The 144,179-nt window shown below is 45.5% G+C and overlaps 1 protein-coding gene and 1 pseudogene across 6 annotated transcripts; one reads left to right on the plus strand and one right to left on the minus strand.

Annotated features, from left to right (window-relative positions):
* Positions 1-1,260: 1,260 nt before the first annotated feature.
* Positions 1,261-118,355, minus strand: PXYLP1 (2-phosphoxylose phosphatase 1). 6 transcript variants are annotated; one of them, XM_070375461.1, is made up of 7 exons: positions 118,300-118,355; positions 108,346-108,448; positions 43,678-43,809; positions 18,213-18,371; positions 17,227-17,353; positions 8,763-8,902; positions 1,262-3,678 (listed from the first exon to the last, which is right to left on the minus strand). In XM_070375461.1, the coding sequence occupies exons 3-7, from the start codon at positions 43,754-43,756 to the stop codon at positions 2,741-2,743; spliced, it is 1,443 nt and encodes a 480-aa protein (XP_070231562.1). In that variant the 5' UTR covers positions 43,757-43,809; positions 108,346-108,448; positions 118,300-118,355; the 3' UTR covers positions 1,262-2,740. The 6 variants fall into 6 exon arrangements, with proteins under 6 accessions (XP_070231573.1, XP_070231569.1, XP_070231562.1 ...); XM_070375449.1 differs by lacking the exons at positions 108,346-108,448; positions 118,300-118,355 and adding exons at positions 90,708-90,857; positions 91,336-91,443; XM_070375442.1 differs by lacking the exons at positions 108,346-108,448; positions 118,300-118,355 and adding exons at positions 90,708-90,857; positions 91,264-91,423.
* Positions 29,803-30,467, plus strand: LOC102273087 (large ribosomal subunit protein eL15-like; annotated as a pseudogene).
* Positions 118,356-144,179: the final 25,824 nt, after the last annotated feature.

A 144,179-nucleotide genomic window follows, 5' to 3' on the forward strand; every position in this document is an offset into this window, starting at 1 on the left:
CACCCACACTTGCCATAATCTAAGTCATTGAGACCATTGCCCTGAAACCAAGGACAAACTCCAGCACCCTCAGCTGGGTGCTCAGTGTTTGTTTATAGAAATGAAATGTGTCAGAACTAGATACTGAGGAGGATAGTTTAATGCCATGCATACCCAATGTCTCGGAGAAGGCAATGGCACCCCACTCCAGTACTCTTGCCTGGAAAATCCCATGGACAGAGGAGCCTGGTAGGCTGCAGTCCATGGGGTCGCTGAGGGTCGGACACGACTGAGCGACTTCACTTTCAGTTTTCACTGTCATGCATTGGAGAAGGAAATAGCAATTCACTCCAGTGTTCTTGCTTGGAGAATCCCAGGGACGGGGGAGCCTGGTGGGCTGCCGTCTATGGGGTCACACAGAGTCGGACACGACTGAAGCGACTTAGCAGCAGCAGCAGCAGCATACCCAGTGTCTTAGGAGGCAAAACCTCTGCACTTTTAATATTGGCTCTTATGCAAAATATCCACCTTTACCAAAACAGATGTTGCAAAATTGATTTTTAAAATATCTCCTGATTCACCTTTACTTTAAAATCTTCAAGCTGTGTTTACCAGTTCTGATTTAGATAGATTGCGAGTGGGAGCAAAAAAAAAAAAACTTGCATAGGCTTTAAATATTCAAAAGACAACACACAGCAAGGAGATCAAACCAGTCAATTCTAAAGGAAATCAACCCTGAGTATTTATTGAAGGACTGATACTGAAGCTGAAGCTCCAGTACTTTGGCTATCTGATAAGAGCCGACTTATTGGAAAAGACCCTGATGCTGAGAAAGATTGAGTGGAGGAGGAGAAGGAGACGACAGAGGATGAGATGGTTGCATGGCATCACCAACTCCAGGGACATGAGTTTGAGCAAACTCTGGGAGATAGTGAAGGACAGGGAAGCCTGGCATGCTGCAGTCCATGGGGTCACAAGGAGTTGAACACGACTTACTGACTGGACGACAATACACGATTTTCAGCAATAAAAGAAGACTTTAAGATAAACTGTCACCCAGTCCAGGGCCACCAGCTGTGACACACCCTTGACCACCAAGTCCTGATGCTCCTGTCAGGGAAGGAAGCTGTAGCCCCTCTGTGGCCCAGGGCAGGACTCTGTCCCTTCCGGTCACCCTAGCAGGCCCGGCTTGGCCCGTTGCTAGTCACACTGGCCTCCCTTCCCCATGTGTACTGTAGAGTTTTCTAATTTAAAATGCTTTTATTTAAGATAAAACAATTAAAACTCACTTGAAAAGAAACAGTGACTTATAGGTACAAACCATGAGTTACATGTATGAATATTCTTCAAAAATTTATTAATAGAAACAGATGTATTCAAATGAAACACTGGACAAAAACAGACAAAAAAGGCTGGAATGGCAACGACATTGGAGAATCTCACTTTACATTTCTTTGCACAGAACTAGCACCATTTTAGGCAGAAATCACAGATTTAATTATAATTGCTTCTAATATATAAAATACCTTATAAAGATTATTTAACTATCTAGTAACAAAGTTCTTCCAAAAACTTATTTAAAAATCAATTTGAATTTACCATTTGAAACTGACGAAAATGGTTTAAAAATTGATCCAATTCTACTGCTTGTCAAAGGGAATGAGCCATCATTAGTTTTATTGGGAGAAAGTGCCTGAATTCAGCTTCTAGTTCCCTTCTAACCACCAAGCAGACACAGTAAATTGAATATTTCATAGGAATAAGAGCACATCTAAAACTGGTCTTAGAAAATATTTTCCTAGACTATAAAAATACTAAATGGAATACAAAGATTTCAGCATGTACAGCAAACAGACTACAGCAGACAAATATCGAAGACATACTCAAAACTATCTTATACCACAATCATCATGAACATCAAGTATTATTCTAGTAATTTTTTTATGATTCATTCTGATTCAATGTTTGTTTCCCCCTCAAGTTTTGTTATAATGTCAGATACAGACCAGATTCTGTGTTTCTAGCAGGTTACTGGAGGCACCACTGAATAATTCTGGGTATTCAACTGGTTCTCTCAAAAAGTGCTGAACGTGCAATTGTAGTGCAGCCTGGTTCTTAGAATGGGGGTCAGCAAACCACAGCCCTCAGGCCACAGCTGGCCCACTGCCTCTTTTGTGTGGCCTGTGACAGCCATGCTTAACTCATCCATGGGTCATCTGTGGTTGCTTTCATGTTACAAGAGCAGCGTCGAGCTGCTGTGACAGGCGCTATAGGTGGCCTTTTGGTCCAGAGTCTATAATATTTACTATCTGGCCCTTTATGGAAAAAGTTTGCCCACCCCTGTTTTAAATGAATCACTTCAGGAAACCATTCACTGAACAAGGACAAGGTGAGGTTGTCCCAGATGAAGAGGAGCTTTGGCTGAAGTTTGCTGATTCCATCACACAGTACCAAGGCAGATCTAAAGAATACACATTTGAAATGGCAGCTTTGGGCACTGAAATATTATTCTGGCATCAAGTAAAGTCTCGCTGGAATAAAGTACCTTCCTTTCTCTGTGAACTGACCACTGTGTCTCAAGTTACTCACGTACCTAATTACAGTAACATATGCCCTGTTCAACCCCAAATCCACGTGGGCCCCAAGCATGATTTCTGGCCTTTAAAAACCACCTTGTAACTTTAGCAGCCAACAGAACTAGAAGTGGACCTTCCCATCCTTTTGAATTGGCATAGATTCTCAGCGCTGCATCGTGTACCTTTTAGAACCCTTCCCTGTGACATGCTTCATAATAATTGGTACTACCACCACCCAGGGCCACAAACATGTCCTTTTTGATGAAGCGGACTAAATTTTCGAGGGGACACATGGGCTTGGGAGACCGCCTGTGGTGGTCCTGGCAGAATGAAGTGTAGAACGTGATGTCAACACCGTCATAGAGGATCCGGACGGAGTGCTCCCGGGGTTTCTCCCTGTCCTGCCAGAGCTCAAAGACCAACCTGGCCGCAAACCGTGGGAATCTGGCTCCCGTAAGGCCCAAGGCACTGAGAATCGGGGCCAGAGTAACGTCATGAGCAGAGTAGAGGGTGAAGAGCGCCTCCTTCTTGCCCTCTGCTGTGTGCTGCATGCGGCTGACAGTTTGGTTCAGGATGGGGTGGGCACCCAGGAGCGCGTACCCCAGGTACAGCTTCTTCTCCTGCCTCTCTCTCTCATCCTCTATCTGATGCGTCTTGATCACCTTGAAGTGGTCCATGGTGATACAGCCATTCTTGGTGCAGGGGAAGCTGACATTGTGGCAGAAGAGGCAGAGCAGGGAGTCTATGGGGTTGGCAGCCCGGAGCTGCTTGGTGGGGATGTCCACGATCCGGGCCATCTCCTCGTAGGTCCTTTCCAGCTGCCTGTTATTCAAACGTAATAGGTACTGCCGACGCTGCTCCTTCTCCAGGTACTGGTTCCTCAGTGGGCAATAGCAGTTCCCAGAGCAGAACAGAGCACTGGGCTGGTGCCTGAAATAAACCTTCTTCCAGTCAAAATCTGGCAGAAAGCCATAGAGCAGAGCCAGCCCACTCTGCAGCGTCCGGCTCTTGCCAGTGGTCTCTAAGTGAAGCTGCTCTGCAGCCCAGTCACTCGGCAGGAGCTTGTGTTTCTTCAAGTAGATGTCCCTCAGCAGCTGGCCGTTCTGCAGGTGCTGCACGACCCCTGAAACACAAGAGCACCACACGCTTGCCTCACTACCAGCTCAGTGAAAGGGACAGCCAGGGGAGTTGAGGCGCGCCCAATGCTGGAAGGCTTCAGACACTGTATGGTTACATCCTCGAGCCTGGCCTCCACTGCAAGGGACCCTCCAGAAGGGGCTCCCACCAGCATGTTGAAGGGGATTTCGCACAAAGGGATGAGCAGAGTGGGGCCCTGTCCTCTGGACCCACACCTTTCCAGGGAGTACAGGGACCATCTGTCTGCCTCAGTCCCTCCTCTGGAGGAGGGTTGTGACTGGTGGGGCTCAGATGTAAGACCAGCCTGCTGGGGGAGGTGCGGGAGGTAACAGAGCCTAAGGAGAGCTTTCTCTCTCCTGCCCAGGGACAAATCTCCTCAGAGTGCCTGGAGCTCACAGAAATCAGCCAGGCAAGGAGAACAAGTCAAATCCTGGCTGCCCAGTTCCCTTCTTCACGCCATACTCCCTATTCTCCCAGCCCAAGGCTCTCTGCTCACCTTCTGGGTCCATTCTGCCCAGTCCTGCCCTTTACCTGCCCATGAGCAAGGATACTCTCCCTGCACAGATATGGAATGATCTCCCAGGTACCTAGATGGAATATTTGGGGGAAAAAAAGAGAGAAAATTGCTGAACAGCGTGTTTACTATGCTCCTTTTAAATTAAAATGAGGGGGAAAATAAGAACGTTATGTAAGCAGGTGCCTGTGTTTTGTATAAAGAAACTTTGGAAAGGCACACGATGGTTATCTGGGGGTGACAGGGGCACAGAAATGGGGGGTGGTGATAGAACGTGGGTAGCAGCATGAATTTTAAGTTTCCCTTTAGTAGTTACAGTTTTGAACTACACACAGGAACTATGCCACAGTACAGTTAAAAAAAAAAACAAAAACAAACACTGAAAAAGCCTTATCTCAAGTAGGAGAAGGCAATCCAAGATAAGAGCAAGCTCACTCTCCAGCCAACAGGATGTTGGGATGGCCTTTCAGTGTGAGATCGGAGTTCCCTGAGTGTAAACCACGGGCAGGCCCTGTGACCAGTGATGCCACTTATTCAGATGCCCGACTGGTCTGAAAAGCCCAACCAAAAAGATAAGACAACTTCAGGCTGAAATGTGTGGGACAGAGTGAACAGTGTTGGCCCAGGAAGGGGAACAGCTCAGGGGGAAAAAAATAACATGAAGGCTATCTAGATCCTACTCCGAATGAAGAGTATTGAGAGCAGAGTCCCCTCAGAGATCTGGGCTGGGACAGGTCTTAGCATTTCCAAATGACTTGCACAGAGGGGCCAACACCCAGAATCTGTGTCTGGCCCCCAGTTTCTTCTGGGCCTACCCTGCATTCTGAGGCCACCTATGAAAGGCCACCAGACCTTTCTCCTTTATTCCTCACAAAAAAAACCAACAAAGAAAGCAGAAGGAAACTGAGGCCCAAGCCATTCACAGTTAAGATGTGGCCGAGCCAGAGCTTCAGCTCCCATGTGGGCCCAACCTGTGCTCTTAGTCCCGGCTCACATCACCTTCTCCCTACATGTTCATGCCGAAATATTACCCATTCAGGGTGTCTCCTTCTCTCCAAACACAACTTGCATCTTCACAACCTGGCTCCTGTCCTTCCCTTTCTCTTCCCAGTGAAATCCTCATCCTGACTCCAATACTATAATTCCTTTTCTGTCCTTCTCTTTCTCCCCCAGGTGAAATTAACCATTCCCTCCTGTTCACACAGGCTGCTGGACTTCTGAGGCATTCGCTGCATTTGCTGAGCCTAGCATGTGCTAGAACTGTGCTCAGCGCTTTACACACACTGTCAAATGCAACTGGCTACCAGCTCTGTCGGGAATATGTTACATGCCCCACTTCATAGGTCTGTCTACTCCAAAGCCTGTGTTTATTCTGTAAGAACCTGCAGCTGGCAGCAGCACCCTCAGGGGCCTCCATGCCGTGCCATCCAGTCGCCCTCCTGCCCTACACATGGCAGCTGCTAAAGCACCTGGGACAGAGTAGACACTATTGACCAACTGCATCTTACACGGTTCCTGTGAGGTCCCCAAAGTGTGTCACTTATAAATGATTATTCCAACAGCGATGCAAAATTTCAAATAGATAAAAATGACCATTAAAAGAGACCAAGGGAATAGGAGCAAACTACCACAAATAAGATTTCTCCGGCAAGGCTAATTTGAAAAACACTGATGATAATAGGTCAATTGGAAAGAAAGATGGGAATGAGTAAACTACTTGATGCGATTACCCTGACCTCCCAGCCAGCTGATGGACACTGACCCTCAAGGACGCCATCAGATTCTCTCAAGAACGTGACCGTGTAAGTTCATCTCTACATGTGGCCAGGACTGTCTCCATTGACAGACACACAGCAAAACCATAGCAGCAGAGACAGACGGCTTTTTTATCGCTGGGACCAGTCTCTGGAGGCCTAGTCATATTCTTGCCCTTAGAGTCTGTGAGTCATCCTCAGTCTTTATAATAAATGTCCTTTTTTTTCTTTTTGGCTTGAGTTGGTTTCTGTTACTCACCACCAGTGGTTCTCAGCAAGCACAGTTCTGTCCTCAGGGAGGGTTAGGGTTGTCATGGTAACATGGGGAGGAACATTGCTGACCCCTTGTGGGTGGGGGCCAAGGGCTGGACAGTCTTCACGAGGAACTGTTCTCTGTTCTGAATAACTTTTGAATGTACAAGATACTCCCATATGTGAAAATCCTTCAAGTTTTAATACTTTAATCCTTGAAGTTTTAATACTTCAATTTCAAAACTGTTTTTTTGTGTCTACAGACATAAAACCATTTTTGCATAACATCAACATCTACTGAATTTTCCAGAAATAAATTAAGGGACATCTGTCTTTTGTCTTGATCACATTTGTCAAATAAATCATGTCCTGATATACGGGGTATTAAGAGTCATCAATGTACGGGGTATTAAGTGTCATCAATGTACATCCTTTGATCAGTCTGCATTTGCAGCTGTCACCACACCCATCTACACTTACGAGCAAGCAATTGATTACTTCATTCTCTTTTCTAACAAAGGTGTGATCAAACATTTATAGTGAGATATGTACAATTACATAATAAAATCATTTCCTTTTGTTTTTACTTCATATTACAGGTAGGATACCTGATATAACTGTTTTGTAAAATTATGTATATAGAACGGTTATATTTGAATTTCACTTTGGGATAGTTCAGAGAGCACCACAAAATACTTGTTAATAAAAGGGGGCTCTGGTTCTGGTAGGAGAAGGACTCCTCTATTTTTATTTATTTGTTTTTAAAATATTTATTCATTTGGCTGCTCCAGGTCTTAGATGCAGCATACAAGATCTTCAGTTGTGGCATGTGGGATAGAGTTCCCGGTTCAGGGACTGAACCCGGGCCCCCTGCGTTGGGAGCACAGAGTCTTAGCCATGGACCACAAGGGAAATCCCAGGACTCCTGCTTTAAACTAATGCAGAGCTTGCGCATGTGGAACTAATTAGCAAAAGCTTTTGACAAAACTCCTTGTTCAAGGCTAGTCCTCCAGAGCCTTCATCTTGCCCCACTTGGTCATTTACTATCATTCTCCCCAATAATAATAGTTTTCAAAACATGGGGAAACCAATGGGGTTTGATGGACCTTCTTTCCATCAAAGCTGAGGTCCTAAGATGCTGGTGGATCAAGAAACAAAATATGGTCATCCTGATTCCTCCAGAAAGACCAGTGACCACACAAAGGTCCTCTGAGGTCTCAGACTGAAGACAGGAAGCTGGAACCTCTCGGGGGCACCAGTTCTTTCTCGTGCCAACCCACAGTTAACTCACCAACCTATGCTGACAGTGTACTGGCTGCACAGTAGTATGAGCAGGGCCGCAGAGGGAGAGATGGCTTTTGTGAGGAACACACTTGCAGGCTCCATGTGTGGTGGGGCTCTACCATATGCATGTCCCTCAGATCTGGGCACTGAAACCTTTTCGCTGTTTCGTCTTAAGTATCTAAGAATATGGGACTGGTTACATACATCGTGGCCTATCCATAGTGGAAGAATATGCAGCTATCAGAAATTATGTTGTTGATGAACACATATTGGTAGGGAAAGATTATCACAATACATTATTAAGTGAAAAAGTGGGCTACAAAATAGTGCTGAGGAAGATACAACCTGTGAGAATGAGTGTGTGTGTGTGTGTGCATACCCATGACTGCATACAGATATTAACACTGCTGCTGCTAAGTCACTTCAGTCGTGTCCGACTCTGTGCGACCCCATAGACGGCAGCCCACCAGGCTCCCCTGTCCCTGGGATTCTCCAGGTAAGAACACTGGAGTGGGTTGCCATTTCCTTCTCCAATGCATGAAAGTGAAAAGTGAAAGTGAAGTTGCTCAGTCGTATCCAACTCTTAGTGACCCCATGGACTACAAGCTACCAGGTGCCTCCATCCATGGGATTTTCCAGGCAAAAGTACTGGAGTGGGGTGCCATTGCCTTCTCCGGATATTAACACTAATGGTTATTAATTTCTTTGGTGAGATTATGAGTGCTTTAGATTCGTCTTCCTTTTGCCTAATTGTCATTCCTACTTTCTCTTCCATGAATATATATATTTTTAATAATAAGAGAAAAGGCTATTTTTAATATGTAGAAATCAGATGGGACTTCCCTGGTTGGAGCAGTGGATAGGAATCCACCTACCAAAGCAGGGGACATAGGTTTGATCCTTGTTTGATCTGGGAAGATCCCACATGCCTTAGATAACTAAGCCTGTGCTCCACAACTACTGAGCCCACATGTGAGAAAAGTCACTGAAATGAGAAGCCAGTGCAGTGCAATGAAGAGTAGCCCCCACGTGTTGCAACTAGAGAAAGCCTGCACACAGCAGTGAAGACCCAGTGCGACCAAAAATAATAAATGTATTTTTAAAAAGCAATGTTTAACGAGATACCTTGGTGAGCTCTCAGCCGCTTCAGGTCCTAGTGCTGACTCACCCTCGCGCCCACAGCGTCTCACCCGAGGCCCGCTGCTCGCGTCTACCACACACGGGAGTGGGTGGTAGAGTAAGTGGAGGAATGGTCGATGTACTGACCTGTCTGCGTGAGCTCTCCCATCTCACACAGCTGGTGACTGGAGTAAAGAGGCAGCGAGTGCAAGGGGCTTTCGAAAGAGGCTCCAGGTCCTTTTGACATGTGATTCACAAAAGCCTCCAGTTTAGAGTGATACGGCTTCCTAAAGAAACAACAGAGAGTTGGCGGTCAACGTGCTCTGAAAAAGTCCACAACGATTTCACCTGCAACAAGCAGTATCCCAAGTGAGCCATGCCCTTTCTCACCCGCAATAATAGTACATTCCCAGCTCACGATTACTCGCCTGCTGACACCTACATATAAACCCCCGACTCAGTAAGGCCAGCCTGAGCCCCTGCCATCTCCGAGTGCCCATCTTCTCAAGCCCTGTGGGGGTTAGCGCTGACCTCACGCACTCTGTTCCCCAGCCCGCACCGCTCCTGTCTCCCTCTCCAGGAGGCCACTGACCTTACCAGGCAGCCAAGCCTAGGTTGGGGGTCGTCCTCGATTTCTCCTTCCCCTGCCCTTGCCCATGTGCCGTCCTGGGCTGCTCTGCTCCTCTCTCCTATCCCTGCATCCCTGAGTAGGTTTTGGCTCCGTTCCAAGGAGCCTCATGCGCCCATTAGCCTACTCTGGCCCTGCCTGACTCTGAGGCCCAGGGCTCCCCAGTGCTGTTCTCTGGCCACACATAGCATCTGCCTTCAGTACCCCACACTTGTTCTTGCACCCTTCCAAGACTTTCCACATGCTGCCTCTTCCTCCTAGAAAAGGCCACCCAACTTTCACTGGGGTAACCTTTAATCCTTCACTTACATGACCTCTGGAAAATCTCTTGTGAAAAAAATTAACTGATCAGGATAACCCATATCTCTACAGCTCACTATGCATTTTGCACATATGGTATCTCACTGCATGTGGGGTGATAATGAAGAGTGGGAAAAAAACAGGTTATGTATGAGATCTTATGAAATTTATATTATTTATATTTCTGCCATGAAGTCACATGTGGTAAATCAAGATTTATCAGTCTAATCACAAATACACAATTTCCCTGAATAATGAAATTACCTATGAATATATATATACATTTTCTCTGAATAATGAGATGATCTATGAATATACACACCTTTCCCTTGAATAATGAAATGGCCTATGACTGTTTATACATTGTCCAGCTAAACAGAGGTGGACAGATAGAGTAGTTCCCAACTAAACTAAAGCAGCATGAAAAGAAGCAAAGATAAATTGTTTAATGGCAGACCCCTGCTGTCTGAAAACCTAATTAACTTTGGCAATGCTTTTACAATGGCTGCAAAAATGGGTTTATTATCTTTCGAAAACATAAAGCTAAAAAAAAAAAACCATTACAAAAATATGTTTTAGAGAATGCTAATTCTGACATACAGTGTATAGTCTAATAAATCACCCTGTATTGCTACAAGACATTATGGCTTTCCATAAAAACAGAGGATGTTATTTTCCCTGAGGCTGAAACACATATATATTTGCAAACTGGGAAATAAAATGTCCAGACTGATAATGAGGCTGCTGAAATGAATCCACATAAACAAAGGCTATCTATCAACAGGAGTCAGATATTCTGCTCCAGGCCATTATTTCAGGTTGGTGATGTCTGAGGATCCAAGAAAGCTTTGCTACCAATTTTAGAAATGAAATTTCCCCACTCAAAGTGTTTGCTGGGAGGTCCCAGGTTTTCAGGGAATCTGATTGCTTAATGATGCTTTAATATCTAACTGTATTCATGGAAACCTGTTTCTGATATGGAAAAATGACAATTCATGGAAGAAAAACTTTACTTATGGATAATATAACAAAAGACTGAGTCTTTTAATCAGGAAGAGGACCAGGTAACCTGAGTCCTTGGGCCTGTCCTGGATCTGAATGATCAGGTCCTGAGGCAGGAGATATATGGGCCCCAGAGTGAGCGGCTGTAATCTGTCTCCTGAAGACAGATATTTCAAGATAAAGATAAAGCAGGAGCAAGAGGAAGCTGAGTCCTGCTTGGATAAAAGATAAAGAGACCACATATTTCTCTTTCTTGAGGTCAGAGACCCCCAAACTATGCATGCAAAGAACGGATCCTTAGGAGAGGGGGTGCTAGACCATAATATGTTCTGTCAACTTCCCTGAGACCTCTGCACTGGAATCTATCCTGGCTAAAAGATGCACGTGCACACACGGGAGGGCCTTTAGCCAGACCAATTATGGACTTAAAGCCAGACAAAGCAAGATGACCGGCCAGGGGAAACCCGGAAGAACTGCCTCCAAAAGCACAGGACTCTCTCTCTGAGCCAGCCCATGCTTCCTCTGCACATATATGCTCTCTTAATAAACATTTTAGTTATCTCACTACTTTTCATCTCTTTGCTGAATTCTTTCTTCAAAGCAGACAAGAACTAGGGAGCACAGCAGCCTAGGTTCAAACCCTGGTAGGGGAACTGAGATTCCTGCTTCAAGCCATCACAGCTGAGGCCGCCCCACAGCCTCCCAAGATCAGTTCTTCCCACCTCATATACCGCTCCACACCTGGAGTGAGAGGGTCCCTAGCACACAGTAGATACCTCAAAAACACATGTAAATGAATTCAACTGGGAAGTGCCCCACACTTAGATGCTTCAAGAAAAGTCCAAGCTTTCTATAATCTGTAGCAATGAATATAGAAAGTTCCCATGGTTTATTAAAATATCCAGATTTCAATGGAAATATTAAAAATAAAGGCAGTCGTAAGTGAGCCTTACTTATATGACAGACTCTCTTTGGTCAAATTTTAGTCTCCTCTGAACTCTCTTCCCAACCAGGCCTTGATCTTTGGATTTATACCTGTCTTTGCATTGCCCATTTGTAGCAAAAATCTTGCTAAAGTCAGTTTAGCCAGAATCTCGTACTCTTTTTTTTTTGCTGTGCTGGGTGTTCGTTGCTATGCAGGCTTTTCTCTAGTTACAGTGTGGGGCTTCTCTTTAAGGTGACTTCTCTTGCTGCAGAGCACAGGCTCCAGGTACACAGGCTCGGTAGTTGTGGTGCATGGGCTTAGTTGCCCCGAGGCATGTGGGATCTTAGTTCCCTGATCAGGGATCAAACCCATGTCTCCTGTATCAGCAGGCGGATTCTTTACCAGTGGACCACTAGGGAAGCCCAGAATCTCCCACTCTTGGTAGCTGATCACCCTTGATACCTGATCAAATTCCTCAACCCCAGTTGTATCTGATCACCTGGGTCTGCTTTCATCAGGAATGCCGTGGAGTCAGTTAACTGGAACCCCTTCACCCTGATGTGTCCTCCTAGTAACTCTCCCTCCCCTGACCCCCACCCTGCTCCTTGGCTAAAAAGCCCCCCTTGTCTATGCTCTATCTGGAACTGAGCTCAGTTCTATCCCTATTGTATAAACTCCTCAATAAGATCTGTTTTTAATGCTTTATCTGCTCTTCAGCTCTGGTTTTTCTTTAACAGTTAGATACTAAAAACCATTCTCTGCTTCTTGGGAACTTGGTTAGATCCCATTTTTGAGATCCTAGCGGTTAAGTAGAGTCACATGACTAAGTATTTACCAGTGGAATGGAAGGATGTATGCCAATCTGTGTTTAGGCTTTCAGATCACGGGTGTGCCCCCTTCACACTCTCTTCCTTCCCTCTGGCCACGATTCAGGCACTCCTGCAACCCAGGTTCAGTCAAGTACACGTGCCCAGGGCAGCAATGCAGGTTCAGTCAAGTTCACCTCCCTAGGGCATGGCGGGAGCAACAACCTGGAAGGAACCTGGGGCCCTGAATGATCAAGGAAAATTACACAACCTAGAATACTCATCTCAGACCTTCATGCAAGAGATAAACTTCTGTTATTTAAGGCAAGGCATTCCTGGCTCCCCGTTTTATTTTTTACAGTAAGTCCCCTACATACGAATGAGTTCTAGTTTGATAGCACATTCATAAGCCCAACAGTTAGCCTAAGAAGTCAACTAACACAATCAGCTATAGAGTCGTGTACTGTAATAGGTTCATAATACTTTTCACACAAATAATACATAAAAACAAATGCAAAAAATAAAGACTTTTACTCTTACCATACAGTACCTTGAAAAGTAAGATAAGTACCAGCTACATCACCACAGCTTTTACTCTTGATTCCAGACATCCTGGGCTTGAAATAAAGCTACTGAACTACTGTGCTCTATATAGCAAAGTACACAAAAGCACAACTTGTATAGGTTGCACACACATGACAATGTACGGCAGACACGTGAACGAACTTACATGACTGGACATGCGAACACATGTTCACGTCTTTGAAAATTCGAAACTTAAAGGTTCATATGTAGAGGGCTGCCTGTATTTTTATTTTTTGGCCATGCTACACAGCTTGCAGGACCTTAGTTATCTGACCAGGGACCGAACCTGGGCCCATGGCAGTGAAAGCACTGAGTCCTAACCACTGGCCCATCGGAGAATTCTCCTTGGTTCTCCTTATTATAACAGCATGCACAGAAATGACTGTATCTGTGATGAGGAATTTTTCTTCAGGAAATACCCATGTTATTGTATTCTCATTGGAAATCTACTTTCACATTGAAAACAGAAAGAGCCAGCAGTGCTACCATCTTAAGCCTTCAAACTATTTGCTTCAGAGTTCTTACTTACATTTTATATACATTTTCACGCCTATTTATTACACAAAGCTCTAGACAGAAGCCCTGAGGCTAATCCACACACATATAAGAAAATGTATTGTGCTTTAGCCATCATTTGAGCAATTATTGAGTTCTGCACAGACTAGTAAGACAAGCAGAGAGAGGTATAAGACCAGTGATGCTGTTTATTCAAAAAAGCAATTCAAAAAAGCTTGCATGGCTGGAAACCAGAACAAGTTCATGCCACAGATTTTTACAGTTTATGCCAATTAAAGAATTTATTTTTTATAGTATTAATAAAGTAAAATGCTAAAAAGATAAACAATATACTTTTCTCAGTCTTTGGTTTTCTGGGCCTTTTTGCTCTACTTGATGTGATTACCCTCCCCACTCCCCCTTCCTGAAACTCTCCTTCCTCAGCTCTTATAACATCACTCTCTTACCTTCTTCCTGTTTGCAACTTCTATATCTCCTTCAGGGACCCTTCTTTCTCTCTGTGCTATAATTGGCTGGTGCTCTCAGGGCTCTGTTTTTGGCCCATTCCTCACCCCACAGGCTCTGTGTGTGATACCATTCAAGCCCACAGCTTCAGCTACCGTTTACATGCTACCCTCTCAAATCGACCTCCACCTCCCTGCAGGACAATGTTCCTGAGCCCCACAACTACTCATGAAGAGGCAGCTTCCACTATAAAGACTCTGAGAGTCATGGGAGGTGTCCTTGTAAAGGGAAACATTGGGGTGTCTGGCCCCTGCTGTTTCAGCTCAGTGCACCCCCACCTGCCAGCCCAGAAGTCTCCTGCACCAGATGGGAGTAAAGGGTGCACTTCAGAATGCTCTGCCTCAGAGGAGGCTATAAAATTAGTAATTCGTGAAGATGAACTGGCACCTGGGAACGCAGCAGGCCCAGCTGGTGACCCAGATCCACAGTCCCAGGGGACAAAGAGTCCCAGAGTGGGTCCCCTTTGCTGGAACACCTCCTCACTCTTACGCTAAATGTGTGTTTATAATGACAAGTCAACATTTATTGTTATAAAAGATGGAATTCATTAAATCCCATTAATTAATTAAACGTGTATATTCTACCCACTTTCTAGAAAAGATTAAAGTAGCTCCTAAAAATACAGAATGTGGACTAAAATAGACCTTCCCTGATGGCTCAGTGGGTAAAGAGCCTGCCTGCAATGTTCGAGACACAAGAGAGAGATGCAGATCTTCCTGGGTCAGGAAGATCCCCTGGAGAAGGAAACAGCAACCCACTCCAGTATTCTTGCCTGGAAAACCCCACGGACAGAGGAGCCTGGTGGGCTACAGTCCACAAGGTCACCCAGAGTCAGACATGACTGAGTGACTAAGCATACACACAGCACACATTCTATCCACTCTCTAGAAAAGACTGAAAGTAGCTCCTAAAAATACAGAATGTGGACTAAAATAGTAGAACTAGGCCAAAAAGTCAAGACCAAAGGAAATGACGCAGAGGTGGCTGGGGCAGCTGGCTCCTGGGAACTGTGCCGCTCAGGTGGCAGCTGCAGAAGTGGCCTCGTCACGGGTCCTGCCATTGCAGAACGAGGGGCCCTTGGGCCTGACCTGGCCTTGTGACCACAACCACTCGGACAGGAGAAAAGGCCAGGCCTGGGAGACTCCAGGCTGCTGCAGTGAATGAAACACCATTGCTCAAATTCTCAGCGGGGACCAGGTTCTGCGCAGTTAGACCTCACCAGGATTTCACAGCCGAGGCTCAAATCTACTATGATAGACGCATGAGAGACAATGATGACCGGTGATTCTTATTGGGCTCCTGAATTCATTCTGCAACCAACCCAGTCTAACAACCAGGCTCGGGCTGGGCACCAGTGATATAGAATGAGTAAGGCCCAATGCCCTGCAGAGCCAGTGGTGTGGGAGGGCAGAAACAAGGATGCTGGGAGGAGAGCCTGATGGTAGGGAGGAGGCTAGTCTGCTGCCCAGCGGCCCTGCCAAGTGGGCTCCTTTCCTGGGAATAGCCAGATGGCCCCCAGGGCCCTCAGGGTGCCCAGGGGCCTTCCAGCATCAGCTGATTGGCTTGGGTGCAGATCCATTGTCCCACCCGAGAATCTGAAGCCCAGCCCGAGAAAGGTGAGCAGAAGCTAAGAGCTGCCCATTAGCGCAGGGTACCTCCCACAAAGCCTGTGAGGCTGATCTGGGTCCAGCCAGCTCAGAGGCCCAGTAGTCCATCTGTCCCTGGGTTGTTCAAAGTCCTGTACAATGACAAGACTGAGTCAGCTGTTAACACACTGAACCTCTGCTGTGCCGAAGGAGAGAAGCCACTTCCTCTAGCCGCCTTCCCATCACCCTGGATGCTCCAGCCCAGTAACTAAAGGGTCAACATCCAGCACAGCAAGTGGCCTCTAGCCCTGCCCTAAACATAAGGCTAGTTAAGGTCTGGTCATTAAATATTTTGTTCTGAGGCTCTTCCTGTACATCCCTCTTTTCAGGTTGAGTGAGACAGTGGTGGTGCCTGATGCAAGCAGAGAAGACCCCCTAATGCAGTGGGAGAGGTTTCCTGGAAGGGGTGCCATCTCAGAGGGTCTTGGAGGAGCTATAGGAGGGGACCAGCAAGCCAAACCACAGGTGCAAAGGCCTGAAGGGTGAAGAGCCGGCAGGCAGTGGTGGGCAGGGGCAGAGGGTCCCAGCAGAAAGGCTCCGCAGAGGGCTAGAGATGAGGAAGAAAGCCAATGACTGCACACGGGCTGGACTCCACCCAGGAGGTTTTCCAGGCTGTGGGACCTGAGGACATGCATCCATGCTTGTTGAACACAGAAAAGAAGACACAAATTCCTAGGCTTCAAGCTTTGTGACATCCAGCAGGAAATGAAAGCCTAGGGTCATGTGGTATTTCATGATGTTTTTACATAAAATGGTTCACTTCATCTTTCCTGTGATATCAGACAATAAGAAGGCTGAGATGCAAAGGGTTAGCCTGGAACTCCTGGGTTCACACTGCAGTCCACTGTGAATGGACAGCCCTGGCTGCTGGGAGGCAATGGTTCCACCAGGCTGGTACCCACAGCATTCCATCACCATAACATCTTCCCCACGGAGTACTTCCCCGTCTCCTCCCTTCATTCAGTAAACTCTGCCTGGGAGATAGTGAGATCCCAACACACCTGCTGAGGCCTGGCCCATTGCTTTACTGCTAACCGTGCCTCTCACTTTAGAACCATGCCATTTCCACAGGCACACTTCTCCTCTCTTTTCAAGTATTTTTCATCCTAAAGGCTGTCATCCAAGAGCAGGTTGTCTCTCCTCCTGTGAAGAATGAAAAGCCTGACGTAATGCTTTCCCTGTAAATGACTTTGCAGCTGGTGATATGCAGCCTTCTCATCCCATTTACTCCTCACCCCAACTCTGCATGGTCAGCAGCAGCATCCCCATTTCAGAAACAGAATGCTGAGACCCAGAGAGAGTAAGGGACATACCTGCAGCCCTGAGTGGAACAGCCACTCCCAGGGTCTGAGGACTCCTGGCCCAGTGCTCACTGCACCATGTCTCAACTGTTTCTCAAACTAAACAACAGCAGGAAGGGAGACTGTAGATAGCAGACTGGCCAGGGCTCAAATCTCAGTTTATCTGCTGTGTGGCCTCAAACAGGTGTCCTCACCTCTCTGGGCCTCTGTCCTCTCAACTGTGAAATGGGATTACCCTGCAGGATCGTTCTGAAGATCCAAATCCTGGCAAACAGTACCCACGGGATGTGCGCAGGCCACTCCCCCACCCTGTCATCCTGTTTTGAATAGTTTTCCAGCCACTCTTTTGATCTGAAAAGAGGTTCTTTTCAATGACTTTTAAGAAAAGTACGATTTACCTGTTAGCCACCAGAGTGCAGTCAATTTCCGGGCGCTTCGTTTTGGGAATGGCGTACAGTGGGTACCTGTCCCCGTGTCGAATGAACACGTGCGCAGAGACCAGCTTAAAATGATGTGGGGCGTGGCCTGCGTGAGAAAAGCACGTTGTGGGGCGTGGCCTGCGTGAGAAAAGCACGTTGCCTGGTTGTCACTCAGCAACAGTCTATCCCTGCAGCTCGCAGAGGCCGGGAGGGGTGACCATGGTGGAAGGGTGCCATGCTGGCTTGGAGCGAGGGCGGCCCTCTGACTCCCTCACAAGGAAGGGCAGAGCAACGGAAGAAGGCTGCTTATGCCCCAGAGTCCCAGCACTCACAGGGAGGCTTTGGGGTGTGGCTGGGGGCTGGAGATCAGTGAAGTGGGGGCAAGACTGCTCAGGTAGCCTCACTCACATCCACAGACTAGGGGGAGGCCCATGGAAGTACTGGAAACCACGATTTCTGCTTTAAATCTTTCTCTCGTGAAACAAGACTGGGCAGAAAGAGATAAATACTCAACATCTTCTTTGATATACTTTCAGAAAACCAGAAGTCAACAGAGAAATCATATTTTCCTACACCTTTAATGTCAGACACCATCAGGGTATGATTTGGGAGTTCTAAGCCCTGAGAGAGCCCACCTGGGAAAGGGTTGAGCCTAGGGTGACCCCCTAGAACCCTTCAAGGCCACATTTCTGCTCATTCTCACTGAAAATCAGGATGATGGCAAACAACTGTGGAGGCCTTCTTATGTGCCTCATGCTGCTCAAAGCAGTTACTTACTCGTCCCAGCAGCCCTGTCTGTGAGTAGGGATGACTTGTTATACCCATTTTACAGATGAGGAAACTAAGACCTGGGAACTCATTCAAGGGCACAGCCCAGTGGTGACTGTAGGATTGCAGTCCCGGCTGTCTAGCTCCTTAGATGCTGTGTGAAGATGCTACCATGTCGGGCTGCACAGCCGACCTACCTTCCATGCTGCGCTCAGCCACACCTGGAATGTTGCAGTACAAAAGGGCTTCATATACCGGGTCCATCACGGGGGGCTCCGTTGCCGGGTCAGGCATGATTCTCTTTCGACTCTTGCTGGTCACTCCATTCTTGGTTGCCAACACTGGGATCAGGTGGACTGCAGGGAAAGCAAAGTAGGTCAGGAAACATGTGATCATGGAGGACACATGCCAGTTAGAGGACCCCAGAGGGCAGCTAGATTTTCACCGGAATTCACCTCTCTCTCAGAATTAGGCTGGACTTCAATGCATCAATAGCAAAATGTCAGCTTCCCATTCAAGCACTCTTTAAAAAAAATTTTTTTAATTTATTTTTTAATTGAAGGAAAACTGCTTGACAATGTTGTGCCATTTTCTGCTGTACAACAACACAAATCAGGCATAATTATATATGTGTGCTGTGCTCAGTCATTTCAGTCATGTCCAACTCTTTGCAACCTAGGGACTGTAGCCTGCCAGGCTTCTCTGTCCATGGGATTCTCCAGGCAAGAATACTGGAGGGGGTTGCTGTGCCCTCCTCCAGGGGATCTTCCCGACCTAGGAACTGAACCCATATGTCTGGTGTCTCCTGCACTGCAGGCAGATTCTTTACCCACTGAGCCACCTGGTAAGCCCATAATTATATATAACTATCTTTTAAAAATATTTATTTGACTGTATTGGGTCTTAGTTGTAGCACATGGGATCCGCATAGCAGTGTGCAGACTCTCTAATTTTGGCACACAGGCTTAGTTGCTCTGTGGCATATGGGATCTTAGTTCCCTGGTCAGGGAACCCATGTCTCGAACCCATGGATCAAACCCATGTCTCCTGCACTGGAAGATGGATTCTTAACCACTGGACTACCAGGGAAGCCTTGAGTCCCCTCCAAGCCCTGCCTCTTTCTCAACACCCTCCCCCTCCCCTTGTCAATAATTACCTATGTGACACCAGGTGGGCCACCCAGAGAGAGGGGGCCTCACCCACAGTGGTGAAGGAAGCAATCTGATTACTTCGTTCTGAACCCCCTTTGAATTCTGGTAAATACTTAGGCAGAAAGCCATTATCTACCGAGTGCCTATGAAGTGCTAGACATGTGTCTGCCATATCTCATTTAATACCATCTGCCTTGCACTCTGGGGCCCCCTGAGCCCAAGCATGGGTATCTGCTCATTAATTCTCAAGAGACTATTTTACAGTGAAGAGAGCCACAGACCCAAGGCAAGGCTGAGGCAACTGCCCAAGGTGTACTTGCTGGAGGGAAGACATCTCACTGTCACCCATCTGTCCCCAGGCCAGGTTCTCCCCCACCCCCATCTGCTGGATGTCATGGATGGACACTGCAGTCTGTTATGCTTGTCCAGACAGCACCCCTCTTTCTGTTGGGGAACCCCTCCTTCCCTGCCATGTGGTTCAGCTGAACTGCCAATCACAATGTCAAGTACAATACAGATAAGAGGAGGGGACTCCTTTTCTCCTGGACACTGATATCTAAGAACGGAAACCCAGGGCTGCCCCAGTCATTTGTCCCTCCATGGACAGCCTCTGCCTGCAGTGGCCAGAGCAATAAATGAGGAGAATTATCAGAGAGAAAGAGGAAGGAAGATCTGAGGACATCCAGCCTCTGGGCCCTGAGTCCAGATGTGGCTGAAGTGCCCGTTCGATGTCCCAGTTCTGTAAGCCAAGAAAGTCTGCTTATTACTTAAGCTAGTCTCACGTGGGCTTCTGTTCCTTTCAACCAAATGAGTCCTGGTTCACACATTTTATCAATTATTTACAAGCAGCTGTAAGTGCATCTCCTAGTTTAGTAGTACTCAATCTTTCAAAGAGTTCCCAATTCAGAACTACCTACAATAACAATCGTTGTATTTTTACCATCACCAACTGAGGGAATATGTGAAAATAGGTGTGCCCATGAGTCATTAAGAGGAGATGAAGAAGAGGTAGCAAGAATACACAGAAGAACTGTACAAAAAATGTTCTTAATGACCCAGATAACCTCTCTGGCACTCACCTACAGCCAGACATCCTGGAGTGTGAAGTCAAGTGAGCCTTAGGAACCATGACTACAAACAAAGCTAGTAGAGGTGATGGAATTCCAGTTGAACTATTTCAAATCCTAAAAGATGATGCTGTTAAAGTGCTTGACTCAATATGTCAGCAAATCAGTAGTGGCCACAGGACTGGAAAAGGCCAGTTTTCATTCCAATCCCAAAGAAAAGCAATGCCCAAAAATGTTCAAATTACCACACAATTGCCAGCACTCATTGCACATGCTGGCAAGATTATGCTCAAAATCCTTCAAGCTAGGCTTTAAACAGTATGTGAACGGAGAACTTCCAGATGTAAAAGTTGGAATTAGAAAAGTCAGAAGAACCAGAGATCAAATTGCCAACATCCATTGGATCATAGAAAAAGCAAAGGAATTCCAAAAAAATCTACTTCTGCTTCACTGACTACACTAAAGCCTTTGACTGTGTGTATCACCACAAACCGTGGAAAATTCTTAAAAAGATGGAAATATCTGACCACCTTACCTGCCTCCTGAGAAACGTGTACACAGGTCAATAAGCAACAGTTAGTACTGGACATGGAGCAATAGACTGGTTCCAAATTGGGAAAGGAGTACGTCAAGCCTGCGTATTGTCACCCTGATTATTTAACTTACATGCAGACTACATCATGCAAATGCCAGGCTGGATGAATCACAAGCTGGAATCAAGATTGCCAGGAGAAATATCACCAACCTTAGACACGCAAATGATACCTCTTAAATGGCAGAAAGTGAACAGGAACTAAAGAGCCTCTTGGTGAAGGTGAAAGAGGAGCATGAAAAAGATGGCTTAAAACTCAACATTCAAAAAGCTAAGATCATGGCATCTGGTCCCATCACTTCATGGCAAATAGATGGGGAAACAATGGAAACAATGAGAGACTTTATCTTCTTGGGCTCCAAAATCGCTGTGGACGGTGACTGCAGCCGTGAAATTAAAAGATGCTTGCTCCTTAGAAGAAAAGCTGACCAACCTAGACAGCGTATTAAAAAGCAGAGACATCACTTTACCGACAAAAGTCTGTATAGTCAAAACTATGGTTTTTCCTGTGGTCATGTATGGATGTGAGAGTTGGACCATAAAGAACGCTGAGCACTGAAGAATTGATGTTTTTGAACTGTGGTGTTGGAGAAGACTCTTCAGAGTGCCTTGTACAGCAATGAGATTGAATCAGTCAATCCTAAAGGAAATCAACCCTTAATATTCACTGAAAGGACTGACACTGAAGCTGAAGCTCCAATACTTTGGCCACTTGATGTGAAGAGCCGATACACTGGAAAAGATTCTGATACTGGATAAGAGGACAACAGATAATAAGATGGTTGGATGGCCATTGACTCAATGGATGTAAATTTTGGCAAGCTCAGGGAGATAGTGAAGGACAGGGAAACCTGGCGTGCTGCAGTTTATAGGGTTGCAGAGAGTTGAACATGACTTGGCAACTGAACAACAACAACAATGAATCATTTAACTTCTTATTAATCATTATATAAATGCCTACATTTGAAAAATAGCTAAAACAGGGTTCAATCACCAGTCTAAATCAACCTAAATTCCCTAACTACTTCTACAATTTTCCTAATAGTTAAAGTTTCCCTTTGGCAAACATGTTATAAACAAAGGTATAAGATAAGCAATCCACCGAGAAGAAAATATTTACAACATATATAACAAACTATTTAATATTTGAAGTGCACAAATCTCCTAAAATGGAAAAATTAAAAGGGATATGAGCAGGCTAATTATAGAAAAATAAATCCCAGGGCAATAAACATACAAAAAATGTTCAATATTATACATACTTTAAAAATACAAATGAAACAATAGGATAAGATTCCCTCCATCCCAACAGATTAGAAATCCACATTTTAACAACAATATCAGTATTGGCCAGGGTTTGAAACCTACATTTCCCTATACTTCAGGTGAGAGAGGACGTTGAAAGGACTTTTGGGAAGGAGTATTTGCGTCACCACCAAAATGTTACATGTACTTTATCCATGACCCTATTATTCTATCTCTTGGAATCTGTTCAACAAAAATATCAATTCCCATCACCAAGACATATGGCCAAAGAGATTCACTGCAGCACTATATACAAGAACACAAAAAAGGGAAATGAACTAAATATCTTTTATCAGCAGAACAGAATGTAACACCCACAGTGGAATATTAATGAAAATATTAATGAAAAATTAATAAAAGATTCTTTGATTTTTGTGAATAAACCAAGTCACTAGATATTTACATAATCCTTTTCATGGAAAGAAAAAATTAACCATAAGTATATGAATATATAGGCATTTTTATTATGAAAATGAACAGAAAAATGTCTACAAGGAGATTCCCCAAAAATGCTTTGGGGAATGGGGTTTAAAGAAGTATTTTCACTTGTTTTTCTGTGACTGTCTACACTGTTTTATAAATCCACACACATACATACGTAGATACTGATATGTATTTACAATAAGCATGTTACATATTATCTACATTCTATATGTATACAAGTACATGTATATTTCTATCATGTCTAGATATATTGATATTTTTTTTCAATAAGCATATTTTCATTCATTACTTATGATGAAACAACAACCACAGCTAGAGTTGGCCCTTCACCAACTAAATAAGCCCTTCAGTTTGTCCTAAACCCACTTTCTTCCTAACAGTTAGGAAGGTCTGGAGCTGCTAACACACAGCTCAAGTGTCCAAAGGTCATTTACCATGGTGGGGAGAATTTGTGCCAGAGCAAGAGGACAATAAAAGTACATGTCATAATTAGCTTCCAATTAAATAAATAAATTAATTTAAAAATAAAATAAAGAAGTGGGGGGGGGAAGTACATGTCCTAAGGCAGCATGTTAATGACCCAGCCCTTCCAGCCATCTGGCACCCCTCAGTCCTTGATTCTGCTCTTTTATTAAGCAGTACCAGGTGCTGGCCCCTTGGCCATGCCTGTGGGCACACTCCCTTTGAATCTGGGCCACTTAGCTGAAGCTAAGGAGACATAATACGAGTGACCCTGGGACAGAGGGGCATGGGTCCCTAAGCATCCCAGAGTCCTCACAGTTTGCTGGTTTATTTCAAAGCACGTGGGGTAAGGCTTGTTGGAACTGCTATAAGCTGAGTGTTTGCTGTCCTGTGCTCAGACATGCTCAGTAATGTCCAATTCTTTGCAACCCTATGGACTGTAGCCTGCCAGGCTTCTCTGCCCATGGCATTTTCCCGGCAAGAATATTGGAGCGGGTTGCCATTACCCACTCCAGGGATCTTCTGGGCCCAGGGACCGAGCTGCATCTCCTGCATCTCCTGTGCTGGCAGGTGGATTCTTTACCATTCATTGCACCATTTGGGAAGCCCAAGCTGTGTTCATGCTCCCCCAAATTCACATGTTAAAATCCTAACTGCCAGTGTGGAGGTGGGGCCTTGGGGAGTAATTCAGTTAAGAGGGTAGAATCCTCACGAATGAGATTAGTGCCATTATAAGAGAGATCCCAGAGAGCTGCCACCCCCATTTCTGCGATGTGAGGTTACAGCAAAAAGGGGGCTAAGGGCAGACTTAGGTGTAAGGGAGCATCCTGGGCCTGGAGGATGCGGCTTCTTCTGGCAGGCCTCCCCAGCTCCTCCACTGCCCTGAGGACACGCAGGAACTCTGCTGATCCCACGCAGCTCATATGTCACTGGGCAAGAAAAAGGAACTGTAGGCGCATCAGAAAGAACAGTGGGCAGTCAAACAGATGGAAGAATAACGAGGTGTCATGTAGGTGTAAAAAGTTCCAGGAACAGACATGAGTGCCCTGGGGCCACTGTATCGCTGTGGCCAACCAATGACGCAATAGGAGACACCTTTTATTAATAATTAACTCGGTATCAATGGGCACATGTTTTCTCTGTGGTGTGATTTCCCAATAGAAGACTTCATACGCCACCTGGGATATGAGTCTCTCCCATTTATGTCTGCTGTACCTGTTCATCGCATCTATAATCACTTTCATCCCATCATCGCATCCATAAACCTTGTACAAAAAGATGCCAGTGACATCTCAAGGTCAAAGAATGGCAGAGAACATGACCTCTAAAGCAGTCCCTTGGGCTCCCTCACACGCAAAAGCAACTAGCAAACTTCTTAGAATGAGAGTAAGACAATCAGATGCTGTTTCATGTAGGCCTCTCCCCTGTCTCACCCCCACCCCCCCATCGCTCAATGCACAGAGGAAGGATCCATGGGCCTCATTACCAAACATCCCTGTAGCTGTGACTAGAATTCAAGCCAAACTGGCTGGTGCTGCTTTTTCCAGCCTTATACCTCACCTCATCCTAGGAAGAGCAACCATCCGTCAGGCATGAATCTCAGGCAGAGGCAGGTCAAGGGACTTGCCTGGGGTCACTTGCCCTGTAAGCCTGTTGACCTGCCAGTCCTGGTATTTAGGCATCTCCCATCCAGCTATCCAACATTTATTGAGCATCTACTGGGAATTCTTCAGAGAATAAAAGACTCTGGTTGCTGTCAATCCTGTTGAGGAGGGTGGTAAGGTATTAAATAAGAAAACGGGAGCAGAAAGCATACGGGGAAATGTCCTTCTCCGTCACAGTGCCTCTGCACACCCTGGGGGTTGGTTTGGGGGTCTGGGTGTAGGAATAATGCAGAAACAAACCGGATATAGAGGAGATACTGGGAAGTCACCACAAGAGTGATCAAGAAGAGGCTCAGAAGAAATACCATCTATCAATAAGTCTCAGCTCAGCAGCCAACTTGATGAACACGTCTGAAGAGAGATGTTTCATCCAACAATGAACTGCTTCTTTTAATTTTTATTTATTCTATTGAAGACCCCCATGGGAGAGAGGACAGGAGAGAAAGAACGAGTCCAGGGTCAGGGTCAGATCACGACCCTAGCCCCTAGGCTGCGAGCTCCTTCTTGTCTGGCCTTGGTTTCAGGCCCCTTAGTTATTCCACATGCTCAGCGGGCTGTGTGTGTGCAGCTGGTCATCACCTGGGAATCACCGTGACTTCACGAAGACAGGTCAGTGCCTCTCTTCCAGGGCACCAAGCCCATGCCCACCATCTCCAGTTCCTCACTCCCTATGGGGGCTCTGGCCCCGGGCAGGGGACAAGAATTTACCTGCTTCCAGGCCTCTTCCCACCTGCTCTAGCATTCAGAACCCACTGTATGCTGCCCTTTACAGGAGATCCTGATGGAGCACTGTGGGCCCGTTCCTGGCTCAGAGCACTACCTCTCCTTCCCTTCTGTAGACGGCTCCTCTCCCAGGTCAACCCCATGCTGTGGTGGGGGTGGTCATGACCCTTCTCCAGGACCCTGTCCTTGCCATGCTGGTCCCAGGGATGGGACCTGGCACTAGCCAACTGGGTCAATAAAGGCCCTTTCCAGGAAAGACAGCTTCCCCACATGGAAGGATCAGGTGAGCCCAGAAGCCCTGCCTCCTGCCATCCCTGCCCTAGTTATCCGGCTGTTGTTTAGTGATCAACTCCTCCTCTGATTATACAGACACCCCGGCAGGTTGAAGTCAGGTATCTAGGATCCGCAGGTGTCCCAGGGCAGGTGGGCAAGTGTTGGCTGACCCGTCTCCACCACTCTGGGCTCAGCTGCCCCACAGGTCTCACCACTGACTGGACCAGCAAAGAACTCGGTGGGGCCAAGGTGTGGCCCCACCACCTGCTTTTCACCTTCCTAGCTCCAGAGTCTGCTTCACCCTTGTTGGGACCTCAGCCTGGGCTGGTCACCTTCCTAAGCGACTGCAGTCACTTCACCCTTGCATCACTCAAGTCTGTCCTGACTCAGCTCTGCAGCCATCATTCCCTTAAACAGTTCAGCTCACCCAACTATTTAAGGCACCTTCTTATAAGTTAAACACCCCTAGTCCTGTCACCTGATTTCTGCGATTTCTTCCTCCCCAAAGCTCAAAAGGTTCTTGAATTCTCTTTATCTGTCTTTCATTTGTGTCAGTTTGATTACTATGTGTCTCAATGTGTTCCTTCTTGGGTTTATCATGGCTGGGACACTGTGTGCTTCCTGGACTTGGTTAACTATTTCCTTTCACATTTTAGTTAAGTTTTCAGCTATTAACTCTTTAAATATTTTCTCGGGTCCTCTCTCTCTTTTCCTTCCGCTGCTGCTGCTGCTGCTGCTAAGTCGCTTTCCGTCATGTCCGACTCTGTGCGACCCCATAGACGGCAGCCCACCAGGCTCCCCCATTGCTGGGATTCTCCAGGCAACAACACTGGAGTGGGTTGCCATTTCCTTCTCCAATGCATGAAAATAAAAAGTGAAAGTGAAGTCACTCAGTCGTGTCTGACTCTTCGAGACCTCATGGACTGCATCCCACCAGTCTCCTCCGTCCATGGGATTTTCCAGGCAAGAGTACTGGAGTGGGTTGCCACTGCCTTCTCCGTTTCCTTCTGGGACCTCTATAATACAAATGTTGGTGTGTTTTTATGTTGTCCCAGAGGCTGTCTTTGTTTCTTTTCTTATTTTTTCTATATTATATTTTGTGGCACTGATTTCCACCATTCTGTCTTTCAGAAATTCTGTCTCAGCTCCTCTGCTATTGATTCTTCTAGTGTATTATTCAGGAGAAGGCAATGGCAACCCACTCCAGTACTCTTGCCTGGCAAGACCCTGCTGTGGAGTCTATGGGCTCTATGGTAGGGCTAATGGTGAGCTCCAAGAGGGCTCACACCAAGGGGCACCTTCCAGGACTGCTGCTGCCAGTGCCCCTGTCCCCACAGCGAGCCACTGCCAACCCACACCTCCACAGGAGACCCTCCAACACTAGCAGGTAGGTCTGGTTCAGTCTCCTGTGGGGGTCACTGCTCCTTTCCCCTGGGTCTTGCTGTGCACAAGATTTTGTTTGTGCCCCCCAAGAGTGGAATCTGTTTCCCCTAGTCCTGTGGAAGTCCTGCAATCAAATCCTGCTGGCCTTCAAAGTCTGATTCCCTGGGGATTCCCAATCCCTTTGCCAGACCCCCAGGCTGGGAAGCCTGATGTGGGGGGTCAGAACTTTCACAACAGTGGGATAACTTCTTTGGTGTTATCATTCTCCAGTTTGTGAGCTGCCAGCCCAGTGGGTTTGGGATTTGATTTTATCATGATTGCGCCCCTCCTTCTGTCTTGTTGAGGCTTCTCCTTTGTCTTTGGATGTGGGGTATCGTTTTTTGGTGGATTCAGCATCCTCCTGTTGTAGGTTATTCAACAACTAGTTGCCCTGAATTCTCTTTACTGGAGTTGCTCTGACAGACAACTCCCATAATTCCCTTAGGCTTCCTCCATCCACTAAAGTGTCTTTAATATTCTTTCTTTCTCTAGCCTGCACTGAGTATAAAAATGTGTGTGATTCTCAAATAAAAGCCAGAGCCAGACCACCAGAGCCCCACAGTGGGAGTGGGGTGCTCACAGGGTTGAGGACTCAGCTCCTGCCCTAGGCTGTTTGTTCCAAGTTCTTATCTCCTCCCTGCCTGACCCCCTCTGACATCTGAGACCTAACCCCAAGGGTGGCCAGAGTGCAAGGGGCGGGGGTCCCACTGTGACCTGAGCCCAAGCCCAGCTGCAGCCTCCTGGAGGGGCCAGGAAACATTCCTCACATTCCTCTGGGGCCACTGCAAACTGGCCTTGACCAAATGGGGTCCCTCGGGTTAGATGCTGCAAGTGCCAAAGACTCTGAATCATGACAGAAACTAGGAATCAGACAGACATCCAAGACAGATCCCCAAAAAGAACTATGAAAAGAGCCCCAGCCATCCTCAACCACCTCAGGGCCTGGATCCTCTCTACCTTACCTTTGAGAATCTGGTAAGAGCTATTGATCCTCAGCCCTGAAAAAGGACTGTGTACACTGTTTTACATTTGGTTTCTGGGGATTCATAGCACCCCTGAAACCCTGTGAGACAATGCAGATGTCCATAGACTCAGGTTAAGAACGCAATGCACCTGGAAACAGGTTTCCAATTTCAACACCCTCGAGTAGAGATTTTTTCATTTTACAAAATGAAAACAATTCATATAAGCATGTGTTCATCCTAAAATAGGCACCGATACTAAGGTATAAAAAGAAGTCAGTCACGCATATTCCTACCACCCAGAGAACCCACAGTGAACGCTGCAGTGTGTGTGGCTGGAAGTCCTGCCGGAGATGAATGGTGCTCCAGTCCCTGCTGCTGCTGCTGCTAAGTCGCTTCGGTCACGTCTGACTCTGTGCGACCCCATAGACGGCAGCCACCAGGCTCCTCCGTCCCTGGGATTCTCCAGGCAAGAACACTGGAGTGGGTTGCCATTTCCTTCTCCAATGCATGAAAGTGAAAAGTGAAAGTGAAGTCGCTCAGTTGTGTCCGACTCTTAGCGACCCCATGGACTGTTGCCTGCCAGGCTCCTCCATCCATGGGATTTTCCAGGCAAGAGTACTCGAGTGGGGTGCCATCCCTACTGCAGTACAAATGGTGACCAGGTCACTATGGCTCAAGAACATTGTTGCCCCTTCCCCAGGAGCAAAAAGTTTTTTGTGTCTCAAAGGTCTGTATCCCATTGAGGCCACCAAACCAACAGCCCAGGAAAGTGGGTCCAGGTTGGTCATTCACTTCTATGAAAACAGTCAAAAAAGAAGAGCGGTCAAGTGGATGTGAGAGTCCTGGGGAGGCCACCTGAGTGAGAGACCATGTGCTGCGTGCCTGCAGGTATCTGGATACTGTGAAGACTGGTCATCTCACCCTCTGGTAGATACCTGGGGCTGGGGAGAGGCAGAGCTGGGTTCCGAGTTCCCCATAAAGCAGACTCCAGGGCAGTGTGGTCCAGCCCCTCAGTTGACACAGGAAAAAGAAGGAAGGAGGCAGGGAGGGCAAGAGACGATGCTGGAGCCAGAACCAGATAAATCAGAGAGGGCCCTGCACTGTGGCCGAGTTTCTGCTTCTCTCACCCTGGGCGCCGGCTCTGCAGGGCCCCAGTGAGGCATCCAGGGCTGGGGCCACAGCGGCAGGAAGCACAGTGAGATGGTTCCGATGTCTCTGTGGGCATTCCTGACTGCACCTTCTTATTCAGGATTCAGATTCTGTCACCCTCAAGACCTCACTTCTGATCAGTCTCAAAAACCTCCCCCTCCAACCCCTTCCCCCAAGGCAGAGTGCTACCAATATCACAGGGCTGTGCATCTGATTACCACTTATCTCACTTCAAGTTGTTTTTTATTTTTATTAATGTCGTCAGCTTGGAGCCCTGTTGCCAAGACAACGAGAAATGAGGCCCAAGCGGATCAGTGCAAACTCCGCCCACGCAGGCTCCCACTGGGTCCCTGACTCACCTCTATTCAGTTGTTCCTCCAGTGTCAACGTCCCGCAGCTTCCTCTCCTATTTGTCTCTTTTCCTACAATCTTGGCAATCGGCACATACTCTCCTGAATTCACTGACTCATTTTACTAACACTTTCTAGTTTTACTAACTGATAACTTGCTCTCTTCTAAAATGGGAGATTCATCCTTTCTGTCAGGCGGCAGCCATCAGGGTGAGCCGACATGGGCGCCTACAAGTACATCCAGGAGCTGTGGAGGAAGCAGTCGGACGTGCTGCGGGTGCACTGCTGGCAGTACCGTCAGCTCTCAGCGCTGCACCGCGCCCCGCGCCCCGCGCCCCACACCCAACCGACAAGGCGTGCAGGCTAGGCTACAAGGCCAAGCAAGGCTATGTCATATACTGGATCCGTGTACACCGCGGTGGCTGCAAACGCCCAGTTCCTAAGGGTGCCACCTACGGCAAGCCTGTCCACCATGGTGTCAACCAGCTCAAGTTTGCCCGAAGCTTGCCGTCAGTTGCGGAGGGGCGCGCTGGCCGCCACTGTGGGGCCCTGAGTGTCCTGAATTCCTACTGGGTTGGTGAAGAGTCTACATACAAATTCTTAGAGTTTATCCTCATTGATCCATTCCATAAAGCTATCAGAAGAAACCCTGACACTCAGTGGATCACCAAACCAGTCCACAAGCACAGGGAGATGCGGGGGCTGACGTCTGCAGGCAGAAAGAGCCACGGCCTGAGCAAGGGCCACAAGTCCACCACACTATTGGTGGCTCTCGCCCTGCAGCTTGGAGAAGGCGCGATACTCTCCAGCTCCACCGCTACCACTAATGTAAGTAATGTTGGTAAAGTTCTTACCTAATAAACAATTTAGGACGTTCTTGTCTGCTTAAAAGTGTGTGTGTGTTTTTTTTTTTTAATTTGTCTGTTAAAACTAGTTGCCTTCAGATTGCTTCATTGAATGCATTGTCAAATTATGAAAGTTAAAGTGCAATAATGTTTGAACTTATTGAAGTTACTTATACTTACACATATAAGTGTATATGAAGTGATGGTATATCTTGTTTTTAATAAGGGAAATGCCTTTGTTTTTGCTTTATTAGGGAATTGATATGTCTGTGTTTAAAATGCTGTTTAGTACAAGAGGTGTAAAATTCTGTAAAAAAGGAGTACATAAACTTACCCCTGTAGATTTGTTGATGCATGTGGTGAGACCTGCAGCTTTACTGGGGTGATGCAACGCTTTGCAGTTTTATGGAGTTTGGCAGGGACAATGTTTTCAGTTGGATTTTCCTTGGAAATGTGAATGGTGTCCTGATCCTTTCTCATGATCATATGCAGAAAAATAATGAAGTTTTTGACTAGGGCCCACATTTAGGCTTAATCTAATATTACATTTGTGTAACTGCTGCTTCTGAAAGGCAAAAAGTATTAAAGTAATGCCACCATTTTAAAGAGAATTGAGTAGCCCTGTTGCAAGAGGGTTCTGACGAATCAAATCCTGGTTTACCTAAATTAAATTGCCTTGGCCTCCGTGGTAGCACTGAAGTTCATACAAAGCTCCTGGTTCAGGCTTTGGGATCTGTAGAATACTGAACTTTGTGCAAAATGGTTGCATTTACACTTGTGTCAATTAAAGTTGAATGTTAGATAAGTGAGGGGGGAGTTATTAGCCCTAAGGTTTGTAAGGTAGTGATGTTAGGATTGGGAGTTTGGTGTTCATCAGATCCCTTTCAAGTGTAGGATGATAGGAAAAACTTGGATCAAAAAGTTAAATGTTTTATATGTAGTATTAGTTTGCGACCATCATGAACTCTCTAAGCCGCATTAGGGGATGGGGGAAACAGGGGTGGTTATATTTAAAAGTATCATTGCTAAATGTAATCTGTTCTCTAGGGTCAAGGCACTCCATTTTTAAAAGGCTACTGAGAAAACTCATGTCGTTGGTGTCAATGCAAGTTCAGCTGGCCTCCAACTTCGTGTTGTCTATAGTTCCCATCCCTACTCCAACCAGCCTTACCGTTCCAGGCTTGATGGGCCACCAGCTGTGGTTGCCCTTACCACCTCATTCTGCTTGTTCCATCACGTCTTCCCGTAGACTAGGCTTCTGTTTCTCAGGGTGGATGTGAGTGTAGGAAATACAGAAGAGGAATTACCCCAATTCTTGGCTTGCTATCTTCATAAATAGTTTGATTTTGAAATTTAATTGCTGGTTTTCTTGAACCAATTTTTCTTTTTCTTCAAGGGTCCTTAAAAAGGCCCACTTAAGTGATTTCCAGAAAACAGGCTTGCAAAACCTTTTAAGACCCAAATTCCTTCCAACTAAAAAAAAATCTTAAATCATATTATTTTGTGTGTAGAGGTTGTTCAACTATATAATAACAGAATAAATGTCTATTAAACCAAAAAAAATAAAATAAAATGGGAGATTCACCTTCTTAACCAATACTGCTGACTACACCCACACACACACACACACACTCACTCACATAAAGGTACCACATGTCTTTTTAGCAAATATATTATGGACAACCTTTCAAGTCAATACTGAGATGTCTACATAAATATGGTGTAATGGATGCAGGAGTATTTCCTGTTGGACGTTTTGGCTCTTGACCCCCTTTTCCTACTACAAGCAGGGCTGCAACTAACATCTTTGAGCATACATCTCTATCCTCCAGTTTATTCTTAGGAGAAACTCTCTAAGATCAGAAACAAAGGAAGAGGGAAAGAAAGAAGGAAGAAAGAGGGAGAGAGAGAGAAACAATGTCTCCATCCTGGAAGAAAACTAGAAATAATCCACAGACATAAATGTGTCCCATTTTTAGTTCATGGAAGGGCCCACCTGGTACCTCCTCCAAAATAAGGATGACATGAACTTAAGACACTGATTTGTCTAGCTTAACTTTGTCACTTATCTACAGAACTTTTTTTCTACCCAAAGATATTTAACTGTATGCGGCAGTTACACACAAAACATTCAAAGAAAAACTAAATTGAAAATTCTCAGAAATCAAATAAGCGGCTTCCCTGGTGGCTCAGTGGTAAAGAATCTGCCTGGCAATATAGGAGACACGGGTTTGATCCCTGATTCTGGAAGATCCCACATGCCGCGGAGCAACTAAGCCAGTGTACCACAGCTGCTGAGCCTGTGCTCTAGAGCCCAGGAGGTGCAACTACAGAGCCCATGCACCCTAGAGCCTGTGCTCTGCAACGAGAGAAGCCACCTCAATGAGAAGCCCGCACGCTGCAACAAGTAATAGCTCCTACTCGCTGCAACTGGAGAAAAGTCTATACAACAGACACAACACAGCCAAAAATAAATAAATAAATAAAAATTTAAAAATCAAACAAAATAAATCTCCAAGAAAAGGATCATACACACACCGCTTACACACACCCCACAGCACTTATGTACACCCCACACATACACACCCCACACATACACACACCACACACATACATGCACCACTTATACACACCACACACATACACACCCCACATCACTTATACATACTTGTGTTCATCTGCTTCAGTCATGGCTGACTCTTTGTGACCCCATGGACTGTAGCCCGCCAGGCTCCTCTGTCCATAGGATTCTCCAGGCAAGAATATTGAAGTGGTTTGCCATTTTCTTTCTCCAGGGGATCTTCCTGACCCAGGAATTAAACCTGCGTCTCCTGTGTCTCCTCCATCTCCTGCATTGCAGGCAGATTCTTTACCCACTGAGCCACCCAGGAAGCCCACTTATACATACACACACCACTTAAACACACCACACACATCACATACACACACCAGTTGCATGCATATCAAACACACATCACTTACACATTCACAAACAGCATACACATCACCATATACATACCACTGACACATACACTTCTTACACACATCATATAAACACACCAGTGACACACACACACACCACTTGCACACACATCACACATGCACAAAATCTGGCTAGGCTGGGGTCCCTCGGCTGCCCACCTGAGAACCTGGGGTGGGTCGCCTGCCCCTTGGCTTCGGAGCCACCCTCCCTGCTGCTGCCCTGTCTCCTTCACGGCCTCTCCTCCTCCATCTACCCACATTTCACCTTTGCCTTGTCCTTCCCCTCTGCAGGTACATGGAGTACAAACTCCAGAGCTGACAGGGCTCAGCACAGTGCTCTCGCCACCCCTACTCAGATTGCAGCCGGCTGCAGCTGAGGTCCCTGCAAAGGACTGTGGGCCGCAGCTTGTGGACAGTCTGGTTCTTAAAAGAGGGGCTAGAGGGGAAGGCGCCAAGATGGCGGAGGAGTAGGACGGGGAAAACACTTTCTCCCCCACAAATTCATCAAAAGAGCATTTAAACGTCGAGTAAATTCCACAAAACAACTTCTGAATGCCGGCAGAGGACATCAGGCACCCAGAAAAGCAACCCAACTCCTCGAAAGGAGGTAGGAAAAAATATTAAAGACAATAAAGAGACAAAAGGGAGGGACGGAGTTCCGTCCCGGGAAGGAGTCTAAAAAGAGAGAAGTTTCCAAACACCAGGAAACCTTCTCACTGCGAATCCGTGCCGAGCTTTGGAAGCACAGAGGACAACATAACAGGGAGAAAAAATAAATAAACAATTAAAACTCGAGATTGCGAGCCCTACGGTAACTCCTCCAGCGGAGAAGCAGCGCAGACGCCTGCATCCGCCATTAGCAAGCGGGGCTGGGCAGGGAGGCGTGGCGTGGGCTGCATCGCTGAGAGTAAGAATCTGGCCTGAATACCTGAGCGCTATCTGAGCGAAATAATTTGGGCTAGCAAACCAGACTGTGGGATATCTACCATGCAAAAAGCCAGCCCTAACCTAAGACACCGCCAGCCCGCGCAAGACGGAACAAAGGACTAAACAGAGGTAGCGGCTGCAAACCTTCCTCCGGTGACAGGCAGCCAGAGCCGGAAGGGGGCAATCGCAGCCCCAGAGAGACATTATCTATAAAACTGGCTTCTTTGCTAACTAAAACTTATTGGGGGTCTGGACGGTCAACATCTGCCTGAGAAGGTGCGCTGGTTTTACACCCAGATAACCAAGTGGCGGGGAGGCGATAAGTCGCAGCATTGGTGCTCGCCAAACACCTCATCACCTGAGCTGCTCGGACCTGGGAAGAGCACAAAACGCAGCCCCAGCTGAGTCTGCGCCTCTGAGGACTACCTGAGTGCCTGAACCTGAGCGGCTTGGACCTGGGAGGTGCATGCAACCCAGGGCCAGCCTCGGATTGTTCCCGGCGGAACAACCTAGAGCCTGAGCAGTGTGGGCAGGGAGGCTACACGCGCCGTGAGCGGGGGCAGACCCAGTGTGGCTGAGGCACTGCGAGCGCACGCCAGTGTCATTTGTTTGCAGCATCCCTCCCTCCCTCCCCATATAGCGATTGAACAAAGAGAAGAAATACAGCTCCACCCACCAGAACACTGACACAAGCTTCCCTAACCAGGAAACCTTGACAAGCCACCTCTACATACCCACACACAGCGAGGAAACGCCACAATAAAGAGAACTCCACAAACTGCCAGAATACAGAAAGGACTCCCAAACTCAGCAATTTAAACAAGATGAAGAGACAGAGGAATACCCAGCAGATAAAGGAACAGGATAAATGCCCACCAAACCAAACAAAAAGAGGAAGAGATAGGAATCTACCTGATAAAGAATTCCAAATAATGATAGTGAAATTGATCCAAAATCTTGAAATTAAAATGGAATCACAGATAAATAGCCTGGAGACAAGGATTGAGAAGATGCAAGAAAGGTTTAACAAGGACCTAGAAGAAATAAAAAGAGTCAATATATAATGAATAACATAATAAATGAAATTAAAAACACTCTGGAGGCAACAAATAGTAGAATAACAGAGGCAGAAGATAGGATTAGTGAATTAGAAGATAGAATGGTAGAAATAAATGAATCAGAGAGGATAAAAGAAAAACGAATTAAAAGAAATGAGGACAATCTCAGAGACCTCCAGGACAATATTAAACGCTACAACATTGAATCATAGGGTTCCAGAAGAAGAAGACAAAAAGAAAGACCATGAGAAAATACTTGAGGAGATAATAGTTGAAAACTTCCTAAAATGGGGAAGGAAATAATCACCCAAGTCCAAGAAACCCAGAGAGTCCCAAACAGGATAAACCCAAGGAGAAACACCCCAAGATACATATTAATCAAATTAACAAAGATCAAACACAAAGAACAAATATTAAAAGCAGCAAGGGAAAAACAACAAATAACACACAAGGGAATTCCCATAAGGATAACAGCTGATCTTTCAATAGAAACTCTTCAAGCCAGGAGGGAATGGCAAGACATACTTAAAATGATGAAAGAAAATAACCTACAGCCCAGATTATTGTACCCAGCAAGGATCTCATTCAAGTATGAAGGAGAAATCAAAAGCTTTTCAGACAAGCAAAAGCTGAGAGAATTCTGCACCACCAAACCAGCTCTCCAACAAATACTAAAGGATATTCTCTAGACAGGAAACACAAAAATGGTGTATAAACTCAACCCAAAACAATAAAGTAAATGGCAACGGGATCATACTTATTAGTAATTACCTTAAACGTAAATGGGTTGAATGCCCCAACCAAAAGACAAAGACTGGCTGAATGGATACAAAAACAAGACCCCTACATATGTTGTCTACAAGAGACCCACCTCAAAACAGGGGACACATACAGACTGAAAGTGAAGGGCTGGAAAAAGATTTTCCATGCAAATTGGGACCAAAAGAAAGCAGGAGTCACAATACTGTATCAGATAAATTAGACTTTAAAACAAAGGCTGTGAAAAGAGACAAAGAAGGTCACTACATAATGATCAAAGGATCAATCCAAGAAGAAGATATAACAATTATAAATATATATCCACCCAACATGGGAGCACCACAGTATGTAAGACAAATCCTAACAAGTATGAAAGGAGAAATTAACAATAACACAATAATAGTGGGAGACTTTAATACCCCACTCACACTTATGGATAGATCAACTAAACAGAAAATTAACAAGGAAAAAAAAAAAAACAACATGTATCTATAAAGTTCACTAAAGCAAAGCACAGTAAAATGAGGTATGGCAATAAAAGGCGTTAAATTTATCAAATAAAAAAAAATAAAGTGCTGAAAAATTAAAAAAAAAAAATAAAGGGATTCAACATTAAAAATTTCAGTTTGCTTAAATTGAAAAAGCATTTCATGACAGTGAAAGGAGCTCTAAGTACCAAATATTAAAATATGTGATACTGGTATTGACTCCATATTTGAATAAATGAAGACTTTGTGCAGTACTTCTGAAAGATCGTCATAAAAGGTGTAAAGTAATGAGACAAAGGCAGGTGAATCAGATGCAATGTGGGCAGTTGCAAGTTTTACAAATTAAAAAATTAAGTATATTAATTTACTAAAGATGAAATAGGTTCTGTAAATTCTCTAAGAATGAGAAAGCAGGCCAGGGCAGAGCTTGGACTAGAATTTATCTCCATTGATTTTTTTTACAGTTTTTCTTCAAAACAGATAATTTATATATTCAGTTGGTCATTGAAAAATAGAACATCATGCTGCATATAGGAAACAGTGTTCTTCTTTAAGTTCACATAAAAATGTACTTTAGGATTATATTAGAGAAATTTTCTGAAAATTGAAATAAAATAGGTTTTGAGATGTCATCCTAAAAAAAAAAAAAAAAAAGAGGGGCTAGAAGTTTATGTGAAATTGCCTAGTTTAAAAACACTGGTAAATAAATTTTCCAAAGTGAGAACGTTGCTTGGGCCAAAAAATACAAGCCCGCAGGCTGTGGGACTGGAGTAGCCTCCATGGGCTCCAGGGAGATCAGGGAATGCTGGACACAGGTCTGCAAACAGGGGCTCTGACAGGCTTCCTCTTGGGCTCAGGCCCTGGAATCGCCTCCGGTAGGACCTGCACGCACTGTGCCCACTGGTACCCCCAACAGCCCTGATACACCTCACCAACTCCCCAGCTCTTCCCCTGTTCCCCACCAGCCCATCCAGCTGCCTGCTTGCTCAGAGCACTCTCCCCCAGTCTCTTCGTCCAGACTCGGGGGCCATTGGCCCCACACAGCTGACCTCCCAGACCGTGTTCTGGGTACCTCCTTCAGCCTTTGGCACACTCACCCCAGGTGGAAAAGGGACTGTGTGAGTGACAGCGTGGACGCACGAATGGGGGCAGCCTACGAGACCTCTGAGTCACACTCCCCTCTCTCTCCACCCTGGTTGCACTGCACCCCAGATCAGCTCTAAGTCCGCAGCATCATCTGACGCTCTCAGCTCTGTTCCTTCCTTTTGGGCCCGACACCTTCATCAGAGCCATTCCTCAGCCTTCCACTGGAGCAGGGACGTAGCCCCCGAGTTGCCTCTGAGTGGGCAGCACCCAACTGTTGTGTACATTAGCACCCCCAGGGGGAACCACAGTTCTGACTCTCTGGGGAGGGGCACAGATCTGCTCTTCTTTGCTTTTGGAACATGCACTTTAACAAACTCCCAGGGCTACTCTAATCAAGGGGCTCAGGAGACCACTCTTTGGCAACCGTTGTACAAGACTGTAGCCCTTCCCAGACACGAATCTGATGATTCTGTCCTCCTGCTTCAGGGGCTCTAGCATCTTCGAGGTATAACATGGTGATGTAGGTGGCCTGGCATAGTCCACCCTCACAGCCACACACGGGTGACTAACCTGGCCCTGCTGTCTCTTGCTCGGCCTTGGCACACCTGCCTCCATCTGCCAGGAACGCCCTTACCAGATTCCTTATGGACAACTCTAACTCATCCCTTCAGGCTGGAGCTAGGATGTCACCTTCCCTGGGAGGGAGTCTTCCCTGACCTCCAAATGGCTGGCTTCTTGTCCTCCATCCTCCCATGTCACCCTGTCATAATGCATCTCAATCATTTTATTTAACAAGCATGCATACAGTGATCACTATATGCCAGGAACTGTTCTAGGTGTATTATGAAATATCCTTCACCAACCCAATGAAACAGAAACTCTCATTGTCCCCCTCTCCATTTTACAGATGAGCATGCAGAGGGTAGCAAACATGCCTGAGCTCACACAGTTGGTAAGTGGCAGGGCAGGGACTCGATCAGGCAGTCTGGCTCCAGAGTCCACGTTCTTTCCCAGCTCCTTGGGGGGCCACTGCTTTCCTGCCTGAGCACACTGTACCTTGTGTGCCAAGCATCTGCTCAGGATTCTCCTTCACTAGACAGACAGTTCCTTTGGCCCTTGAGAGATGAAACCCCAAGGGCCAAGCACACAGTGGAATGTTTGCTGAAGGACAGCGCTATGCCAACTCAAGGTACTAGGTCAACAAGGAACGATAAAATTCTCCAAACCTCAGAGTGTGAGAAGGCTTTAAATGGGATCAGGTCCAGTGACCTGCCTACTATTCCATTCTTCACAGAGTGATGCTCCAGGCTGTGCATCCTGCCAGTCCACCTCCACATGATGTTGACAGTCAGGAAGCTTCACCTGCTGCTGAACTGAAATATGTCTCCATGGTCACCAGGCCACACAGGGCTGGTCTGACTCCTCTTACAGATACTGGATAGCGATAAGAGCGCTTCAGATACTGAAGACAACTTCACTTTGGCGGGTTAACCGCCCGCTTCTACCTGGGAAGCTGAGTTTCCAGTCCACCATGGACATTTCCCTTAGAAACCTGCTCTGGTCCACCAGGGCCCTGCCCAAGATACCGATGACCAGTGCAGACTGACCCCCTATCATGGCCGATGGACTCTGATTTAAAAGAAAGAATTGCACGATATACTATTTCAAAGGGGCTTCCCTGGTGGCTCAGATGGTAAAGAATCTGCTGCAGTGCAGGAGACCCCAGTTTGATCCCTGGGTTGGGAAGATCTCCTGGAAAAGGGAATGGTTACCCACTCCAGTATTCTTGCCTGGAGAATTCCATGGAGACAGAAGCCTGGTGGGCTATAGTCCATGGAGTCACAAAGAGTTAGACACAACTGAGCGACTAACACACACACACACACACACACACACACACACACACACACACTCTGTTTCCAAAGCTCTCTCCACAAATGGCTGAAGCAGCCTTTGGGATACCAAGAGCTCTGGCTTCTGAGGAAGCATCGTGACAGGACTCCGTACTGTTTACACTGACTGAGCTTCCCGAGCCAAAGGTTTTCCCACAAAATCTCCCTTCTCATACCAATGTTTCAAAGCAGCAACAATGAACTTCATTTTATGAAATAAGAAACAGAGGCTCCTGGAGGCCACGCCTGCCGAAGGCACACCACAGCTAAGTGGCTGAGCAGCATTCAAACCCAAGGCTGTGGCTTCAGGGTCTGGGAGCTGGGCCCCCGCCACTCTGCCATTTTGGGACTGCTTGGAAGGCGGTAAAATGAGCGCAAAATGAGCATGAAGGAAAGGGTTGAAGCAGGAAAATGGACGATTACAAACGAGCAGAAAAAGCAGCAAAATAAGGAACCATCCACAAGTCTTCATAACTCAGTATCTTTTCCTGTCACACTGAAGGAGTCCCGCAATCTGAGAAGTTATTTTCCCACTTATACTTATTTTAACTAGAATAACTAATGATATTTATGCCTGACTTGTTCCCTTCTTCGAGTATCAGGAATTTCAGAATCACTCTATTTCCAAACTCAAAAACATCAAGGACTTGAAAATACAAAATGAATCATTCTTATTAATGTCTATTAGCATAAAGTGAATCATTATTACCATTTAAAATCAACATATTTTGAGAAACTACAAACTGTACTTTAATCTTTTTTGTATCCTCTCCCAATCATCTCCACCCCAATAGTGTAGAAAAATCTCCAGCATACATAAGCACTTAATAAATATAAGTTAGTACACATACACACTTTCTGTACCGAGAGGATGAAACACTTATTTAAGCAACTTGATTTTTTCATTGTAACCTGGGTCATAACTTTCTCATATTCAAAACATCAGAAAAATAAAACTACCAAAGTGTCAAAATAAAATACACAATCATAGAAAACAAAATTATACTATTTACTTAAAAGAAAGCCAAGTTCCATTTGACTGTCTCAAATATATTACCTGAAACAATTATATGTGCTAATCTGATATTCAAAAACTAGTCAAAAGAAATAGAGAAGAAAAAAAATTCCATATATTTCAGGATAAGAATGAAAATATAAGTGTTACTTAAGCAGACATCTTTGTATTATGAATTAGTCCAGTTTCTTACAGCATAATAATTAGCAACCAGTAAAGTGATTAAATAAATAAAACAATTTAACTCAATTTTCACCAAAATTGTTAAATTCCAAAGTTACAGTTTACCTAGAAGCAGAAGAGCAGTAAGAAGGTCCATATCTTAATATCTTTCCAAACTCCCAACACACTGAAGAATAAAGACCTCAGACCCAGGCTGGCCAATTTATCCTGAAAAATTTTCCCTAAAATAAGTACGGCTGAAAATTGGCTCTGCTAAAACAGAAGGGACTTTCAGAGGAGTTATATAAGCAAAACACACAGGCCAATTCAGTGACATGGAAACCACCTCATGCAAGAGAGACGCAGCAAACACAAGTAACCCACACTCATGTCTCAGAACCTGTCAGTGTCTCAAACTAAGAACCAAGGTTGATTGAAACATCCTACAAGCAAAGGATGGAAAATTTTTAATGAAAAGCCACAAACAAACGACTGATTCCAAACACTTTCTGGAAAAGACTTTTTTTTTTTTTTTTTACAGTTCATTAACCACCGAGAGTATCTTTAAACTTCTTATGCCCACCTTCTCTTAATCTATTTTCCTATTCCTAAGGATAAAGTGAGTACTTTTACTATTAGAAGTGCCTGTCAATATGCACTAGATGTGTGCATGGAATATGTCACAAATCAGAGGTGAGGCAGGGAAATTTGCTCAAAGCCTCTCCCTTCAAACCACTCATTCTGAATGCCAAGTCTTTCCCATGTCCCTCAGCACACTCAGAACATCCCTCATCTCTGGCCACCTGCCCTTCCTCCCATCATGCAGACTGTGACAGCAATGCCACCTCCTCCCAGAGATATCCTAAGCTGTGATGAGGGCCAAGCAATTGCTTCCCACCCGCCGGGGTGAGGTGGAAAGTGGAGGGCAGGTAGGCAGCAGCAAAAATACAATTACCAGCATCGCACAGACATTTTCTTGGCTTACAAGTACACAGCACCAGGATAGAGAAATAGGGTTCACCTGCTTTCCAGAGCAGGTGGAGATTCATTCATTCACTGAAACACTCCTGAGGCACCTCCTATGTGGCTGGCAGTGCTGGTTCCTGTGATAAAGAGGGAAGCAGAAATGGGCCCTGTTCTCAAAGAGCAGCCAGTCTTGTAGAAGGAAAAGACACAGAACCAAAAAATTATGATATCGCAAGGCTTCCCTGGTAGCCCAGATGGTAAAGAATCCACCTGCAATGCATGAGACTTGGGTTCAATCCTTGGGTTGGGAAGATCCCCTGGAGAAGGGAATGGCAACCCACTTCAGTGTTCTTGCCTGGAGAATACCATGGACAGAGGAGACTGGCCGGCTACAGGGAGCTCTCAAAGACTTGGACACAACTGAGCAACTTTCACTTCACTTCATGGCTAGTGCAAGGAGTGGGACAGGTTCAGAGCACCCCAGATGTACAACCAAGAAGCCCATACCCAGGTGGGGAGTGATGGAAGCTTTCTGAAGGAGAAAGGTGTGAATGAACCATGTGGAGGAGAGGATGGGATGGGAGGCAGATAGAAGGGAGGTGAGTAGAACAGTCCAGGCAGACGGACCGCCTTCAGGCACAGAGAACAGCCTGGATGTGCAGAGAATGCCAAGCCACTCAGCAAGGCTGTGGTGTAGGGTTCAAGGTGAGACAGGGGTCCCAGAAAGGCTAAGGTGCCTCTCAGAGACCCACTGCTGAAGGGTTACAGCCAAGGAAGTGCCTGGTTGGATCTGTGTTTGATCTGTGCTCCTTAGGGAGCAGCAGAGGACATAGATTTGGGGCTCAGCCTGAGCACAGACCCCAAGGTATGGGCCGAGGGCAGGTGGTGAGGCCTGTGGACTGGCCTCCTCAGCCATGCTGCTGCCTCGCCACTCCGGGCTTTCCATACACAGTCCCTACTGCCCAGTTTGGTACTGGGACCTAATCCCTCCACCCTCTCTGATAATGACACTCAACCCCCAAGCCAAGCACCTCTGCTGTGTGGCCCAGCATGAGGGCACAAGCTGACCACTCACTGTCTTCACCTTGGGAACCTGAACTAAGGATCCAGGAATAACCAGTTGAGGAATCCAGGGAGAAGCCAAAAGTATGTCATGAAGCCAAGTGATTGCTCTTGTTCCTCACAAGCAAAGATGCACACCCACCCACCACTAGCACTGACACTAAAAAGACTGAGTTGTTTGAAACCTCACTGTTTATTTAAAGAACACAGGTAATGACCTAGAGCGTGGGATGGGGGTAGGTAGGAGGGAGGCTCAAGAGAGAGGGGATATATGTACACTTACAGCTGATTCATGATGTTGTACAGCAGAAACTAACTGTAAAGCAATTATCCACCAATTAAAAATCCTATGATAAACAATAATGGAAAAGACTATTTTTTAAAAAAGATGTATACACATACACACACACACACACACACACACACACTTTCTTTTTTCTGGTGGCTCAGACAGTAAAGAGTCTGCCTGCAATGCGGGAGACCTGGGTTCGATCTCTAGGTTGGGAAGATCCCCTGGAGGAGGGCATGGCAACCCACTCCAGTATTCTTGCCTGGAGGATCCCCATGGATAGAGGAGCCTGGCAGGCTACAGTTCATGGGAGCACAAAGAGTCAGACACGACTGAGCAACTAAGCACACAGCACACACACACACACATATACACGTATAACTGAATCACTTTGCTGTATAACAGGAATTAACGACATTGTAAATCAACTATATTTCAATTAAAAAAGAGGTGAAAGAAAAGTAAAAGAACAAAGGCTTTGGGACCTATGTGTTTCCTTCCCATGGGGGCTTCTGCTCCAGAGAAAAGCCCCCTTACCATCCCAGCACCCATACCCACACTCACAGAACTGCAGGCTGAGGCTCACGAAGGCCAGCAGTGCAGCCAGGGCCAGCAGCAGCACGAAGCGATTGCGGAAAAGCATTATTGTTTATTTTATCTTCTCTTCATGGTTTCACCTCAGATCAGGAACACGTCCTGCAAAGAGAGGAGAGGCAAGAAACATGTTTCTGAGGCGGAAAACCAAGTCTGTCAACTGAAAAGAATCTGATCAGCCCCGTTCTCCAGCAGGGCAGTGTGAATCCCGGTCGGAGAACAATTGTGTGCTGTTGCTGATGTCTTTGCCCCCAAATCAGCCTAGCTGAGAAGGCACCCTTCAAATTAATGAGCAGAAACAGTTCGGGAAGGCTTCGTTTATCTGATCTCAACAGGCAGGGAGATTTTATGGCATGGCCTTTGCAAAGAAAAATGGACAGGGTGTTTAGACCTAAGAAGTCTTAACAAGGACCAGGAAATGAACACCCCATTCTGACCCCCAACTTCTTCAACCATTTCTGATGAACACTTTGCTATGATGACCCTGCATCTTTGATCTCAGTAATTAACCTGAACATCAATCACTGCCTCATGCTCCACTTTAACACCTTTAGGGATGGCTGGGCTGTGTCTAAGATATGTTCCTACATCAAGCAGCCCCATAAGCTAATTAGAGACCTGCCCCCCCCGGCAAGCCTGGACCACTGGGCCCATTTCAGCTGCATCCATGGGTCATCTCGCAGTCCCACCCACCATTCTAATTTCCTCTGACCATGTTAGGACTGTGCAAAAGGACTTCACAAAAATGCCAAATGTGGCTCTGAATGTCCATTCTGTGAAAAAAAGGGAACGGTTGCTATGGGTATTTACCTCACCTCTTAGATACCAAATTTATTTTCTGGTTCTCATTGGGGTTTAAAATAGAACTTGAAAAATCACAGCCTCTTCAGAAAAGGTTCTTAACCACAGCAAGCTTATAACCATTATTTCAAACCTGATTTTAGCAGCAGAATCTTTTTCTCTTTCAAATACAATAGAAAATCAATCAGATAAAAAGCTCACCTGCTAATATGGTGAGGGTCACACAACTCCATGAATATATTAAAAGCTACTGAATTATACACTTCGGGTGAGTTGTATGTGAATTATATCTCAATAAGACTGTATTTTTAAGAACCTATGCATGGAATGAGGCAGAAGCCAGAGCCCTGGGGTCTCTTGCTGCCCCCCGCACCCACTCACCTTACTGCCACACCCAAGGCCCTGGAGGGGAGTTTGAGAACCATTCCTTTAAGGGACCTGTCAGACCTTCTACCACAGGACAACACTGGCTAAAAGACTGATGAAAATACACTGTACCTCACAAATGAGCCTGTATGTCCAGCATCCGGCAACCCTGCTAACAAACAAATCCCAATTTACACCCTCAAGTGAGCGCTGCTTCTGTCCCTTTAGTCACCACTCCTTTCCAGGGACCAGTGCTTCATGTCCCAAGATGATCTGTCCTCCTGGGGACACCCACCTCCTTGTCCTGGCAGGGACTCAACAGCCTCAGAAGCTCTCTGACATCTCCAGCTAAAACAACACATTACCCTGGCTGATCCCATCAGCATTTAACATACTTCAGTTCAGTTCAGTTCAGTCGCTCAGTCGTGTCCGACTCTTTGCGACCCCATGAATCACAGCACGCCAGGCCTCCCTGTCTATCACCAACTCCTGGAGTTTACTCAAACTCATGTCCATCGAGTTGGTGATGCCATCCTGCCGTGAGGACTCCAAATAAATGTTTGCTCTTTCCAACACTGAAACTCCCTGTGGCCTCCACCTGGGGGTGTTTGCAAGGAAACCCACAGACCCTGAAGACAGCTCACCAGAATCTGCATTTGGTGAGGCCCAAAGCCAGGGCTTCGGCATTGAACCCTCGAGGTGGCTGAGATCACAATGAGACATGATGTGGGCCCACAGATGTGCAGCCCACAGTTTTGCCCTCCTGAGGCGACAAAGAGGGTGAAGCCCTCCTGTAAACAAACCCCATTCCCAGAGGTAAAGCATCAAGCCTGAGTGGCTCTGGGCTCCTGATCCAGGCTGCAGAGTTCCTTGCCTAGGGTGTCTGGGAGGCATCACAGTCCATTCTCTTGTATCCTTGACCTTGAGGGAGACCTTGGCAACACTCATCTGCTGGTTCAACAGTAACTGTCCCCCACTCACCCTGCTGCAAAAGAAAACAAGCTAACTAAAATCCAAGTCACAGCCTCTCCACCCCTCACCCGGGACAGGTTCGGCTGCCCGGCCAAGCCCCCCAGGGATGAGCGTAGAAGGTGCCGCCATTCAGCTGCAAACACTGGGCAGTATTTCCAAATCATACCTGACCTGGGAGGAATGTCAGCATTCCCTCACAGCAGCCTCCCCGGGGCAGTCTCCAACCTTTGCTCCAGGAACCAGGAGCTTCTACCTGCTCAAAACCATCCTTCCCTTGGGTTTCCCATGACATGCCCCGGGGACAGGGTTGGCAATTTCGAACCTGACAGCAGAAAACTGAACCTTAAGGGCACGAGGTTCTTAAGTGGTGATGACTGATATGAAATCAGAGGTGTGCCTCTAAAGCTTTCTGCTGCCTTTCAGCGTCACCCCACACATCCGCATACTGACTCTAACTGCCACCCATGTATGTACACAGAAGAGGTTGGCTCTTGGCACGTGCCAGCTTCTTAGCTACCCAAGGACAGCTCACTGCTTCTGGCTCACTAGCCTGTAGATTTCAGAACATCTCGCTCTCTCAGTCATTCCCAATTAGATGTGTTTACTTTACAATGGTCGTCTTAGAAGGGGATCCTTTTAATTTGGGAAAGGTGAGTGGGGTGTGTGCATAGAGATTAGATCACAGAACAGGGAGAAGGTTCAGAGCAAATACCTTCTTTGGGTGGTGGTGTCCCTGTACCCCCAACAATAAATACGTTAGAGCTCTCCTTCATATCTTCCTCTCCCTTCTGTTATGTTATTGCCTTCTTTTGAGCCTAATACCACATTTGGAATAGCTCCTTTTCCTTTACATAAACATCTTTAAGTGTTCCTGCTTGGCAAATGGCCTCTAGGGTCTGTCAGAATTCTGTTAGGAGGGTCCTGCAGCTCTGCTTTTCGTGGGGGGACCACCTCTGCAGCATGTGCAGATCAAGTCCACAGCTCTCTGGAGGTGGGCAGACCTGGGTCAGAACCCCGAGCTTGGTGACCATGGGACAAGTTACTTAACCTCTCTGAGACTCAGTATCCTCATCTGTAAGTTGGGACTAATTATGTTGTGAGGACCAAATCAAAGGCTAAATAAGTGTAATCTCAGTGTACAGTAGGTATTCAAAAGAAAATGATGTCACTAGCTTTGTTACCTACTCATTTTCTTCTTCGGTTTTAATTTGGCTGCATCAGGTCTTAGTTGCGGCACGCTAGATCTTTCATTGTGGTACACAGGCTCTCTGGTAGGGGCATGCGGTCCGAGGAGCACGGGCTTGGTTGCTTCTCGGTACGTGGGAATCTTAGTTCCCCCACCAGGGATTGAACCCGCGTCCCCCCGTGTCTCCTGCATTGCAAGGCAGATTCTTAACCACAGGACCAGCAGGGAAGTCCCCCCTACTCATCTCTGTCAGTTCACTCTACTGCTTCCTCCATCCTCTTGAGAAATAGGAATAGTTTCTTAACCAGTTTGTTGGTTCCTCCAGCTACATGAGTATTGAAATGGTCACATATTCTTGCCCCCATCCATTGCTCTGTCACTCCAGCTCACATGCTATCTTCAGCATCTCACTGTGCAATGCAAACCTTGCTGCCTGGGGAAACCACCCACCCTCAATTTCTGAGGCTGGTGGTTTCTTGCTTCTGCAGCTGGAAGACCAGACTTGCCTCTTGGTTGCTCTGCACTTGGGTGTGCGAGGTAAGAACTTTCTTCTGGTACTAGACCAGGTCTGGCTCTTCAACCACTTCCTGCCTCCAGCGTCTTGGGAGACTTATCACCACCCTCATTGGCAGATGAGGCTGCTAGAGCTGCTAAGGAGGCCGTCTATGGTTTTCCCAACACTGCCATTTTACACGAGGACAAATCACAATATGGTTCAGGATCATCTTCAGATTGTCAGGTAGAAACAACTGCTTTTGCTAAGTTAAATTTCAGACTTATAGACAGGTTTGATTTGGTGTGGTGATGGCCCCCAGTTTGTTTGTTCATGCTTTTCTGTATTCATGGCTTTGGGAAACCTCCTCCCAGACGGACTCTAAGCTCGGACAAGGTCTATGCTTTGGCTACAAGCCAAAAGCTCTCTAAGCTTCGCAGACAAGCTGCAAACAGAGGTGTGAATAGCACTTACGCATTAGGGCTTGTCTTCCCTGGCTGCTTTTAGAACATTGCCCTCCCTGGCTGCTTTTAGAACATTGCCCTCCCTGGCTGCTTTTAGAACACCGAGACCATGGTGTGAAGACACCCAGGCGAGCTGCTGGAGGATGAGGCCACACGGGGCCAAGGCAAGCACTCCCGGCTGAGGCTCTCTTAAACAACAAGGCTGCCTGCCAGTCACCATACATGTGAGCAAAGCCATCCCAGACCTTCTAGTCCAGCCACACCACCTGTAGATGGAGAGTCAACCCAGACTAAAAGAACTGTGTGGCCAACCCCCAGGTCACGGCAAATATGAAGGCTGCTGTCTTCAACCACTAAGTTTTGGAAGCTTGATGTATGTAAAGCAAAACTAGCTATTCCCATAGAGAGAAAACACATTGGGTCTTTACCAGGAAATTCTAAGCTAGGGTGTAGATTTCCATATCCTCATCTTTTTTTTTTTTTGTAGGCCCCACATGTCAAAGCTCCATCTCCATCCACATTCTTCAATATGCTGAGGGCTTTTTGGGAAAGGGGCTATATTTAGTTCTAGATTGAAAATACTGAGGATATGCTGGGTTAACCAGATGGCTGGGATCATGTGACTGCCTTACTGCTTTTAGTTCTCCAGCTACTGACATGTCCACGTACCTGAGGCTTTTCACTTGATGACACGAGCCTCCACGTGGGAACACCAAACATTTCCCCTTGATAAGCTCTGGGTTTCTGTGCCCCTACTTCCTGACTCTGCCTCGGCAGTCCAAATGGCAAATAATGGTCAGAATCTCATTCCTTCCGCTTGTGCTAGCACCAGGCTGGTGTGTCCACAGCCCAGGGGCAGGGGGAGGGAGCAGCTCACTGACACTGAGCCCCGAGATAAGCACCTCCGTGCTGCTCTCCTGGAACTTATCTTCCTAGAAAACTTGGAGAGGAAGGTCATGCTCTGTTCTTTTCTTTTTAAACAGCTAAACAATAATGACAATGCAAAACGCACATAGCTTTGAAGTTTGTGTTTGCAGCTGGAGCTAGGATCCCAATGTGTGTAAGCGCTGTGTGTAAGCAGTGTGTGTACACAGGTGTGTGCCCATGTGAGAAGCGTGTGCCTGGCTCCAGTGCGTGCTTCTTCACTTCTCCAGTGGAAAAGACCCAAGGGAGCCCCAACACAGCAGAAAGCATGAGGCCTCAGAGGCTGGCAGAACTGTGTCGGTTCTCTGCTCGACCACTGCCTTCTGTGTGACCTCTTGACAACTGTATTTCACCCAAGTTTCAGGTCACTGTTCTTTAAATAAGACTGGGGATAAGAATATAAATGAGCAGAAGGGCAGTGAGGAGTAAATACCACAATACACAGAGCACTTGGCACAAAGGAGGGATGTGCTGTGTCTGGCTCCCCAGCTCTGGAGGAATCATACAGACCCCCTGCTAGCAATTTAGTCATCCAACTCTTCGAGACACCATGGACTGTAGCTCACCAGACTCCTCTGTCCATGGGATTCTCCAAGCAAGAACACTGGAGCAGGTTGCCATTCCCTTCTCCAGGTGATCTTCCCAACCCAGGGATCAAACCCAGGTCTCTTGCATTGCAGGCAGATTCTTTACTATCTGAACCACCAGGGAAACTCTACCATCTAAACACAAAGATTTGCTTCCTTTCCCTGAGCTGCTGCTTTTGCCACATACTGTGCTTCCCCTTCCAAATCCTGGCCACCGCCACTTCCCTATTCACTGGCCCAGCCCCATTCATCAGCGGGGAGCCACGTTTGCAGCTTGTTCCTGCCCCCACCTCCACCATGCCAGCCTTCCTCAGGGCTGACTCAGCTGTGGTGTTCTGCCTTGCCACAGGTTTTCCAGCCTGGAACATGTGTCTCGGCTTCTGTCAGAAGACAGGATTACCAGCCAATGGACTCTGTCTCTGTGGCTCAAGCTCCAGCCCCATTCTCCAGAGTCCCTTTCTCCTTTCCATCCCCGGCGAGCAGGCTCTCCAGCACTCAAGAAATCAGGCGTTCCTTGGGTTCCCTTCTGGTCATAATCCTACATATTCACTCCACGGGAGCTTGGAGCACACACCCCTGGGGTCTCCTGCAACTCCTCTAGTTACCCCACTGGACTTGTCCATGTCATCACAAGTGATAACCAGGACTCGGCCCTCAGTAGAGACTCAGGCCTCAGCAGAGACTCCACAGTCTGCTCACTCACAGCCCAGAAAGCAAAGTCCACAGGAAGAGTCACTGCCACATCAGTAGGGGGAGTAGGACTGTGACCTACTTCAGAATAGCTCCCACATCTCCTAATCCTCAGACATCACTGTCCATGGAAGATGCTCTTGACTCAATATGGCATCATGACCAAATCCAACCCCTATAAATACTTCAGTGGAAACAACTGCTTCATGTTGTGGGCTGAACATCTAACAGTCACCAGTCATCAAATGTCTACTGGGCACAGTTTTAGTCCCCACTGCTAAACCCACAAAGTAAAAAATACCTTAAATCCAGAAATAGAATTATTACTCTGCATCCCTGATGAAGCAGCAAAAAAGAAAACAGATAAACAGAAAACTCAGTCACCTTAATTTAACTTTACAATAGATTTGAAGAGTGAAAGAAAATACTTTAGAATGTAATTTTGAAAAAAAGCACTAGGAAATAGGCAGCTCTCATTATAGTATTATGGTAAATACCATTTCTGAATTAAGAGGAAAAAAGGAATATATCAAAGGCATTTTTACAAGCTACCATTCTACCATCAGAGATTTCCAAAGTCCAAGCCCTGGCCTGACTTTCACCTTGTAAAAGCTGGAAATGCCACGTTTAGTGACTCCAGCCTCAGAGTCCCCTTCAAAGTGTACAGAATTTAGGGTTTTAAACATGACCAAGACCGTTTGAAAGAAAAATGTGCATTCAATTATCTCATTTGTGTAGTTAAAATACCATTACCAGGAATAGAAAGATGGTATTAAAGAAAATGTTTTAGATGTATTCTATACTTTGATTTTTTTTTGGTCCTAATCATTTTGACCCAAGTAAATATAGCATTATAATTAAGAAAACCCTAAAGTCTATAATTGTGAACTAAATATGATCCAAACAAAGGTAAAAGCTACATCTTCATTGTCCTCCATCTCCAAGGTGACCTCAAAGTGGGGTTTAATTGCAAAATCAAAGATGCCTGGCTAAGAATAAACCAACCTTAAAGTCTGATGAGTGAGAGCCTGATAGATTCCAGAACCTCCTGGAAACTGCCACGGGGGCTGTGGGCTCCCAGCTGTCACTCACATTCCAGCTACTCAAGTGACAGCTAATGTGCAGGCTGGGCTCTAAAGGTTGAAACCAATTCATTCATCCAGTCAATTAGTTGATTCAAAACAACGTTTATTTCCCCGAAGCCAATATGTGTCAGGCATCATCCAAAGTGTGCTTCCCTAGTGGCTCAGTGGTGAAGAATCTGCCTGCCGATGCAGGAGACATGGTTTTGATCCTTGAGCCAGGAATAATCCCTGGAGAAGGACATGGCAACCCACTCCAGAATTCTTGCCTGGGAAATCCCATAGACAGAGGAGCCTGGTGGCTACAGCCCACGGGGTTGCAAACAGTCAGACACAATTTAGCAACTAAATAACAACTTCCAAAGTGCTGAGGATGCAGGATACAGGACACAGTTTCTTCCATTTTTAAGCTTGTATCTGAAATGTACTTATGGGAGAAATGATATGAGATCTAGGAATTGCTTTAAAATATTCTGGATATGGGGGTAGGGTCGGTGGGGAGAGGTCAAAGATGAATTAATGAAATAAGACTTGCAAACTGTGACAACTTCTGAAGCTGGGTGATGAATCGTAGAGGGTCCATCATATAATCCTCTGTGCTTCTGTGGATGTTTGAGGTTTTAAGCATAAAAAAAAAAAGAAAGCTCACAGTCTGGTCAGTGGAGCAATGAGTAAATGGACCATTAGGCTTGTGACACTAGAACCATCAACGAGAGGCAGAGTTGGGGAGGGAGGGGTTGACCCACCCAGGCCCAGAGAGGGTGGCAGGTTTCCTGTGCAGGAGGCTCTGCCCAAGTTCAGTCTTCAAGAGCAGCCTGGAGATGAGGCATTTGTAATTGCATTTTAGGAAAATAATTGTATTTTAGGAATGAACCAAAGAAACAACCCTAAATGAGACCATCCTGACTCGAGGAGAGCAGGAGAAGGGCTTGCATCTTTGTGGGTGAGGAGACCCTGAACAGGGAGGTGGGTTAGCCCGAGCACCACCCCACAGCATCACATTCAGTGAGTCTGCTGTGCCTGAAGACTGCTGGCTGCCCAGAAACCCCACTGAGGCTGGGTCAGGGAGCCCTGATCTCATCTGGGTCTGCTCCTCCATGTGGAGTTTGCCTGTGGTCTGGTGCCAACAGGTGGGTGGCTGCAAGAGCCTCATTCCCCCCACTAGGCCAGCCTGCCCACAAAACCAAGGAATCCCACCACTAAGGGGACTATACTGCACACCCGCTGGTGCCCCCGCTCTTCCTGGAGTCCCCTCTGAGCACACAGCCACTGACCTCCAAGATGGAGCAAGAGGCAGCGTCTGATGTCAGGAGCCAGGCCACCAAGCAGTGTCGGCTTGAGGGACGGGCCTGCTTCATACACTGACCCTCATTTTCTAGGGCTGGGGTCCTACCTCTTCCCAGCACAGCCTTCTCTGGGAACACAGGACAGGGGCAGGCCGAGGTCTCCCTGCCCCTCTCAGCAGGAGCGACACTTGAAAGGATGCTTGAGAGCCATGTGATGAGCCCCCATGGAACATTCTGCACTGTGCCCCACACTGACCCCCCCAGACGCCTCTCTCACCCGCAATACTCTCCTCCCGAAGAATAGCCTGTGCTGGTGAGGGGTGATGTAACCCACAGTGTCATGCCCAGATGTGATACAGAGTGGCAACAGCCCCTCCTGGCTATGGGGTCACCATGGAGGGGGAGAAACAATGCTTCAGATCACCCCCAAAGTTGGCCCTGATTTCTGGGCTCACCATGACCTTGCTATACCTCACAAATCCCACTGCAGTCCCAGTCCTACCCATGACATGGAGTTAAGTCTGTGGGCTCTGGAGTCAGATGGCCAGGACTCCTGCTCTAACCCTTCTTGAGCCACAGCTGCCCCGTCCATGAAATGGAACAATCCGTCTCACAGGGCATGTAAGGGCTCACGGGGCAATCCACGTGAGGGACACAGCCCAGTTCCGGGCTCCTGGTAAGCTCCCAGTAAAGGTCAGCAGTGACTTCTCCTATGGCTTTAACACCCACCACCCACATGCAGCTGCTCAGCCTGCTGCCGCCTTGTCTCTGCACCCACTCCAGAGGCAGAATGCCTGTGCATGGGGGCCATGCCAGAACAAGTCAGAGTTTGAAGAGGTTTTAAACACTACCTGGTACAAGTCCCCCGTCTGACTGGGAAGACAGGCCAAGGGCAGGTCAGAACTGGCACAAGGCTCCAGGCTGCTCAGGGAGCCTGGCCCTCCTGGCTCACACGCCTGCTCCACAACCTGAGAGTGGCAGCCAGCACTCTGCTGTGGTCACGTTCACACGCCTGCCTCTTCACTGTGGCTGACACTCCTCCAGTGTCTATTCTCACTTTCTTACCAACAGAATCCTCTAGGTTTCAGCTGGACACATGGCCACCCAGCTAGAGACAGCTAACTTCCCAGACTCCCTTGCAACTCATCATCATGTGACCATGTCATCGTGTGACCAGGTTCCACCCAATGAATTGTGATTGTAAGTAATTTGTGCAATTCTGGGTAAAAGGAGGCTGCCTACACTGCCCCACTCTGCCCTTCCTTCCTCCCCACCCCACACTCTGAAACACTGGAGTAGTGGTGAGCCAGCTTTCTTGATGCCCATGGAGACAACATCCGTGTGAATAACAGAGAAGAACCGTAGATGACCCTGTGGGATAGTCCACCCAACTCCTTGACCATCTATCAGTTCACTTTTTGTTGTTTAGTTGCTAAGTTGTGTCCAATTCTTTGCAACCCCATAGGCTGCAGCATGCCTGGCTTCCCCATCGTTCACTATCTCCTAGAGTTTGCTCAAACTCATGTTTATTGAGTTGGTGATGCCATCCAACTCTCTCATCCTCTGTCACCCTCTTCTGACTTCAATCTTTCCCAGCATCAGGCTTTTCTAATGACTCAGCTCTTCACGTCAGGTGGCCAAAGTATTGGAGCTTCAGCTTCAGCATCAGTCCTTCCAATGAATATTCAGGGTTGATTTCCTTTAGGATTGACTGGTTTGATCTCCTTGCAGTCCAAGGGACTCTTAAGAGTCTTCTCCAACACCACAGTTCAAATCATCAATTCTTAAGTGCTCAGCCTTTTCTATGATCCAACTCTCAGATCTGTACATGACTACTGGAAAAATCATAGCTTTGACTATACAGACCTCTGTCAACAAAGTGATGTCTCTGCTTTTTAATATGCTGGCTAGCTTTTCTTCCAAGGAGAAAGCATCTTTTAATTTTGTGGCTGCAGTTACCATCCTCAGTGATTCTGGAGCCCAAGAAAATAAAATCTGTCACTAAAATGTATCTCACAACCTTTGTAAGTCATTGTTATCTCAATTCTTTTAAAGCAGCCAGAGAAGTACCCTAACTAGAATTCACCATTAGCTCTAAAGAACACTGGTCCTCTCTATGGGGCCTCCCTCTGAGGGATGTTATGAATAAGCACACACATATTCATGGTGAACTGCATGAGGCTCATCATTGACCAGGCTGAGCATCACTCTTAGATGCGATATAAATGAGACATGGCTGGGGTAACCTTTGTTCTTTTTGAGTTGTATGTTTTGTTTTATCTCAAACTATCCATGTAGCTATCCAGATGGCTTGGCTGCAAGTTAACAGAAAACCCTGCTAATGCAAAGGGACCCATCAACATTCTCACATAATGACACACAATGTTAGGAACTGCTGCTCCAGAGTGGCTGAATTCAGCAACTTGAAGGCATCATCAGGAAGCCAGGATCTCTTCATCTCTGGGCTTTCTGCCATCCCCTGTGCTCAGGACGGCTCCCCTCAAGAGTCACAGATGGTGACCACTTTCCAGGCATCACACTTGGCACCATGCAGAGGCAGAAGGGGATGATCCTGCACACTTCTACTGGAAGCCAGGATGCCCTCCCAGAAACTTTCCAGTGGACTTCCCCAAATGTCTAACGGCCAGAACTGTGTCACATGCCCATGCTCCAGACCAATCGCTGGCACCAGGAATGGAGCCCAGAGACTGGGTAAAATCAATCAGAATTTATCTCCTGGCAAGATGAGACCCACAGAGGGAGGGAGACGGTGGAGATCTGAACAGAATTGGAGTTCTGTCAGGGCAGAGGGAGGGAGGGGATGCCTGTACCAACCCACAGCTGGAGAAGATCTGACAACACACACAGTTATTCTAGAAAATTATTCTCAAACCCAGTCATCTGATGACAGCAGCAGCCCTTTTCAGATCTAGCAATCAAAGCACATGTCGTCATAATTATATGTTTAAGGAGCATCAGTGCTGGTTTGCTCGGGTATAACCAGCAAAGAAGTATCCCTCAGCCTACCGACTACAGGCTCTACTAAACAGACCTTTTATTCCATATTCACATGTGCTTAAATATGCAGCATGAATTATTTGTCATTTCTTCCCAAACAGGATTTTGAGGCACATAATCTGCAGAATTAGTATTTTTAAACCCCTGAATGAGTAAAGTGGTTTTTTTTTTACCCCTGCATTTTTGAGCTACAGGTACCCAACAATTTCCCTTTTGAGATTTTTTCCAGCTCAACAAAGGATAAATTTGTGAGGGCTACTGATCATTTCTCAGAACCAGAACAGACTGAAATAAATAATCCAGCAAGCCAGGATTTTCACTTTTATTTTATCTTCAGTGATTTTTTTTTCCTGACATTTGAGAAGATGTCTGGGTTCCAGCCAACTTGGCTGCTTTGCTCTTTCTTAAGTTTTAGAGGCATTGCATCTGAAACTGGCATTCTTATTTTAGAACGTCAAGAGCAATGATAAGTACCTCAACACAAAAAGGAGAACACGCAGTTGGCAAGCCTTACTCACCACAAAACCACTTTAAAATATAGCTGATTCTTTTTATTTTGCAAGCAAACTGTGTCAATTAAAAGTTTCTTAAAATGTCAAGGAAAGCACAAAAGGACTGAATAGGCAGGGCTGTAAAACTGGAAATGTAAGTGGTGTACAATTGAAGATTTCAGTGATAAAGTCATAATTTTAAAGGCAAAAAAAAAAAAAAAAAAGGCTTACAATGTCCTGAGACTCTCAACTGTGCAAGGTGAATCAGGCATGCCTGAAAGTACAGGCTGCCAAGGTCACTGATGCTTTTTGAAAGCTGTATTTTCTATGTTAACAATACTACAGGGAAATAGAATTTTGCTATGGACAGATCCATGAACAGAGCACTCATCCACACAATAGAATGAGGCATTTCTCCCAAGGAGGCCTTATTCAGGCTGGGAGCACACTCACCGAGAAAGCCTTGACAAACCCGTGCTCACCGCTGGCCCACCTCATGACTCAGCTGTGATGGGGCATGGGGCCCCAGGTCCTCACAGCGGTCACTGTGGGTCACTATCACTGCTAGTGCTGGTGGGCAGGAGCTCTATGCCTCTAAAATACCTTTCAGAAAACTGCTGGGTGGGGAGTAACTAAGACTGTGTGCCACAACCACTGAGCTCACACTCTAGGGCCCTCAGGCTGCAGCTACTGAAGCCCTCGTGCCCTAGAGCCTGTGCTCTTAACAAGAGAAAACCACAATGAGAAGCCCATGCACTACAAGGAAGAGTAGCCCCACTCACCACAACTAGAGAAAGCCCCAGTGCATGAACAAAGACCCAGCATAGGCACAAAGAAATAAGTAAAAAATTTAAAGAAAGAAAGAAAACTGATGGGTGACTCAGTGTGAGGCTGGCAGCATCAATATTGATATAGAATTAGCCCTCCTACCTAAGGAGGTGGTCAAGTGGGCAGCTACCTGCTGGAGGTGCTGTGGAGGGGTGACGGGGATGACTTGTAACAGCATCCATATGCTGAGATCCAAAAATTCTCTGATTCAGATGTTCTGAGAAACTCTCAAAACTGGTGTGGTTTTTTTGGTCTCCTTTGCATGTGTATGAAGAGACAGGTAGAACAAAAACAGAGCTAAGAACATGGTCACATAGAATCACAGACATTTATCTTGGAAGGAATCTGAATTGCTATTTAGTCTCAGCTCCCTTCCACCTGGTCCCATCACTTCACGGCAAATGAGGAAACAATGGAAATGGTAAGAGACTTTATTTTGGGGGGCTCCAAAATCACTGCAGATGGTGACTGCAGCCATGAAATTAAAAGACATTTTTTCCTTGGAAGAAAAGCTATGACCAACCTAGACAGCATATTAAAAAGCAGAGACATTACTTTACCAACAAAGGTCCATGTAGTCAAAAATATGGTTTTTCCAGTGGTCATGTATGAATGTGAGAGTTGGACTACAGAGAAAGCTGAGCACCAAAGAACTGATGCTTTTGAGCTGTGGTGTTGCAGAAGACTCTTGAGTCCCTTGGACTGCAAGGAGATCCAATCAGTCAATCCTAAAGGAAATCAATCTTGAATATTCATTGGAAGGACTGATGCTGAAGCTGAAACTCCAATACTTTGGCCACCTGATGCCAAGAACTGACTCATTGGAAAAGACCCTGAAGCTGCAAAAGATTGAAGGTGGGAGGAGAAGGGGGTGACAGAGGATGAGATGGTTGGATGGCAGCACCGACGCAATGGACATGAGTTTGAGTAGGCTCTGGGAGTTGGTGATGGACAGGAAAGCCTGGCGTGCTGCAGTCCATGGGTTCGCAAAGAGTCAGACATGACTGAGCAACTGGACTGACCCTTCCAATAAAGTAGGGAATAACACTATAATAAGTTCCATTTAGATTGAATCCTCTTAAAGTTGTAATGAAATACAAGCCTCAAAGTCAATGGTACTCATATATATAATGGTGAAAAGCTAAAAATTTTTTCTCTAAGATCAGGAACAAGACAAGGATGCCCACTCTCGCCACTTTTATTCAGTACAGTACTAGAAGTCCTGCTGCTGCTGCTAAGTTGCTTCAGTCGTGTCCGACTCTGTGCGACCCCATGAACTGCAGCCTACCAGGCTTCTCCATCCATGGGATTCTCCAGGCAAGAACACTGGAGTGGGTTGCCATTTCCTTCTCCAATGCATGAAAGTGGAAAGTGAAAATGAAGTCGCTCAGTTGTGTCCAACTCTTAGCGACCCCATGGACTGCAGCCTACCAGGCTCCTCCATCCATGGGATTTTCCAGGCAACAGTACTGGAGTGGGGTGCCATTGCCTTCTCCCACTAGAAGTCCTAGCCAGACCAATTAGGCAAGATAAAGAATTAAAAGGCATTCAAATCAGAATGGAAGAAGTAAAACTGTCTCTATCTGCAGATGACATATTATATGCAGAAAACCCTAAAGATTCCACCAAAAAAACTGTTAGAACTAATAAACAATCTCAGTAAAGTCATAGGATACAAAATCAATATACAAAAATCAGTTACTTTCTACATTAAAAACAAGCTATCAGAAAAAGAAATTAAGAAAACAATCCCATCTACAACTGAATCAAAAAGAATAATACTAGGAATAAATTTAACTAAGGAGGTAAAAGGTCTGTACATTGAAAGCAATAAGATATTGATGAAAGGAAGTGTAGACAAAATAAATGGAAATATTCCATGCTCATAGTTTAGAAGAATTAATATTGTTAAAATGTTCATACTACCCAAGGAAATCTACATATTTTATCAAAATTCCAATGTCATTTTCCACAGAAATAGAAAAACAATTAAAATGTGTAAGGGATACCAAAGAACACAATTAGCCAAAGCAATCTTGAGAAAGAACAAAGCTAGAGGCATCACACTTCCTGATTTCGAGCTACATTATAAAACTATAGTAATTAAAACAGTATGCTATTGGCATAAAAACAGACACATAGATCAATGGAACAGAATAGAGAACCAGAAATAAACCCACACATATATGGCTAATTGATTTACAACAAAGAAGCAAAGAATAGGGAAAGGATAGCCTCTTCAATAAATGGTACTGGAAAACTGGATAGCCACATGGAAAAGAACAAAACTGGATCCCTATCTCACACCATACACAAAAACTGACTCAAAATGGATTAAAGATTTGAACATAAGGCCTGTAATTATAAAATTCCTAGAAGAAAATATAGAGGGGTAAGCTCCAAGATCACTTGGCAGTGTTTTTTTTTTTTTTGGATTTGGATACCACAAGCAAAGGCAACAAAAGCAAAAATAAATAAGCGGGACTATATCGATCTCAGAAGCTTCTGCACAGCAAAGTAAATCACCAACAAAATGAAAACGAATGAGATAAAACATCTGCAAATCATATATGAAATGAGTTCATACCCAAATTATATATAAAGAACTTACACAACTCAACAGTAAAAAACAAGCAATCTGATTTAAATAGAGAAGAGAAACTGAACAGACATTTGAAAACATACAAATGGCCAACAAGTACATGAAAATATGTTCAATATCACTAACCATCAGAAAAACAAAAATCAAAACCACAAGGAGATACCACCTCACACCTATTAGACTGGCTACTTTCAAAAAAGACACAAGATAATAGGTGTTAGGATATTGAGAAAAAAGAACCCTCATGCACACTGGTTGGAATGTAACTCGGTGCAGTCCCTAGAGAAAACAGGATAGAGGATCCTTAAAAAAGTAAGCATAGAACTGCCATATGATCCAGTAATTCCACTTCTGGGTGTATGTCTCAAGGAAACAAAATCACACTCTTAAAGACACATCTGCACCCCACATTCACAGCAGCATTATTTACAATAACCAAGATATACCTCTGTATCTATCACATCTTTATGCACATTACATTTTCTTTATCCATTCACCTGTTGATGGATACTTAGGTTTTTATACGCACAAATGCATGCACATACACACATACACACACACACACACACAAACACACATGCACGCACACACAATGGGATATTATTCAGCCATGAAAAATAAGGAAATCCTACCATTTGTGACAACATGATGGAGGCTGAAATCATTATGGTTTGTGAAATAACTGCTGCTACTGCTAAGTCACTACAGTCGTGTCCGACTCTGTGCGACTCCATAGACAGCAGCCCACCAGGCTCCCTGGGATTCTCCAGGCAAGAACACTGGAGTGGGTTGCCATTTCCTTCTCCAGTGGATGAAAGTGAAAAGTGAAAAGTGAAGTCGCTCAGTCCTGTCCGACTCTTAGTGACCCCATGGACTGCAGCCTACCAGGCTCCTCTGTCCATGGGATTTTCCAGGCAAGAGTACTGGAGTAGGGTGCCATTGCCTTCTCCGTAGTGAAATAAGTCAGACAAAATAAGAAAAATATTGTATGATCTCACTTATATGTGGAATAATCTTAAAAGCAAAACTGAACTCATAGAAATAGAGAGCAGATTGGTGGTTGCCAAAGGTAAGGTATGGGCAGTAGGAGAAATGAGCGAAGGCAGTCAAAAGGTACAAACTTCCAACTATAAGATAAATAAATTATTGGGATGTTATATATAGCGTAATGAGTATGGTTAACAATACTCTCTCATATATTTGAAAGTTGTTAAGAGAATAGATCTTCAAAGTTTTCATTGCAAGAAAAAAGTATTTTGTAACATTGTGAGGTAAATAATATTAACTAGACTTATTGTGGTGATTATTTTGCAATACACACATATACCAAATCCTTATGTTATACACCTTAAGCTAATACAATGTTGTATGTCACCTGCATCAATCAAACAGAAAGAAAAAAGAAGATAGGATATAAATTGGTGTTGAGTATATATGAATGTATAGTGTTAAAAAATAATAAAATGACCAAAAGAAAAGAAAGGCAAACTTGAAAGTCACATGCTACAGAAAGAGAGCTTCCACAAGCTCGACACCCCAAATCTGCGTGGAACACAGGTCTACCCCCTCTTTAACACACCCTCATCCTTGATATCATTGTCCTGGAACCAAATCAGACTGTTTTTGGAAATGAAAAATAATCTATTGTGTTAAGCCACTGAAATTTGGAAGTTTATTTGTTATAGTAGCTTAATACAATTCCTAACAATTACGTATCCATATACATAGGCTCTGTGTGTGTGTGTGTGTGTCTGTGTGTGTCTGTGTGTATAAAGGGATGTATGCTTCAGGTGGAGGATGGCCAAGACGTATTGGCCCAGGTTGCTCACATATTGCCCACAAGAGCCTCCACAGGGGCATCATTTGAATATTTGACAGCTGGAAAAAAATTACCTGCTCTAAAATAAGAACACTGCAAAATTGAAATCAATAAATCCTTAATCAAATGTCCAACTGTAACATTATATCAACCTCATTAATTGTTAAATTTAGTATTCATGAAACTTTCATTACATTTGAAGGAATGTGTGGGTTGGGTTTTTCTCATTTTACAAGAATTCCCCAATTGTAATTTTTTTTTTCTGATACTTTTATTTTTATTTATTAAAAAAATTTTTTAATATAAATTTATTTTAATTGGAGGCTAATTACTTTACAATATTGTACTGGTTTTGCCATACATCAACATGAATCCACCACGGGTGTACACGTGTTCCCCATCCTGAACCCCCGTCCCACCTCCCTCCCCATACCATCCCTCTGGGTCATCCCAGTGCCCCAGTCCCAAGCATCCAGTATCATGCATCGAACCTGGACTGGCGATTTGTTTCATATATGATATTATACATGTTTCAATGCCATTCTCCCAAATCATCCCACCCTCTCCCTCTCCCACCGAGTCCAAAAGACTGTTCTATACATCTGTGTCTCTTTTGCTGTCTTACATACAGGGTTTTCGTTACCATCTTTCTAAATTCCATATATATGCGTTAGTATACTGTATTGGTGTTTTTCTTTCTGGCTTACTTCACTCTGTATAATAGGCTCCAGTTTAATCCACCTCATTAGAACTGATTCAAATGTATTCTTTTTAATGGCTGAGTAATACTCCACTGTGTATATGTACCATAGCTTTCTTATCCATTCATCTGCTGATGGACATCTAGGTTGCTTCTATGTCCTGGCTATTATAAACAGTGCTGCAATGAACATTGGGGTACACGTGTCTCTTTCAATTCTGGTTTCCTCAGTGTGTATGCCCAGTAGTGGGATTGCTGGGTCATAAGGCAGTTCTATTTTCATTTTTTAAAGGAATCTCCACACTACACTGTTCTCCATAGTGGCTGTACTAGTTTGCATTCCCACCAACAGTGTAAGAAGATTCCCTTTTCTCCACACCCTTTCCAGCATTGATCACTTGTAGACTTTTGGATAGCAGTAACTCTGACTGGTGTGAAATGGTACCTCATTGTGGTTTTGATTTGCATTTCTCTGATAATGAGTGAATGGAATGTGAATCCTGGAATGTGAAGTCAAGTGGGCCCTAGAAAGCATCACTACGAACAAAGCTAGTGGAGGTGATGGAATTCCAGTGGAGCTATTTCAAATCCTGAAAGATGATGCTGTGAAAGTGCTGCACTCAATATGCCAGCACATTTGGAAAACTCAGCAGTGGCCACAGGACTGGAAAAGGTCAGTTTTCATTCCAATCCCAAAGAAAGGCAATGCCAAAGAATGCTCAAACTACCGCACAATTGCACTCATCTCAAATGCTAGTAAAGTAATGCTCAAAATTTTCAAAGCCAGGCTTCAGCAATACGTGAACCGTGAACTTCCAGATGGTCAAGCTGGTTTTAGAAAAGGCAGAGGAACCAGATATCAAATTGCCAACATCCACTGGATCATGGAATAAAGCAAGAGAGTTCCAGAAAAACATCTATTTCTGCTTTATTGACTATGCCAAAGCCTTTGGCTATGTGGATCACAATAAACTGTGGAAAATTCTTCAGGAGATGGGAATACCAGGCCACCTGACCTGCCTCTTGAGAAACCTGTATGCAGCTCAGGAAGCAACAGTTAGAACTGGACATGGAACAACAGACTGGTTCCAAATTGGAAAAGGAGTACATCAAGGCTGTATATTGTCACCCTGTTTATTTAACTTACATGCAGAGTACATCATGAGAAACGCTGGGCTGGAAGAAGCACAAGCTGGAATCAAGACTGCTGGGAGAAATATCAATAACCTCACATATGCAGATGACACCACCCTTATGGCAGAAAGTGAAGAGGAACTAAAAAGCCTCTTGAGGGAAGTGAAAGAGGAGAGTGAAAAAGTTGGCCTAAAGCTCAACATTCAGAAAACGAAGATCATGGCATCTGGTCCCATCACTTCATGGGAAATAGATGAGGAAACAGTGGAAACAGTGTCAGACTTTATTTTGGGGGGCTCCAAAATCACTGCAGATGGTGATTGCAGTCATGAAATTAAAAGACACTTAGTCCTTGGAAGGAAAGTTATGACCAACCTAGACAGCATATTGAAAAGCAGAGACATTCCTTTGCCAACAAAGGTCCATCTAGTCAAGGCTATGGTTTTTCCAATGGTCATGTATGGATGTGAGAGTTGGACTTTGAAGAAAGCTGAGCGCTGAAGAACTGATGCTTTTGAACTGTGGTGCTGGAGAAGACTCTTGAGAGTCCCTTGGACTGCAAGGAGATCCAACCAGTCCATTCTAAAGGAGATTGGTCCTGGGTGTTCTTTGGAAGGAATGATGCTAAAGCTGAAACTCCAGTACTCTGGCCACCTCATGCAAAGAGTTGACTCATTGGAAAAGAGTCTGATGCTGGGAGGGATTGGGGGCAGGAGGAGAAGGGGATGACAGAGGATGAGATGGCTGGATGGCATCACCGACTCGATGGACGTGAGTCTGAGTGAAATCCAGGAGTTGGTGATGGACAGGGAGGCCTGGGGTGCTGCAATTCATGGGGTCGCAAACAGTCAGACACAACCAAGTGACTGAACTGAACTGTCATATATAGCTTTTATTATATTGAGGTATGTTCCTTCTATTCCTGCTTTCTCGAGAGTTTTTATCATAAATGGATGTTGAATTTTGTCAAAGGCTTTCTCTGCATCTATTGAGATGATCATATGGCTTTTATTTTTCAATTTGTTAATGTGGTGTATTACATTGATTTGCAGATATTGAAGAATCCTTGCATCCCTGGGATAAAGCTGACTTGGTCATGGTGTATGATCTTTTTAATGTGTTGTTGGATTCTGATTGCTAGAATTTTGTTAAGGATTTTTGCATCTATGTTCATCAGTGATATTGGCCTGTAGTTTTCTTTTTTTGTGGCATCTTTGTCAGGTTTTGGTATTAGGGTGATGGTAGCCTCATAGAATGAGTTTGGAAGTTTACCTTCCTCTGCAATTTTCTGGAAGAGTTTGAGTAGGATAGGTGTTAGCTCTTCTCTAAATTTTTGGTAGAATTCAGCTGTGAAGCCTCTGGACCTGGGCTTTTGTTTGCTGGAAGACTTCTGATTAGAGTTTCAATTTCTGTGCTTGTGATGGGTCTGTTAAGATTTTCTATTTCTTCCTGGTCCAGTTTTGGAAAGTTGTACTTTTCTAAGAATTTGTCCATTTCTTCCACGTTGTCCATTTTATTGGCATATAATTGTTGATAGTAGTCTCTTATGATCCTTTGTATTTCTGTGTTGTCTGTTGTGATCTCTCCATTTTCATTTCTAATTTTATTGATTTGATTTTTCTCCCTTTGTTTCTTGATGAGTCTGGCTAATGGTTTGTCAATTTTATTTATCCTTTCAAAGAACCAGCTTTTGGCTTTGTTGATTTTTGCTATGGTCTCTTTTGTTTCTTTTGCATTTATTTCTGCCCTAATTTTAAAGATTCCTTTCCTTCTACTAACCCTGGGGTTCTTCATTTCTTTCTTTTCTACTTGCTTTAGGTGTAGAGTTAGGTTATTTATTTGACTTTTTTCTTATTTCTTGAGGTATGCCTGTATTGCTATGAATCTTCCCCTTAGCACTGCTTTTACAGTGTCCCACAGGTTTTGGGTTGTTGTGTTTTCATTTTCATTCATTTCTATGCATATTTTGATTTCTTTTTTGATTTCTTCTGTGATTTGTTGGTTATTCAGCAGCATGTTGTTCAGCCTCCATATGTTGGCATTTTTATTAGTTTTTCTCCTGTAATTGAGATCTAATCTTACTGCATTGTGGTCAGAAAAGATGCTTGGAATGATTTCAGTTTTTTTTAATTTACCAAGGCTAGATTTATGGCCCAGGATGTGATCTATCCTGGAGAAGGTTCTGTGTGCGCTTGAGAAAAAGGTGAAATTCATTGTTTTGGGGTGAAATGTCCTATAGATATCAATTAGGTCTAACTGGTCTATTGTATCATTTAAAGTTTGTGTTTCCTTGTTAATTTTCCGTTTAGTTGATCTATCCATAGGTGTGAGTGGGGTATTAAAGTCTCCCACTATTATTGTGCTATTGTTAATTTCCCCTTTCATACTTATTAGCATTTGTCTTACATATTGTGGTGCTCCTATGTTGGGTGCATATATATTTATAATTGTTCTATCTTCTTCTTGGATTGATCCTTTGATCATTATGTAGTGTTCTTCTTTGTCTCTTTTCACAGCCTTTGTTTTAAAGTCTATTTTATCTGGTATGAGTATTGCTACTCCTGCTTTCTTTTGGTCTCTATTTGTGTGGAATATCTTTTTCCAGCCCTTCACTTTCAGTCTGTATGTGTCCCCTGTTTTGAAGTGGGTCTCTTGTAGACAACATATACAGGGATCTTTTTTTTGTATCCATTCAGCCAGTCTTTGTCTTTTGGTTGGGGCATTCAACCCATTTACGTTTAAGGTGACTACTGATAAGTCAATGGCAACCCACTCCAGTACTCTTGCCTGGAAAATCCCATGGATGGAGGAGCCTCATAGGCTGCAGTCCATGGGGTTGCGAAGAGTCAGACATGACTGAGCGACTTCACTTTCACTTTTCACTTTCATGCATTGGAGAAGGAAATGGCAACCCACTTCAGTGTTCTTGCCTGAAGAATCCCAGGGATGGCAGAGCCTGGTGGGCTGCCATCTATGGGGTCTCACAGAGTCGGACACGACTGAAGTGACATAGCAGCTTAGCATGCTCCTGTTGCCATTTACTTTATTGTTTTGGGTTCGAGTTTATTCACCCTTTTTGTGTTTCCTGTCTAGAGAAGATCCTTTAGCATTTGTTGGAGAGCTGGTGTGGTGGTGCTGAATTCTCTCAGCTTTTGCTTGTCTGTAAAGCTTTTGATTTCTCCTTCATATTTGAATGAGATCCTTGCTGGGTACAGTAATCTGGGCTGTAGGTTATTTTCTGTCATCACTTTAAGTATGTCCTGCCATTCCCTCCTGGCCTGAAGAGTTTCTATTGAAAGATCAGCTGTTATCCTTATGGGAATCCCCTTGTGTGTTATTTGTTGTTTTTCCCTTGCTGCTTTTAATATTTGTTCTTTGTGTTTGATCTTTGTTAATTTGATTAATATGTATCTTGGGGTGTTTCCCCTTGGGTTTATCCTGTTTGGGACTCTCTGGGTTTCTTGGACTTGGGTGATTATATCCTTCCCCATTTTAGGGAAGTTTTCAACTATTATCTCCTCAAGTATTTTCTCAAGGTCTTTCTTTTTCTCTTCTTCTTCTGGGACTCCTATGATTCGAATGTTGGGGTGTTTAATATTGTCCTGGAGGTCTCTGAGATTGTCCTCATTTCTTTTAATTCATTTTTCTTTTTTCCTCTCTGATTCATTTATTTCTACCATTCTATCTTCTACTTCACTAATCCTATCTTTTGCCTCCATTATTCTACTATTTATTCCCTCCAGAGTGTTTTTGATCTCATTTATTGCATTATTCATTATATATTGACTCTTTTTTATTTCTTCTAGGTCCTTGTTAAACCTTTCTTGCATCTTCTCAATCCTTGTCTCCAGGCTATTTATCTGTGATTCCATTTTGTTTCCAAGATTTTGGATCATTTTCACTATCATTATTCGGAATTCTTTATCAGGTAGATTCCGTATGTCTTCCTCTTTTTTTGGTTTGGTGGGCATTTATCCTGTTCCTTTACCTGCTGGGTATTTCTCTGCCTCTTCATCTTGTTTATATTGCTATGTTTGGGGAGTCCTTTCTGTATTCTGGCAGTTTGTGTAGTTCTCTTTATTGTGGAGTTTCCTTGTGTGGGTGGGGTTGTATGGGTGGCTTGTCAAGGTTTCCTGGTTAGGGAAGCTTGTTTCGGTGTTCTGGTGGGTGGAGCTGTATTTCTTCTCTCTGGAGTGCAATGAAGTGTTCAGTAATGAGTTATGAGATGTCAGTGGGTTTGGAGTGACTTTGGGCAGCCCGTATATTGAAGCTCAGAGCTGTGTTCCCATTTTGCTGGAAAATTTGCATGGTATGTCTTGCTCTGGAACTTGTTGGTCCTTGGGTGGTGCTTGGTTTCAGTGTTGGTATGGAGGTGTTTGATGAGCTCCTGTTGATTAATGTCCCCTGGAGTCAGGAGTTCTCTGGTGTTCTCAGGATTTGGACTTAAACCTCCTGCTTCTGGTTTTCAGTCTTATTTTTACAGTATCCTTAAGACTTCTCCATCTATACAGCACTGTTGATAAAACATCTAAGTTAAAGATGAAAAGATTCTCCACAGTGAGTGACACCTAGAGAGGTTCACAGAGTTACATGGAGAAGAGAAGAGGGAGGAGGGAGTTAGAGGTGACCCGAATGAGATGAGGTAGAATCAAAAGAGGAGACAGCAAGCTAGCCAGTAATCACTTCCTTATGTGCGCTCTGGACCGCTCAGAGATGTTCACGGAGTTATACAGAGAAAAGAAGAGGGAGGAAGGAGACAGAGGTGGCCAGGAGGATAAAGGGGGGAATCAAAAGGAGAGAGACAGATCCAGCCAGTAATCAGTTTCCTAAATGTTCTCCACCGTCTGGAACACACAAAGAGATTCACAGAGTTGGGTAGAGAAGAGAAGGGGGAGGGAGGAGACAGAGGCGACCTGGTGGAGAAAAAGGAGAGTCCAAAGTGGGAGAGAGCAGTCAAGCCAGTAATCTTGCTCCCAAGTAAAAATGGGTACTGAAGATTGGGTTCTTAAAGGTACAAAATTGATAACAAATACCAAAAAGCAAAGGTTAAAAATCTAGAGTAGAGGTTGGATTTTCAAAAATACAATATTGAAGAAAGGAAAAAAAAAACCACAAAAATTACAAAAAATATATATATATGAAGTTTGCTTTAAAAAATAGGGTCTCTTTTTTTTTTTTTTTCAAAGTTATAGTAGGTAATGAAAATGAAAATTAAAGGAGTAATAGAGGACTTAAAATTTTTTTAAAAAATGATAGTAAAAATAGTAAAAATATATCTAGGACTTTCTCTGGTGTTGCTGTGGGCAGTGTGGGGTCAGTTCATTTTCGGATAGTTCCTTGCTCCGGCTTACATTTCTCAAGATCTATAGGCCCCTTCCTATGTAGTCGGTACTAACTACAGGGTTTTAATCTATTGCACCTGTCACTTCCAAGGCGGTTCCCTCTGTTTTAGCATCTTCTGTTTGCTGGTCTCTTCAGTGTCTGATTTCCGCCCTGGCACAAGGGGGCGGTGGTGGACACTTTTAGGCTCACTTGTTTAGTCTCGCTGTGGGGAGGGAGGGACACTGCAAACAAATAACACTAGCGTGTGCTCGCAGTGTCTCAGCCACACTGGGCCTGCCCCTGCTCATGGCGTGTGTGCCCTCCCTGCCCACACTGCTCAGGTTCTAGGTTGCTCCGCCGGGAACCGTCTGAGGCCGGCCCTGGGCTGCATGCACCTCCCGGGTCTAAGCCGCTCAGGATCAGGCACTCGGGTAGTCCTCAGAGGTGCAGATTCGGTTGGGCCTGTGTTTTGTGCCCTTCCCAGGCCTGAGCAGCTCAGGTGATCAGGTGTTGGCGAGTGCAGTTGCTGCGACTTATCGCCTCCCCGCTGCTTGGTTTTCTGGGTGTACAACCAGCGCACCTTCTCAGGCGGATGTTGACCGTCCAGAACCCCAAGAAGTCTTAGTTACCAAAGACGCCTGCTTGCAGTTTGGTGGATAATGCCTCTTTGGGGCTGCAATTGCCCCCTTCCGGCTCTGGCTGCCTGTTACCTGGGGGATGGTCTGCAGCTGGTTAGCTCTGTTCAGTCCTTTGTTCTGGGAGCGGGTCTGATGGTGTCTTAGGTTAGGGCTTTTTGCATAGCTCTAGTCCTTTGTTCTGTGAGTGGGCCTGGTGGTGTCTTAGGTTAGGGCTTTTCGCGTGGTAGCTATCCCACAGTCTGATTTGCTAGCCCAAGTTAGTTCCCTCAGATTGCCCTCAGGGCATTCAGGCCCCGTCCTTACTCTGAGCAATGCAGCCCTTGTCCCCCTGCCCAGCCCCCGCTTGCTAGTGGTGGATGCAGGCGTCTGTGCTGCTTCTCCACTGGTGGAGTTACCGTTGGGCACATAATCTGTGGGTTTTAATTATTTATTTATTTTTCCTCCTGGTTATGTTGCCCTCTGTGGTTCCAAGGCTTGCCACAGACTCGGCAGTGACAGTGCTTCCTGGTGTTTGGAAACTTCTCTCTTTTTAAGACTTCCTTCTCAGACGGAGCTCCGTCCCTACCTCTTTTGTCTCTCTTTTTGTCTTTTACATTTTTTCGAAGACAATGGGCTGCTTTTCTGGGTTCCTAATGTCCTCTGCCGGCATTCAGAAGTTGTTTTGTGGAATTTACTCAGCGTTTAAATGTTCTTTTGATGAATTTGTGGGGGAGAAAGTGGTCTCCCTATCCTATTCCTCTGCCATCTTAGTCCCCAATTCTATATAGGCTTTTGATAAAGATTAAGCAAAATATCATGAAACACCTGAGTCACAGTAGCTCAGTGATGGTTAATTCCTTTATATTCATGGGTCTGCCACCTACGTGAAAAATACACCAATAAAATCATGCTTTTTTTTTTTTTTTGCTTTGGAGCAAGCATTTTATAGGAATATTTAAACGTATAGATTGGGGCTAACCCCTAAACTTATTATCAGGTGACATTTTCTGGAGAGTTCTATTTACATCTTTAAATCACTCTGTGATCTGGTATATGCTGCTTGCATTGAACGCTAACTTAAAACTGAGAGAAGGTGAGATCTCACTAGATGCTGAGCCCTTTCCAGTTTTCCAAAGTGAGTCATACTTGTACTTTACTAGCGGTTCTTAAAAAAGGGTGCTTAACGAGAAACATCAGAGAAGGCAATGGCACCCCACTCCCGTACTCTTGCCTGGAAAATCCCATGGACGGAGGAGCCTGGTAGGCTGCAGTCCATGGGGTCACCAAGAGTCGGACACGACTGAACGACTTCACTTTCACTTTTCACTTTCATGCATTGGAGAAGGAAATGGCAACCCACTCCAGTGTTCTTGCCTGGAGAATCCCAGGGACGGGGGATCCTGGTGGGCTTCCATCTATGGAGTCGCACAGAGTCGGACATGACTAAAGCGTCTTAGCAGCAGCAGCAATGAGAAACATGAAGGAAAAAGCTATTGATGCAAGTGCTTTTGAGAATGCCAAACAATAGGATAGCCACAGACTAAATAAGCAAATACTTCTTCTGTATTCTCACCTTACAATTGAGATTCCACGTATGTCTACTAAACAGGGCAAAGAGCTATCCTGTAATATTTAGAGCTTTCACAGTCATCTTCCAAAGTCTGCTGCATGATTAGTTGGGCACTACTGTGTGTATTTACAGGACATCACGGTGGTGGGAATGTTTGCTGTGGATCGTGTTCTGTAACACTGCCGTGAACTGTTGGTTATGGAAGACTGGCTTTGCCCACCAACCCAGGAATAACTAACTGCAACTGCCATATCACTAGTCTTGTTATGACTGATCGAATCAGGATGGAGAAATTTCCTCCTCTCGAATTTGGGACATCTCTGGTATCTTTTGTAAGAAAAATAAACCATTCTAACAGACTCATTTAAAACTTTAATGCAAAATCTTGTCGTCCCCAGAAGAACGGTCTTCTAGCATCTTCCCAGCAAGTGGTCATCTGAACGTTCACCTTTTAGTGGTTTCCCATAATGCTCTTGGGATGATGACCAAACCCTGCCCATGGCCTATAGACCCAGCCTCACCTCAAGTCCATGCACGAGAGCCCCCCAACCATCCTGGTCATCTCTTAGCCCCACAAAAGAGCTGTGCTTCTTGGGGACTTGGGACTTGTGTCCAAGCCTATCCTCTGACAACCCAATTAGGAGATGGGGCAGCCAGGCAGATGGGGTACCAGTTCACAAGGGGCACAGCCCCTCACAGGAAAGGGTCTGAAGTGGAGAAAAATGTACACTTCTGGAGCTGCTTGGGCAGAGAAGGGAGGTGGAACTGCAATCGGCCATTAGGTTTATCTTGCCGGGAGGTGAGGGGGGCAGGGCAGGCAGGTAAGTTTGAAGCCAAGGCTAAAATGCTCAGGAGGGCAAAGCATGAGAGCAATGGAAATTTTAATGCACATCCACAAATTCTCTGTCACATTTCCCACCAGAAGGTGGTCCTAGGTCCTGGGAACAGGCATTGGGACTGCCTTGAGGAGTAGAAAGGCATAGACATGATGCTGTGTGAGCTCCAACACTAGCTCAGAAAGTCTATGCAGATTCCACCTGGCTTGTCTCGTTTGCTCTCTCCTGGGCCACATGCTTCAGAGCTCCAAGGCCATAACACAGGAGAAAGCCCATGAGAGGCCATCTGGGGACGGGGATGCCCAACAGTAGACCTGTGAGTGAGGGGCCCTTTGAACAATTCCAGATCAGCCATCCCCTGAATGACTATGTGAGAGATCTGAGCCAGAAGCATAAGCTGCGTCTGGTCCACCTCCAGACCATGAGGATGAGAGTAAAAGGATGATTATCTTAAGCACCCAGCTTGAGGATTTGTTTTGCACCAATACTGAATGACACGAAGGCTAGGAACTTGAGTCTTGCTCCCTGATCTTGTATCCCCAGTGCCAAGAACAGTGTCTAGCCAAGAGCAGGTGCTCGATCATATTTGTTGGATGAATGAATGAATGAACAAAAGAGAAGCTTACTCTAACCACCAGCGACCCACCCTCAGTACCTTCTTCTGGCCAGCATGCTGCCTTTCCCACCTTGCTGACTCCCAATCAGCCCTTGGATCCCAGCTCCAGGATCACTTTCTCCTTTCTCAGGGTAACTGCCCATCTCCTGTCTAGATGAGCATCCTGTCTGATACCCCCGAATTACCCTGTGTTTCTCCTTAATGACACTTTCCAGGACTATCATTACATAACCAAGCTGCTGAAATTCCTGGCTGGCCCGCTGCCTCCTGTGCTTGACTGTAAGCCACCTGACAGCAGGGATGGGTTCTGTCTGTTCACAAGTGTGTCTCCAGCGCTGAACAAAACCTGGCACAGAGTCCGCTGAGAGCACGTTAGAACAGTTCTGGAGACAGACGATATTCAACTTAGCTGTTTTTACTCACAACACTTGTGATACCAAATGTATGGGGCTTTTTTCTCACACCCACCAGTTTTCCGGACACCAGCTGGGTGTCCCACAATTCAGTTTGCTTCTGACGCTGACCATCCAGAGTCAGCTTCAGACCCCACAGGATTAAGGGCTTGGTCCTCAAGATTACTCCCATGTCAGATGCCAGTCACAGGTCTCCGCCCTCAGGCTGCCCACTTCTGCCCTGCTTTGGCTCCAAAGATAGGAGGCTTCCTGCAACCCCTCTACTTCAGATTTGATCATTTGTTACGAGAGCTCATGAATCTGGAGGCAGAATAAGCACTATTATTTATTGTAGATTATCATAAAAGATACTCAGTAACAGCCATATGGAAAAAACACACTGGACAGGATATGGGGCAAGAGCACACAGTTTACACGATCTCTCTGGGCTCACCACCCTTCCAGCACTTCTCTGTGTCTGTCAACCTGGAACTTCTCTAAACCTCACTGTTCAAAGTTTTCTGCTGAGGTTTTATGTAGGCAAGAGTGCTTAAATCAATGGCACTGATGACTGAACTCTACCTCTGGCTCTCTTCTCTCCCCTGCTGCTGCTGCTGCTAAGTCACTTCAGTCCGACTCTGTGCGACCCCATAGACGGCAGCCCACGAGGCTCCCCCGTCTTTGGGATTCTCCAGGCAAGAACACTGGAGTGGGTTGCCATTTCCTTCTCTCCCCTACTGATCATGAAAACCCCTTAATCCTGCCTTGGTCTTTTGGGCACAGGCTCCCATCCTAAAGCTATCCAGACTCCATCCAGTTATATGTCATCTCATCAGCATATAAAAGACACTCCTTAATGGCTCAGATGGTAAAGAATCTGCCTGCAATTCAGGAGACCCGGGTTCAATCCCTGGATCAGGAAGATCCCTGGAGAAGGAAATGGCAACCCACTCCAGTATTCATGCCTGGAGAATTCCATTGGACAGAGGAGCCTAGCGGGCTACATGGGGTCACAAAGAGTCAGACATGACTGAGTGGCTAATACTTTGGAGACTTAGCACTCTGGAGATTCCAGGGGCTTTAAGAGTTGTGTGCCAGAACCTGGGACAAAGACTGAATATTAATTTTTTTATGACACCACAACAGCCAACCTCATTATTAGAAGCTTCGAATTCTTAGAAGTCTCATTGAGTTAGAACTAGCCTGTTAGCTACTAGCCTATCTTCCACCAGGCTTTCCAAGTCCACTCACACCTGGGTCATCCTCAAACCACACAGACCTTGGGGAACCCAAGAGGTTGAGTGTCTTCTTCAGGTCTACATAACAGCCGGGGGAAAAGCTGAAACCTGGAGCCAGCTCTCTGCCTCACCAGTCAGTGCATTCCCATTACACCACACTGCCTCCTGGATGTTTTCACGGATGTTAAATGCTGTGGCAGCATCGTAACCCTCCAACCAAAGAACAACAAACAAATCTGAGTGCTTTTCATAATGGAACATATGAAATGGGTAAAACTTCTTAACACTGAACACATGGTGTCCAAGACCTATACAGAACAAGAGCTCATGTGATCCTTTAGGCACCTCCCTGCCAAATACCTATGGGGTGAGACCCTGAGCAAACATTTAATTCAGATTTTAATTTGGCCCCTATTTCCTAGACAGACCCTGGGTCAATTTTCTGCAGAGGGATTTTTTTCTCTTCCTTGTCATTCCCAGCATCTTTGGAGATTAGGGACAGAAATAAACTCCAAGTGATCTGCAATAGTTCAGTAAGACACCACTCCTAAACAACTGAGCTTTTGACAATACAATGACTGGGAAAACAAAATGTGAAAATTTTAATGGGATGTGATGTGAAAAAGAAAAAAACATACAGAATCATGTACTGCATGGCTAAATTTTTTTAAAGGTATATATGTATATGCTTAGAAAACTAGGATGGAAAGAAATATAAATTTTAAAATGACATGGTATTTGTCATCCTTCGGATGGGCAAAAAAATAAAAGACTATTCATTTCTGGTGCACACTAGTCTCAAAAGGGATGAGTTCATTCACACATTGTTAGTGAGAGGGTTAACTGGAATGGAATTTGTAGAGAACCAGTGGTCTTATTAAAACAATAAACACACATACCCTTTGCCCTAAGAATTCATATTCTGGGTATCCAGTTCCCAAGACTGCTCACTCATGTGTACAAAGCAGCAATAGGAATAACTATAAAAATGTGAAAACTGAAATGGTCTCATGTATAGAAATGGCTGGAAAATCACAGTTTGTCCATACAATGGAATATGATTCAGCCTGAAAAGGAAGAGGTGGATTTAGGTGTGGGCAGGGACAAACCTCTGGAAACACTGCCCAGTGAAAGACAGACGAGAGAGTGCTGGCATAGCAGATATAGGAAAATTTCACGTAGGTAAAACGTACATCCGTGTATCTCAACGGACCGATGGAAATTTTAAGATAACATGCAAACTTACTGAAAAAGGTCTGGAAGGAGACAGCCCTCTAAATTAACAGGGGTGGACTTTTAACCTCGATCGTATACTTTTCAATATCTACTCACATATTTAGTGCTCTCTTTGTACAACGTGTTGTGTACAGACTTTAAAAGCTTTAGTAATGGTAGAAGAAAATGTTAATACTGCTAAATCAAAAAAAAAATTAAAAAGGCAAGCCCTAATACAGCCCCAATAGTGTGAACTCAATTATGTTATAGATACGTTACCAAACTGGACTGAGTGGTTTTAAACAGGAGTGGGAGTGAGGCTTTTTATTGTTTACTCTTCAGAACTTTGAACCTATTTTTATTTTTTTAAAAAATACAAGGAACAATTTTTTTAAAAAACCAGAAAGAGGAAAAATGTCCTTAATGTTACGGGTGCTTATAGCTGGGATTACAGGTAATCTTAATTTTCTTTCAAACAAATCACAAGACAGAAGGCTAACAGGAAACTCTTTAAGCAGGTGGTGGCATCTTAGAAGATTTCTTTCTCATTGGTAATTTTCTGCATTTTCCAAATTTTCTTAAGTAGACATGTCTTACTGTTACAATCAGAAAAAAAAGAAAGCTGTTAAGTTTATTTATCAATGTGGTTAAGCAAGAAGTCACAAGGTGGGTACAGGATAAATTATAAAGAGATTAGTGGTTTTGAACAGTACCCCTTTCAAAACTCAGTGCAACATGGAACTTGATGCGTAAGAGAGATAAAGGCAGAATTTGCTAGGAGGGGCTTCATGCACCACTCGGCAGAAGGCCCATCACTGCAGAAATCAGGGTCCTAGGAACGCCATCGGGAAATGCACTGTGCAGACTGGGGCTTCAGGGGGTGCGGTGCGGGCGGGAATGGCGGTGGCTTTTGTGCTGGAATGGTCAGAGAGGGCTTCAGGGACTCAGCAGAATCTGTGTTAAAACTGAAAGGGCAGGAAGGACATCTGTGGGCACAGCTGATGTGAGCAGGCATTTGGAAGTAGGTAAGTGATGTGGGCAGTGGTGCAGAAGCGGGGGCACAGCCAAATCCTCTGAACCGTTGACTGCTGGCAGGCTTTACACATTGACTCATCAGTGAACAGGTGGAGGATGACTGGGACCAGACTAGGTTCCTGTGGGAGCAGGGAGCCACAGCAGGTTCCGGAAGGCATGCATGACAGGATGAAGGCGGTATTAAAGAAACATCACTGTCTACGGATGGATACACCCCTGCATATTCATTCTACCCTTGAGTTGTAGCAAGACACTGGCAGCAAGAAGACAGACAACCTTCTGGGCCTTGAGTTCACTGTTACTCAACTCAAGGTTTTGTTACAGTTGTGCTGCATTTGGTCAGTGCTATCTCATAAGTAACCCATATTCCAAGGGCAATGGGGCTGGGAACCCCAAGCCACAGCTTGAGATACCTCCCTGGGATTGAGATCCAGGCTGTGGCACTTCAGGCAAGTTGCTTTACCTCTCTGAGCTGAGTTTCCTCACCTGTAAATGGTGATTCAAATATCCACTTAACAAATATTTACTGAGCATCTGCTATATGCCAAGTACAGTCATAGAAATGGGATCAGTAGTGACCAAATAAGCCTAAAATTCCTACCCACATGGAGCTTAGATTCCAGTGGAATGTGAAATTACCCATTCCTGAGTTTGTGGAAAGGATTGGATGAGATGTTTCTGGGATGCACTTAGGGTAGTAGTGATTCTACACCTAATTCCCATGTGTAGGGGGTTTTCTTCCCACACATTTTCTGTCTGACACCAGCTGAGTGTTCACCCCACCCCACAAGGTGCACCCTGAGGAGACTCAGGACGAGAAGGCACAGGATACTGGGTGAGGTGCATATCAAAGGAATGATTTCAATGAGCCCTGGCTTTTACAGATTCCCATACCCAGAAGAGGGTTAAATTCTTTAAATTGAGATATCTGGTTTTCTTTAATTAACAGTGATCTTCTGAGGTTCCAACTACCTGATCTTTGTAGCAAAAACTCCTATGTACCCTGACCCCTCCCTGACCTCTTGGGAGCAGTCTCTCACAACCATCCGAAATGCTGGGTCCCTGGCTTAAGTCCCCAGTTTTGTCCACCACATAAAACACAATTCTCAACTTTTAAGTTGTGCTCTTTCTTCCACTGATAAACTCAACTCTGACAGCACCTACCTGGAAATAGCCTCAGCTCTCACAAGTTCAGGGCTTCACCCCACAAGGCTGTCCCCTCACTACTTCAGATGCCAACTGCAGATCCAGGTTGCCACCTGTGCTTCTAACTGGCTATGGATTGAAGTTCCAACGAGCTCCCTCTTTGGGTTCAATTGATTTGCAGAGTGGCTCACAGAATTCAGAGAGAACAATTTACTTACTAGACTACCAGTGTATTACAAAGGATGTGACTCAGGAACAGCCAGATGGAAGAGACGCACGTGGCAAGGTATGTGGAAAAGGTCTTGTAGCGTTCACAGTCTCTCCCAGACTACCACTCTTCCTACATCTCCATGTGTTCACCAACCTGGAAGTTCTACAAACTGCATCTCTTGGGTTTTTATAGAGGCATCACTGAGGCAGGAGATAGATGGGCCCCAGGCTGAGCAGCTGGACTCTGTCTCCTGAGGACAGAGTATCTGTCTCCTAAGGACAGATACTTCAAGATAAAGAGCAGAGAGGAGCTGAGTCCTGCTTGGGTAAAAAAGATACGGAGGCCACATATTTCTCATTCCTGGGATCAAGGAGACCTCCCAAACTACACGTGCAGAGAAAGGTTCCTTGGGCATCAGAGAAGGGAGAGGGTATCAGTCAATAATATGTCCTGCCAGCCTCCCAGAAACTCTCATGCTGAAATCCATCTTGGTTAAAAGATGAATGTGCACATCGGGGAGGGTCCTGAGTCACATACCTATATACAATGAGCAAGATGATTGGCCAGAGAAAACCTGGAAAAATATCCCTGTAATAGCAATTTAAGTCAAAAGTGCAGCTCTCCCTCTGAGAGTGCCTGTGTCCTTTCCACATGACTCTGCTTCTAAGAAACACCTTACCCACTTTACTATCTCCATCTCTTTACTGAATTGTTTTCAAATTAAGACAAGAACCAAGGGATTTCCCTTGTGGTCCAGTGGCTAAGACCCCATGCTTCAAATGCAGGGGGCCCAGGTTCGATCCTGGTCAGAGAACTAGATCCCACAAGCCACAACTAAGCGTTTACGTGCTCTAACTAAAGATCCTGAAAGCCACAACAAAGACTAAAGATGCCAGTGCAGCCAAATCAAAAAAATAAAAAAAGAAGACAAAGTTTAAAAAGTTTTAAAAAGAGAAAAACTGAGATCATCATTACCTAGGCATAACTGACTAAATCACTGACTAATGGTAACTGAGTTAACTTCCATCCCCCGCCCCCTCCCCCCCACCCCGCCACTCTTCCCCAGAAATCAGAGGTGGTACTACTGAAAGTTCTAATCTTCTAATCACAAGGTTGGTTCTCCAGGCAACCAGTCCCCAACCTTAGGTCACGTGGAGGCTTAACTCACCTCATTCACATAATGAAAGACACCTTTTCAGTTTCCTCTAGGAAATGTCAAGGGTTTGAGGAACTCTGTGTCAGAAACAGTGACAAAGAACAAATAGACATTTATTACAAATCAGAACATCCCAAGTTGTAATGATGCTCCTTCTCTTCATTTTATCATTATGCATGTTCCCTATAGCATTTGGCACCAAAAAGGTACCCCAGAAACACCAAAGGACTGATCTACAAGTCCTTGAGATCCTTCTACCTGGAAACAAAGTGCCCTACATTTAGCCCTGGGCTTAGACTAGCATGGAAGTTCCTCTCTCTGCACCCTGCCCCCCAGCATGGCCAATTCCACCTTAACAAACAGGGCTGGGAAGGGAGAATGAAAGAAACTACCCTTAGGGCCATTCAACACAGAGAAGGCTCTTCTAAACTCTAGCATTTCCATGGGGAGATGAACAAAACTTTATAGGCTGGTGACAGCTGGTCCGTTCTCAGGCAGCGCTAACCATGGTCCTCACCTAGACATGAACCCTGAATGGACCACCCCATGGAGATGACTCAGTCCCTCCAATCCGGCCAGCCCAGGGCAAGGCCAATCCTCACTGAATGGATTTCAGCATCAAATGTTCATTTCAATGTGCTCACAGGGTGGGGAACAGGCACAACCAGGACATATTTATCCTGAGCCAAGTGACCAGAAGTTTGGGTATGAGTTGAAAGGAGAAAAAAAAAAAAAATGTAAGCAAACTTTAGAACCTTATCTTTGGGGCTCCAAGAATGTGTTCCACCAAAAGCTTAGCTGGCACATATCTTGATACAGAATGACAGTTTCCAGCTTTTCTCACCAACTACATGCTGGTGTTCTGGTGCCAGCCTCTATTTTTATAGCCTGAATAATGCTAGGGTTATTCAGGCAAAGGACCAGACAAGAGCTGGAGACAGAGGGACAGGGCACAAGAGGCATGAGCACTGGGGCCAACATCCCACTCAGTCTCCAACAGCAAACCCTTGAGAGTTGAGTCTGGGACAGCAGTCGAGCCCACCCTCCTCTTAGAACCCAGACCTCAAGCCCCCTTGGGGCTGAGACTCCATCTGCCTCGTTCCATGCTCTAGCCCCAGGACCTGGAGCACAGCAGTGCTTAATGAATGAATGACCACACTGCCCCACCCCAACTTCAGCACACTGGACTCCTTGCTGTTGCCCCAAAACCTACGTTCCCCTTCTGCCAACTCAGTGTCTGTGCCATTCCACTCTCCTGGCCCAGATGCCTTCTTGATCTTGTTTAATTTTCACTCATCCATGAACTCAGCCCAAATCCTACCTCCCCTGGAAGCCTTCCCTAACCCCAAGGCTGGGTGAGGTCCCCCCCCAACACTGGGCAACCTCAGTCCTCCCACAACACTTCTCAATGTCACAGGCTTGAGTCAGCTTCCTTGCCTACCTCCCCGAAGGCTGGGCAGATGCAAAGCTGAGGAAGCAGCAGGTATTTAACAGGTGTCTGTGGAAAGAAGGAAGGGAGGGAGGGAAGAAAGATACCAAGGATGCTGTGGATGGAAAAGCACCTGTCACTGAAACCTACAACAGACTAAGAACAAAACACCAAAACCCAACAGATCAATGAACCATTCACCAACAAGTTTACTGAAAAAAAAAAAAAATTGCAGGAAGTGGTGGGAAAATACTTTTCAGTGGGTTCAAAGGGGAAGCAGAGGCCACTCTGCTGTGGCCTCTTCTCCTCTCTGGGGGTGGGGGCTGGAGGGGAAGAGACAATGTTGGGAGATTGGGTGAGTGGGGCCACTTGAAAGGGCACAAGCAGCTCTCATGGGCTCAAAGTTCTTGAAGGTTCCTCTGGTATCAAGGAAGCTAAAGGCCCTTCTTTCTGGAGTAACCTCCCACTGCTGAAGGGAACTAGGACTCACTCCCTCAAAGCTGTTAAGAACATGGCCTGAGTCAAGAAAGAGTGATAATGAGAAACTTCCACTATTCTGTTGGCCCAGTTCCCGAAGGTAGGAACAGAGGCTGGGATTTAAGGCAGATGATCTGGGAAGAAAAACTATTTCTGGCTGGAGCTTTCTCAGCACAGCATTTCTTTTCAAGACAGACACCTCCAGTTGCCCCTCAATATTCAATTTATTCTTTACTAACAGAATCCTGATTAAGTGGGGGGCGGGGTTGTGGGCTTCCCTGGTAGCTCAGTTGGTAAAGAATCCACCTGCAATGCAGGAGACCCCGGTTCGATTCCTGGGTCGGGAAGATCTGCTGGAGAAGGGATAGGCTACCCACTCCAGTATCCTTGAGTTTCCCTTGTGGCTCAGCTGGTAAAGAATCTGCCTGCAATGCAGGAGACCTAGGTTTGATCCCTGGGTTGGGAAAATCCCCTGGAGAAGGGAAAGGCTACCCACTCCAGTATTCTGGCCTGGAGAATTCCATGGACTATATACAGTCCATGGGGTCAAAAAGAGTAGGACACGACTGAGCGACTTTCACTTTCACTTTGGGGGTGGTGGTGAGGAAGTGTCACTGGCATTGTCAGCTCACCATAAAACGCATCTCCTCTTCCTCTTAGGCACTAGGCTGGACCACATTTCCCAGCCTCCCTCACAGGAGGTATGGTCATGTGACTGACTCCTGGCAAATGTCAGTGGGAGCAATTCTCTATCAAGTCTGGCCCATAAAATCTTTCCATCCTCCATCTTTCATGTTCCTTCCTCTTTCGCTGACTGATGCAAACAAGCATGACAGCCTTAAGAGCTTGGATCCCTGAATCACCTTTTGGAAAAGAGCCCCTACCCTCCCTTTTCAGGAACAGCCATTTTGGACTCTGTGTGAACAAACAGTTAATGTCCATCATACTTGAGTCATTAAATGTACAGCAGACCCTTGAACATGGCTCCACTTACAGACAAATCTTTTTCAATAGTAAATACACTACTACACAATCTGAGGTTGGTTGAACCCACAGATGTGGGACTGCGGATATGGAGGGCCAACTACAGTTACACGCAGAATTTTTACTTGGGGGGGGGGGAAGGTCAGTGCCCCAAACCTCTGTGTTGCTGAAGGGTCAACTGCATTTGGTTTGTTTGTTTCAGCCTATCTAACTCCTCTAAGCAGCAGTGTGCCCTGCTAAATACTCATATGACCCTTTTAACTGGGAATGGCCATGTGACACAGTTCTGGCCCTGACACATTAGAGGAGGTCTGCTGGATGTTGTGGGGGAAAAGTCTGTTTTCCTGATAAAAGGTATCAGGGTGGCTGGCACTTCCTTCCTGCAGCAACCATTCTGCCATCATGAAGAAAAGGCCAGGAAAAAGAACAGTGTGTCAGTTCAGACAGATATCTGCTGTTGAAACCAAAGCCAGCAACCCCCTACCTTCAAACATCTTGTTACACAAGAGAAACAGACCATTATTTGTTTAAGCCAGGAAGGTAGGTTACTCTGCTGCCAAACACAAGCCTGCTTTACAACCACTCATTCATTCATCCATTCATCCATTCATTTATTCACCCAACCTTTATTGAGGCCTATATCATGCCAGTTCTTGAGCTAATGGAAGATACAGAGATGAGCTGGGTGTAGCCCCTGCTCTCCTGAAGCACCCAGTCAAGCTGTGGAGACAGGCCCATGGGCAGATAATCTGAATTCAGTGGGAACGGATGCTGAGGTGGCACAAGATGATCTGGAGGGTGTGAGCAATGGTGGTGGGTGAGCACAGAGCCAAGGAGTTCCCAACTCCCTTTCTGGCACTGGACACACAGAGCAAACACCCCTCAAGCTAAAAAGCAAATAACAAGAACGTGCTGTGCTCGGCTGAGCCAACTGCAATTACTTACTGCATTTGAGTCCCTAAACACCATCAATTAATGCAGCTGTTTCAAGATAATCAGCAGTCATTAGAGCAAGATGCTCAAGAGGAGAATATAAAAACTCACACGCCGCTGATTTAGACATGCCGGAAAGTCTGTGAACCGAGGATGAGACAGGCTGGCTTAGACCCTCAGACCCTCCTGCCTGCTGACATTAGGATCTCTCTTTTTCAAAGACACAGTCATCTTTCACCTTGAAGACAGAGCCCCCAAAAATCAAATGTCTATGCCATGACCTTCAACCATAAATGCCCAAACTTTGATTCTCAGGTGTGCGTTTGTTTCCATTAAGAACTGCAATGGAGACAGACTGGCAACAAAAATCAACCCCATCTGGGAAATCAAAACCAGAGAAGTCAGAGCAGTCGGGGAACCAACTGGAAAGTAAAGGTTCTCCTCCTTTTAACTCAATGCTGCCTACACACAAATAATTTTTCTTTTTTAGTGAATGGTATTATTGGTCATTTCTTTACTTTCCAAGTATACTAACGCATATATATGGAATTTAGAAAGATGGTAACAATAACCTGGTGTACGAGACAGCAAAAGAGACACTGATGTATAGAACAGTCTTATGGACTCTGTGGGAGAGGGAGAGGGTGGGAAGATTTGGGAGAATGACATTGAAACATGTAAAATATCATGTAAGAAACGAGTTGCCAGTCCAGGTTCGATACACGATACTGGATGCTTGGGGCTAGTGCACTGGGATGACCCAGAGGGATGGTATGGGGAGGGAGGAGGGAGGAGGGTTCAGGATGGGGAACACATGTATACCTGTGGTGGATTCATTTTGATATTTGGCAAAACTAATACAATTATGTAAAGTTTAAAAATAAAATAAAGTTTAAAAAAATAATAATAAAAGTAAATTAAATTAAAAAAAGAAAGAAAAAAAGACAAAGCCTCATTGACCTCAGATTCCAGAAGTTTAAAAATAAATAAACTAGGACTTCCTTGCTGGTACAGTGGGTAAGAATCCACCTACCAGTGCAGGGGACACGAGTTTGATCCCTGGTGTGAGAAGATCCCACATGCCATGGAGCAACTTCAGCTACTGAAGCCCACGAGCCACGAGCCCATGCTCTGCAACAAGTGAAGTCACTACAATGAGAAGCCTGAGTTCCGTAATGAAGAGTAGCCCCCTGCTTGTCGCAACTACAGGAAAGCCTGTGTGCTGCAATGAAGACTCAACACAACCAAAAAAAAAAAAACAAACAATTTTTTTTAATGAATAAAATAAGCAGGTTCCTCATTAAGAGGATTGATTATCCGCTTTCCAGTCTGACTGCCGACTTATCAGTACAAAGAACTCCAGTGGAGACCAGAGGCTGTGCTAATCACACAAAGCGGAGAGGCACTCGGGTTCTGAGGCTGTAATCACAGGCTCCTCTAGTCCTCCCCCCAGCGCTGGAGGCCATCACTAGTGGGGCAGGCTGCCATACTGGAGTTCCTCTGTAGAACACACGGAGTAGCGGAGGGTGAGAGCTGAGGAGGAGGGACCTCCCTTTCCTGGACCAAGTATTAATCTCAGGCCTGTTAACACTTTCCCAGAGACTTTCAGATCCAGAAGGTTCCAGCTATGGCAGACACAGGACACATGACAATGTCAAAAGCACAGGCCCAGAATGGTACCACTTGTGCTAAAGCCCATGATACCAAACCTAGATTTAATATTTGACCTAACTGCGATTTCAGCCTCCCCCAGATACGTCATCTCAATGGGCCAGTTCGGAGTTTTCTGGCCAGCACGAATGAGGTGATCTGTCACATGAGTCCTCTCTATCCAGAGAAAGTAGAGATAGACTACAAGATAGACCCTTGCCCCTCGCCCAGAAGAACGCGACTTGGCCTGAAACAACCCTGGATTTTCTTTTGTTAATAGCCTCCTTGCCACTCTCTCGTCCTACTTATAAAAACCGTCTCTTTGCACAGCCCCTCAGAGCGCCCTTCTGTTTACTAGATGGGGTGCTGCCCATTCAGGACTCTTGAGTAAAGCCAATTAGATTTTCACATCTATTTGGTTGAATTTTGTTTTTCCCTAGTAGTCTGGCCCTCTGCCTCAGGCTAGTCTCTGACCTGCTCTCAGGAGCAGCTGTGCCATTCGTCAGAGAACTGGGTTTCCGGTGGGATCATGGGTTTCTGGGGTGATGGACAGTCAGCCCAGAACAGTGGTCAGGGCATCTGGTGCCATCAACCAGGACCAGGAATATGCTGGCAAACCAGGTGAGTAAACACTGAGTTCACAGCCTCTTATCATGCTTCCTGCTAACGACCTGAGGCCAAGAGTGATAGTTAAAACACGAACAGCCAGCATGTGTCAGACATGGACCAGTCAAATGAGTGCCTATGTTTAGCAGCGGGCAAGGCCACGTCACCAGAGTATACCAGCTGAAGTATACCACTGTGCCCCACCCCTCCTGCCTCGGTCAACCCTTCACAGGCTAAACTCTGGCCTCTAGAGGCCATAAAAAGTGGCCTGGAGTCAGGTGAGTGCCCAGGAAATGCCTCTGCTATTATTCCTGTCCTTCACCGTGAACTTGAGCATGATGTCCTCCATTCTATGGGCAGGAGGCTATGTGTATCTTATCATCCTATATCCATCATCTCAGTGCAGTCGGCTGGTATGAAAAATGTTTTGCAACCCACTCCAATATTCTTGCCTAGGAAATCCCATGGACAGAGGAGCCTGGTGGGCTACAGTCCGTGGGGTCACAAAGAATCAGACATGACTAAGTGACTAAACAGCAAGAGCATTAAGGAATGAATGGTTAAAAAAATAAAGAAAAAAAAAAAAAAAAACCACAGCTAACATTTAAGCATGTACTATGCATTCTAAGTCCTTGTCATGTACTGTCTCATCTCAGCTTCACAGTAATACCATGAAGTGGGTATTATTATCATAACCTTGGTTTTACAAAAGAGAAAATAGAGGCATAGAGAAGCTGGGTAACTTGTCCAAGGGTACGAGCCTAATAATAACAGATCCAGGATTTAAAGCCAGTCTGGCTTCAGGGTCTACACTCTGACCCACTGCACTGTGCTGAGTACACACCCACAGGAATGTTAGTATCAGGAAGTCATCAGAGAACCTCTGACACCCACACACCCTGAAAAATCCTTCCAGATGGTTTCTGATGATGCTGAGCATATACTGTTGTTGTTTTTCTCCACTCAAGAGATCTGAATTCTAGGCGAAGCCTTTTAAACACCCTGTGGTCCATGTCCCCATCCCTAAGAAGATCCCAGACCTGCCAGAAGGATTGAACAAGATCATGGACACAGCTCCCTGTTTAAATGGTAAGCTACTACATAAGCAAAACATATGATCATAATGATTAATATATTTCAGTAAAGGGACAGATAAAATTTTCTATACCTATCAATCTGCTGCTGCTGCATCACTTCAGTCGTGTCCGACTCTGTGTGACCCCATAGACGGTAGCCCACCAGCCCCGTCCCTGGGACTCTCCAGGCAAGAACACTGGAGTGGGTTGCCATTTCCTTCTCCAGTGGATGAAAGTGAAAAGTGAAAGGGAAGTCACTCAGTCGTGTCCGACTCTTAGTGACCCCATGGACTGCAGCCTACCAGGCTCCTCCGTCCATGGGATTTTCCAGGCAAGAGTACTGGAGTGGGGTGCCATTTGTTGTATATACTTCTATGGAAGGTCCTATTTATATCTCTTCACATTTCAGAAACAATGTTTAAAGCTTAATTTACTTCTGTAAGCCTGGGTCCTTCCATTATTACTTCTGAGCTTCCAGACATTTCTACTATATCTTTAATAATTTTACTTTAATCTTTCATCTTAGAAGCATAAAAAGTTAATGAGGCAGTAAATATCTTACTCTAACTTCAGATTCTTCTATATTAGCAGCTGACACAATTAGCAAGCAAGAGCTTCATTTTACTTTATAATTAAAAAGCTCAAAATGATACTACTCTGTCTCTGAAGGCCTGGAGTTTGGTGTTGGATCCAAGAATGAGGTGGATCTAGGGAAGTAAGCTGTGGTTTCTGTCAGTTGGAAAGACACATGTCTCCAAGTAATTGAGGGGTAGGACAAATAGTATTCAAACTATTTGTAAACTGGGTGTAAATGATGATGCTAACCACAGACAGGAGTGCAGAGGAGAGGAGGGGGAGGAAGTATCAGAACCAGGAGCAATGATTTTCATCTTAATCTGTTCTTTAAAGCTATTGATTGTGGCTCTCTCTGGAAGTTGGTTATACACAGAGGCAGAGAGTGGTAAGCAGATGACAAAAGGATGCCTCATAATACAAAAACATGAACGCATAAGTTGGGGGAGTGACTATGCAAACACAGAACTTTCAAGTTCCTAAGTTGCTACCACTAGATATTTGAGTTGCCCAAGCTCTCCTCCACCCTACTACCAGCACAGAGGTGGCTCGATCAATGTGTGCGGTGCAGGAAGATGGGGCTGGGGGAGGCGGTGGTGGGGGGTGGGGAATAGGGACCAGGGTGCAGGGAGGAACCCCATATACTCCTGGTGGAGCAGTGCCTGCAGCCAGAAGGCAGCCTAGAGGACATGGGTGACGCTGCCTCCTAGCCACAAGAACTACATCACAAGGCTCCTCCAAGTTCTTTCATCATTAACACCTGCTGTGCTCCTGAGATGGCTCCTCTCTTCATTACTGATAGCCCTGCTTCTTTCCCAGAGCCAGTGGCTTCCCTTACAAAGGCCCAAGAAGATTCAGAGCAGCCTCCTGGCTCTAGAGATGGAGGCTACTTACTATGCTGGAGGCTGCGGCTCAGTGAGGCCACCCTGGCCCTCCTGCCTTTTGCACTCAGACGGAGCCTTGCAGGATCTCCAGGTTGAGGGGCTTTGGTAGGTCCTATTCCACCTGTGAGGCTACTCAGGAGGCTCAGGAAGAATCCCAGGGAGGCTGCTGCCCACCGTCCTACCAGAAGGCAGCTGTTGCCTCTTCTCCCGCTGCTAAGCACAGGTATGTGCGAGCGCGCTCAGTTGCTTCAGTCTTGTCTGACTCTTTGAAACTCTGTGGACTGTAGCCCAGCAGGCTCCTCTGTCCAAGGGAGTCTCAGGCTAGAATACTGGAAAGGGTTGCCATTTCCTCTTCCAGGAGATCTTCCCTACCCAGGGATTGAACCCATGTATCTAGCGCCACCTGCACTGCAGGCGGATTCTTTACTGCTGAGCCACCAGGGAAGCCCCAGGCACAGGTTCAGACCCTCCCAGCCAGCTCTCTTTTGGCCATGCCCCTCAGCATCCCAGGTGTGAGCTGGCTCCCCCAGGCTGGACCCCAGAACAATGTCGTTGTTGCTCAAGCCACCTTTTCCAAAGGGGCACACCCCTCATTCACAACTTCAGAGGGATTCGTGCTTTCCCACCTCCCTGGGTCCAGCTCTCACCTGGCTTTCATGGCCTCCTAGGAAGCAGAACGGTGGGGCCTGGCACACCTTATTTCAGGTAACTGTGAGGCCATTTTCCCTGTCTCAGCGAATTTGCTTCTAATGATAACTCCTCCCCCAGAATGTGGGCCCATGACACCTTATCCACCAACCAAGAACCTCATTCCAGGGCTGAAGTCTACCCCCGGGAGTTTTCAGAACCCTGGCTATTCTGTCATCCCTTTTCCTACTTCCTCCAGATAGCAAGCTTACTTTCTTCCTCTTTCCCTCCCTCCCCTTCTCTCACTTACAGACCTCAGGCATTAATTAAGCCTCTTCTAGAAAACAGCTGCAGGAATCCTGGGTATGAGCCAGACCTGGAGGCAGAGACAGTCTGGGTGAGGAAGATAAGCCCACAACAGTTTTGAACCTACAAGCAGTGCAGGTTCTCGCTTCAAAGTGACATTCCAAATTCCAATCCTTTCCAGATTCCTTAAAAAGGGGACACAGGCTGCTCCCACCCTTGTTGCCTCTGGCCATTCTCTCCAAGGCTGGCCTTTGATAGAGGCGGCAGGGCTGGCCTTTGATCTACCTGCCAGCAGGTCATGGCCACTCACCACAGTCAGAAACACCTTCCCCAAACACCAGCCTCCTCAACAGATGAGCAAATCAAATTGCCAGAAAAGTGCAAGAAGGGGTGTTCTTAGCTCTCTCCAGGGAAATGAAGCTCTCTCCTTCATCTCCACTGGAGTGAAGACGGTGTGATCTGAAGCAGTCAGCGGGACTCCACAAGTGGCTTCCCCTTCATTATGCGCAGGGATGAGGGACCCTGAACGGGGCTGCTGCCACAGCTCAAGGCCCTAGAGGTCAAGCGGTGGAGGACTCACCACTCACCAGGGAGCCTTATCTCCCCACGGTGGCCATCACCTTATCACTCCAATCGGGGCATGAAGACAGCTTCTTTTCTTCCTAGAAACTCTGGAGTCCCCCCTGAGTTAGAGACCCAGTTGTCAAAGTCGGACCCATAAATTATGCTCTCTGCCCTCACTACACACAGAAATGAATTTCTCCACTCAGATATTTCTTTAAAATTTGATGAAGGATAACATTCTGGAAACAGTGAAGCACAATGGGAAAACATGGGTTATGGATTCTGATAGCCTGGATTCAGGAGGGACACCCACTTATTTACTAAACAAACACTGAGTACCTGTCATTTAGAGAATGGAAGCCTGGGTGCTGGGGGCTTAATGATGGTTCCACCCTCCTGGGCGGTGGGGCATCTGACATTCAATAACTCATCACACAGCAGCCTGGGGAGGGCTGAAGAAACACCCACAGGAATTTGGGGGCATGGCACCCCACTCCAGTACTCTTGCCTGGAAAATCCCATAGACGGAGGAGCTTGGTGGGCTGTAGTCCATGGGGTCGCTGAGGGTCGGACAAGACTGAGCGACTTCACTTTGACTTTTCACTTGCATGCATTGGAGAAGGAAATGGCAACCCACTCCAGCGTTCTTGCCTGGAGAAATCCCAGGGATGGGGGAGCCTGGTGGGCTGCCGTCTATGGGGTCGCACAGAGTCGGACACGACTGAAGTGACTTAGCAGCAGCAGCAGCAGAGGGAGCCTACCAGGCCCAGTGTGACCGGGGGCTAATTACTTACTAATTCACTATTCAATGGTAAAAACTATTGAGCTAAATACTCTTCAAACAAATCACTGGGAAGAAAGAGATGCAGATACCTCCTTCCGCAAATGCTCTAAGTGCGGAGCTGCAAAGGCCCGGTGGCCCACCTAAGTCCCTGGTGCCCGAAAGTAGCCTCCCAGGTATCAGTGATGGGGGCTGGCCAGGAGCTAACCTGTAAAATAGACATGCCTCGTACATATCCTTTCTAAAACATAGTCGTTGTTTTGTCCTGTCCTACTCTTTTGCGATCCCATGGACTGTAGCCCCCGAGGTTCCTCTGTCCATCGGATTTCCCAGGCAAGAATACTGGAGTGGGTTGCCATTTCCCTCTCCAGCCAGGAATTGAACTCCTGTCTCCTGCATTGGCAAGCAGGTTCTCTACCACTGAGCCACCAGAGAAGCCCTCTCTAAAATAGACAATTCATTCAATCCAAAACTTAATGAAAGCCAGGAGAATGGATGAGTTGGGTTCATGCACTGGTTTTCTGACTGTCACCCTGCATTTCCACCTCTCTCCAGGAAACTCGAGGTTTTTCAAACCACCTGTTTATTTTAAACCCTCTTCCCAGAGATGTCCGAACAGCGCACCAACACCTCCGAGGAGGAATTGTTGCCGAGCCGCGTCCGCAGTCACCTCACGTTTGTGCGGGTGGCCGAGCACACCGTGTTCCACCCTTGGGTTCATCCGCGGGCCTTCTGCAAATAGCAACAAATGTCCCCAACTTGTGGAGCCTTCTTGAGGCTCCCTTAGTCGCCCACCCCACGCTTCCCCATTCGCACGCGATCTGATCCCACAGCTCTCGTGATTTTACTTTTCGAATGCTTACAAAGCACCCTGTCTTCCCACGAAGGCACTAGCCAGCCGGGCAGGGATGTCCTCCCCACCCCCCCACCGAAACGCCTCGCCGAAGCGGGTAAAATATGGCTCCAACGCCTCTTGCACCGCTAAACCTTCGACCACCCACCCACAGGTAGAATTCGAAAGACCGCTGCAGCCGCCAAGAACGCGGCCAGCTCGAAGCACATCCAATTTCGCATGTATGACAAAGCCGGCTGCTTTAAAAGGCTGCGACCTAGACAAGTTCGCGAGCAAGAGCAACTGCGGGGGGTGGAAACCCCGCAGTCCTGATCTGAGCATCCCGGAACGTTCACCCGCGCGCGGAGCTACCCCTTCGCGGGGCCCCGGGACTCCCGGGGGCGCCGTGCGCAGGTAGCGGCCGGAGCAGCCGGCCCCACCGCCGAGGAAGGCCGCCGAGAACTTGCTGCCGCCTGCTTACCTGGCGCCCCGTGGGCTCGCGGCGGCCGGGGAAGGGGGATCTTGCAGGGGAGCTCCAGTTCCGGCTGCAATCAGGCGGCAAGAGTGCGGGGGCCGGGCCGGCGCGGGCCGGAGGGGCGGGACAGCGCACCCAGGCAGAGGAGGTGCGGAGCTGGAGGTGGAGAAGCGGGAGGTGGCGGGGTTTAAGGGAGGCACCCGCCGCGGGGTGCGGGGCAAGGACTTGGGAAAAGGGCGGCGGGATCCTAGGCCGGGTTAGGGGGCGCTGGGGCTAGGAGAGAGGGCGGCGGATCAGAAGGCGGGGACTGGGATCCGGGCGCGGGAGCTGAGGGGTCGGCTTAGGGAGAAGGAGCGAGTCCGGGGCCGGGGTTTGGGGAAGAGGCGGGGATGGAGGAGGGAGCTTAGTAGCCGGGTTCAGACCGGGTACCCGCAAGCGCGCCCCTGACCTCCCCCGCCCCCGCACCCCTCTCCCACCGGAGTCACTGCCCAGTAGTCCCGGCCTTGGCGCGTTCGGAAGACCCCCTTGGTGTCCGAGCCCGAACCCTAGGACACCCGCCCACCTCGAGCCTCAGTGGGAGGCTCCGCTCAGCCTCAAAGGCAACCGCCTCGACCGCGGCCCGCGCCGCGCTCACCGCCCATGGTCCCGGCCCGGCCCGGCTCCGCCGCAGCGCGCCCGGTTCCGCGCTCGCCGCCTGCTCTGCCCGGCGCAGCGGGAGGCGAGGGCGGCGCGCACCGACTTCGGGCAGCGCGACATCTCGCAGCGCCCCCTACTGACCTCGCTGCGCTCGGGGCCCGGCCCGCCCCGCGCTGGGCGCCCTCCAGCTCCTCCCCGGAGGCGGCGTTGCGGTGCGGCCCGGCACGCTAGAAGGGAGCGGAGGAGAGGACACTGACTGGAGGAGGCCAAACACAGGCCCCAGGGACGGGACAACCATCGGAGATCTCGGCGGGCGAAAGTCGCAGTCACGGGCACGCTGAGTGCGCGGGGACCGCGGCCACCTGAGCGCAGGGCCGGACTCGGGATCAGGAGTGGACGCACGCCTAGGTCGGGTGCGCAGACACGGCCCGGGCCTGGAGCCCTAGTGTGGGGTGCCCGTGGGCCGTGGGCTTGACCCGGCGCTACCCGGGGTCCGGTCCTGAGCTGGTCGCCCGTTTTGGGGACCCACCGTTACTGGGTGACTGCAGCCTTATAGACCCAAACTGTCATGATTCTGGCCACCTTGCCCTCCCGACCACCCCCGCCCCCAGCCTACTCCTTGTTCTCTTCCGGCCCCAACCACATCCGGCCCTGTGTGTCAACTCTAGACCAGCTGCTCCCTCGGGGTGGCCTCTAGGTGCCCTGCGGAGGTCGCCATCCTGGCAGCCTCCATCCCCACCCCTTCTCTGAGCTACCGGGAAGCCATTGAGCACTTGACTGATTTCTGTAACTCTCTGTTAGACACACTTGAGGCTTGCAGTTGGAACTTGATTTGATACTTTATGGGGGCGGGGGGAGCAGGGGTCATTTCTCTCAAATGTTGGGCTCTAGCTGGTGGGGATTACTACTTGATTTCTCTGCGCAAGATAATCTGACCAACTGTGACTGACAGAGAGGCCTTTGGTATCAGTTCCAGAACTACAGTGACCTCTACGTACCTTAGAGCAATTGGTCTTGAGCAAAATGGGCTCCTAAGTATTTACTGTTGACCTTCTGAGCTCACTTTCTGGAGGCGTTTCTCACGTGGCCTCTTCTCTCATTCCTGTACTGCTGCTGCTGCTAAGTCACTTCAGTCGTGTCCGACTCTGTGGGATTCTCCAGGCAGGAACACTGGAGCGGGTTGCCATTTCCTTCTCCAATGTGTGAAAGTGAAAAGTCAAAGTGAAGTCGCTCAGTCGTGTCCGACTCTTAGCAACCCCATGGACTGCAGCCTACCAGGCTCCTCCGTCCATGGGGTTTTCCAGGCAAGAGTACTGGAGTGGGGTGCCATTGCCTTCTCCCCATTCCTGTACTGGTGGCTCCCAAATCCACACTCAACACAAAGATGTTACCCACATTTCTACCGACTCTCTGGCTTTCTGCTCAGAACTTTCCATCTCAGTTCAGCACTCCCAGCACCAAATTCTATCTCTTGCCAGCTCCCAAGTGTATCTGCTCAATGGTCTCACAATGTTCACAGTCTCCTGCTTTGCCTTCCTCAGCTGAAGGCTCAAGGTCCAGGGAGCCTTGGCTTCTAAAGGCTTTCTCTTCCCATTCCTGGGGTGCCAGGCTGTGCTCAGCTCTTCCCTGCCCCGACCTCTGACACAATGCTACCCAGGCATGAACTGCACCTCCCAGGACAAAATTGTTTCACTGTCCCCTTTAGCATCACCCAGATTCTCCCACCTGGCTCTCAGGCCACCCTACCCACCCAACACCTCTCCTCCTTTCCTTCACAATCCCACTGACTATCCTCTCACTAAGTCCAGGCTCTACACCTTCCCTGGTGCTGGCTGCCTCTTCCCTGCATGAGGTAGGGCACTTTCTGCTCTAAATCAGGGGTCCCCAAACCTGAGTAGGAACTGGGCAGCACAGCAGAAGGTGAGAAGCACTGCAAAGCTTCGTCTGTATTTACCAGCCACTATGCATTGCTCACGTTACTACCTGAACTCTGCCTCCTGTCAGATCACCTGCAGCATTAGATTCTCATAGGAAAATTATCACAATGTAATAATAATAGAAATAAAGCACACAATACATGTAATGCACTTTAATCATCCTAACCCTCTCCTCTCCTCACTCTGTGGAAAACTTGTCTTTCACAAAACTGGTCCCTGGAGCCAAAAAGGTTGCTAGGGGGACTTCCCTGGTGGTCCAACAGCTAAAACTCTGACCTCCCAATGCAGGGGGCCCGGGTTTTATTCCCTGGTCAGGGAACTAGATCCCACATGCCACAACCAAAGATCAAAGATCCTGGATCCAGCAACTAAGACCTGGGACAGCCAAATAAATTAATTTTTAAAAAGGCTGCTGAAGACCACTGCTCTAAATGACAGGCAACCCAATTCGCATGTACTTAAACAAGAAGGAATTGATTGACTTACGTAAATTAAAAGCTCAGGGCACATCTGCTTCATGCCTGGGTTTAGGCCCGGAAACTAAAGCTTTCAGGGACGCTCTATCTCCCAGCTTTGCTTTCTTCCATGTGAGCTGTACTCTCAGGCTCTCTGCAAGACCCCAGCAGATCCAGGCTCACAACCTCACAGCCACGAGGCCAGCAGAAAATCTGCTTCTCCTTGCCCACCATTCCCGCAAGCCTTGGGCCTGACTCTGGTTGGGTCACATGTCCACCCTGTCCTGCCAGCCACTGTGACCCCATGGTGGTTCTGTCTCTCCCTGCTACCTGCTCAGCCCCAACAAGTACCTGCTCCTGCATCCCTTCTCTGTCACAACAGGACTGAAGGGGACCCAGGGGTGCCACTGCTAACCATTTCCCCACAAAACACACCTCACTACGGCTCACCTGGCTGCAAGCCTCCTGTGTTGGCCCAGGGCATTTTCCAAACAGAAAAGCGTTCCAAACAGGGGCAGAGTTCCAAAAAGGAAGTGGGAAACAAGACCCTCTGCTTACAGCTTCCTGTCTTTTTACCATACCCCCTTCTAGGTCAAGACTTGGTACAGAGGTGGCCTCAGGCCTCTCCGGGAACCAGGCATCATATTCTCCTTAGATTCTCCCTCTCAGTCTCTTTCCTCGCTTCCCCGATTCTCTGATGGCTTCAATCCCCCTTTTTTCTTGGAGGAGGTGTCCCCTCCTTTCTCCCTGTGGACTTTGGGTTCTGAGTAGTACCCACCCATCCTGGCCCCTGGCGTAGTAACACTCCTTGGCTGGAACTTAAAGGAGGAAGGGGCTACAAGGAGGAGAAAAAAAGAATTCCTACTGGGAAAATATATGTGAGGAAGCATCTCAAAACTATTACTGCCATTCAGCCTCTTTCCTCTGTGGTTGGTGAGGAGGTAAGATGTGGCCTGAAGCAGCTGGTGGCCTCCTGATAAGTACCTGAGGTGGCTGTGCCAAAGCTGACCACCCAGAGGAAAACAGTCGAGAGGCAGCTTCCTGTCATGCCTAAAACCAGGACCTGAATTTTTCAAGTACATGTCCAGTGAATCTCTGCTTTTCCCCCAAGCAAACTAGAATTGGTTTTTCCATAACATGCAACCGAAAGAGTTCTGAGTAGCACAAGCCCACAGCACAGTGCCTGGCACATTGATCCCGAAAAAGAGTAATCTTTCATCATCATTATTCATGTGATAGGGGGCAAGCCATGCCCATCAATGACTGTAAAACAGAGGAGAAAGGAAAAAGCCCAAATGACCATTTGTTCATAACCTTGGTTTCCCCTTCTATTCCCAGATTTTGTCCTTCCCACATACACATTTTGGCCCCCAGGGAAACTCAAAATTCATTGAAAGTTGAACCCTCCCATCTTATAAAAATAGTCCCAGACTCAGCCAAGTCATGAATATTCTGCCAGGCAGTACTTACTGTCTTTCTGTGCAAGCAGCCCCTGCCTGGAGCAGCTGGGAGCAGGTGCCCATCTTCAATTCAGTTTCAATCTGCTGAGCATAAAAAAGCTGAGCAAATATTTGTACAGCCTCTTTTGTCCTGCTCTGTAAACTTAGAGAAACAGTGGGCTACTGCCCCTAGCCTGAAAGGATTGACTAGGGGAAAACAAGAAGTCTAGGACAGGGTATGAGGTAACAATGATACCAGGGAGGCCCCTAGGCACCTGGGTGAGGTGGTTGATTGTCATCAGGTTCTAAGTTCCAAAGGTCTGTGCGGCCCACAGCCTGCCTTACGACAGAATTACACATCCATGCAAAATATTTTTTTTGTACACACCACAATATCTAGATTACTGATATTATTTTTAAGTTCCATTTACCATGGGTTTCCCTGATTATAAAAGTACCCACTCATTGTAAAAACTTGGGAAAAGACAAAGGACACAAAAAGATGAAAATTTAAATAACCCATGATAAGTGTATGTCAAATAATACAGTAAACATCCAACCAAGATTTAAAGTGGGAAGACTAACCCATACATGCTTCCATTCCACAGCTGGCCACCTCAGAGCCCCAGGGAGATAAATATCTTGCAAAGGTTAAAAGTCATTTCTTAGGTTCTTTCAAATCTCCTGCATTCTCCCTAACACAAGTATAATTTTCAAAACTGTCATCAGGGCCTCCCTGCTCCAGGGTGGTCCGTGCTCCATCATTTATGTATATGCATGATTCATTGTACTTGATACCAGCTGCAACCTCATCTCCCCACGCCAACAGGCTTATTATACAAGTCCCTGCCCCTCCGAAGAGCAATCAGGGAGGGCAAACTCATTTTACCATCTAGCTGGGTGAAATCTAATTAGAAAGGCAAATCTGGAAGAACAGAACACAAAATAACCACATTTAATAAAAAATAAGAGATGGCTTCAAACCTGACCTTGAGCCAAAAAAATAATCACAAAGAACTGAAGTAATTTACTGAATCATAAGTCTAAATATTCATTTTGTCCTCTAAAAGCTGAACCCAACCAAAAGATGTTTCTAGGCAAAAACGAAACAAATAAGCACTGGATGAACTCACACAAATCTTATTTGGAAATCATAAAAGGACAACAAGGATTTCAGCTATTTTATCTACAACAGTGCCAGGAAGATAGTATTAAAGTTGAATGAATGGATGAATGGACCTGGAGCCCATCCCCCTCGTTTTACAATTAGAAGTCAAGCAGAAAGGAGACAGGAGGAGAGTGGGGATCTGGTGGAGTTTTCTGCAATCTTGTGACCCCTTGGAAGAAAAAAATGAGAGATTAGTGCCCATGAGAGATGTAGGGCCCAGCTAACACTCCAGACTTCAGTCAGGACTGAAAATAGAAAAGATGGAAGCTAGGAAATAGCCTTGGAATTCTGAAAGATACCATTGCCAATGTAGAATTCTATGCTCAGAGAAACGAGGGACAGAAGGGTAATCAATTTGCCCCAAATTAATCACAGTAATGGAAAAGAATGTACATTCTGCTATTATTGGGTGGAGTCTCATATAGATGCAAATTAAGTCAATAGTGTTTTTCAACTCTTCCAGATCCTTACTAATTTTTTTTCTCCTTTTCTATCAATTATTGAATGAGTGGTTGACATCTACTGTAATTACTATAATTTATTTCTTCTTTCAGACCTATTATTAATTTTTGCTTCATGTGTTTTTAAGTTTTTATTAGGTACAGAAATGATTTGGATTTTATGTATACCTGATAAATTGCCCCTTTATTTCTTTATCCCTTTTTAATATCTTTGATATGAAATCTACTTCATCTGATGTTAACATAGCCACTCCAGTTTTCTTTAGGATAGTGTGGTACAATCTTTTCCATCCCTTCTTCTTTAATCTATTTGTCTTTATATTTAAAGTGTTTTTTGGTGAGTATAAAAAAGTTGTATGTTGCTTTTTTATTCAACCTGACAATCTCTGCTTTTTATTTGAGGTATTTCAACTATCTTTATTTCATGAGATTAATAATTTGGTTGGGTTTAATAGTATCATTTTACTATTTTCTATTTGTCCCATTCTACACAATTGCACTCATCTCACATGCTAGTAAAGTAATGCTCAAAATTCTCCAAGCCAGGCTTCAGCAACACGTGAGCCGTGAATTTCCAGATGTTCAAGTTGGTTTTAGAAAAGGCAGAGGAACCAGAGATCAAATTGCCAACATCCACTGGATCATGGAAAAAGCAAGAGAGTTCCAGAAAAACATCTATTTCTGCTTTATTGACTATGCCAAAGCCTTTGACTGTGTGGATCACAATAAACCATGGAAAATTCTGAAAGAGATGGGAATACCAGACCACCTGACCTGCCTCTTGAGAAACCTATGTGCAGGTAAGGAAGCAACAGTTAGAACTGGACATGGAACAACAGACTGGTTCCAAATAGGAAAAGGAGTACATCAAGGCCATATATTGTCACCCTGCTTATTTAACTTATATGCAGAATACATCATGAGAAACGCTGGGCTGGAAGAAGCACAAGCTGGAATCAAGATTGCCAGGAGAAATATCAATAACCTCAGATATGCAGATGACACCACCCTTATGGGCAGAAAGTGAAGAGGAACTAAAAAGCCTCTTGATGAAAGTGAAAGTGCAGAGTGAAAAAGTTGACTTAAAGCTCAACATTCAGAAAATGAAGATCATGGCATATGGTCCCATCACTTCATGGGAAATAGATGGGGAAACAGTGGAAATAGTGTCAGACTTTATTTTTCTGGGCTCCAAAATCACTGCAGATGGTGACTGCAGCCATGAAATTAAAAGACGCTTACTCCTTGGAAGGAAAGTTATGACCAACCTAGATAGCATATTCAAAAGCAGAGACATTACTTTGCCAACAAAGGTCCGTCTAGTCAAGGCTATGGTTTTTCCAGTGGTCATGTATGGATGTGAGAGTTGGACTGTGAAGAAAGCTGAGTGCCAAAGAATTGATGCGTTTGAACTGTGGTGTTGGAGAAGACTCTTGAGAGTCCCTTGGACTGCAAGGAGATCCACCCAGTCCATTCTGAAGGAGATCAGCCCTGGGATTCTTTGGAAGGAATGATGCTAAAGCTGAAACTCCAGTACTTTGGCCACCTCATGCAAAGAGTTGACTCACTGGAAAAGACTGACGCTGGGAGGGATTGGGGGCAGGAAGAGAAGGGGACGACAGAGGATGAGATGGCTGGATGGCATCACTGACTCGATGGACGTGAGTCTGAGTGAACTCCAGGAGTTGGTGATGGACAGGGAGGCCTGGCGTGCTGCGATTCATGGGGTCACAGAGAGTCAGACAAGACTGAACGACTGAACTGAACACAATTTTTATTTCTTTTTTGTTAATTGAGTATTTTTTTATGATTTCTTTTTAACTCCTTTGCTTATTTTTTATGTCTCTTCTTTTTTTTATTGCCAGTGGTTGTGTTAGGTTTATAGTATACATTTTTTAGGTTATCACAGTCATGCTGTGATATTATTTTACTACTTGATTAATAGTATAATAAACATATTAAACTATATTTGATTAGCTCTCCTACCCACTGAAATGTTGTTTTCATACACCTTATGTCTACATTTTAAAAACTCATTTATTTTTAAAGCTTTATTTATTTATTTGTCTGTGCTGAGTCTTAGTTTCAGCATACGGGATCTCTTGATTGTGACATATGAGCTCCTAGTTGTGGCATGTAGGGTCTAGTACCCTGACCACAGATCAAACCTGGGTCCCCTGGATTGGGAGCACATAGAATCTTAGCCACTGGCCCACCAGAGAAGTCCTGTATCTACAAATGTTACAGACTCCATGATACATTGTTATCACTTTTGCTTTAAACCATCAATTTCTCTTTTAAGGTGATTTTTAAAATAAGAAAGAGTCATTTTATTGTTACATAGTTACCATTTCTGATGCTCCCCATTTCTTTGTGTGGCCTCATATTTCCATCTAGTGTCATTTCCTTTTGCCTAAAGGAGTCCCTTTAACATTTCTTACCCTGTATGTCTTGTGGTGATAAACTCTTCCAGCTTTTGTATGTCTGAAGAATATCTTGAGGTCACCTTTGTTTCTGAAAGATATTTTCACTGGGTAGAGAATCCTAGGTTGACAGCCTGTATCTTTCAGTCCTTTAAAGTTGTTGCATCACTTATTTCTGACTTCTCAGGTGGCTCAGTGGGAAAGAATCCACCTGCCAATATAGGAGACACAGGAGACACGGGTTCAATCCCTGGGTTGGAAAGATGCCCTGCAGGAGGAAATGCCAACCCACTCCAACATTCTTGCCTGGAAAATCCCATGGACAGAGAAGCCTGGTGGGCAATAATAGTCCATGGAGCTACAAAATAGTCAGACATGACTGAGTGATTGAGCACGCATGCACAAACACTGATTTCCATTGTTTTGCTGTTATTTTTTCTCTTTCTTCCTCTTTACACAATGTGTCTTTTCTCCGCTGCTTGCTTTTATAATTTTCTATTTTCAATGGTTTTAAGTAATTAGATGATGATTTGCTTTGATGCCATTTTCCTGTTGTTTCTTCTGCTTGAGGCTTAATGAGAAACCTGTTCACTTCCCCTTGAGGGACGGGGCTCAAAAGAATCCTTCCACCCAAGAAACTAAGGCACTTATATCTAGCTGCTCCCTCGATGCCCAGAGCACCCAGTATATTCTCACACATCTTACAAAGAGAGAAATATCCCTCACCCCTCTCTCCTCTGCGCCGTTCTCTCTATCCATCATACCCGGCTCCAACACCCTATCCTACTCCCTTGGATCCTCTGTGGGTTACAAAATGGTCCAAAGTAGAGAGGTTGAGTTCAGCCATAGTCTGGGGTGGGGTGGAAAACAGGCCTGGGACAACTGGGGTTCTCCCTGCTGTCTTGGAGAACCAAAGATAGGATGGACCAAAGTCCCTTTGAAAGAGTGACAGGCTAGCATAAGGGTAGTGTGAGGAGTGGGTAGAGAATGGAGAGCTTGCAAAAAGCCTCTACTTCCCAATGAGTGCCTAGGACATGCCTGCACTTTGCTGGTGTTACTGAGAAGAATAAAATCTGATTACATATTGAGGTTTTTCGTTTGTTGGTTGGTTTTGTTCACTAAAAGAATACTGTCTATATATAATGGGCTTCCCAGGTGGTGCTAGTGGTAAAGAACCTGCCTGCCAATGCAGGAGATTTAAGAACTGTGGGTTCGATCCCTGGACTGGGAAGATCCCCTGGAATAGAGCATGGCAACCCACTCTAGTATTCTTGCCTGAAAAATCCCATGCGCAGAGGAGCCTGGAAGGCTATAGTCCATGGGGTTGCGAAGAGTTGGACCTGACTTAAGAAACTTAAAACGCTATATATAACAGTCTGCTGTGGGGAACTCTGTCCCTCTGCTTGAGGGTTAAACCAAAGTGCTTTTATTCAGGGTAATACCCTGACCCTATCCACTTGTGAATGGCTGCAAGAAAAAGGTAATTAACACATCCTTGTCCTGAGAATGGCCATTCCAGGAAATATTTGCAAGATTAATTGGCTTTTTACTTTACTCCCTCACCTCTTCCCCATCTGTGTTCTATAAAACTGGCCAGACCCCCAGTAAGATGGTTATTTTGAGACACTAGTCTGCCATCTTCTTGGTCTGCTGGCTTTCTGAATAAAGTTGTTATTCCTTATCTCAACACCTTGTCACCCAACATTTTGGCCTGTCATGTGGCTTCCCTGGTGGCTCAGAGAGTAAATAATCTGCCTGCAATGCAGGAGACCTGTTTGATCCCTGGGTCAGGAAGATCTGCTGGAGAAGGGAATGACAACTCACTCCAGTATTCTTGCCTGGAGAATTCCATGGACTGAGGAATCCGGCAGACTATAGTCCATGGGGTTGCAAAGAATAGGAAGACTGAGTGACTAAAACACACACACGTGGCAAGCAGAGCAGGCTTGAACTTGGTAACACTGGGGCCTCAAAGACAGTAGTGAATTGTCACTGCTTGAACAGCTTCCTACGCCTGCCTGGGGAGACATCTGGCCAAACAAGCAGCAGACAGCAATGTGATCCCTGTGGGTTCAGCAGGAAAAAACATAATCCTATTTAATGTAAGGGATAAAAGCAATAGCTAGAGAGATTAAGGGAGAAGGCAACAGCAACCCACTCCAGTACTCTTGTCTGGCAAATCCCATGGACAGAGGAGCCTGGTAGGCTGCAATCCATGGGGTCACTAGGAGTTGGACACAGCTGAGCAACTTCACTTTCACTTTTCACTTTCATGCATTGGAGAAGGAAATGGCAACCCACTCCAGTGTTCTTGCCTGGAGAATCCCAGGGATGGGGGAGCCTGGTGGGCTGCCGTCTCTGGGGTTGCACAGAGTCGGACACAACTGAAGTGACTTAGCAGCAGCAGCAGCAGACAGATTAAGTGACATGCTTAGATGACCCAGCAATTTAGTGGTTGAGTTTGTATAAAATCAAGGCCCAGAGCAGGTTTCTGCAACCATGTCTCATGCTGTGCATCAGGGCAGCCCTCCCTTCCAGATCAAGATGCCTGCCCCCTTCTTGCAGGGCAGAAGTGTTCAGCATGCACATCATGACATCATGATTCTTCAGCAAGGTCATTTGTGCAGATCCCAAGTGCCTGAGCAGGGTCTGTACCACCCAGAGGTAGACCCCACTCAGCTCCTGCTGCTTCATGTGGTTGTGGCTCGTCACTGCAGTGGGCCTGTGAGCCTCTCAGATAGTGATGGCTCTGAATTCCCAAGAGTGCATGGCACATGCCTGGCAATCAATAAATGTCTGCTGATCAAGTCCCTGTTAATGAATGGTGATGACTTCATCAGTAAATATTGATGGGTTTGAGACTCCTGCTCACTTTGGATAAGTTGGAGCTTTTGCCAAAGGAGGCAAAAAAGAATTCCCAATAAGCTGGATGTGTTCCAGTTCCTTACATGGACAAATCTGTAATTGATTCAGGGGAGTACGTGTGTGTGTGGGAGGGGGGGATCTCTCTGTTGTCATAGTGACTCTGAAAAAAAAATTTCTTTAACGGCATCCCAGACATGAAGACTCTGAAGTAATGGCCCTTTTAAAATTGAATCATATTAATAAGATCTATCCAACTGAACCACGCTTCTTTCTTTCTTTCTTTTTCATTAGATGCATTATTAACTTGGCTAGCTGCAAGACCTCATAAATGCAAAGTGCCCATTCAAGAAGAACACCACTTCCAGCATGGAATAAATAAGATACAAGTCATTAATTCCAGAGATCCTGGCAGATAAAGAATAAGTTCTGTGAATGGTGATTTTTGGGTTGTAGGGTTCTTGAGTGTGTGTGGGTCACTTCTCTTGAGTGAGTCCTCAAAACCTGGGACAGTCCACACACGCTAGCAGACGAGGCTAATCACAAAGCATTAGAAGGAAGCTGAGGGGGAAAAAAACAAACAACAACTCAATTTCACAAAGTTCTATATCGTACAAGAGAGGAATTGCAAAAAGCTTAAATGTTACAGCTCTCCTGCCCAGTACCACCTTTTAGCATTGGATTTAATAATATTTGGTATTTACTAAGCAAGTAATGTGAGAGTTGGATCATAAGGAAGGCTGAGTGCCAAAGAATTGATGCTCTTGAACTGTGGTGTTGGAGAAGACTCTTGCGAATCCCTTGGATAGCAAGGAGATCAAATCAGTCAATTCTAAAGGTAATCAGTCCTGAATATTCATTGGAAGGACTGATGTTGAAGCTGAAACACTTCAACAAATGAATAAATGAACAAATGAATACTTTGGCCACCTGATGCAAACAACTGACTCACTGGAAAAGATCCTGATGCTGGGAAAGATTGAAGATAGGAAGAGAAGGGGATGACAGAGGATGAGATGGTTGTATAGCATCACCAATTCAATGGACATGAGTTTGAGCAAGATCTGGGAGTTGGTGATGGACAGGAAGCCTGGCGTGCTGCGGTTCATGGGATCACAAAGAGTCGGACACGACTGAGTGACTGCACTGAACTGAAGCAAGTAATATGGCAGATAGACTCTAAAATATCCCCTAGTGATCCCCACCTCCTGATATTCACACCTTTGTACGAATAAGGGTATGACCTGTGACTTGCTTCTAACCAGTAGAAAATGGCAAAGGAGGTGACACTTCCGTGATTATGTTACATAAAAACATAACTTCTGTCTTGTTAACTGAAGATTTTGATGAAGCAAGATGCCATGTAGTGAACTACACTAGGGAGAGACCCTCTGACAACTGAGGGCACACTTCACTAATAGCCAGAAAGGAAGTGAGGGCCTCATTCCAACAATCCACAAGGAACTGAATCCTACCAACAGCATGTGAGCTTGGAAGTAGCTTCTTCCCCAATCATATCTTCAGATGAGACTCCACCCCTGGCCAACTCCTCAACTGCAGCCTCATGAGAAATCCAGGCGAGGAAGACTCAGCTAAGCCACACCTGGATTCTTGACCCACACAAACACTGAGATAATAAATGTGTGTTGTTTTAAGTCACTAGCTTTATGATGAGTTGTTGCACAGCAATGGAAGGCTATTACAAGCACCTCTGCATGTTCTTAGTGCCGTGGACACAAGACAGTTTGCTGCCTTCATGGACATTCCTTTCTGGTGGAGGAGACAGAAATAAGAATAGTAATAAATTAATGCCATGAAGAAAAAGAAATTAAGGCAAGAGAATAGAGGAGGAGGTGGATGGTATTTTAGATAGGGCTGAAGAGTAAGGTTGTCTGTGAGGATGGAGCTTTGAGCAGAGAATTGAAGAAGTGGGCATATTAGAAGGAGGAGCATTCCAGGCAGAGGGAATCGCAAGTCCAGAGGTCCTGGGGTGGGATCAAGTTTGGCAGGTTGTATCCCAGGGACAGGGGAGCCTGGGGGGTTGCCGTCTCTGGGGTCACGCAAAGTTGGACATGACTGAAGTGAGTTAGCAGCAGCAGCAGCAGCCCAGTTAGCCCAGGAAGTAATTGTAAGAGCTGAGCTCAGAGAGTTAGTGGGGTCAGATCACAGATGGCCCTGCAGGCTGTGGGGAGGGCTTTTTCACATTGGCCATGTGAGAAGACAGGCCCGAGCCCTTTGAGCAGGTGAGTGACATCATCTGATCTGAGAGTAAAAGTCAGTCTGGAAGGATGATCCTCTTCTAATACCCATAACATAAACTGCACAGAAGCTACATAGGGCCTGGAAAGTGACTAAGAGTCTCTCATCTATTTTTCTTCAGGGATTCTCCCAGAAGCCCTGTGGAATAGGTGTGGCAGGTACAGGAATTCTTTCCCAATTGCATCCCTCTAGTTCAAAAGGCTGATCCATGTGGCTGGACTCCTGAGTCCCCTCTCCACACTCAGGACCCCCATTAGAATGGAACCAGGAAAATGGTGTGTCACTCCAGACATGACTTGGGGACCCTGATCATAATGTCAGAAAGATGTGAATATTTGCATGGGGAATGAAGCGGATGAAAAGCAGTGCTTTTCATGCACAATAATTTCAGTAAGGCAAGCAGATGTACAAGAATCTTTTTGAAATGTCAGAGAACTGGATTCTGAAAGTATTTCTTGTGAATTAATTATATATTAGGTTATTGCTAACCTAAAATGTTTCAAATGCCATTAAGATGTTCGGTGTTATTTTTTTTTTTTAGTGGTACTCTATTGTTCTTTTAGAGATTGTATATTAATAAATGTATTAGAAGTTTTTATACTCACATTTATTATTAATCCCCCAACCTTATTTTTTGTAAGGTTTGAGTTCCACACATGCAATGTTTTTGTTGAGTAAACATAAACCTCAGGTTTGAAAACAAAATCTGTATCATCCTTGAAGTTGAACATATTAAGTAAAGGGACTCTATTTTCTTGGTGGGTCCTGCTTGTTTGGACCATGGGAGAGGAGTAAGGCAGGAAACCTAACCATATTGGAAAACAGATGACTAAAACCTCCCCCTGCCCTCCATCTATCCCCTCATCCATCCCTTAATCCACCCAATCCATCCATCCACTCAAACATCCACCCACTTATCCACCCATCCATTCATCTGTTCATCCATCCATCCAACAAGTGTTTAAGGAGCACCGAACAGAGTCAGATGTTGTAATGGAAATATGGAGATTAGGCAGACAAGGCTTGTGTCTTCACATAGTAAATCTTTGTTCTTCACACAAAGCTGGGTACTTTCCCCCAAGCAGCAAGTCCTCACTGCTCTGAAGCTCTCATTTATGTGATCACACATCTCAGCCTTGCTGGGGCATGTCCAAGTAAACTTTGCTCTCCAGTCTTGGGGACCAGAATTCAAGAGATTTCCTCAAATCACTCTGTGAGATGGTTGTAGTCAGAGTGGACCATCAGAGGTCTCAGAGTGGTCATCAGATCCAAAGTCCTTCTGATGCCTAATTCACAGAGAAGCTCTTCTAGGTACCAATACTAATAACACACAAAGCCTTCTGAGCAAATATTCAAGTGCATTGAATAATTATAACATATTGACAAGACTGATGAGTATGTTCTTATTTTTTAAAGTGTATGGTTCTTTCTAAGTTCTGTTCCTCTACTGGTTCTGCCCTAAAATTCTGATGTGTTCCCCAAGGTTAACTTCCAACTGTTCCCCTTTATGTACCCTGAGTGATCTCAGCCGCTTCTTTTACCAAATCTGAATCCTGGTCCAACTAGGTTTCCTAAGCCCTTGACTTGTGTGTCTATTTTCCTGCTGGACTCCTGTGTCCCAAAAGGGACAGAAATTCAGTGTGTCCTAAACTAAGCTTATGGCAAGTACAAAATCAAGTCCCCAAACCCTAAGATCTGATGAATGAAATCCACAGAGGATGTCTTGTGGGCACTCCAGAGTAGCACAGAGAGACTACAGCTAATTCAGGGAAGGAAGTCAGTCCTGAATATTCATTGGAAGGACTGATGTTGAAGCTGAAACTCCAATACTTTGGCCACTGATGCGAAGAGCTGACTCATTTGAAAAGACCCTGACACTGGGAAAGATTAAGGGCAGGAGGAGAAGGGGACGACAGAGGATGAGATGATTGGATGGCATCACCGATTCAATGGACATGGGTTTGGGTGGACTCCGGGAATTGGTGATGGACAGGGAGGCCTGGCGTGCTGCAATTCATGGGGTCGCAAAGAGTCGGACACGACTGAGCCACTGAACTGAACTGAACTGAACTGAACCCAGCTCAAGAAGCAGCAGCAGAGGGAGACTAAGTGGCAGAGAAAACCAAGGCCTCAGGCAGAAAACTATGCTATTATCCAAGGAAGGGAGACCTGGAGAGAGGGTCCTGGACAGACCTGCCATAGAGAGGAAACTTAGCCATGGGGTGGAAGGTTATTTTAGATTTCTCTGGTTAAGGGCTCATGCTTCCTAAGCAGCTGAATGATTTAAATGTTACCTTCTAAGTCCACTGACTCCTTCAGAACCTTCCTGACTCAGAAGCCCACTCTGTGAATATACCCCCTTCCAGGGGAAGAGGGGTACATCAGGCTCCTGTGAGTATGGTTATCTGAGCCAATGTTGAAAGGCATCATCCTGAGTGGCCCTAGAATCCCAGACCAGCCGGAATCTGGATTCCTCAGGTTCTGGTGGCTCAAGGAGGTATGGTCTATTTTGTACTGTAGTAATGACGTTCAGCTGATCCACATTTGTACCAGGTGAGCACGACCACCTTCTTGCTGTGATCTCCAGAAACACTGGTTCTGCCATTTCCCTTATTTATTCAATACCACCTGAGTGTTCTGTAGGAGCCATCCCTCCAGCAACTAAGGTTTCCATGCTGTTTAACTGCAGTTTTGCACATAAGTATAAATTGAGAATTCCATGGATGGAGAGGCCTGGTGGGCTACAGCCCATGGGGCTCACAAAGAGTCGAACATAACTGAGTGACTAACACTTTCACTTTCTTTAATAAACTGATTCAATTTGGGGAATATTTGCTAAAGATAAACACTCCACGATCCAGAAATTCCATTTCTGGGTCTATGATAAAGAGAAATGAATGCATACATCCCACAAAAGAATGTTCATCCTAACCTTTTCCATTATAGCCAAAAACCCAAGGTCCATCAACAGAACAATGGATAAAACACTGTGGATATCCATACAATAAAATATTACACAGCAGGAAAGAAGAATAAAGTAGTGATACATGCAGCAATACAGACGAATCTTATGGACATACAATGAATGAAAAGAGACACAAAAGCTCATACTGTATCATTCCATCCACATGAAGTCCAAGAAGAGGCAAAATAACAAGTCATAGAAGTCAGACTCTATGACCACCAGCTGGTCAAGGAGGTGATCTCCAGATGGGGAATACTGACTATGAAGGGGTGCAAAGGAACCTTCTCGGAGCTGGACATGTATTGAGTTAGCTAAAAAGTTCCTTCAGGGTTTTCAAAACCTCCTTCGAGAAAACCCAACAGAACTTTTAGGTCAACTCAATACTTTGTCATGATCTGGGTGGTGGCTACGTGAATATATTCATATGTGAAAATTCATTGGTTGTACATTGAAAAACAATGCACTTTTGACAATTTATTTTGTCACACTTTTTCAGGCTTGCCAGGTGACTCAGCTGATACAGAACCTGCCTGCCAATTCAGGAGATGTAGAGAGGTAGGCTTGATCCCTGGGTGGGGGAGATCCCCTGGATTAGGGCATGGCAACCCACTCCAGTATTCCTGCATGGAGGATTCCAGGGACAGAGAAGCCTGGTGGCCTATAGTCCGTAGGGTTGCAAAGAGTCAGACACAACTGAAGTGACTTAGCACCCAGGCACACTTTTTCAATGTTGAAAAAGAAAGCAAAAATAGGAAAAATTTAAAACTTCAGTTGGTCTTGAGCAGAGTATTCCTGGAATCCAAGGAGATCAATTGTATTTAATCTCTCACACAGACTCTGATCAAGCTACATTTTTCTTCAGAGGTAGAGAGTAAATATTTGAGATTTTCTGGACTATACCAGCTCTGTTCACAATTATGCACGTCTGCCCTTGAAGCAGGAAAACAGTCACAGACAGTAAGTAAATGAGCAGGTGTGTTTTTGCACCAATAATACTTAGAGAACCAGGCAGAGCGTCACATTTACCTGCAGACCATACCTTTTGACCTCTGATCTAATCCATTGGTGGTGACTTCCCAGGAAAATGGTTGAGATCACTTCAAGGTTCACCAGAGAAGAGTGCAATGATCCGTTAACTATGTCTGTCAAAAGAATGAATATAGGTACCTGTACAACTGAATCAGGGCCTTCCCTGGTGGTTCAGATGGTAAAGAATCTGCCTGCAATGCAGGAGATGTGAGTTCGATCCCTCGGTTGGGAAGATTTCCTGGAGAAGGGCATGGCTACCCACTCCAGGATTCTTGCCTGGAAAATTCCGTGGACAGAGGAGCATGGCGGGCTACAATCTGCGGGGTCACAGTGAGTCAGACACAACTGAATGACTAAAACTTCATAACTGAATCACTTTGCTGTACTCCTGAAACTAACACAACATTGTAAATCAACTGTTGGTAGTGTCTGACCCAAAGTGGAGCATTAGAATTTCCTGTTCATAAAATTCCCTCAGCCACCTTTGCCAATTAGAGCATGTCTCCAGGGCACCGTTCTTCTTTGCCCTCTGTTTTTTTGGATTTGTTTGTTTTGGCTGCACCGCAGGGCATGCAGGATCTTTAGTTTCCCAACCAGGGATGGAACCCATGTCCCCTGGATTGGAAGTGCAGGGTCTTAACCACTGGGCCGCCAGGGAAGTCCCTCCCTTCCCTTCTGCTTTGCTTTTGTTCACAGCCCAGCAGTGTAACCCTCCCCAGACTCTACACCTACATCCAGTCTTCCTTTTACATCGTGGCCAAAGACCACATATATCAGCTAAGCAACGGGGGACCTCCTGTGAGTCCCTGCAGTGCCCCAGCCTCTGCCAGGAGGAGGGAAAAAAGAGAAACTCCTCCCGCCTCTGACCCTCTGGTAGGAGGGGGGAGGGTGGTGGTGGGGAAGGAACTACAGCCAGTTTTTATTTTCCTTATTTATATGATTTTTATTGTAGTGCGGCACATGGGATTTTAGTTCCCTGATCAGGGATGGAGCCCGCGTCCTCGGCATTGGAAGCGCGGAATCCCAACCGCTGGACCGCCACTTGAAGTTCCCCTTTCGATTTTAGAAACCACTCTTTAACCTGGAACACCTGCCTCGCATGCCGCCTCCGCCAGTCGCAGCCCCTTCGGCAGTCCGTCTCCCTCAGTGGAAGAGATGCCTCCTTTTCCTAGAATCAAACCTCCCGAGTTTGCAATTCCCACCTCTTCTGCCTCCTCACTCCTCTACTTTTCTCCTCGTTCTCTAGGTTTCAACTACTATCTCCATTGACTTCTTTGGATCTGGATTTAAAGACTCAATTCTCTTTCAGTCTTTGGGAAAGGGAAAGGAAAAAAAAAAACAAACCCAAGCCCTCTTTAAATCTCGTGATCCATTTCCAGCTGTTGCCCTATCTCTCTACTTTTGTCCTCAGCCAAAATCTGGAAAAGTCATCTCTGCTCATGGTCAAGGCACCAGAGCACCAGTCTTTCCAGCGGGTCCCCTCCGCGGTCTCCGCTCTACCGAAACCGGCTCGGTTCACACCGCGGGCGACCTCTCTGCAGCGACATCTAGCGGCCACCCTGCAGCCACTCCCCTCTCCGCTGAGTTCCAAGCCGGAAACTCCCGCTGCGCTCCAGACCCGAGTCCTAGGGCTTCATGACCTCACCCCTCCTGCATCTCAGCTCTTCCCGGCCCGCCCCTGAAAGAGTAGTTCTACTGGACTCTCCAGGCATCTTCCCACTCTGGGTGCTCTCGATGAGCAACGCTGGTGTCATTACCATCATTTCTGAAGCCACACCTCTCCTTGGAAAGTTCTGGCATCTTGGGAAGACGATTATAACGGGGACTACGGGTTGCATTTACTCTCTTTTTACCTGGTAACGGATCACTGATAATTACCGGGATACGTTGTTGTCCACAAAAAAGAGATGGTATTTCCCAGCCTCCCCTGCCTATGGTTGTGGCTCCATGACTTGGTCCAGTTGGGGGGGTGGGGGTGGGAAGATTTCATTTGGGGTCACCTCCCGTCTATCGTTTCCCCTTCCTCCTTTTCACTGACTGGAGGGAGATGTCATGTTTGACTCCACTGCCAACTTGGATTGTGACCTGACTTCAAGGATAGGTTCTGAGTGGTAGATTGCAAATGATGGTGAAAGGTTGTTGTTGAACCACGCAAAGACGCTGGGATTCTTGGCCTCAGGAGGAGAGGATTTCAATCCAGGGCCAGAGACGAGGCTTGATCGCTCAGATTCAGAGCTTTTGTGTAATAAAGTTTTATTAAAGTATAAAGGAGATAGAGAAAGCTTCTGACATAGGCATCAGAAGGGGGCAGAAGAGTACCCCCTTGCTAGTGTTAGCTATGGAGTTATATACTCTCCAATTAGTTATTACAGTTAATCAAAGGAATGTCTGGAGGTTGTAAAGACCTCACTAGACCTACTCCCATAATTTACACCTTAAGATAACAGGATTAGTCAGAAGGTTTTTTTTTTTTTTTTCCAGAGACTGTTCTCAAGCAGGATACATTATTGTTATATAATCCTAAGGAATGTAGAGGGACAAAAAAGTTTGTCCTTTCTTCCTCCTTGAGAATTCCAGACCCCTCTCTCCTTGGGGTCCCCTGGACTTCTTATCAACCTGCCTAGGAAATGACTCTCTCAGTGGGAGCGGTCTGGATCCTGGATAACTTGCCAGTGCCTCAACACCTGCCCTGCATGCTCATTTGGACTTCTCTTATGGGAGAAGGAAACATACATACAGAACAGAACACTGCAGCGTGTGTTTAAGTCCCTATTGAATCTGTTGAGTTTGGGAGTCAACAGGAATCCTGATATATCTCTCCTCCTCTTGCCCATTGAGAGGTTAATGACCTTCTCCCATCCCAAACTTGATCCTTCTCCTGTGTGTCTTAACACCCTTCCCACCCCATTCCCTTCCTGGCTTTCCCCTGTCCAGACCAGAAGTGGTTGTTGTTCAGTCATGTCTGACTCTGCGACCCGGTGGACTGAAGCACACCAGCCTTCACTGTCCTTCAGTATCTCCAGGAGCCTGCTCAAACTCATGTCTGTTGAGTTGGTGATGCCATTCAACCATCTCATCCTCTGTCATCCCCTTCTCCTCCTGCCTTCAATCTTTCCCAGCATCAGGGTCTTTTCTAACGAGTCAGTTCTTTGTATCAGGTGGCCAAAGTATTAGAGCTTCAGCTTCAGCATCAGTCCTTCCAATGAATATTTAGGGTTGATCATGTTCAATTCCCTCCTGTCTTCTTACACCCAGCCAGTGGTCAGATCCTCACTGTATCTCAGGATGCACACTGCCTCTAGCCCCTGGTTCAGGCCACCATAAACTGTCACTCCACAACCACCCATAGCCCTTGGGGTCCTGGGTTGCTGGGAAACTTCTGAATACAGGCAGTGATCCTGGGAGCTAAGCCTGAGGTGAAAGGAGAGATGGAGAGGTGAAGGTGCCTGGGAAATGTGACGGTAGAATTATTGAAAAATTACAAAAATTGGGACTTTCCTGGTGGTCTTGTGGCTAAGAATCTGCCTTCTAGCAAAGGGGACACGAGCTTGAGCCCCTGAGCCCTGGGGTCTGGGAAGATCCCACACGCCACAGAGCAACTAAGCCCATGCACCACATCTACTGAAGACTGTGGGCCTACAGCCTGTGCTCCGCAACAAGAGAAGCCACGGCCATGAGAAGCAAGGATGAGTGGCCCCCAGTCTTCATAGCTAGAGAAAGTCCACGCACAGCAATGAAGATCCAGCACAGCCACAAACGAAACGAAAATTTATATAAGCAAGCCATTTCCTTAAGTTGATGGCCAAATGTTAAAATGTTATTTTCATATCATTTATAATCTTGTCACAGTCCCTTTAACAAAGTCTGGTTAGATTTCAGTGAAAATCATCTTCTAGAGTAGTTCTCCCTCTCCCCAACCCCACGGAAGGGAGAGGGGAACTTTACTGCGATTAGTATGTATGGTGAAGAATTTCATGTTAATGAAGTGTGTCAGCAGTGATAACTGAACCTCATTTAAACAAAACCAAAAAAGAATGAATGCACACACTTGCATTGGTGAGAGAGCCTGGGAGTCTGCTTGAGCAAAGGGAAGAGGAGCCCCTGAAGGGACGTGAGGCCCTAGGGACAAGCCCTGGCTGCCCCACCGTTTCTTCCAGGTCCAGCCAGATGGGATGGTGTCACACCCAGTGGAAAAGCCAGGCCAAATCTCAACATTTGCTTTTGAGATCTGCTGCATCAGGCCCTTCCTGGGGACTTCCCTCTTTTCCCCCAAAGTCATTTCCAGCCACTTCTTCTTGGGGAGACTGAATTATCAATTCAGTCATACATACATACAGTCATACATACATGCATACAGTCATACATACAGGCTGTATGTATGGAGAGTAAGTAAGGACAGTCAGGGCCCCTGGGCATGCCCAGGTTTAATCTGTCATCTATTAACTACCTGCTGTGTGCCTGACTCCCTGCTGACAACCTCCACCATCCTCTGGGAGAGTCTTTCATGCCAATTTTGTGGGTGGGACACTGGCACTTAGAGTGGTGAAATGACTTGCTCAGAGCAACCAGAGCAGCACAGCTGAAAGGAATGGGCCTGGGACTGACCTGAGTCTGTCTGACTCCAAATCACTGCTTGTTCCCTGCTCACCAAGTATCCTGAGCCTGGATAAGGATGTCCATCACCTGCAGAGATATTTAGGATTCTGAGTCTAGGGGCTTCTGTCATGGCTCAGTGGTAAAGAATCTGCCTGCCAATGAAGAAGATATGGGTTCGATCCCTGATCTGGGAAGATCTCACATACCACAGAGTAACTAAGTTTGAGTGCCACAACTACTGAGCCTGTGCCCTAGAACCTGGAAACCACAACTGCTGAAGCCCTCATGCCCTAGAACCTGTGATTGACAAGAGAAACCACCATAATGAGAAGCCCTCACACGGCAACTAGAGAGTAGCCCATGCAGCAACAAAGACCCAGCACAGCCAAAAATAAGTAAACTTTGAAAAAATAACACCAACTTTGCATTTTAGGATACTTAAAGAGAATTCTAAGTCCAGGGACTTTCCTGGCAGTCTAGTGGTTAAGACTCATGCTTCCAATGCAAGGGGCATGGGTTCAATCCCTGGTTGGGAACTAAAATCCCACATGCCACATGACTGGGCCAAAAAAAAAGAGACAGAATTCTGAGTCTAGGGCCAAACCCCAGAGATTCTGGTTCAGTTGCTTGGAGCTGGAGCTGGGAGTCTGTGTTTCCACGCGGGCCCCAGGTCTCCCAGATGACCCTGATGCTCAGCTGGTCTAGGACTGGCCCTGAATCAGGTCCCACTGCCTCAAGGTGATAGCAGCTGCTGCCGCAGTGCGGCAGAGAAGCATTGCTGCTTGCCTGCCCCTGATGAGGCAGCTGCAGGCTTGCACAGGGGTCTGGCCAAGTATGAAAGAATTACACTCAGCAGTAGGCCCAGCAGAGCCTGCTGTAAAGTGGAAGTGCCAGGAGACAGCTGTGTCCCTTTGTTTTTCCTCCCTAACACCAGGTTCAGGGATTGTAACTTTGAATTCTTTGTGCGTTTGACCAAATCTAGTCTTTCTTCTTTCCATCCATCCTATACAGAGATGCCAGGTTAAGCAGCTGGGCACAGTGTCTGCAAATGCCAGCTCCTGTTTGAACATTTGCACTGGCTTCTCTCCATCCAGAGGGCCCAGGTGAAGCTCCTGGCCCCAAGGTGATCTGATTTGACCTCCTGCTCCTGCCTTCTCTCTTGTTGGTCTCCTTCACAAAGATGCTGGATCCTTTGTTCTGTTTCATCCTTCCTCCCCTCCCTGATTTGGAATACCCCTAGAGCCCTTCTTTATTCTCCAAATCCCATCCCAGCTTAAATATCCCCATCTCCAGGGAGCCCTCCATGATTGGCCTGGCCCATATTCCTTCTTGGAACACTTGCTGCCATTCATGTCTTGGATTCTGCTGTGTCTTGTGGTTTTCACATGCCTGTGTCCTAAAAACACAAGTAGAGGTCACGTCTCAAGGTCACTGGCTGGATCTTGAATGTCTTCCCCAGTCTGCACCTACATTCCCCACCTGTGCTCGAAGCCCTGGGTTTTCCTAACAATCTCCTTTTCCTTCCTTCCCCTGTTCTCAAAACTGCCCTGCCCCGTGGCCCATCATTCTGCCAAGAAATCAGTAAGCGAGTTTGTGATAATTCAATCACGCTATTTAACTTTTTCATTTTATTAGAAGAGCTAAATTTTATGGCACATCTACCTTTTATTAGGAGTTGTGCCTCAGTTATCTTATTCATCAGGAAAACTCTCTGAGGTAGGTGTAGTACCCATTCTGTTGATGCGGAAACGAACGTTCGGGAAAGTTAAACGATATGCCCAAGGTCCCACAGCCAGTGAGGGACCAAATCCGGAAGTGAGGTTCAGGCAAGGGACATTCAATCCTTTCCGTAGCACACCACCTTTCCTGAGCTGCAGTGTTAAGAGTAGCCGCTAGACGGCATCTGGCAGCAGCCGCGAGCGGGGCAGGCTTAAATGCAACGCTGGTGAGATACAGAACCTGTTGTGCCTACATTCACCACCAGGGGGCAAGCGGGGGAAAGAAACAGCACAAAAGGGTCGCACAAGAGGTGGCTTAGCCACTAGACTAGAGAAACTTCTTTTCAAACAACTGGTGAACCCCATTACCTTAGGGCTGGGGTAGGTACAGAAGCTCACTGATTATTTTAGTTATTCTAAACATTACAAGTTTCGAAATGTGTTACTGAAATCTTCCTCACATATAATTGAAGCACCATAGCCTAAGCAGAACTTTAATCTTTCTTGTTGACTTCAAGTTATCAGCATGGTTGGTAAAAAGAGCGGAATCTCATTTCTGCACCTTCCTGGCATGGCCAACAAAGAAAACCACTTTTAATTACCTCCTGTAGACTGAACACTTTAAATGTTTTATCCCATTTCATCTTTGCATTTTTGAGGGGTTCCAAGAGGTGAAGTGACTTGCCCAAGTTTACATAGCAGAGCCAGGATTTCAACACCAATGGATCCAGCTTCAACGTTTCTTACCCTCAGTCACCTCCTCTGTTCAAGAGGCGTAATTATAATAACACTTGTCTCAGTGTTGAATAAGATAAAGTGTGTGAAGTGCTTCAGAGAGGGCAAAGATGTGGGGGCTTAAAGTGGGTGAAGTAAGAGATGCTGGTGGCCTGAGGTCTGTCACGTGGTGAATCTAAAACAGGTCCCCAAGCCCATTCTCCCTTCTCTAGCACCAATAACACTAGAAATTCCTGTGGCAGGTCTCTTCATATCTAATTTACACAAGAAACTGAGGCCAAAAAGGGGGTGAGATTTGGCTGAACTCTTGGAACTGGCTGGTGATCATTAATTCTAATGGAGTCACTTACTTGCCAAATATTTCTTGAATACTTATCATGTATCAGGCCTGTGCTGGGCCCTGGGATACAGAGATGACTAGGCTGAGGGTGCTGCCTCGACTTTCAGGTGTTTACAGAAGAATCAGGACTGCATTTTCATCCCCACTCAACTCTGTGATGTCACCTCACCCATATGTGCCTTCATAGACCCGCCCACCAATTAACCCACTCATGTACTCACTCCTCCATCCATCCACCTATTTGCCTACTATCAACCTACCTACCTATCAATTCATCCATTCACCCACCTACCCATCCGACCACTTATCTGTACCTCCATCTAAACAACGGTTTGTGCTTTCCTTTTTTGGGTGAAGTTCCTCTGTAGTGCTCCCACAGTCATTTGTGTTCCCTTTGTCACATCACTGATCACTGTGTTATAATGGTCTGTTCTCTGGCCTATATTCTCTTCCAAACAGCGAGTTCCCAAAGAATGGGAAATTGGACCATGTAAGACATTCAGTAAATGCTTGTTAATAAAGCTCTGGCGCCTAAACTAGGAGCTGGGCACTCAGGGATGGTGTAAGACAATCCACTGGAATGCAGAAAGACCATTTTAGAACTTCCGTTTGCACTTTAGTTCTTAGTTCAATAGCAAGAACATAGTTAATCATCTCCTGGTATTTGATACCCAGATTGAAAATGGTGTTGCTGACGTACTGGATAGTCCTGCCTCACTCCTGGTAGGTGAGGGATCCTGAGAGAAGGATGAGAGTTTCCACCTATGGTTGGACTGCTGAGAACCTCTTTCTCTCTCTCTCTCTTTTTTGGCCATGCCACACAGCATGCAGATCCCTGGTTAGTTCCCTGATCAGGGATCGAACCTGCGCCCCCTGCAGTGGAAGTAGGGAATTTTAATCACTGGACTTCCAGGGAAGTCTCGAGAACCTCTCGCTTGTTTGCTGGTTTTCAAGCTATTGAAAATACAGTAATTCTTCAACTGTGGTGTCACTGATGTCAATTTGTATAAGCAAGATTTTCAAACAGCAAAATCTTTGTGTGACTTTGTAACAAGATACTAAGTAACCAAAATTTCTGAATTAGTTGATGGTTAAATATGTTTAATATAATCCCCTGAATTGAATATCATATGACAACACTGGGCTTTATATTTAGCAAAACATGGGGGTCAACCAAGAAAGGAGACGTGGGATTTGGGTCACAGGGGATCCCTTGTAGCACAGCTGGGCAGGGGATGTCAGAAGTAGCCAGTGCAGATGGAGCTGATGGCTGGAGGACTTAGGGGAAAATGTCTCGTTGGCAGGCCTGATGTTAGCCAGGATGTGCCAGTTTAAGTACTTCTGAATTGGTTGTTAAATAGCAGCTAACGTGAGCCACCCTTCTTCCCTGCCCAGCCTCTTCCTGGCAGCTGGACCTTACCATGATGCAGATCCAGATGCCAGGAGTTAATACCTGGCACAACAGAGGGGCTTCTACCATCTGCCCCTGGCTTTGGGGACTAGTGCTTTGTCCATTCTGGTCACTATCTGCTATCAATCATCCCCATATATTGAATTAAATTGGGTTGGTTAGTGATTAAATCTTTTCAGCATAATTCTCTGCTGATTAGGGTATCTGTTATGAATGAAAGTTTGGAAATTAAAGTGAGGCTATGAAATAGACAGATAGTACAAAGAAAAGAAAGGCAAGCAGAAATGCCAGGACAAACAGAAGGCTTACAGGAAAGACAACGTGTTCGTGGATGTTGGTACAGTGACTGGCTGAACCGCCATCAGTATTGGCCTAATCCTAGTCATGCAAAAACTGCCCCTCTATTTTCAATTTTTAGACTTGGCCTGTAAACAAAGAACAGAAACCTTATTTATAGTTATGGAACAGAACCTCAATCTTGAAAAAATAAAGTAAAGCTTAGCAGGGCTGGGAGGAAGGAATAGAGAGGGAAATTAATATTTTTCATCTCACCAAGGGAAAGTCAAAAGGCAGTGGGGAAGGATGATGGGTTTAGAAGTAGAAATATAAAGGTAGTATTTATACTTTTATAGTCATCCAAACAAGGAATGCATATGAGTATCTGAACTCAGATTAATCAGGAAGCTGATTAATAGACCATACCTAAAATTGATCATTCTAGAAAGCATGTTAAAGTCATACTGTCTTGAGATACAGAGTGAACCACCAGCAGAGCAGCTGGAAGAATTCAGAGTGGCCCCATTAGGAACCCGGGAGGGTGGCTGGCATCTTTCCTTACCCATTCCTCTGTGCTTCTTGATGGTGCATGTGGTAAAAACTCCAAAGCAGTAAATGGAGTTTTTGTTTGATTAAAATGTTTGAGGTGGGGACTGTGACAATTCTGCGTTCCATGGCAGTTTCTGAAATCTAAAATTTATTGACAGACAGCTTTGCTGAGAAATCTTGCCATTCAGACTCTCCTCAAAGAAACTGGGCCTCTCTCCCCTGCTGGGTGGTGGGGAGGGGGCTGACAGATCCGTCCGTTTACAATTTACAACAACACTGCCTGTCTGTTGCTATAGGGAAGCACGGGGGACTGTGGGGACCAGGGGAGAGATGTCCTACCTTCTGTGAGCTAAAAACGCTGCCCTCGGCCAGGTGCCCCCTGGATTGAGTTCTGAAACAGTGGGGCTGGTGGAGATGAAGGGAAGGGCATGCGGCCAGGGCTGGAGTTTGTGCAGAGCACTGCCCAGCAACCAGAGGGTAGGAGGGGCTGGGAAGGCAGTCCTTGAAGCACTGAGCAGGGCAGGAGAGGGCCCAGGATTGGGCAGAGAGCCAATGGGCAGTTTCCCTGCCCATCCTGGGTAGATTGCCCCACGCCCTGCCCCCTCACCCACCTCCTTTGACTTCATGTGTCTTGGTTTCCAGGCTCTTTCTGGCTTCTGACTAAGGCTTCAGCCTTTTTCACTGACACAAAATTGCTCTCTCCTCTCCCTGCTGCTGGGTTTGGAGATCCTGGTTTTTTGGCTAGCATTTCAAGGCTCCCCATGGTTCTGCTGTCCAGCTTCCTCCTCAGCTCTGACTCAGGTCTTGGGAACATGGACCCCTGAGGGCTGTTGCTAGCCTGTGGGGTGGTTTTGTGCCTTTTCCTCCAGGCAGCCACAGCCTGGATCAGGATTCATAAATAAGCAAGAGGAGTATTGACTAGACGTCAGTCCCACTGCCTTTCAGTTGGGGCCTTTGGTGCGGTGCTCAACCTGCACAACTGTTCATGGAGATCCTGACCCTGAAGAACCTGCCCAGCTTTCTGGCAAAAAAAAAAAGACAGCTCTCAAACTAGTGGGAGTTTGAAGCGGGTCAGCTTGAGAACAAAGATGCTGTTGTATTCATCTTTAATAGCTCAGTGTCCAAGAACAGGGTCTGGCACCTCGTGGCTTGAGTAGATGGCATCACATCCAAGTTCTCCAGCTCAGATTCCAAAGTAAGAGCAAGGGAAACCAGGAGCCTCATTGCACAGCTGCACTGCACATCGTGCCCGGTGGGGCCAGGGTTACACCTTCAACCTCTAGCTCTCCTCAGCTCAGGCTTGGGGCACCCCATTCTGCCTTTGTGGGACTCAAAGGCAAAGTATCTGAGGCTAGAGGTGGGAGTGGTTTCTGGAATTTTTAAAAAAATTATTTATTTATTTGGCTGTGTTGGGTCTTAGTTGCACCGCGGCATGTAGGATCTTAGTTCCCTAATCAGGGGTCGAACCTGTGTCCCCCTGCACTGGAAGGTAGATTGTTAACCACTGGACAACCAGGGAAGTCCCTCTGAAATTCTTTTACCCAAAGGGAGATCTATTCCCCACAGCCAAGGAGAGAGAAGGAACAGGCACTGCCATGGAGTGGTTATAACCAGGATAGGGAGATACTAGATTTATCATGAAAACAAATAATGAATAATTCAAAGTCACATATCAGGACCAGACCCTGTAGTTCAGCCTCCCCTGCCCCACCCAGACTCCACCAGTGAGCGGATCCACTGAGCCCTGCCTGGGGCTCCTGGGAGTCTGGGGTGAGCCTGTGCCGCCTGCTACCAGCTCCAGGGCTATTTTACGCTACCTGTTACATCTTAAAAATTCATGAGAATTTTGCAGTCTGCTTCTGGGCTTGTTGTAACGTAACATTGTGCGTTAAACTTCCTTCTGTGAGTAAAACAGAAGCTGCAGAAAGAGGTCCGAGTTTCCCTATGACTCCACATGCTGCCAGCACAGTCTCCGTGTGGAGACAGTCATTCTGCTATTTTTCTGTCTTCCTCCCTTTCTGGTACTGATGACTCAGTTTCTCTCTGAGAGAACCATCCTTCCCCATTCTCTGTCCACAGTCAGACGCTGCCTTCTGTCCTGGGGACAAGACCTCCTGAATCAAATTTCCTTCCTCTGAGCCCAGTGGTTACTCAGGAGTGAACACGTGACCCATGCTGAACCAGTCTGCATCAGTCTTAGGACTTCTGCTCCCACTACTGGGATGGATGTCCAGTGGCCTTGGCCTGCAGCGGCTTAAAGCGTGATGTCACTGCCTGGCCAGAGACTGAGGTTGGGTTGTTGCAGTGAGAGCCCCGAATCCTAGCCACTAGACCAGCGGTCAGTGATAAGGCCCTGGCTTCTTGGGTTTGCAGAAAAGAATTCTGACAAAGACAGAAAGTAGAGAAACAAGTAATGTGTTTATTAGGAGGAAAAAGTAGAGTACATGTGATTAGACACTGGCAGATTCAGAGAATCGCACCCTCATGGTAGCTTGAATCTCTTTAATGGGGCATTTCTTCTGGATCCCCTTTGGCCAGTCATTTTGATTTGCCTGGTTCTGAGTCCATGTTCGGTTTATCTCAAGATCCTCCCACCGTGTGTGTGTGTGTGTGCGTGTGTGTGTGTGTGTGTATTTCTTAGCCAAGATGAATTCTAGCAAAGAGGCTTAGGGGTAGTTGACTTACTGTGAGGTGATGCCCCCTCCCTTTTTGGCCCCTAAGAAGTCTTTCTCTGCATATGTAGTTGAGGAAGTCTCCTTGACTTTGAGAATAAGGAATATGTGGTCTTTTGTCTCATCTGAGCAGGACCCAATCTCCATCATCCTGCTTTTATGGAGTTTCTGCAATTATGGAGTTTCTGTCCATAATAATTCTGAAATTGTTTAGCATGGGACCCATCTATCTCCTGTCTCAGGATGAGAAGGCTTATTCTTGCTAGAATGGCTAAACCGCTGGGAAACAGCCTGGAAACTTCGGGGCCTAGTAGAGAAAAACTAGGGAATGAATCAATTCAAAGCATAGCAGAATTCAAACATAGAAAGAGGAAAAGTCCCAGTGGGCCGTGTAAGTCCCTGGATCTAGCTATACCTGAAGCTGTATAATCTGGGGGTTATACTGGCTTGCATTAGGTTTCTTTCACTTGTAACCCGCAGAGCTCTAATTCAACCCGTGGACACATGCCCCAGTTAGGAGGCCCAGTCTTACTGGAAAGAATTTCAGAACTTTGGCATAGGAGCCAGAAGACTGGATTTGGGTCCCAGCTTTCCCACAAACTTGCTCTGTGATTTTAAGGGTTGGATTAGGTCATCTCCAGGGCTTCTTCCAACTCTAAGATCTTCTGCCTAAAAATCTTACAGAAATGTAATGAAAGGCAAATTTACCATGGTCTTGGGATGGGATTTCTGGGCTACAGATCTGGAGAGTCTGACTCGGTGTCTAGGTGGGGCTTAGAAATCTGAATTTCTAATGCAAAGTCCAGGTGGTTCTGATATGTCGCCAGGTTTGGAAACCACTCAGATTCTTAAATGCTTCTTCTTAAGGCAGTTGTTTAAAGAGTCGTCTGATGAGAATTTCCTGAGCACCTACTGTGTGCCAAGTCACCTTCTTCTGACAATGGCCTTCCTGTTGGGTGGGGAGGGGACTCTCCATCCTCACACTGCACTTTCTGTAAAATCCTGAAGCTGGCTCCGAGAAAGAACATACATCATTGGCGACACACTTCTTCAGTCATTCAATTGCTTCATAAATGGCATTTAAAACTTTTATTGATGAATAAGCCATTCACTGTCCACTTGGTTCATTTATAAACAGCAAAAGGTGAACACATGCATTTATGTTGCCGTTGCCGTTGACGTCTCGTGTAAAACCTTAACAAGACCCTGCCATGGCAACCGTAACTCCCACATTATTCGAATTCAAATGGCTTATTATCAAGATAAACATTTATTCTATTAAGGTATGCAATATGAGTGTCATATTTTATACACGGTTACTTGTAGCATAGTTCAGCTGGGGGCCAACACCATATTGAATTATTTAAAAGCATTTCTCCCTGGGTTATTAAAAAGTTCAGTAAAATATATATTAGTGTATAAAATTTTAATGCATGGTTCACATTGCAGTATTTGCAAGCTCTTGGTCCTTAGAAGGGGAAAGCCAGGGAAGGCACAGTCCACACAGACTGTGTCTTTGAGAAGTTGCTCAACCAAACACAGCCTATACTTTGTCTCAGCAGAGACTTCCAGCCCCGCCAGGCTCCCTTATACAAGAAACAGGCAGGGAGGCCGGGATAAGGGGACAGCCACCAACAGTGGCACCGAGAAGACTCTGAGTCCCCAAACTCAGTGACTTTGACCCTTGCTGACCTGATTATAGAATGAAAGTGAAAGTGAAAGTCATTCAATCATGTCTGACTCTTTGCGACCCATCATGGACTGTAGCCCACCAGGCTCCTCTGTTCGTGGAATTCTCCAGGCAAGAATACTGGAATGGGTTGCCATTTCTTCCTCCAGGGGATCTTCCCAACCCAGGGATCGAACCCAGGTCTCCCACATTGCAGGCAGATTCTTTATCGTCTGAGCCACCAGGGATTACAGAATGGTGTCTACCAGTTCTGCTGTGTGTGACCCATGTAACTCCTGGGTCACAGCAGTGAATCAGGTGTTCCCTGCACTGTTATTGACTTGTCCTGTGAGTGGTCATTTTCATCTTCTCTGAACCACACCTTCCTTAGAAGGGCTAAGTGGGGCTAGAGTATGTGGCTTTATAAAGCTAAGTCAATGGACTTCAGTGGTGGTCTAGTGGCTAAGACTCTGCGCTTCCAGTGCAGGGGGCCCAAGTTTGATCCCCAATCAGGGAACTAGATCCCACAAGCTGCAACTAAGAGTTCACATGCCGCAGCTGAAGATTCTGCATGCCACAAGGAAGACCAAAGATCCGGCCTGCAGCAACTAAGATCCAGTGCAGCCAAATGAAACAATGAACAATAAAACAAACAAACTCAGCCAAGGCAGAGAAGCCAGCTTTGGTCCTGTCAAATTAAGTCCCGCTGTGGTCAGTGTCCCCTCCTAGCGGCCCAGAGACCCTGTATTGGCACAGTAGGCTCTGCTGGCCAAGGCCTGATCCTCCCAAGGTGGGACGGGGGACCTTCAGCTTGAGCACATCATGGCATTCCTGTGAGTCCCAATAAATACCAGGGGCGGTGAGTGAAGACACATAGCAGACGAAGTGCTCCCCTAGTATCCATTCCCACCCCACACATGCCAATGCTCTTCTGAGGCCTGGGTCATCTGCATTGCCTCACTTTTCTTCTTTATCCCCCCGTGGTGGCTGGGGATCAGGCTGGACGTTTAGTGAGTGAGTGTTCTACGGCAAGAAAATGGATTGGTTGTTCATTTCTTATATCCTTTCTGCAGCAGGAGACCCTCTGAAGAAGGAGAAGGTCATTTTTCTCCCTTATCTGACCTCTCTGAACAGATAAGGGCAGACAGGGCCTGGGCTTCTTACCTCTGGAGATGTCAGTGTTTTGGGGTTTCAGAGCCCAGAACAGAAACTTCCAGGAGTCTTCAGTCAGGGTCCCCAGAAGCAGGTCCCAAGAACAAGGATTTGGGAGTCTGGAAGGCAATCCCCAGAGTCACAGGTTGGGGAGTGAAGCAGGAGCTGGAGGGAAATCACTCCTACCCCCAGACACCTGGGAGATCGTGGGAGATACAGCACTGTTTCGTCAGGGGCTTGAGGACTTTTATCCGCCAAGGGCTATTCGTCATTGGTTGAAGTTGCTCCCAGGGCATTAGCATCTGGGCACTTCTGGCCTGCATCCTGGACTCCCCACTCTCCTGCACCCCACTCTCTATACCTTGAGAAGCCCTTGGGCAGAGTCTCAGGGGCTTTGTGGGAGATGCTCTTGGCCTCCCCACAAAGGTGAGTACTAGGGTGAGGAGCAGAACACCTCCAGTGACCCAGAACCAGACAGACAGAGCCACATGGAAGAGGTTAAGCTTGGCTCTCCAGGAGGGGGACAAGTAGACGCTGGAGTCTGGGTGTGGGTGACTTCAGGGGATGGAGGGGAAGCCAGTGGTGGTGAGTGCACGCAAGGTGAGGATGACACCTCACTTTCAGGCCAGCAGTCCCGAGGAAAGGCACACAGATATCAGAGGCGGCCTTAGTATATGTGACTCTGGGGAGCAGCAGGGAGCAAATGCTGTGCCCAAGCCAGGCAGGAGGAGGTGACCTCCCCCATTTTAGATGGATAACATGGACCATGAAAATCTCAGTGGTGGCTGTGATGACCTCAAGTCCAGAGATGTTTCCTCAAGTTTTTAGGACTGTGTAAATCCCTCTGGCTTCTTGCATAACCCTGGAAAAGAGAGGGTATCCCCAAACATGAGTTATGTTGGGCATCTCACTGTCCTACTAAGTGGGGGCTGAAAGCCAGATTAAACTTGAGTTAAAAGAAAAGAGACTTCCCTGGTGACTCAGATGGTAAAGCATCTGCCTACAGTGCGGGAGACCCAGGTTCAATCCCTGGGTCAGAAAGATCCGCTGGAGAAGGAAATGGCAACCCACTCCAGTACTCTTGCCTGGAAAATCCCATGGACAGAGGAGCCTGGTAGGCTACAGTCCATGGGGTTGCAAAGAGTCTGACACGACTGAGCGACTTCACTTTCAAAAGAAAAGAAAGTGCAGTTGTCTCTCAGTGTCTGAGTTGAGGCGGTAGGGGTGGGGGGATTGTTTCCAGGGCCCTCTAGAGATACCAGTATCTGGGGATGCTCAAGTCCTTTATATATTGATAAAATGGCATAATATTTACATATAACCTACTGCTCATTCTCCCATGTACTTAAATCATCTCTAGATTACTTATACTATCTAATACAACATAGTGAAGTTGCTCAGTCTTGTCCGACTCTTTGCAACCCCATGGACAGTAGCCTGTACCAGGCTCCTCCATCCATGGGATTTTATAGGGAAGAGTACTGGAGTGGGTTGCCATTTCCTTCTCCAGGGAATTTTCCCAACCCAGGGATCGAACACAGGTCTCCCACATTGTAGACAGATGCTTTATGGTCTGAGCCAGCACGGAGCATTTACAACATAAATGCTATGTAAATAGTTTCAAGTTCAATGTAAAAGCTATGAAAATACTTATAAATAGAATGTAAATAGTTGCTAGCATGTGGCAAGTCCAAGTGTTGCTTTAGAAACTTTCTGGAATATATTTTTTCTGAATGTTTGTTATTCTCAGTTAGTTGAATCTTCAGATCCGTGATATCAAGGGCTGACTGTCACAGAGGCTTTGTTGCCCTTGAATGTTGTGGAAGAGATGTAAATTTCAGTGGTTGGAGTGAATAACGTTTTGAAATCAGTAAGAAGGGGAAGAGTGAAGGGTGAGCCCTTGTACTAAAATCCTGTGTGTCCAGCAGGGACGCAATGGAAAGTCTTTTCTGCAGCAAGTGAATAGCATCAAGAGGCTGAAACACAGAGCAGAGAGCGATTTTTAAATGACAGAGACTCCCCAAAACTGCCTCTTCATCTTTAAAGACTAAATGGCACCCCACTCCAGTACTCTTGCTTGGAAAATCCCATGGACGGAGGAGCCTGGTGGGCTGCAGTCCATGGGGTCGCTAAGAGTCAGATATAACTGAGCGACTTCACTTTCACTTTTCACTTTTCACTTTCATGCACTGGAGAAGGAAATGGCAACCCACTCCAGTGTTCTTGCCTGGAGAATCCCAGGGACGGAGGAGCCTGGTGGGCTGCTATCTATGGGGTCGCACAGAGTCGGACACGACTGAAGTGACTTAGCATAGCATAGAGTGTGTCAAGTCATGGAGAAGATGAAGAATAGGACTTGGATTTTTTTCAATATTTATTTTTGGCTGCATTGGGTCTTCATTGGGCATATGGGCTCTTTTGCTGTGATGCATGGGCTTAGCTGCCTCCTCAGCACGTGGGATCTTATTTCTCTGACCAGGGATTGAACCTGCATCCCGCATATTGGATGGCAGATTCTTAACCACAGGACTACCAGGGAAGTCCGTGGACTTGAATCTTATGACAAAGTCTAGACACTCATGAGAACTTTAAAACCGAGTAGGACACCCTGTGCTTTGAGAGATAGCACAGGTGGAGACAGGGTCAAGAAAGGCCAGGAGGAAGTCACGCCTGACACAGGCAGGTGTATCACTCGGGGAATTCAACGTTTGGGGCAACTGTGCCTGCTGGAAGTTGTCTCCTGACCTTCCCCAAAACACCAGAGCTGGCAAAGCCATAGGAAAGGACAGGCCAGTGTGTGTGGGGGGTGGCAGGCCTCTGAGCTATCTATCTATATCTACCATGAAGATCTCAGTGAATACGTTGAAAACTTGGTACCAGAAACTCAGATGTCCACAGCTGACGGAATGCACTGCGGTCTCACTTAGGTGGAAGCACATGGCGCACTAGAAGGAAAATTAAAAACACCCAGAGTGGGGACCTCCCTGCTGGTCCAGTGACCAAGGCTCCATGCTCCCAGTGCAGGGGACCTGGGCTCCATCCCTGGTCAGGGAACTAGATCCCACATACTGCAACGAAAACACCCTGCAGGCCACAACGAAGGCCTGGCACAGCCCAATAAAGAGATAACCAAATAAAATAGCTTTTAAAAAGTCTTAAACAAACCCCAAACACCCAGAGTGCATCCACCTAAAACACAGGAAACAGATATTGTTAAACTATTGAAGGAACCCCCAGATTTATTTACACACACATGCCTCAGGCCAGCCCTAAGATAATAATTCTAAGCCTTGGGTGATGGAGGAGGTGTCTTTAAGAAATCAGGATCTGAAACGCATCTGTGATTCCACCAGAAGCATGGGAGGTATGGAGGAAAGTTCCAGAAGCAGGTGGGGCCTCAGCTGCAGGGGTGAAGTGTGAAGCAGTAGAGTCAGCAGGGGAGGGCAGGGAACACAAGCGTTTCTGTGCAGCAGGAAGGGCAAGTCGGAAGGTTCAGGATACGAGTTGGAGACATAAACAAAGGTCGGGTCACTGTGGTTCCCTGTAAGTGTTATGATCATATATTATTTTTTAAATTGGATACTTTCAAGAAACATTTTAAGATAATTATAGGTTTACATGCAGTTGTAAGAAATAATCGGAGAAGGCAATGGCACCCCACTCCAGTACTCTTGCCTGGCAAATCCCATGGACAGAAGAGCTTGGAAGGCTGCAGTCCATGGGGTCGCTGAGGGTCAGACACGACTGAGTGACTTCACTTTCACTTTTCACTTTCATGCATTGGAGAAGGAAATGGCAGCCCACTCCAGTGTTCTTGCCTGGAGAATCCCAGGGACGGGGTAGGCTGGTGGGCTGCTGTCTGCGGGGTAGCACAGAGTCGGACACGACTGCAGTGACTTAGCAGCAGCAGCAGCAGCAGCTCACTGCATTCCACGATGGCTACAGCAATTCACATTCTGCTAACTGCACCTGGTGCCGCTAGTGCTTGCCGATGCAGGAGATTTAGGAAACACAGGTTTGATCTCTGGGTTGGGAAGACTCCCTGGGGAAGGAAATGGCAACCCACTCTGGGATTCTGGCCTGGAGAATCCCATGGACACAGGAGCCTGGAGGGCTACAGTCCATAGCGTTGCAGAGTTGGACCCTACAGAAGCGACTTAGCCTGCAAGCAGCAGTGCACAAGGGTCCCCTTTTCTCCACACCCTCACCAGTGGTGTTGTCCCTGATTTTTATTTTACCCATTCTGATAGGTGTGCAGTGATGTTTTATTTTGGTTTTCATTTGTACTTCCCTAGTGGCTAGTGATGTTGAACACCTTTTCATGTGTTTATTTGCCCTTTGTATATGAATGAAATGTTTGTTCATGACTTTTGCCCATTTTTTAACTGAATTGTATTTTTTTTTTCTTTTAACTGTTGAGCTTTGAGGGTTCTTTATATATTCTATTATAAATACTACTAGTCTTGTTGAATATGTGGTTTGCAAATACCTGTAGCTTGTCTTTTTATCTTCCCTTCAGAGTCTTCCAAGGATCAAAGGTTTTAAATTTTATGTAAATTCAAGTTATCATTTTTTCCTTTTATGGATCATGCTTTTTCTGTCAATTCTAAGCACTTGTCACCTTAGATCCAAATGAAGCACTTAGATCCAAATGAGCAAACAGGAGAAACAAGACTGAACCACGACTGTGGTGCCTGCTGCAAGGATGCCTGCTTGCACTGTACACAAGTCAAGATAAATAGCTGCACTTTTGGGGAAGCAACAAGATTGAGATTTAGGTAGAAAAGGGATTGGCAGGGCTGAAAGTGAGTGAGCCCCTTGGGGAGAGGCTTTTAAAATTCAAAGACTCCAGAAGGTCATGATGGAAAGAGCCTTAGAAATCATCTATCCAATCTTCTCAATATACAGATAAAGACACAGGGGGCACCAATACTGTGCACCCCCATCAGCAGATTCTTAATCACAAATCATGGAAACCTTTAATGGAGGAGTTGAGAAATTTGTTAGTTTCATAACTTTAATGCAAATTCAGGCCACTGGGGATCTTGTTAAAATGCACACTTAGATTCAGTAGGTCTGCGGTGGGGCCTGAGAGTCTGCATTTCTGATAATTTCTCAGGTGATACCTGTGCTGCTATCCTTGTAGCAAAGTTTAGCGAACATTAAATAGCTCACAGAAGGGACTTCGCGGGTGGTCCAGTGGCTGAGACTCCGAGCTCCCGAGACAGGGGACCTGGGGTTTAATTCCTGGTCAAGGAAATAGATCCCACATGCTGCAACTAAGACTTCGCATCCTGCAACTAAAGTTAATCCCACGTGCTGTAACTAAGACCCGGCATAGCCAAATAAATAAACATATATTTATATAACTCACAGGGTTTCCAGGTGAGTCAGAAAACAAGTCAAGGCAGCTTCAGGTCAGGAATAATGCCTGGATCACTCTGAGAAGCAGAACTGTGGGGCCCTACATGCGGCTGCCTGAGCTGCCCCACTCCCCCACCCACTACTGCCACCCTTGCTGAGTTGATCCCCTGGGGACCTGTTTCTTCACAACATGAACTTCAGAACCACGGGATGGCACAGGGTGTATGACCAACAGAGTGGGGTTTGGGATGGTCTCTGGCTGCAAAAGAAGCTGGGAAAGGAAGATCTCCTAGTCCAGCCTGCCTAACCCACCTAGTAGCGGGTCCCCAAACTCAGTTCCAAAGGGTTGCATGTGTGTTAAGTCACTTCAGCCGTGTCTGACTCTTTGTAACCCCATGGACTGTAACCCACCAGGCTCCTCAGTCCATGGGATTCTCCAGGCAAGAATACTGGAGTGGGTTGCCATGCCCTCCTCCAGGGCTTCCTGACCCTCATCTCCTGTGTCTCCTGCATTGCAAGTAGATTTTTTACCGCTAGCACCATCTGGGAAGCTAAACAGACAGAAAGAATGACAGTTGTCCATTACATCTCTGATTTACGATCAAAGTCTACAATCTCTTAACAACCAATGAGATTTTTTAAAATTTATTATTTAAAAAAATTATTTATTTTTATTTTTGGCTGCTGTTGTCTTTGTTGCCGCATGCTGGCTTTCTCTACTTGGGGCAAGCAGGGGCTCCTCTGTTGTTGCGGTTTGTGAGCTTCTCATTTCAGTGGCTTCTCTTGCTGTGGAGCATGGGCTCTAGAGCACACCGGCTCATTGGTTGTGGCCTGCAGGCTTAGTTGCTCTGAGGCATGTGGGATCTTCCCGGACCAGAGATCAAACCTGTCCCCTGTATTGGCAGGTGAATTCTTAACCACTGGACCACCAGGGAAGTCCCCTAATAAGACTTAAAGTACTAAAATCTGGAAGGAAGAACGCATAAACTCAAGTGTATGAGGGTCAATAATAATTTTTTATTCTTCTATCTAATTAAAGAAGTGAGTGAGTATTTATTGAGTGTCTACTATGAGCAAAGCCATGACAGGGAAGGATCCTGTGTTCATCTTTCCATCTTGTCAGGAACTAGGTTGCAAATATCCCTGCAAGTTTTTTTAGGCTTCTGACTTCTCTCAGACCTGTGGAAATCACAGAACAGTCTATCTTCAAGAAAGAGAAGTTTCCTTGGCATTCATGATTCCCTTGAACTTCTGTTTGGATTTCAATTCATTTGCACTGAATTATTAAGCTCCACTTATTTATTTCACCAGCAGGCTCGTGGGACAGTTTTCTTCATACAGAGGGGAGAATGGGCTGTCTTTCTGGAACACTCCAAAGCATAGTTGGAAGATGGTGATCTTATAACAATCAGAGAGAGATATGACACACCACAGATGAAAGAAGCCTCAAGAGGGTCAAAGCTTCCAAAGTAATAAACAATGGAAAGAAGGAAGATAGAAGAGGTATTTGCTACCGATGGTCAGTATGAAAATCTGCAATCCTAATTCAGACATGCAGATATGTATCTTTATGAAGAAAACTGGAAATGGTAACTAAAAAGGTAAGTATATAAGATTTTTTTCTACTTCTTTAAATTTCATTGAAAGGATTATTGACTGTCTAAATAACAATAACAACAGCACCAACCCACAATGGCTTGTAGGGGTTATACACACAAGTAAAATCTATGACAGCAAAAGCAAAAGGCTATGATGGGTGAAATGAGAGCATAGGTTGTAAGGTTCTTACACAACATGAATAGTGGTAAAACATCACTTGAAGTATAACATGAGAAGGTAAAGAGGCATAAACCTTAAAGCAACCATTAACAAAATAAAAAGCTATAGTTTATAAGTCAACAAAGGAGATAAAATGAAGCATAAATAATACTTGCGTGTGCTCAGTTGCTTCAGTCATGTCCAACTCTTTGTGATCCCATGGGCTGTAGCCCGCCAGGCTCCTCTATCCATGGGATTCTCCAGGCAAGAATAATGGAATGGGTTGCAATGCACTATTCCAGGGGATCTTCTTGACCCAAGGATCAAACTCATGTCTCCTGTGTCTCCTGCCTTGTAGCCGGATTCTTTACCCACTGAGCTACCTGGGAAGCCCTAAACAATACTCGGCTCATCCAAAAGAAGACAGAAAATGAATAAAAGGAGGACAGAACAGATGGGACAAGAGCTACTATTTAAAAAAAAGTATTTCTTTTAGGCAGTATAAAGTTGAGTCTTGCTGTTTTAGCCAAGTAGAAAAATCCTGGGATAGATGACTTCACTGATGAATTCTATGTAACATTTAAGTAAGAAATTATATCAATTTTATGCAAATTTTTCTCGAAAATGAGAGAATCCTTTCTAACTTATTCTAAGAAGTCAGTATTACCCTGACACCCAAAACAGACAAAAGACATTACAAGGAAAGAAAGCTACAGAATATATGTCACTAAACTGATGCAAAAATTCAAAACAAAATGTTAGCAAATCAAATCCAATAATATGTAAAAAGGGGTTAAACATCACTTGTGAGTTTATCCCAGGAGCAAGGTCAGTTTAATGTGTGTCAACCGATCACTGAAATTAATGACCTAAAAAAGAAAAACCATATAATCATCTCAAATATGGAGAAAAACACTTGATAAAATCCAACATCCACTCCAGATTAAAAACTCACAGCAAATAGCTGTTTCTTCTAAAGAAAACTCACAGCAAATAGCAGTTTCTTCTAAAGAAAACTTCTTCAAATTGTTAAAGGACATTTATGAAAAGACTAGAGATAACATCTTAGCTAAAGAGGAAGACTGAATACATAAAATCAGGAACAAAACCGGAATGTCTGCTCTCACTACTTCTATTCAACATTGGGCTGGTGGGGTTAGCCAATGAAACAGGCACAGAAAAGAAATAAAGGCATTCAGCCTGATAATGAAATAGAGCTGTCCTTATTTGCAGGTCACATATCTGGCTGCACGTAGAAAATCTGATGAAATTTACAAAAAAGACATTGGAACTAATAAGTGAGTGCAGCAGTGTTGCAGGATACAAGAACACAGACAAACACAAACTAGCTGTATTTCTATATACTAACAACCAATGACCAAAGTAGGAAATATTTTAAAAAATTTTTATTGGAGTATAGTTGATTTACAGTGTGTGTTAGTTTCAGGTTACAGCAAAGTGAACCCGTTATACATACATCCACTCTTCTAAAAACTGCATTAACAGCATCAAAAAATATTAAATACATATTAAATACTCAGACGTGAATCTCTAAGTTGGACATGACTTAGCAAATGAATAACGACAAAAGAGGTGAATCTAACAGAATCTGTGCAAGACTTATCTGCTAAAACTATATAAAACTATTAATCACTTTTGAGAGAAATTAAAGAAAACCTGAATGATTTAGGTCATTCAGGTATGACCTAAATCAAATCCCTTATGATTAGACAGTGGAAGTGAGAAATAGATTTAAGGGACTAGATCTGATAGATAGAGTGCCTGATGAATTATGGACGGAGATTCGTGACATTGTACAGGAGACAGGCATCAAGACCATCCCCATGGAAAAGAAATGCAAAAAAGCAAAATGGCTGTCCGAGGAGGCCTTACAAATAGCTGTGAAAAGAAGAGAAGCCAAAAGCCAAGGAGAAAAGGAAAGAGATAAGCATCTGAATTCAGAGTTCCAAAGAATAGCAAGGAGACATAAGAAAGCCTTCCTCAGCGATCAGTGCAAAGAAATAGAGGAAAACAACAGAATGGGAAAGACTAGAGATCTCTTCAAGAGAATTAGAGATACCAAGGGAACATTTCATGCAAAGATGAGCTCGATAAAGGACAGAAATGGTATGGACCTAACAGAAGCAGAAGATATTAAGAAGAGATGGCAAGAATACACAGAACTATACATAAAAGATCTTTACGACCCAGATAATCATGATGGTGTGATCACTTACCTAGAGCCAGACATCCTGGAATGTGAAGTGAAGTGGGCCTCAGAAAGCATCACTACAAACAAAGCTAGTGGAGGTGATGGAATTCCAGTGGAGCTATTTCAAATCCTGAAAGATGATGCTGTGAAAGTGCTGCACTCAATATGTCAGCAAATGTGGAAAACTCAGCAGTGGCCACAGGACTGGAAAAGGTCAGTTTTCATTCCAATCCCAAAGAAAGGCAGTGCCAAAGAATGCTCAAACTACTGCACAATTGTACTCATCTCACATGCTAGTAAAGTGGTGCTCAAAGTTCTCCAAGCCAGGCTTCAGCAATACGTGAACCGTGAACTTCCTGATGTTCAAGCTGGTTTTAGAAAAGGCAGAGGAACCAGAGATCAAATTGCCAACATCCACTGGATCATGAAAAAAGCAAGAGAGTTCCAGAAAAACATCTATTTCTGCTTTATTGACTATGCCAAAGCCTTTGACTGTGTGGATCACAATAAACTGTGGAAAATTCTGAAGGAGATAGGGATACCAGACCACCTGATCTGCCTCTTGAGAAATTTGTATGCAGGTCAGGAAGCAACAGTGAGAACTGGACATGGAACAACAGACTGGTTCCAAATAGGAAAAGGAGTACGTCAAGGCTGTATATTGTCACCCTGCTTATTTAACTTATGTGCAGAGTACATCATGAGAAATGCTGGGCTGGAAGAGGCACAAGCTGAATCAAGATTGCCAGGAGAAATATCAATAACCTCAGATATGCAGATGACATCACCCTTATAGCAGAAAGTGAAGAGGAGCTAAAGAGCCTCTTAATGAAAGTGAAAGAGGAGAGTGAAAAGCTTGGCTTAAAGCTCAACATTCAGAAAACGAAGATCATGGCATCTGGTCCCATCACTTCATGGGAAGTAGATGGGGAAACAGTGGAAGCAGTATCAGACTTTATTTTTTGGGGCTCCAAAATCACTGCAGATGGTGACTGCAGCCATGAAATTAAAAGACACTAGCTCCTTGGAGGGAAAGTTATGACCAACCTAGACAGCATATTAAAAAGCAGAGACATTACTTTGCCAACAAAGGTCCATCTAGTCAAGACTATGGTTTTTCCTGTGGTCATGTATGGATGTGAGAGTTGGACTGTGAAGAAAGCTGAGCGCTGAAGAATTGATGCTTTTGAATTGTGGTGTTGGAGAAGAGTCTTGAGAGTCCCTTGGTCTGCAAGGAGATCCAACCAGTCCATTCTAAAGGAGATCAGCCCTGGGATTTCTTTGGAAGGACTGATGCTAAAGCTGAAACTCCAGTACTTTGGCCACCTCATGTGAAGAGTTGACTCATTGGAAAAGACTCTGATGCTGGGAGGGATTGGGGGCAGGAGGAGAAGGGGACGACAGAGGATGAGATCGCTGGATGGCTTCACTGACTTGATGGACATGAGTTTGAGTAAACTCTGGGAGTTGGTGATGGACAGGGAGGCCTGGCGTGCTGTGATTCATGGGGTCACAAAGAGTCGGACATGACTGAGCAACTGAACTGAACTGAAAGAAAACCTAAAAAGAGATATATATGTTTTTCATGAATTGGAAAGCTCAGTATTGTTAAGAAAGCCATTCTTCCCACAGTGATCTATACATTCAATCAATCCCTATTGAAATCCAAGCAAATTTTCTTTTTGGGAGAAATTGACAAGCTGATTCTAAAATTTGTGTGTAAATACAGAAGACCTAGGATAATCAAAATAAATTCCATAAAGGACAAAGCTGGAGGACTAATACTAACTGGTTTCATGACATTATAAACCTGCAGTAGTCAAGACTGTGTAGTATTAGCATCAAAATAGACAAGTAGATCAGTAAAATAGAATGAAGTCCAGAAAAAGTCCACACATATAGAGACAACTGAATTTTCACAAACATGCAAAGGCAATTAGGTGAAGAGTAGTCTTTTTATCAAATGGTGCTGGGACCTTTAGGTATCCCCAGTGACTCAGTGGGCAGGAGACACAGGAGATGTGGGTTCAATCCCTGGGTCAGGAAGATCCCCCGGAGCAGGAAATGGTAACCCACCCCAGTATTTTTGCCTGAAAAATCCTGTGGACAGAGGAGCCTGGCAGGCTACAGTCCACGGGGTTGCAAAGGGTCAGACATGCCTGAGCAACTAAGCACTAAGCACTATACAATGGGAAAACTCTGATCAACATTTTACAGAATACACAAAAATTAACTCAAAGGGAACTAAAATCTAAACACAAAACCTAAAACTATAAAACTTCTAGAAGAAAACAAAGGAGAAAGTCTTGTGAGCTGGGGTAAAGCAAAAATTTCTTTAATAAGACACCAAAAAGGGACTTCCCTGATGATCCAGTGGTTACAGGTCCGCCTGCTGGTGTGGGGGACACAAGTTCGATCTCTGGGCAGGGAACTAAGATCCCACGAACAATGGAGACACTAAACTGGTATGCCACAACTACAGAGCCCATGCTCTAAAGCCTGCAAGCCACAGCTACTTAGCCCGCACATGCCTGACAGCCCACACATTGCAAATAGAGAATACCCCTGCTTGCCACAACTAGAGAAAGCCCATGCAGAGCAAGGAAGAGCCCCATGTACTTCAGCAAAGACCCAGGGAAGCCAAAAAACCCTACCAAAATCACAGTGTATAACAGAACAGATGAATGATCTGGATTTCACTGAAGTTAAAGATGTCTGCTCTTAAAGGACCCTACTAAGAGAATGAAAAGACAGGCTACACACTGGGAGAAAATAACACATACGTATGATAAAGGATGTCAGATCTAGAATATGTAAAGAACTCTCAAAATTTAATAACAAAAACCAAACAAAGCCAATTAAAAATAAGCAAAAGATTTAACAGACATTTCCAAAAAGAAGACACACGGATGGTAAACAAACATGAAATGAAATGAAAAACTCAGTGAAATACCACTTCACACCTAAACTTATTAAAAAAAAAAAAGCTGATCCTATCAAGGATGGGAAGGAGGTAGAACTCTCACACACAGGCACACAGGGAAGGTAATGACACAGCAAACAATGTGGAAATTTCTTTAAAAGTTAAACATGCACCTATCATATGATCCAGCATTTTACTCTTTGATATTTACTAAAAGAAAAGGAAGCACATGCCCACACATGAATATTCAGGGCAGCTTTGTTTGTAATAACCCCAATCTAGAAGCAACTCAAATGTCCATAAATGGCCAATGGATAAACAAATTGTTGTGTTCCCTACTCAGCAGTAAAAAGGAATGAACTACTGCAGCACATAAAAATATGGACACTTCCTAAAATAATTAAAGAAACTAGGTTTTTTAAAAAGCACATAAAAATCAAATATGTTCATTAGTGATCCAAAAATTGAAAACAACAAGCTATTAAACTCCAAGTTTAGAGTCCAGTTAGTGAAGACAACACTGATAATGGGAAATTATTAGTGATCTGGAGATCAAATGAGGGAATTTTATTTTCATTTTTAAAGATTGGTTAGAAATGGCAAGTTGATTTAAATAATCAGGATCTCACTAATTATTAACTTACATGCTCAGATGTAAATGTCCATCTTTCCATATCAACCTGCCTGCAAAGAATCCATTTATTATTATTATTATTATGGACAATTTTAAACAATGAGTAGAATGAACAGTATAATAAACTCTCATGTTTCCATTCAGTTCAGTTCAGTCGCTCAGTTGTGTCCAACTCTTTGCGACCCCATGAATCGCAGCACGCCAGGCCTCCCTGTCCATCACCAACTCCTGGAGTTTACTCAAGCTCATGTCCATCGAGTCGGTGATGCCATCCAGCCATCTCATCCTCTGTCATCCCCTTCTTCTCCTGCCCCCAATCCCTCCCAGCATCAGAGTCTTTTCCAACGAGTCAACTCTTCACATGAGGTGGCCAAAGGACTGGAGTTTCAGCTTTAGCATCATTCCTTCCGAAGAAATCCCAGGGCTGATCTCCTTTAGAATGGACTGGTTGGATCTCCTTTCAGTCCAAGGGACTCTCAAGAGTCTTCTCCAACACCACAGCTCAAAAGCATCAATTCTTCGGCACTCAGCTTTCTTCACAGTCCAACTCTCACATCCATACATGACCACTGGAAAAACCATAGCCTTGACTAGATGGACCTTTGTTGGCAAAGTAATGTCTCTGCTTTTCAATATGCTATCTAGGTTGGTCATAACTTTCCTTCCAAGGAGCAAGTGTCTTTTAATTTTATGGCTGCAATTACTCAGCTTCAAAATTTTTCAACTCATCGCCTATCTTATTTCATCTATAGATCCCCACCCACTCCTTGTGCCTCCAGCCCCGACATCAGGCTATTTTATCTGGAAATATTTGTTTGTATTTCTGCATGAATCATGTTATTTGCAGTCTCTGTTTCAAATTTCTAGTAATTCAGAACCAGTCCTGGCAACTTCATCAGAAAATCTTGGAGGGGCTGGGAAGGAATGTAGGACTGCCCACACATTGATCAACTTGCCAAGAGATTTTTCTTAAGAAAAGAAAAAAAAAAAAAGGGTTATCTTCTCTGTTTACAAAGAAAAAAAAAACCAACTTGCTTTTCTGTAGCTAGTGAGTTGTGATATTCTATTAGACTCTGTGAAAATCCCAGGAGCTGTTGCGTAACATGACTGTTATCCGGGAAAGGAATGTGCATTTTTAGATGGAAAACTGAAATTCTAGAACATGTCCCCTGTGGGCAATCGGACTCTTACGGGCATCCACACTTGCTTTACGGGAGGCTACTTGATATGGGAAGTAACCCAACAGATGCTGTGTTCCCATGAGTGCTTCCAAGATATCAGAGATGTCTTCATCTTCATCCCTGGAGATGTTTTCACAACGGGGTTCTTTGTTCTTCAAAACCTTCAAAAATCTCTCCACCCGATTTTCTTTCTTTTCTTGTCTTTTTCTTTCCCCCTACTGTGGAACCATCCACCTTCTCGAATGCAATAGCTCTACTGGTTGCTGCCAAGGGAAATACTTCATTGAATCCAAAGTATTTTTAGTGGGAAAGAAATAACTTTGAAAACAGAAATATTATTGATACTGCTTCTTCCCCCCGCCCTTTTTTTTTGCTGAATTTAGGTACGCTATACATAAAAGTCGGAGAAGGCAATGGCACCCTACTCCGGTACTCTTGCCTGGAAAATCCCATGGATGGAGGAGCCTGGTAGGCTGCAGTCCATGGGGTCGCTAAGAGTCGGAGATGACTGAAGCGACTCAGCAGCAGCATACATAAAAGTACAGGAATCCTAACCATATAGCTTGATGAATTTCTACAGCCATATGTATTCATGTCACCATCACCTGGATACATATGTGGAACTTTTCTAGGACCCTAGCTAGCTCCCTCATGTGTATCCGCAAGATCAATAACAAAGCCCCCTCAGAAGTAAAAGTCTTCTGACTTCTACAATCAGAGCTCACTTTTGCCTGTTCTAGAACTCACCTAGGTGGAATTATGTATTCTTTTGTGTCTTTTAGTCAACATTGTTATGAGATTCATCCATGCTATGTATAGTAGTGGTCCATTTCTCTTCAAAACAATCATTATGCATTTTTCCATTGTATGAATATTGCCTCCACATATTTATCTCTTTTCCTGTTGATGGACATTTGGGTTGTTTCCGGTTTGGGGCTGTAAGAATAGTAATGCTCTCTTGGTCAGTTATATATATGGTAATTATTTTCTCTCAGGCTATGTCCTTACATTTTTACTTTCTAATATGTCTTTTGATGAAGAAGTTATTAATTTTAATGATGATCTATATGTGTGACTTTTTCTTTATGATTACTGCATTGTGTACTCTGCTAAAGAAGTCTTGCTTACCCCAAGGACATGAAGATTTTTTTTTATGTTTTCTTGTAGAATTTTTTGTTGTTGTTGCTTTACATTTCATGTTTAGGTCTATAATAATTTTTAACTGAATTTTTTTGTCTATGACGTGAGATAGAGAGACAATGTGTGTTTTTCCACAAGGATATGCAATTGACCCAGCAACACTTATTGGAAAGACCATTCCCCCCCACCCATCCCCACTGAATTTTAGTAACAAAATCCATTGACCATATTAGCAGGATCTATTCTTTTCTATTCATTGGTCTATTTGTTTATCCTTATACAAATCAAATGATCCTAATTTTTATATCTTTACAGTGAAGTTCAATATCTGACAGTATAAGTCCCCCTACTCTTCTTTTCCTTTTTTTGATTTTTTTTAATTGGAGGATAATTGCTTTAAAACACTGTGTTGGTTTCTGTCATACATCAATATGAATAAGCCACAGGTATACCTACATCCCCTCCCTCCTGAAACCCCTCTCATCTCCCTCTCCATCCCAGCCCTCTAGGTTGTCACAGAGCACTGATTTGAACTCCCTGTGTCACACTGCAAATTCCCATTTGCTATCTATTTTAAGAAGATATACAGATAGCCAACAAACACATAAAAACATGCTCAGTTCAGTTACATACAGTCACTCTGTTGTGTCCAACTCTTTGTGACACACCAGGCTTCCCTGTCCATCACCAACTCCTGGAGCTTGCTCAAACTCATGTCCATCGAGGAGTCGGTGATGCCATCCAACCGTCTCATCCTCTGTTGCTCCACTTATTTGGCTCTTCTTCAATGTCTCTTGACACTGTTTTGTAGTTTCCAGTGTAGAGGTCCTACACCTATTTCATTAGATTTTCTTATTTTTTGTTACATAAATGACATCGCTAACATTTCATTTTCTAACTGTTGTTAATATGTAGACATACAATTTTAAAAACATTGTTCTTGAATCCAGTGACCTTTCTAAATTCTCTTATTAATTTTAGTTTTCTATAGATCTGTTTTTAGGTATACAATAATGTCATCTGCTGGAGATCAGTGGAGAAATAACTCCAGAAAGAATGAAAGGATGGAGCCAAAGCAAAAAACAATACCCAATTGTGGATGTGACTGGTGATAGGAGCAAGGTCTGATGTTGTAAAGAGCAATATTGCATAGGAACCTGGAATGTTAGGTCCATGAATCAAGGCAAATTGGAAGTGGTCAAACAGGAGATGGCAAGAGTGAACATCGACATTCTAGGAATCAGCAAACTAAAATGGACTGGAATAGGTGAATTTAATTCAGATGACCATTATATCTACTACTGTGGGCAGGAATCCCTTAGAAGAAATGGAGTAGCCATCATGGTTAACACAGACTGGTTCCAAATAGGAAAAGTAGTACATCAAGGCTGTATATTGTCACCCTGCTTATTTAATTTATATGCAGAGTACATAATGAGAAACGCTGGGCTGGAAGAAGCACAAGCTGGAATCAAGATTGCTGGGAGGAATATCAATAACCTCAGATATGCAGATGATACCACCCTTATGGCAGAAAGTGAAGAGGAACTAAAAAGCCTCTTGATGAAAGTGAAAGAGGAGAGTGAAAAAGTTGTCTTAATGCTCAACATTCAGAAAACAAAGATCATGGCATCTGGTCCCATCACTTCATGGGAAATAGATGGGGAAACAGTGGAAGCAGTATCAGACTTTATTTTTTTGGGCTCCAAAATCCCTACAGATGGTGATGCAGCTATGAAATTAAAAGATGCTTACTCCTTGGAAGGAAAGTTATGACCAACCTAGACAGCATATTAAAAAGCAGAGACATTACTTTGCCAACAAAGGTCCGTCTAGTCAAGGCTATGGTTTTTCCTGTGGTCATGTATGGATGTGAGAGTTGGACTGTGAAGAAAGCTGAGCGCTGAAGAATTGATGCTTTTGAACTGTGGTGTTGGAGAAGACTCTTGAGAGTCCCTTGGACTGTGAGGAGATCCAACCAATCCATTCTAAAGGAGGTCAGTCCTGGGTGTTCTTTGCAAGGAATGATGCTAAAGCTGAAACTCCAGTACTTTGGCCACCTCATGTGAAGAGTTGACTCATTGGAAAAGACTCTGATGCTGGGAGGGATTGGGGGCAGGAGGAGAAGGGGACAACAGAGGATGAGATGGCTGAATGGCATCACCGACTCAATGGACAAGAGTATGGGTGAACTCCAGGAGTTGATGATGGATAGGGAGGCCTGGCATGCTGCGATTCATGGGGTCGCAAAGAGTCGGACACGACTGAGCGACTGAACTGAACTAAATGTCATCTGCAAATGTTGGTTGTATTTCTTCTCTTCCAATTTTTAATACTTTGTAATTTCATATACATGTCTTATGGAACTGCCTAGATTTCCAATATAATGTTGCATAGAAATAGTGGGCAATCTTTCCTGTTTGTTGGCTAAGAGGAAAGCATTCAATAATTTATCATTAAACATGATATTAGCTGTAGGTGTTTTGTGGATTTCTTTTACTAGATTAAGAATGTTTCCATCTTCCCAGTTTTCTGAGTCTTTTTAAATCATGAACAAGGGTGGCATTTTAGCAAATGTTTTACATTTACATCTGAGATGATAATGGTTTTTCTCTTTTACTTGGTCAATATGATGAATTACATCATTTTTTCATTTTTAAATCAACTCATGAAACAAACCAACTTTGGTCAGGATAAACCTTTTATCTTGGATTTGCTTTGCATTTTTGTTTAAGATCTTGTATTTCTATTTTGTGTAGTTTCTGGAAATGTTATGTGCATGGCGGTTGTTCAGGAGTGGCCAGATACATAAATTTCTGGTTGTGCCGGGTCAGACTCTGAGTCAGTGCTGGGAAGGCTTCATCCAGGTGTGGCTTCCTCATTCTTGTTTACTCTAATAATCCAGCTTCTCCTTGCCACTCTGCAGGGGCATTTCAGCAATAGAGACGACTTTAGTCTTAGGACAGTCAAAATACGCTCCCACCTGGTGGATCAGAATAGCACTGTTGCTGTTAAGTTGCTAACTCATGTCCAGCTCATTGTGACCCCATGGACTGTAGCACGCCAGGCTGCCCTGACCTTCACCATCTCTGTGAGTTTGCTCAAACTCATGTCCATCGAGTCCGTGATGCCATCCAACCATCTCATCCTCTGTCATCCTCTTCTCCTCCTGCCCTCAATCTTTCCCAGCATCAGGATCTTTTTCCAATGAGTCAGCTCTTGGCATCAGAAGCCTCAGCTTCAGCATCAGTCCTTCCATGAATATTCAAGGTTTATTTTCTTTAGGATTGACTGGTTTGATCTCCTTGCTGTCCAAGGGACTCTCAAGAGTCTTCTCCAGCACTACAGAATAGCTTTGGGGTAATTCCAATCCTAGCAGACCAGTGGCATGCTGGAGCTAGCTCATACTAGCCTGCAATAGCTGATGGTTAAAATGTCAGGAATTTTGAAAGCTGGTTATTGATTACAACATTATTAAAAATTCAATCATATAAACTTGCAATTTGAAAAATTATATTAAAAACAAAGATAATAAAAATTCTAAACTTATCACTTTTAATTATATTACTATCAACCTTGCCCTGCTTCCCAAGAGGCGCTAGTGGTAAAGAATCTGTCTGCCAATGCAGGAGATATGGATTTGATCCCTAGGTTGGAAAGATCTGCTGGAGAAAGAAATGGCAAGCCACTTCAGTATTCTTGCCTGGGAAATCCCATGGGCAGAGGAGCCTGGCAGGCTACAGTCCATGGGGTCATAGAGTTGGGCATGACTGAGCACGCACGCTCAAGCATGCATCTTTGCCCTATGGGTAACTGACATTTAGGTATCTATATGCCGGAAATAATATTTAATGATTGGCCACTGATCATCTTTTCCCAACTCTGCATTTAGGGACATCATACTGGAGCTTAAAATTGGCTGTGGTGGGAGTATTTATACTATGGAAAACAGCAAACACTTCAAATCAGGCTTTTAAATTTTTCCCCAGAGAGCTGGTTGTTAGACATCTGCAAAGTGTTAGTCACTCAGTCGTGTCCAACTCTTTGTGACCCCATGGACTTTAGCCATCAGGCTCCTCTGTCCATGGAATTCTCCAGGCAAAACTAATGGAGTGGATTGCCATTTCCTTCTCCATAGACATCTGCAAACACACGGCTATAGCAACTTCTCTATCTGCTCCCTATGTCTCTTCCCTGTTTGGTACCATCGCCAGCTTACTTGTTTGTGTTCCTTTCCTACTAGATGATAAATTGCACAAGAGTGGAGATTTTTATTCATTTTCTTCTCTGTGGTTTCCTCAGCACCACCAGCAGGGCCCGGCACATGGCAGGCCCTAATACATATTTTTCTAATGGATGAATGGATGAATGGATGAATGGCGAGTGTCCTCACACCTTCCCCCACCTAACTCCAGCATGCACCCAGTCATCAAGCCCATGGACATGGGCTTTTTGCATCAGCTTTCTCTTCCCAAACACCTACTCCCAAGGTCTTCATTCAGGCCTTCCTGGTTCTTGGGACCAAAAGACTTTCTCTTGATTTCCCCACCTCTACTTTTGCCTGCTTGCTAAGCCCTCTTCCACAGACACTCCAGGAAGGCTATACAAAAGCATAAATTAAATATCTTTTCTGCTTCATGCCTGCCTTGGCTCCTGCAACAGCATTTAAGAAATCTAGTCCAGACCCTGCACCTGCTGCTTCCTGTTACACGGTTGCGTTACACTTGGGAAAAATACAATTTTGATGGTAGCCTAAGGCTCCTTGGAGATGCTTTAGCTGCTTAGCATTTGATGTTCAGGTGGGAGAGGCATGGAGGGGGAGGGGGGCTTTGCAAGCACCCCCAACACATATATTTGGAACAAACTGGCTTTTATCTATTTCACTAAGCTTTTGGATCTTTAGAATTTTGCTTGAAAAGAGAATTTTTTAGATCTATAGGATCAAGTCTATGGAATGTTCTCTTGATTCATATAGATCCACATTCTTCCTTCTCTGCCCTGCTCTGAAGGACCTCTATGGACAAGACCAATCAGATCCCCTTGTTTGCTGTGCTCCTCAGGGCTTCAGCCAGTGGGCAGACACTAATGGAGATTGGAGGAGGGACAAGAGATGGGTCAGAGATTAACGCCCTTGCTCTCTCCCTGCCAGACTGTGATTGGCACTGAGTGTTCCTTTGTCTAAGGCCATAGCTCCTATTGGCTGGCTGTCTTATAGTTACAGATCCCCGCCTTTCCAGTTAGTTTCCTCTCTTAGCCATCCAGACTGAGTGACATAACAATCTCCCCCAGCCACCCATGCGAGCCCAGGGTGCTTCACTCTCAACGGTTGGCTTCCCAAGCCCTGCCCCACCTCTGTATGATGCCTTTTTATTAACTCTTTTCATCCTCCCTTTAAAAAAATTATTTATTTTTGGCTATGTTGGGTCTTCGTTGCTTTGCAGGGGCTTTCTCTAGTTGCGGTGAGTGGGGTCTACTCTTTGTTGTGATGCACAGGCTTCTCCTTGCGGTGGCTTC

This window comes from Bos mutus, chromosome 1 (assembly GCF_027580195.1).
Source record: "Bos mutus isolate GX-2022 chromosome 1, NWIPB_WYAK_1.1, whole genome shotgun sequence".
NCBI classification, from domain to species: domain Eukaryota; kingdom Metazoa; phylum Chordata; class Mammalia; order Artiodactyla; family Bovidae; genus Bos; species Bos mutus.

Coding starts and splice junctions, on each gene's coding strand:
- PXYLP1 (XM_070375461.1), bottom strand. CDS start 43,756: ATGCTTTTCCGCAATCGCTTCGTGCTGCTGCTGGCCCTGGCTGCACTG. Junction 8,903..17,226: donor TGCACTCTGGTGGCTAACAG/GTAAATCGTACT, acceptor TTGTTTCTTTAG/GAAGCCGTATCACTCTAAAC. Junction 3,679..8,762: donor GGGAGAGCTCACGCAGACAG/GTCAGTACATCG, acceptor CTTGTGTTTCAG/GGGTCGTGCAGCACCTGCAG.